This window comes from Oncorhynchus gorbuscha, linkage group LG17 (assembly GCF_021184085.1).
Source record: "Oncorhynchus gorbuscha isolate QuinsamMale2020 ecotype Even-year linkage group LG17, OgorEven_v1.0, whole genome shotgun sequence".
In the NCBI taxonomy this organism is placed as follows: Eukaryota; Metazoa; Chordata; class Actinopteri; order Salmoniformes; family Salmonidae; genus Oncorhynchus; species Oncorhynchus gorbuscha.
In genome coordinates, this window is record NC_060189.1 from 28,107,234 (window position 1) to 28,235,201 (window position 127,968).

At 42.6% G+C, this 127,968-nt stretch overlaps 3 protein-coding genes and 1 pseudogene across 6 annotated transcripts; 1 reads left to right on the top strand and 3 right to left on the bottom strand.

Annotated features, from left to right (window-relative positions):
• Positions 1-47,133: 47,133 nt before the first annotated feature.
• si:dkey-229e3.2 lies at positions 47,134-52,190 on the top strand. Of its 2 annotated transcripts, none has more exons than XM_046309384.1 (6): positions 47,134-47,413; positions 47,866-48,079; positions 48,252-48,400; positions 48,520-48,664; positions 50,703-50,783; positions 50,920-52,190. In XM_046309384.1, exons 1-6 carry the CDS (start codon positions 47,403-47,405, stop codon positions 51,058-51,060), a joined length of 741 nt encoding a protein of 246 aa, XP_046165340.1. In that variant the 5' UTR covers positions 47,134-47,402; the 3' UTR covers positions 51,061-52,190. The 2 variants fall into 2 exon arrangements, with proteins under 2 accessions (XP_046165340.1, XP_046165341.1); XM_046309385.1 differs by lacking the exon at positions 47,134-47,413 and adding an exon at positions 47,481-47,504.
• Positions 52,191-54,459: 2,269 nt separating this feature from the next.
• On the bottom strand, positions 54,460-57,198 carry LOC124001395 (annotated as a pseudogene).
• Positions 57,199-62,222: 5,024 nt separating this feature from the next.
• Positions 62,223-68,204, bottom strand: LOC124001781 (cell division cycle-associated protein 4-like). 2 transcript variants are annotated; one of them, XM_046308840.1, is made up of 3 exons: positions 68,040-68,204; positions 64,694-64,830; positions 62,223-64,373 (listed from the first exon to the last, which is right to left on the bottom strand). In XM_046308840.1, exon 3 carries the CDS (start codon positions 64,362-64,364, stop codon positions 63,453-63,455), a length of 912 nt encoding a protein of 303 aa, XP_046164796.1. In that variant the 5' UTR covers positions 64,365-64,373; positions 64,694-64,830; positions 68,040-68,204; the 3' UTR covers positions 62,223-63,452. The 2 variants fall into 2 exon arrangements, with proteins under 2 accessions (XP_046164796.1, XP_046164795.1); XM_046308839.1 differs by lacking the exon at positions 64,694-64,830.
• A 625-nt stretch (positions 68,205-68,829) lies between these two features.
• Positions 68,830-104,443, bottom strand: LOC124002240 (1-phosphatidylinositol 4,5-bisphosphate phosphodiesterase beta-1-like). 2 transcript variants are annotated; one of them, XM_046309606.1, is made up of 32 exons: positions 103,965-104,443; positions 103,017-103,094; positions 102,443-102,511; positions 102,056-102,196; positions 101,772-101,851; positions 101,560-101,613; positions 101,219-101,294; positions 100,947-101,047; positions 100,623-100,786; positions 98,803-98,949; positions 95,378-95,535; positions 89,437-89,519; positions 89,194-89,278; positions 88,873-89,059; positions 88,624-88,697; positions 88,394-88,493; positions 87,964-88,048; positions 87,163-87,287; positions 86,907-87,061; positions 86,604-86,768; positions 86,233-86,332; positions 83,341-83,445; positions 83,026-83,138; positions 82,729-82,867; positions 82,517-82,570; positions 82,199-82,415; positions 81,739-81,898; positions 81,594-81,670; positions 81,385-81,474; positions 81,092-81,149; positions 80,848-80,934; positions 68,830-70,989 (listed from the first exon to the last, which is right to left on the bottom strand). In XM_046309606.1, exons 1-32 carry the CDS (start codon positions 104,061-104,063, stop codon positions 70,816-70,818), a joined length of 3,600 nt encoding a protein of 1,199 aa, XP_046165562.1. In that variant the 5' UTR covers positions 104,064-104,443; the 3' UTR covers positions 68,830-70,815. The 2 variants fall into 2 exon arrangements, with proteins under 2 accessions (XP_046165562.1, XP_046165563.1); XM_046309607.1 differs by lacking the exons at positions 68,830-70,989; positions 80,848-80,934; positions 81,092-81,149; positions 81,385-81,474; positions 81,594-81,670 and having other exon boundaries at positions 81,765-81,898; positions 82,209-82,415.
• Between the last annotated feature and the right edge of the window lie 23,525 nt (positions 104,444-127,968).

A 127,968-nucleotide genomic window follows, 5' to 3' on the forward strand; every position in this document is an offset into this window, starting at 1 on the left:
ATTACAGAAAACACCAGACTGATACCTATCAGGATTACTTGTGAGGATAACATAGAGGGGAATAGCATTTTCTGGGTGTTTGGAGTCATACCTTGTGGGATTGGTGATAATCTGGGAAAGATTTAGGGAGTCCCATTGCTTTAGGACTTGGTCAGGTGGTTTACATTTACATTTACATTTAAGTCATTTAGCAGACGCTCTTATCCAGAGCGACTTACAAATTGGTGCATTCACCTTATGACATCCAGTAGAACAGTCACTTTACAATAGTGCATCTAAATCTTAAGGGGGGGGGGTGAGAAGGATTACTTATCCTATCCTAGGTATTCCTTAAAGAGGTGGGGTTTCAGGTGTCTCCGGAAGGTGGTGATTGACTCCGCTGTCCTGGCGTCGTGAGGGAGTTTGTTCCACCATTGGGGGGCCAGAGCAGCGAACAGTTTTGACTGGGCAGAGTGTGAACTGTACTTCCTCAGTGGTAGGGAGGCGAGCAGGCCAGAGGTGGATGAACGCAGTGCCCTTGTTTGGGTGTAGGGCCTTACCAGAGCCTGGAGGTACTGAGGTGCCGTTCCCCTCACAGCTCCGTAGGCGAGCACCATGGTCTTGTAGCGGATGCGAGCTTCAACTGGAAGCCAGTGGAGAGAGCGGAGGAGCGGGGTGACGTGAGAGAACTTGGGAAGGTTGAACACCAGACGGGCTGCGGCGTTCTGGATGAGTTGTAGGGGTTTAATGGCACAGGCAGGGAGCCCAGCCAACAGCGAGTTGCAGTAATCCAGACGGGAGATGACAAGTGCCTGGATTAGGACCTGCGCCGCTTCCTGTGTGAGGCAGGGTCTTACTCTGAGGATGTTGTAGAGCATGAACCTACAGGAACGGGCCACCGCCTTGATGTTAGTTGAGAACGACAGGGTGTTGTCCAGGATCACGCCAAGGTTCTTAGCGCTCTGGGAGGAGGACACAATGGAGTTGTCAACCGTGATGGCGAGATCATGGAACGGGCAGTCCTTCCCCGGGAGGAAGAGCAGCTCCGTCTTGCCGAGGTTCAGCTTGAGGTGGTGATCCGTCATCCACACTGATATGTCTGCCAGACATGCAGAGATGCGATTCGCCACCTGGTCATCAGAAGGGGGAAAGGAGAAGATTAATTGTGTGTCGTCTGCATAGCAATGATAGGAGAGACCATGTGAGGTTATGACAGAGCCAAGTGACTTGGTGTATAGCGAGAATAGGAGAGGGCCTAGAACAGAGCCCTGGGGGACACCAGTGGTGAGAGCGCATGGTGAGGAGACAGATTCTCGCCACGCCACCTGGTAGGAGCGACCTGTCAGGTAGGACGCAATCCAAGCGTGGGCCGCACCGGAGATGCCCAACTCGGAGAGGGTGGAGAGGAGGATCTGATGGTTCACAGTATCGAAGGCAGCAGATAGGGCTAGAAGGATGAGAGCAGAGGAGAGAGAGTTAGCTTTAGCAGTGCGGAGCGCCTCCGTGATACAGAGAAGAGCAGTCTCAGTTGAATGACTAGTTTTGAAACCTGACTGATTTGGATCAAGAAGGTCATTCAGAGAGAGATAGCGGGAGAGCTGGCCAAGGACGGCACGTTCAAGAGTTTTGGAGAGAAAAGAAATAAGGGATACTGGTCTGTAGTTGTTGACATCGGAGGGATCGAGTGTAGGTTTTTTCAGAAGGGGTGCAACTCTCGCTCTCTTGAAGACGGAAGGGACGTAGCCAGCGGTCAGGGATGAGTTGATGAGCGAGGTGAGGTAAGGGAGAAGGTCTCCGGAAATGGTCTGGAGAAGAGAGGAGGGGATAGGGTCAGGTTGTTGGGCGGCCGGCCGTCACAAGACGCGAGATTTCATCTGGAGAGAGAGGGGAGAAAGAGGTCAGAGCACAGGGTAGGGCAGTGTGAGCAGAACCAGCGGTGCCGTTTGACTTAGCAAACGAGGATCGGATGTCGTCGACCTTCTTTTCAAAATGGTTGACGAAGTCATCTGCAGAGAGGGAGGAGGGGGGAGGGGGAGGAGGATAAGCATGTCCCAGTTTAGGTCACCTATCAGGACAAATTCAGACTTAGTGTAAGGGGCCGGCCAAGAGAGAGCTTAGGGCAGGTAGGGTGCAAGCCGTTGCTGATGGAGGACGATAGCACCCAGCAACAGTCAACAAAGAGCTATTTGAAAGTTTAATGCTTAAAACCAGCAAATCAAATTGTTTGGGGACAGATTTGGTGGAGACAACCGAGCACTGAAGGTGATCCTTGGTAAAGATTGCCACTCCTCCACTTTTGGAAGACCTGTCTTGCCGAAAAAGGATATAACCAGAAAGGTTAACATCAGTATTCAAAACACTCTTTCCTAACCACGTCTCAGTAATAACCAACACATCTGGATTGGATCTGTGAACCCACACTTTCAATTGATCCATTTTAGGTAATAAGCTTGTAGTGTTAACATGCAGAAAACCCAGGCTTTTGCGAGAGCAGAAATCAGTGAAGCAAAAATCAGAGCACAAGTCAGAATTGGGGCTGGCAACAGTAGATAGGCCAGGGTGTACATGCACATTTCCAGATATCATCAACAGTAATACAATCAAGGCCCGGCATAGCACAGGGAGAGCTCTGCAGTGCTGATTTATGACATGTGCATCAGATGGCAACAAGATCATATTGCACTGCAATTTCATCGGGTAACATGAATACAAAGCCGGCGAGGGGTGGTTAGAATAGGATGGGAGGCCAAAGGTCTGTGTAACCAATAGAGAGTCAGAGTCCCGAGTGTGTGAACAAACATAGTCTGTCCCATGGTTGGGTAAAGAAAGTTTGTAATCAACAAAGTATGCAGGAGTCATGAGGCAAATAGCAAAATAACAAAAATGCACAAGAACAAAATAAAATATACAACGACTTGGGGCTAGCCATTGTAAATTCAGATTGACTCGCCCCAACAGTGTGTGTGTGCTGGAGGTGAGCCAAAGCTCGGGAGAGAGGGGTGAGTGTGGCGGAGGTACCTGCACCAGACAGGGGGAGACAGGCCAGGGCAAACAGTGAACAGATCGCCAGGTGAAATCCAAGCAGCAGTGCAGCAGGCAATGGGAGTAGGTGTCACACCCACTTGGATAGACATAATACTGGGGGGTCATTGACAACACACACACATTAGGTTCTTCTATCCTCGTGGGGACCTCCAATTTATTTCCATTCAAAATCCTATTTTCCCTAACCCCTAACCTTACCTTTTACCCTAACCCTAATTATAACCCTTATTATAACCCTAACCCCTAATCTTAAAATAGCCTCTGTCCTCATGAGGACGTGAGAAATGTCCCTGAGGTAGAATTTTACTTGTTTTACTATCCTTGTGGGGACTTTTGGGGATTTTAGGTCCCCCAGATAAAAATGTTGTCAATCTTTAGAACATTTCACCAATAGCTGCCATTTCCATTACACATGTCACAATGTTGTTTTTAAATAAACCTGGGAGGAATGAAAACCTGCCTAGTCTCTGATAGGCTATCAAACGTACTTTAACTTTCAAGTCATGTTAATTGCAATTTAAAGGACAGACATTCTTCAGTTGCAACACCACTTATCTGGAGCTCAAGAGATTTCCTTATTTGATCTGTAATTGAAATTTGATCATCTCACTTTTAATTTAAACAGATCTCAGAAATGGAGATGACATCACATTATTGGACATCACATACAGCCTGCACTGTATGCTGCACCATTCATATTGGTATTCCATTATGATGCTCACTCAATTCCCCTCAGAGCAGGTGAAGAGTTAGTTGACAATCTACCTCTTATGTTATATGGAAAGAGTAGGATACATTAGGCTACTGTAAGCCTACAGTTACAACACTTCAGGGATTTGTTTGTGTTGTGTGTAGATAGGGAAATTAGAGAACGGGTAAACGGTCTGACTGTCTGACTGATTCATTGTAAAGCCACAGATGTAGCTTGGAGATATAACTCACTGCCATCCTCTCAGGCACTTCACTGACACTGCTCTTACACAGCTGACAGTTGTATTCATTCTGAGCAGTGTGAGTAGAACACTACCAACCTCTAGTGACAACATTCAGGTACTACTGCATCTGTTGTTACCTGCAACATGACTGCAACACTTGAACTTCAAGGGCGTTCCCCAAACATACAGCTTTGCACATTTTGTGTGTGAGGTCTCCAGGCCATCAGACGGTTAAATAATCACCACTAGCCGGCCTCCACGCAGTACCCTGAACTTAGTCACTGTTACTTGTCAGAGTCGTGTGTGTATAGGTGGCAGGGAAGTCAGGCGCAGGAGAATCAAACTGAGTGTAATGTAGTATTTAATAACAAATAAACGAAACATACTCCAAACACTAAATGTACCAATAAATAAAGTGGGTATGAGGACCCGTCGCACACCAATACAAAAACCAACACAACACTGAATAACAAACAATCTCTGACAAAGAATTGAGGGGAAACAGAGGGTTAAATACACAACAGGCAATGAATGGGATTGAAACCAGGTGTGTAGGAAGACAAGACAAGACCAATGGAAAATGAAAAATGGATCAATGACGGCTAGAAGACCGGTGACGTCAACCACCGAGCACCGCACGAACAAGGAGAGACTTCGACTTTGGTAGAAGTCGTACATTACTAGCCATCTACCACACACTATTCTACCCTGCACCTTAGAGACTGCTGCCCAATGTACATATTCATTGAACAATTGTTACTTTAATAATGTTTACATACTGGTTTACCCACAACATACTGTATATACTGTATTCTAGTCAAGACTTATCCTATATAACTACTGCTGTACACACCTTTTATATTCATATATATGTCCATAATGTAACACACCATCATATACACTACCGTTCAAATGTTTGGGGTCACTCACAAATGTCCTTGTTTTTTAAAGAAAAGCTCATTTTTTGTCCAAAAAAAATAACATCAAATTGATCAGAAATACACTGTAGAGATTGTTATGGTAAATGACTATTGTAGCTGGAAACTGCATATTTTTTATGGAATATCTACATAGCGGAACAGAGGCCCGTTATCAGCAACCATCACTCCTGTGTTCCACTGGCAATAGCTAATCCAAATTTGTTGTTTTAAAATACTAATTGATCATTAGAAAACCCTTTTGCAATCATGTTAACACAGCTGAAAACTGTTGTCCTGATCAAAGAAGCAATAACACCGGCCTTCTTTAGATTAGTTGAGAATCTGGAGCATCAGCATTTGTGGGTTCGATTACAGGCTCAAAACGGCCAGAAAACAAAGTGCTTTCTTCTGAAACTCGTCAGTCTACTCTTGTTCTGAGAAATTAAGGCTATTCCATGTGAGAAAATGCCAAGAAACTGAAGATCTCACAAATCCTCAACTGGCAACTTCAGCCCGGTGACTCCAGGATGATGGCCTTGTAAATTCAATTGATTGGGCATGATTTGGAAAAGTACACATCTGCCTGTATAAGGTCCCACATTTGAGAGTGCATGTTAGAGCAAAAACCAAGCCATGAGGCCGAAGGAATTGTCCGTAGAGCTCTGAGACAGGATTGGGTCAAGGCACAGATCTGGGGAAGGGTACCAAAAATGTTCTGCAGCATTGAATGTCCCCAGGAACATAGTGGCCTCAAATCATTCTTAAATTGAAGAGGTTTGGAACCACCAAGACTCTTCCTAGAGCTGGCCGCCCAGACAAACTGAGCAATCGGGGGAGAAGGGCCTTGGTCATGGAGGTGAAACACAATGGTCACTCTGACAGAGCTCCAGAGTTCTTCTGTGGCGATGGGAGAAGCTTCCAGGAGGACAACCATCTCTGCAGCACTCCACCAATCAGGCCTTTATGGTAGAGTGGCAAGAAGAAAGAAAGCCAGAGCCCGGACTTGAAGCCGATCAAACATCTCTGGAGAGACCTGAAAATAGCTGTGCAGCAACGCTCCCCAACCATCCTGACAGAGCTTGAGAGTATCTGCGGAGAAGAATGGAAGAAACTCCCAAATAAAGGTGTGCCAAGCTTGTAGCGTCATACCCAAGAAGACTCAAAGCTGTAATAGCTTTCAAAGGTGCTTCAACAAAGTACTGAGTAAAGGGTCTGAATACTTAAGTAAATGTAATATTTATGTTTTTTATTTTTAATATATTTGCAAATAATTCTAAAATCCTCTTTTTGCTTTGTCATTATGGAGTTTTGTATGTAGATTGATAAGGGGGGGGGGAACAATTCAATCCATTTTAAAATAAGGCTGTGACATAACAAAATGTAGGAAATGTAAAGGGGTCTGAATACTTTCAGATTGCCCTGTATATAGGGTTGGCTACACTTCCAGGATTTTAACCTAGCTAGCTAGTTACCTTGGAGGTTTCTCAGATGATCTGATGAGAATCTGAGGAAGATATGTGACTTGTCACTCTGATCTTAAAACCGCATCTCGACAGAAATACATAATAAAATCAAATAAATGAATATAGGAGAAACACTACGCACTCTGTAATATGTGCACACATACCACCAAGTGTGGGCCTACCACTGTAATGATGTTGAATTATTCATAGATAGTCTATGGCTAGCCAGCATACATGATCCACTATAATGGCCAGTAGCCTGCTATAGAAACTAGCTCACTACTAGGTTGCAGGATATGACATGTCTGTGGAGAAGGTACCAGGAATCTGAGTGGCATTTAATGTAGATACATATTGCAGTAAGGAAATGCACTTCTTAATATTTTAGAAGATTTATTATGTATAGTTTTGCTAATACATGTATTACATCAGTGGAGAATAAGAGCAACAATCAAAGTAACTCTGCAAAAGAAGTGATCAAAATCAAGTATATACATAGGCATTTTCAATTTTCCAACTATACACAAATCCAGAAATGTTTTTGTTAGGTACAGTATAAATTATGGAAAATTAAATCTGTGCATAATTCTAATCAAAATATAGTTACATCAATATATTTTTCTTTATTTTTTACTATGATTACAAGCATTACATTTTAGCAACATATATTTATTTCATGGTAATAAGTGTTCAGATTGCAATTCTTCCTTATGTGTTGTGTGTTTTTGTTCTATTAATGTTGCATGGTTTGTATTTATATCACTACATATTAATTAAGTATTTTGTATGGTTTTACAGTGAAATAATTGTAAACATATTTTCAGAGTCATAAATCATTGATTCCTTATATTTATATATTGCTGCCCAGAAGTGGAATAAAGAGCAGAAATCAGAGGTAATTTATCAATGTATATGGCAGTGGATTAACAAGTTTCTCTCCATTATATGTACAGCAGGACAACCTGCAGAGATGTGTTAAAACAGCAAATTCAGTCAAATGGTCTCAATGGTAGTAATTACAATAAAGTGACAATTTTGGCATTAATATCACCTGTATCACTTGTGTATATTTATATTTATATTTAGTGTGTACTAAGTAAACAATCAAAACATTCAACTGTATATATTAAAACTCTGTCATAAATTAAAGCACAATTAATTATTAAGAGCACGATAATAATATGACTGATACTACTTCTCAATTGAGGGATTTATCATATTCCCCCAAGTCACTCCAATTCAGCCCCATCGAAGAATTTCATTTTTTGAGAATGCATAGTTTCTTTCATCTGTTTGATAGATGAGGCGGTTTCATCTGAGATGGGCTCAGCCCCAAACACATGTGTAACTCTTCGAGTTATGACAACCGTTTCCTTGTCAGTGCCTGACATTTCCCTAATTACATGCCTCTTAATGACTGTTTGCCCATCACTCTGTGTTTTGTTGGTGTCGTCCACTGACCAAGATGCAGAGGAAGCTCCGGCGGTCCCTGTCTGCAATCCAAAATCTGTTAAGAGTGTGGCCTTCTGTGTGTCTGGTATTGCTTGTATATTGGATGTGATGACATGTGTACCAGACTCCAGTTTTAGGGTGTCCACTGATGAGGAGGAAGCTCCAGAGGACATTGGAATGGTGACCTTCTCTGCCAAGTAGGGTTCAAAAGAGATCATTTTTGTCCTTGCTGTGGAGGTAATGATATTACCTTGTATCTCAGTGGCAATAGGGTCAGAGTATTTGACTGTGACTTTGGTTGGAGAGGCCAATGATGGAGCAACTTGTTCGCTTGTGACTGTAGAACTGATATCTGCAAAAGCATCCGATGACCGCACTGAGAAGGTCAAGCTGGAATCTTGTTCCACAGACTCACCTGCAGGGCTGTTCTCACTTGCTTCTTTCTCAGAAGTATCTTTTTCTAAAATTTTGTCAGATTCTGAAGGAGAAGATAGTCCAAATGTAGGAAACTTAAACCAAACAAATTTGGATTTTTCTTTCGCTTCTTCCTCTTCTTGGATAGACTGGGTTTCAGCACTGGGTCCTTCCCTTGAGCCTGTGAGCTTTTCTTCCACTTCCTCTAATGCAGGGACATAAAATTCGACATCAATGCTTCTTAATACCTCCCCAAATGTTGTCAAAGTCAACTTTGGTGAAATCTCTGGTCCTTGTGGTTCCACGTGAATTTCATTATTCTCCAAAATAATATTTGGACTTATATCATCATGTTCATGTTCATTCTGTCGTTTGGATTTTGAAATGCTCAATTTGGGCATTTTGAAGGTCGGAAGTTTGAATTTACTTGGTGAGCCTTGACCTTTGCTGGGTAAGCCATGGCCTTTATCATCAATTGTCAGTTCTGAACTGTCAACACCATGAACATCCACATCAGCTATTGTCATTCCTTCTTCAACTGAGGGCCCTGCAGATCCAGCAACATGTAGATGAACTTCACTACATCCTTTAATGTCAACTGTATCCTCGGGTTCTGTCAAACCAACTGGAAAGGAAGCTCCTAGTACTTGATCTAGAATTTCTACACCAGGTACTTCAATAACCTTCTCTTTATCAGAGACATCTACTGCCACCTTTGAAGTTGAACCAAATGTAGGCAATTTGAATGTTGGCATTTTGAATCTTGAGGGGGAGCCAACAGCTTCTTTTACGTCAACTTCAATCTTTGGAGCTTCAATTTTCACTTCAGGCACTTTGAACTCTTTTGCCTCTGGGAGTGAAATGTCTACATTTGGAGGAATCATAACAATCTCAGGAGCCGTAATTTCTGATCTTGAGAAAAATATTTTTGGAAAGGTTATCAGCGGTTTCTTCACCCCCGTTTCAATTATTTTATCCTCTATGTTTGGTGTTAGTAGTTTTCCATCAACTGAAAAACCTTCATTTTTCATTTCAACTTGACTCTCTGGAGCTTTCATTTCTACATATGATTCTTTGACCACCTTTCCTTCAGGAAGAGATAAATCCACCTTTGTAAGACTGACATCTACCTCGGGTGCTTTCGCTTCTGGTTTTGAAAACCATCCAAATGACATCCTGGGCTTTTTCATTTTTACATCCATTTCTGTAGCAGCTCCCTCAGGCATTTCAACTTCACCAGAAGGCACTTTGAGTTCAATGCTTGGTGGTTGGACGTTCATTTTGACCTCTGGTAAAGTGACATTTTCATTTTGTTTACGATTGACATCTATAGATGGACCTTTAAGGTCAACACTTGGCTTTTCGATGTTAAATGCTGATATTGTCAGCTTGGGTTCAGGTATTTCAGTTCCATGAAACTTGATGTCCTTGTCCAAATCAGGTACCTCTATTGTGACATTTGGAGAAGCTGCTCCAAATTTAGGGAATTTTAAAGATGGCATTTTGAATCTTGAGGGGGAGCCTACGGTATCTTTCACATCAACTTGAATCTCTGGAGTTTTCATTTCCACCTCTGGCTCTTTGACCTCCACCTTTCCCTCAGGAAGAGAAATATCCACCTCTGGAAGACTGATATCAACCTCTGGTGCTTTCACATCAGGTTTTGAAAATCCAAATTTGGGGAATGACATTCTTGGCTTTCTCATTTTCACATCAATATCTTTAGAACCTGCTTCTGGTATTTCAACTTCAACAGAGGGCACTCCGACTTCCACATCAGGTAGTTGGAGGTCTGCTCTTCCCTCTGGTAGGTCGACATCTACATCTGTCTTTGACAGACTTAAGCCAATTTCGGGACCTTTAACTCTTGGCAATGAGAGTCCAAATTTTGGTAATTTAAATTTACTTCCTTGTCCCTCAAGCTCAATATCATGTTTCATTTCAATTTGAACATCTGGAGATTTAATTTCCACGTCTGGCTCTTTGACCCCCACCTTTCCGTCTGGAAGCGAAAAATCCACATTTGTAAGACTGACATCAACCTCGGGTGCTTTCGCTTCTGGTTTTGAAAACCATCCAAATGACATCCTGGGCTTTTTAATTTTTACATCCATTTCTGTAGCAGCTCCCTCAGGCATTTCAACTTCACCAGAAGGCACTTTGAGCTCAATGCTTGGTGGTTGGACGTTCATTTTGACCTCTGGTAAAGTGACATTTTCATTTTTTTTACGATTGACATTTATAGATGGACCTTTAAGGTCAACACTTGGCTTTTCGATGTTAAATGCTGATATTGTCAGCTTGGATTCAGGTATTTCAGTTCCATGAAACTTGATGTCCTTGTCCAAATCAGGTACCTCTATTATGACATTTGGAGAAGCTGCTCCAAATTTAGGGAATTTTAAAGTTGGCATTTTGAATCTTGAGGGGGAGCCTACGGTATCTTTCACATCAACTTGAATCTCTGGAGTTTTCATTTCCACCTCTGGCTCTTTGACCTCCACCTTTCTCTCAGGAAGAGAAATATCCACCTCTGGAAGACTGATATCAACCTCTGGTGCTTTCACTTCAGGTTTTGAAAATCCAAATTTGGGGAATGACATTCTTGGCTTTCTCATTTTCACATCAATATCTTTAGAACCTGCTTCTGGTATTTCAACTTCAACAGAGGGCACTCCGACTTCCACATCAGGTAGTTGGAGGTCTGCTCTTCCCTCTGGTAAGTCGACATCTACATCTGTCTTTGACAGACTTAAGCCAATTTCAGGACCTTTAACTCTTGGCAATGAGAGTCCAAATTTTGGTAATTGAAATTTACTTCCTTGTCCCTCAAGCTCAATATCATGTTTCATTTCAATTTGAACATCTGGAGATTTAATTTCCACGTCTGGCTCTTTGACCTCCACCTTTCCGTCTGGAAGTGAAAAATCCACATTTGTAAGACTGACATCAACCTCGGGTGCTTTCGCTTCTGGTTTTGAAAACCATCCAAATGACATCCTGGGCTTTTTCATTTTTACATCCATTTCTGTAGCAGCTCCCTCAGGCATTTCAATTTCACCAGAAGGCACTTTGAGTTCAATGCTTGGTGGTTGGACGTTCATTTTGACCTCTGGTAAAGTGACATTTTCATTTTGTTTACGATTGACATCTATAGATGGACCTTTAAGGTCAACACTTGGCTTTTCGATGTTAAATGCTGATATTGTCAGCTTGGGTTCAGGTATTTCAGTTCCATGAAACTTGATGTCCTTGTCCAAATCAGGTACCTCTATTGTGACATTTGGAGAAGCTGCTCCAAATTTAGGGAATTTTAAAGTTGGCATTTTGAATCTTGAGGGGGAGCCTACGGTATCTTTCACATCAACTTGAATCTCTGGAGTTTTCATTTCCACCTCTGGCTCTTTGACCTCCACCTTTCCCTCAGGAAGAGAAATATCCACCTCTGGAAGACTGATATCAACCTCTGGTGCTTTCACATCAGGTTTTGAAAATCCAAATTTGGTGAATGACATTCTTGGCTTTCTCATTTTCACATCAATATCTTTAGAACCTGCTTCTGGTATTTCAACTTCAACAGAGGGCACTCCCACTTCCACATCAGGTAGTTGGAGGTCTGCTCTTCCCTCTGGTAGGTCGACATCTACATCTGTCTTTGACAGACTTAAGCCAATTTCGGGACCTTTAACTCTTGGCAATGAGAGTCCAAATTTTGGTAATTTAAATTTACTTCCTTGTCCCTCAAGCTCAATATCATGTTTCATTTCAATTTGAACATCTGGAGATTTAATTTCCACGTCTGGCTCTTTGACCCCCACCTTTCCGTCTGGAAGCGAAAAATCCACATTTGTAAGACTGACATCAACCTCGGGTGCTTTCGCTTCTGGTTTTGAAAACCATCCAAATGACATCCTGGGCTTTTTCATTTTTACATCCATTTCTGTAGCAGCTCCCTCAGGCATTTCAACTTCACCAGAAGGCACTTTGAGCTCAATGCTTGGTGGTTGGACGTTCATTTTGACCTCTGGTAAAGTGACATTTTCATTTTTTTTACGATTGACATTTATAGATGGACCTTTAAGGTCAACACTTGGCTTTTCGATGTTAAATGCTGATATTGTCAGCTTGGGTTCAGGTATTTCAGTTCCATGAAACTTGATGTCCTTGTCCAAATCAGGTACCTCTATTATGACATTTGGAGAAGCTGCTCCAAATTTAGGGAATTTTAAAGTTGGCATTTTGAATCTTGAGGGGGAGCCTACGGTATCTTTCACATCAACTTGAATCTCTGGAGTTTTCATTTCCACCTCTGGCTCTTTGACCTCCACCTTTCTCTCAGGAAGAGAAATATCCACCTCTGGAAGACTGATATCAACCTCTGGTGCTTTCACTTCAGGTTTTGAAAATCCAAATTTGGGGAATGACATTCTTGGCTTTCTCATTTTCACATCAATATCTTTAGAACCTGCTTCTGGTATTTCAACTTCAACAGAGGGCACTCCGACTTCCACATCAGGTAGTTGGAGGTCTGCTCTTCCCTCTGGTAAGTCGACATCTACATCTGTCTTTGACAGACTTAAGCCAATTTCAGGACCTTTAACTCTTGGCAATGAGAGTCCAAATTTTGGTAATTGAAATTTACTTCCTTGTCCCTCAAGCTCAATATCATGTTTCATTTCAATTTGAACATCTGGAGATTTAATTTCCACGTCTGGCTCTTTGACCTCCACCTTTCCGTCTGGAAGCGAAAAATCCACATTTGTAAGACTGACATCAACCTCGGGTGCTTTCGCTTCTGGTTTTGAAAACCATCCAAATGACATCCTGGGCTTTTTCATTTTTACATCCATTTCTGTAGCAGCTCCCTCAGGCATTTCAACTTCACCAGAAGGCACTTTGAGCTCAATGCTTGGTGGTTGGACGTTCATTTTGACCTCTGGTAAAGTGACATTTTCATTTTTTTTACGATTGACATTTATAGATGGACCTTTAAGGTCAACACTTGGCTTTTCGATGTTAAATGCTGATATTGTCAGCTTGGGTTCAGGTATTTCAGTTCCATGAAACTTGATGTCCTTGTCCAAATCAGGTACCTCTATTGTGACATTTGGAGAAGCTGCTCCAAATTTAGGGAATTTTAAAGTTGGCATTTTGAATCTTGAGGGGGAGCCTACGGTATCTTTCACATCAACTTGAATCTCTGGAGTTTTCATTTCCACCTCTGGCTCTTTGACCTCCACCTTTCCCTCAGGAAGAGAAATATCCACCTCTGGAAGACTGATATCAACCTCTGGTGCTTTCACTTCAGGTTTTGAAAATCCAAATTTGGGGAATGACATTCTTGGCTTTCTCATTTTCACATCAATATCTTTAGAACCTGCTTCTGGTATTTCAACTTCAACAGAGGGCACTCCGACTTCCACATCAAGTAGTTGGAGGTCTGCTCTTCCCTCTGGTAAGTCGACATCTACATCTGTCTTTGACAGACTTAAGCCAATTTCAGGACCTTTAACTCTTGGCAATGAGAGTCCAAATTTTGGTAATTGAAATTTACTTCCTTGTCCCTCAAGCTCAATATCATGTTTCATTTCAATTTGAACATCTGGAGATTTAATTTCCACGTCTGGCTCTTTGACCTCCACCTTTCCGTCTGGAAGCGAAAAATCCACATTTGGAAGACTGACATCAACCTCGGGTGCTTTCGCTTCTGGTTTTGAAAACCATCCAAATGACATCCTGGGCTTTTTCATTTTTACATCCATTTCTGTAGCAGCTCCCTCAGGCATTTCAATTTCACCAGAAGGCACTTTGAGTTCAATGCTTGGTGGTTGGACATTCATTTTGACCTCTGGTAAAGTGACATTTTCATTTTGTTTACGATTGACATCTATAGATGGACCTTTAAGGTCAACACTTGGCTTTTCGATATTAAATGCTGATATTGTCAGCTTGGGTTCAGGTATTTCAGTTCCATGAAACTTGATGTCCTTGTCCAAATCAGGTACCTCTATTATGACATTTGGAGAAGCTGCTCCAAATTTAGGGAATTTTAAAGTTGGCATTTTGAATCTTGAGGGGGAGCCTACGGTATCTTTCACATCAACTTGAATCTCTGGAGTTTTCATTTCCACCTCTGGCTCTTTGACCTCCACCTTTCTCTCAGGAAGAGAAATATCCACCTCTGGAAGACTGATATCAACCTCTGGTGCTTTCACTTCAGGTTTTGAAAATCCAAATTTGGGGAATGACATTCTTGGCTTTCTCATTTTCACATCAATATCTTTAGAACCTGCTTCTGGTATTTCAACTTCAACAGAGGGCACTCCGACTTCCACATCAGGTAGTTGGAGGTCTGCTCTTCCCTCTGGTAAGTCGACATCTACATCTGTCTTTGACAGACTTAAGCCAATTTCAGGACCTTTAACTCTTGGCAATGAGAGTCCAAATTTTGGTAATTGAAATTTACTTCCTTGTCCCTCAAGCTCAATATCATGTTTCATTTCAATTTGAACATCTGGAGATTTAATTTCCACGTCTGGCTCTTTGTCCTCCACCTTTCCGTCTGGAAGCGAAAAATCCACATTTGTAAGACTGACATCAACCTCGGGTGCTTTCGCTTCTGGTTTTGAAAACCATCCAAATGACATCCTGGGCTTTTTCATTTTTACATCCATTTCTGTAGCAGCTCCCTCAGGCATTTCAACTTCACCAGAAGGCACTTTGAGCTCAATGCTTGGTGGTTGGACGTTCATTTTGACCTCTGGTAAAGTGACATTTTCATTTTTTTACGATTGACATTTATAGATGGACCTTTAAGGTCAACACTTGGCTTTTCGATGTTAAATGCTGATATTGTCAGCTTGGGTTCAGGTATTTCAGTTCCATGAAACTTGATGTCCTTGTCCAAATCAGGTACCTCTATTGTGACATTTGGAGAAGCTGCTCCAAATTTAGGGAATTTTAAAGTTGGCATTTTGAATCTTGAGGGGGAGCCTACGGTATCTTTCACATCAACTTGAATCTCTGGAGTTTTCATTTCCACCTCTGGCTCTTTGACCTCCACCTTTCCCTCAGGAAGAGAAATATCCACCTCTGGAAGACTGATATCAACCTCTGGTGCTTTCACTTCAGGTTTTGAAAATCCAAATTTGGGGAATGACATTCTTGGCTTTCTCATTTTCACATCAATATCTTTAGAACCTGCTTCTGGTATTTCAACTTCAACAGAGGGCACTCCGACTTCCACATCAAGTAGTTGGAGGTCTGCTCTTCCCTCTGGTAAGTCGACATCTACATCTGTCTTTGACAGACTTAAGCCAATTTCAGGACCTTTAACTCTTGGCAATGAGAGTCCAAATTTTGGTAATTTAAATTTACTTCCTTGTCCCTCAAGCTCAATATCATGTTTCATTTCAATTTGAACATCTGGAGATTTAATTTCCACGTCTGGCTCTTTGACCTCCACCTTTCCGTCTGGAAGCGAAAAATCCACATTTGGAAGACTGACATCAACCTCGGGTGCTTTCGCTTCTGGTTTTGAAAACCATCCAAATGACATCCTGGGCTTTTTCATTTTTACATCCATTTCTGTAGCAGCTCCCTCAGGCATTTCAACTTCACCAGAAGGCACTTTGAGCTCAATGCTTGGTGGTTGGACGTTCATTTTGACCTCTGGTAAAGTGACATTTTCATTTTTTTACGATTGACATTTATAGATGGACCTTTAAGGTCAACACTTGGCTTTTCGATGTTAAATGCTGATATTGTCAGCTTGGGTTCAGGTATTTCAGTTCCATGAAACTTGATGTCCTTGTCCAAATCAGGTACCTCTATTGTGACATTTGGAGAAGCTGCTCCAAATTTAGGGAATTTTAAAGTTGGCATTTTGAATCTTGAGGGGGAGCCTACGGTATCTTTCACATCAACTTGAATCTCTGGAGTTTTCATTTCCACCTCTGGCTCTTTGACCTCCACCTTTCCCTCAGGAAGAGAAATATCCACCTCTGGAAGACTGATATCAACCTCTGGTGCTTTCACTTCAGGTTTTGAAAATCCAAATTTGGGGAATGACATTCTTGGCTTTCTCATTTTCACATCAATATCTTTAGAACCTGCTTCTGGTATTTCAACTTCAACAGAGGGCACTCCGACTTCCACATCAAGTAGTTGGAGGTCTGCTCTTCCCTCTGGTAAGTCGACATCTACATCGGTCTTTGACAGACTTAAGCCAATTTCAGGACCTTTAACTCTTGGCAATGAGAGTCCAAATTTTGGTAATTTAAATTTACTTCCTTGTCCCTCAAGCTCAATATCATGTTTCATTTCAATTTGAACATCTGGAGATTTAATTTCCACGTCTGGCTCTTTGACCTCCACCTTTCCCTCAGGAAGAGAAAAATCCACATTTGGAAGACTGACATCAACCTCGGGTGCTTTCGCTTCTGGTTTTGAAAACCATCCAAATGACATCCTGGGCTTTTTCATTTTTACATCCATTTCTGTAGCAGCTCCCTCAGGCATTTCAATTTCACCAGAAGGCACTTTGAGTTCAATGCTTGGTGGTTGGACATTCATTTTGACCTCTGGTAAAGTGACATTTTCATTTTTTTTACGATTGACATTTATAGATGGACCTTTAAGGTCAACACTTGGCTTTTCGATGTTAAATGCTGATATTGTCAGCTTGGGTTCAGGTATTTCAGTTCCATGAAACTTGATGTCCTTGTCCAAATCAGGTACCTCTATTGTGACATTTGGAGAAGCTGCTCCAAATTTAGGGAATTTTAAAGTTGGCATTTTGAATCTTGAGGGGGAGCCTACGGTATCTTTCACATCAACTTGAATCTCTGGAGTTTTCATTTCCACCTCTGGCTCTTTGACCTCCACCTTTCCCTCAGGAAGAGAAATATCCACCTCTGGAAGACTGATATCAACCTCTGGTGCTTTCACTTCAGGTTTTGAAAATCCAAATTTGGGGAATGACATTCTTGGCTTTCTCATTTTCACATCAATATCTTTAGAACCTGCTTCTGGTATTTCAACTTCAACAGAGGGCACTCCGACTTCCACATCAAGTAGTTGGAGGTCTGCTCTTCCCTCTGGTAAGTCGACATCTACATCGGTCTTTGACAGACTTAAGCCAATTTCAGGACCTTTAACTCTTGGCAATGAGAGTCCAAATTTTGGTAATTTAAATTTACTTCCTTGTCCCTCAAGCTCAATATCATGTTTCATTTCAATTTGAACATCTGGAGATTTAATTTCCACGTCTGGCTCTTTGACCTCCACCTTTCCCTCAGGAAGAGAAAAATCCACATTTGGAAGACTGACATCAACCTCGGGTGCTTTCGCTTCTGGTTTTGAAAACCATCCAAATGACATCCTGGGCTTTTTCATTTTTACATCCATTTCTGTAGCAGCTCCCTCAGGCATTTCAATTTCACCAGAAGGCACTTTGAGTTCAATGCTTGGTGGTTGGACATTCATTTTGACCTCTGGTAAAGTGACATTTTCATTTTGTTTACGATTGACATCTATAGATGGACCTTTAAGGTCAACACTTGGCTTTTCGATATTAAATGCTGATATTGTCAGCTTGGGTTCAGGTATTTCAGTTCCATGAAACTTGATGTCCTTGTCCAAATCAGGTACCTCTATTGTGACATTTGGAGAAGCTGCTCCAAATTTAGGGAATTTTAAAGTTGGCATTTTGAATCTTGAGGGGGAGCCTACGGTATCTTTCACATCAACTTGAATCTCTGGAGTTTTCATTTCCACCTCTGGCTCTTTGACCTCCACCTTTCCCTCAGGAAGAGAAATATCCACCTCTGGAAGACTGATATCAACCTCTGGTGCTTTCACTTCAGGTTTTGAAAATCCGATTTTGGGGAATGACATTCTTGACTTTCTCATTTTCACATCAATATCTTTAGAACCTGCTTCTGGTATTTCAACTTCAACAGAGGGCACTCCGACTTCCACATCAGGTAGTTGGAGGTCTGCTCTTCCCTCTGGTAAGTCGACATCTACATCTGTCTTTGACAGACTTAAGCCAATTTCAGGACCTTTAACCCTCGACATTGAGAGTCCAAATTTTGGTAATTTAAATTGACTTCCTTGTCCCTCAAGCTCAATATCATGTTTCTTTTTAATTTGAACATCTGGAGATTTCATTTTCACATCTGGATCTTCGACCTCCACCTTTCCTTCTGGAATCGAAATATCCACGTTTGTAAGACTGATATCAACCTCGGGTGCTTTCACTTCTGGTTTTGAAAACCATCCAAATGACATCTGTGGCTTTTTTATTTTTACATCAATTTCCTTAGTCGCTCCCTCAGGTATTTCAACTTCACCAGAAGGCACTTTGAGTTCAACGCTAGGTGGTTGGACCTGCACTTTTACTTCTGTTAATGTGAACATTTCAAGTTTTTTAAGATTGACATCCACATCTTTATTTGGACCTTTAATATCAACCCTTGGCTTTTCAATGTTAATTTCTGACATTGTCAGTTTGGGTTCTGGTATTTCAGTTCCTTGAACCTTAATGTCCTTTTCCACATCAGGTACATCTACGGCGACATTTGGAGCAGGCATTGGCATCTTTGCTTTCTTTGACTTCTTATCTAATCCTTTAGTGTAAGGAATTACATTTGTCACCTCGGCTTTGATGGTTGGCCACTCAGGTACTGGTACTGCCAACTCTTTTTCCCTTTCCACTTGGTTGGGAGATCCTTTTTGATGTATATTTTCCATTCCAGGTATCTCCACGTTCTCCCGTTTATGGAGTTCAATTTGGATTTCAACCTCATTGGTCCTTCCAGCTTCCTCTTTTCTTTCTTTATGGTATATTTCTGTCATAGTAATAGGTTCATGAGCACCTAGATCAGAAAGTTGGTTCTTTGGCAATTTGATTGTGGTAACTGAGCTCCTGCTCAACTTCTCAGGTGAAGCATTTATGTCAGTCTTTTTGACATACGTGTCCAACTGTGCCTTTATGTCTGTGATTTTAGACAGGGTGTTTTCTACTGTCACATTGACTCTTTCTGCATTCACATCTGTCTTTGTGATTTCTTGATGAGCAGGCAGTCCTAAGGTGTCACCCTTCGGCAGCTTGAACCCTGGCAATTTGGAGACAGCCTCTTTAACTCTGTCAACGTCTATAACCATCTGAACAGTTTGCGCCTGAATTTCTTCAACAGGAAGAGTGAATGCTGTTTTAGGCTGTTTGATCACTGGGGTTTTGGTGCCAGTTGATGATGCATCTTCCATGCCGGGGATCTCAATATCATCACGGTTTGGAAGTATCTTCAACCCCCTATCCTCAACTTTAAGGCTTTTCACATCCATTTTTACAATCCTCACATCTGTCATTTTTATAGGTTCAGCAGTAACAAAGTCAGCAAGGTCCTCCCTTGGCAGCTTGAACTTGGTAGCAGTCCTTGTACCAATTTGTACTAAAACGTCATCAATGCTTGTCTCTGTAGGTAACTTTAAAGCCCGTATTTCCATCTGCAAGTCAGGTTCCATTGTAATACTGGTGACCTTAGCATGCATTTCCTGTGCATTTAAATTTGTTTTAGCACATGTTTCTTTCAAGTCTCGTTCTTGTCCAATCTGAGGGGATTTCCTGATAAGTCCTACATCTGACATGTCAATTGGGAGTTGACGCTCCATCAGCTTAATATGTGATACTATAGTTGGAATCAGCAAGGTATTGTCATGTGCAGACAGATCAGATGTTATGATATCTGCTCCTGGTATCTTCATGCTTTTTGGGGATGATTTTACATGCTTTTCTTGCTTGTGTTTGTCTTTTGTCTCCTTTCCCTTGATCCTAAACTTTAGTTCTGACCTCTCTTTCTTCTCTTTCTTCTTTTTCTTTTCCTCCAGAGATGTCTTGGTTAAGGGACTCTCTTGATCAGGAAAAGCAACTGTTATGTCTGTGGTTTTCAAAGTTTTGTCCAGTCTGATGAGTTCTACCTTGTGTTGTTTGTTTTCCGAGCCTGTCAGGTCCGGAAGAGAGCATTCATTTTTTATCTTGGTGGATTCCATTTTTTCTGATTCTGATTCAAACACATATACTTGAGGTGTTTCTCCTGATGTGCTCTCTAGACCATCCGGTGAGTATATGTCATCTTGACTCTGTTGGATTTCCATAACTTGCGCACATTCTACAGTTAGTATGTCTGTGTCCTGGCCCGACTGTTCAACAGACCTGCTCTTGCGGCCCTTCATCTTTAGACTTGACAATTTTATCTTCTGCTTCTTTGTCCTGCCCTTGACAGCCTCCTGAGATTTGATTGGCGACTCTGTGTCACTTGTTGTTGGGCTCAGCTCCAGCTTCCTCTGATCATCTGCATCTGCGGTACTGTGAGACCTCTTAAAATGGGACTTTCGACTTTTGCTAAAGGAGGGGAAGTTGGGCCAAGAGATTCGGTCACCGTGCCTTTTTGTCTTTGAATGTCCCCTCATTTCCAGAGAGGAACATTGTTCCACCTGTAAGATAAAAAAAAGTGAAATGTTGATTGATTGCTTCATGAGAAAAAGAGCCAAAGACATAACACTACTCTACAGAACCAGAAAAAAAAACATAGTGATAGTTACTTGGGATTCAAGGGCTGGTTCACTCTCAAGGGTGGATATCTTTATTGGTTTGCGTTTCAGAAGTAACTCCATCTTGTAAGGCTGTGCATGTTCCAATATCTGAAGGGCATCTTCATATTTAACATCGTCAAAATACACTGTGGCACTGAGTATCTGATCACCTGAATGAACAAAAGGAAGACATAGAAAGATCAATAAATCCCCATTTGAACTGTTGAACAAGCATATCAAAGAGTCATATCAAAGAGTCTCTCACCCTGGATAGCAAAAGCAATCTTGCCTCCATTACTTCACATTTCACCCATTTCACTGCACATTTCACCCATTTCACTGCACATTTCACCAATATGTCCTTTGCTTTCAGATGAACTATTTGGTCTATACTATAGAGTCTTGACTACAGACTCTAAGGGCAATTTTTTTCTTTAAAAAAAATCTACTTCTGAAAGAGCATGGTATGAGCTAGTTGTCTGCTTACCCTCATGTACACTAAGAAGCTTTGAGGCTGGGGACTCTGGCCTCACTTCCTTAATGAAGATGCCCTCCTTCCCTCCTCCGCTCACAACAAGACCCTCGGCACATGTCTCTTTTGCCATTCTCACAATCACTCCCGACTCTGAGCTCTGAGTTTACAGGAAAAAATGAAGAAAAATATATTTTTTACATGTTATGTACCACCAATGACAACCTGAAACAATGCTTCTGCATGAGTTCAATATAATGCAGACATGTCTGACCTCCAGTTCACTCATCTTGGCAGGGGAGCGCTTTTCAAAAAGGGACCCAAAACCCCTCTTTCCTTTCTTGCCACTCCCACCTCCACCCTAAAAGGAATGTTAAATGAATCAGAGTGTCTGACAAAATTCAAACTACAAGTCACCATGGTTGGTTGAAATATAAAGTATTGTACCTGTTTATCAATGTCAGTGTATTCGTCAGTCTCAGGGTATTCATCTACAGGGGAGGATCCTTGTGGGCGAGGTCTCTCCCCCTCTATAAATTCAGATGGCTCTTCACATATCTGGAACAAAAATATGTATAGTTCATTTTGTTGCTATATAGGGATGAATTCAAAATTCTAATTTAAGTTGTGTCTTTCCCATAGTCTTTAGTATTCACATGATGTCCACACATGCAAGCAATAGGTTTTTCATATCAGTATATCCACTCACTGAATCATCCACCGTGTCAGGCTCTGGTCCCTTCAGCCTTCGTCCGGCCCCTATTCAAAACCAAGAAGAAAAAACAGTAAGAGCATATTTAGATCAAGGTAAACCACTACAGTTGTCAAAAGGTTAAGTCTCAGAATATCTATCATTAGATAGATCAGGTATTAGAGAGGATTTCAATGTTTTGTTCACATGTATAGTGAATATTATCTTGATATTACAAGAACAAAATCATTCAGATGTATTTGACAAAACCGAGTCCTAGACTGACTGATCCTCTCTGCCTGTCTTACCATGGGAGCAGAATTGTTTTGAGAAACTGGAACCCAGGAGGAGATTATTGGAAGTTCTTCCTGGCAAGAATTCCCAAAGGAACCAGCTTCTGCAGCGCCTGTTAAATGATCCACTCTATCGATCTGGAGATTTGACTTACAGCCAGTGTGGCTGGCTAGCCTTGAAGTCTAAAGTAGGTAAGAGAGTGCAGTTTTGAAATGATATAATCCTGATCAATGTGATTGTTATTATTACCATCATCCATGATACACAATCATGCTGTGATCATATTTTCTGTTGTTAAGTTACCCTGCCGTGGTGCCACAATTTCTGAGAAATAAAACAACTATTCAAAAACAAATGATGGTGTCAATAGGGTCATATTAGCTGCTGAGTATCCTCAATGGTTGGACAAATCTGAAGCTTCATATCACAATTAGGCCTCTGTAAGTCACTGGTCAGATCACTGCAGTGGTGAAAAGCAGTGGTGAAAAGCTGGGGTGTCTCACAAAATCAGATGTTGCAGTAGGCTGAAGTAGCAGTGGGGTTGTAGAAACACTTTTCATGTTGATGTGAAAATGAAGATTATCTATAAAATATGCTGTAACAAGGTTACAGTCGAGATCACTTCCCCGCTCGGCATTAGGCCTAATCCAATGCTGAGTTTGCTTTCTGAGATACTGTATGTGATATTGATTGACTTAGGCAAGTAAACATGTTTGATATGTGTTCCGGTCTAAACGTTGCAAGCAATAAAGTGTACGAGAGCATTCAACCGTCTGATGGTACCTATTACTTTTCTACAAACAGGTTCTCTCATCAAAATGCAAGTGTAATTTGCTCATAAATTCTGAGCATTCTGTTGTAATATCCTTTTAAAGTCAATGTTGTGCCTACTGGGTGAACAATTATCTGTCTGACCAGTGGTCAGTGCTTTCAGTATAACCGTGTTGCAAAAACAAGTGTTCATTAACATGTTCAACAACTTTCTCATTGAGTACAAATAGTTCTTACCACAGTATTTTAGATCTCAGACCTTAGACATCACACTTTTCTGTGTACACAATCGTGTGTGTGCACTTGTGAGTTTGTGTGTATAGGTGTGGGAACTTCCTATGGAAAGGGTGTGTCATTCCCTTAAAGTACCTTATGAGCCGTAGTAAGTCATTTTTGGGGGAATCTGTTCTTTACTTTACAATTTTTTTTTAATTGACCCTCTAATCTTGGGGGTATGATCTTTGACCCTCTCTATCTTTTTCACTCAACATTATTCACGATTCTAATCAGAAGTATCCATAATCATGGTAGCATCCACATGAATGTAGAAGTGTTTAGAAACATTCTATCCTTATTTATAATAAAAGCGACTCAAAATGACACTACATTATTTACCATGAATTTCTATTGGGCACAAAATAATCTGAAACACAATCAAAACTAACTGCAAATGCATCCAACAAGTTTGTTGTCATTGCTAGGAATATGGGACCAAATACTCAACTTTTGACGACTTAATTTCTAAGAATCTTTAGGGCTGTTAATAATTTGGACCCCTACCTTTTTGAGAAAAAAATATATAACTTCATAAACAAAATCTTTCTCTGAGCAATTGTATTAGTATAAAATAAAATAATTTCCCAATTTATTTTTGCATACAATATAGCTCAGTATTTGAATTATTTATTTTATACAGTCATTATGGCTCATTTTTATCAAGGGTATCAATAATTTAGGGCCAAACTGCATCAATATAATGCCTTGTCATCCCTACTGGCTCTGATCTGGCGTACTCATTGAACACAGATACTGCATTTGTAAATTATGTCTGAGTGTTGGAGTGAGCCCTGTTGGTCCTTAAAAAAATATATAATCATATTTGTGCCGTCTGGTTCGCTTAAAGCTACAATTTGTAACTTATTGTGTGACCTGACCAAATTCAAATAAAAAGGTTGGTTATAGATTTGTCATTCTCATTGAAAGCAAATCTAAGAAGCGGTAGATCTATTCTATGTGCACTATTTCTATGCTTCCCTTATTAAGTTTTGTTTCTTGCATCTTTTTCTTTTCAGTTTTATACATCTGCATAGTGCACCTTTAATATAAAGAATTTGATGTGTAGCATTTACTTTTAACTTTTACTAAAGTATGAAAATTTAGTATGTTTTCCATCATAGTACTTAAGTACATTTAAACCAAATATTTTTAGACTTTTACTCAAGTAGTATTTTATTGGGTGACTTTCACTTTTACTTAAGTCATTTTCTATCAAGGTACATAGCTGCGGGAAGTAGGGGTGCTGAGGGTGTTGCGGCACCCCCTGAAAAATCTGTAATAAGAAAAATATTTAAGTTAAAATATTTGTCTTTTTTTCACAAAAGTTGTGCACTGGGCCTTTACTAGTCCTGTATTAGCAGATTAATATAACCGTCTGTAGCTCAGGAAAAAATTCTGCCCCTCAGTAATAGAATCAAAGTGTCTGCTAAATGGCCATCACTACTACTACGTTTGCTTTTCCAACATAGCTAATCCAAGCACATGAAAACAATGTCACAAAGAAATGATTATATAGAGAGCGCTTACCTGAAGGAAAAATGTCACCCTCTAAACCACACTAGCAACCTGATTTATCCTATTAATACTGCCTCACCCAGATTCCACTGTGGACCAACAGACTGAATGAAACTGCCAACATAGCTGTTTTGTTTTTGCTCCCAGTGACCAGCCTCTGATAGACATATAAGGGTGGATACGGCCTTCTAATCTAGATCAATCTTGTAACAGTATGAGTAACACAGGAGGAGACAGTCAGGATTGGAGAGTTGCAAATCATATTTCAAATTCATTCTCAGAAAGGTGTGGATGTTCTCCAACATAAATGTAAATTGACCGGATTTATGTCTGTGTATTTATAACCCTTTCCACTCGCACAAGGAATGTACACTGCAGCTATGAATAGAAAAACTATGTAAAGTTTATGGTCTTTAGTCATTTCCACTCTCATCTCACAGGGACTTATTCACACACATTTTTCTTCCTTTTGAATGATTATCAGCATCTGTATATGGTCAGAGGGGAGGGTAATGCTGGAGAGGGTTATGACATGTAGAGACAGTGGGTTCAGTGTTCTCTGAGGAACAAGGGAACTCTACCTGTGTGAGCTGAACAGAAGTGGATGCTTAAATCAATTTGCTCCCTTTATAACTTGTAGCAAAATGGTAAATACAACTACATGCAATGGTAGAGAGAAATAGATTTGTACACTATAAAGCAGTGTTCCCTCCTAAGAGAATTCCCTTCTCAGGATAATTCCTTTATTGTGGTATGAAGCTGGACAATCCTACAAATTGATATCTCCATTAAAAAAAAGACCAGAAAATGCTGATGTTCATGTTATATTCTATTTCCTTTACAGGGGCTGGCATATATTCCTGTACCTAATACTGGCACTAAACGTGAAGAAACTCCTTACTCAAATATTTGTCATATGGGTGCTGCAGAAAGGTGATATGGTGACACACACTATTTACCAAATTATCCACATGAATTCACTTTCTGCCCTACTTTAAATTAGGTGTCCCTACAAAATGTGTTGACATAGTAATTGCATACTGTATGGCAGGTGTAATTAGTTACACAGTTTTACAATGTGGTTGGTGTGATTGCACATTGAGGTTTATGTGATTACAAACAAATATATTTTTTTGCATGCTTTATATTTGCCAACAATCTCTCCCTCACTGTACAAGATTTAGAAAAAGGTCCCCTCAATGTTGAAGTTTATTTACAAATCTCTGAAATTGTGCAACATTTCATGGAGTTAATCTTACATGACTCATGTGGGGTGCAACCGCACCATTGTCTTTGGGTGTGGTCACTCTCAAGGCCACGTCTAGCTGGAAAAGTGCACCTTGAAATGTGGAAGGCCATTCATGATCCCATAATCTCAACAGTGGCTAAACAACTATTTTGTCATTTTATATACCCTCAAAGAAATGATGTTATACTATTAAACCTGGATTACTACGGCATACATTTTCCACTAACAACTTTATCAAACAACTCCTCTCTGAACATAACCAGCGACCCATGACCACTTTTATAACCATTAGAGTTGGTCTTTTTCCTCATAGGCCCTGCACCTGGTAGGACCCTGAGCTCAGCGCATTAACCAACATTTAACATTTAACATTTAAGTCATTTAGCAGACGCTCTTATCCAGAGCGACTTACAAATTGGTGCATTCACCTTATGACATCCAGTGGAACAGCCACTTTACAATAGTGAATCTAAATATTTTAAGGGGGGGGGGTGAGAAGGATTACTTTATCCTATCCTAAGTATTCCTTAAAGAGGTGGGGTTTCAGGTGTCTCCGGAAGGTGGTGATTGACTCCGCTGTCCTGGCGTCGTGAGGGAGTTTGTTCCACCATTGGGGAGCCAGAGCAGCGAACAGTTTTGACTGGGCTGAGCGGGAACTGTACTTCCTCAGTGGTAGGGAGACGAGCAGGCCAGAGGTGGATGAACGCAGTGCCCTTATTTGGGTGTAGGGCCTAAACTCATGCATTATCCAAACTAATTACATGGTGCTCATTTACAGAGAAGACAGACATAATTCCTACCCAATTTGAATAAGACACAAGCTCCTCCTTCTGGGGGTGGCTTGTTTGCATTCAAAAGGAGGAAAAAAATCGAAATAAGATTTTCCCCCATGGATTATGTGGACATGGGACTGTGATCCCGCATGCTTTAAATCGAGCAGGCCAGAACATTTATTCATTCTCACCTATCGTGGTTTTAGAAGTCAACTATCATAATTTGCCCCTATTCCCACATATATCCTCCCAATATGATTTTCAAAAATTGCCCCACAGGGAGAAGTCATTAAGATACTGGAGACAATACATCTCATAGGCATAGATTGAAAAAGCAAACAACAGTGTGAACACCCATCCTCTAATGGGACCAGTACTGCTTACCACCACTTCTATGCAGAGGGGCAAAGTACAATAATATGTCTATAAAAGTCAGCAATATTCCCCAGACTGTCTGTAAGAGATTGTCAATGTCTATGGTGTTTAATTGATGGTATCATGGATGATACCATAAATGGACTTTCAATGGGCTTTAATGCTAAGTAGATCACCTATCACACTAAATCTGGGCCAGTATTTGACACAGGTTTCTGCTCAGGGGAGAGGGCAATTACTGTATCTCTCATTCTACCATCCCTATCTCTGCCCCACCTCGACTTCTGTCCCTCCCAGACCTAGGAATGACATTTTCTCAGTAACTTTGAACCTGTACCCAAGTACAGCACTTTTTGTACAAAAGTTTAACACGTTAAACACTGGTGTACAAATGCAGTCAGTGCAGGGGGGCCACGAGCTGGGGGGCCATGCAGCAAAGCACACCCACACCATCACACCTCCTCCTTCATGCTTCACGGTGGGAACCACACATGCGGAGATCATACGTTCACCTACTCTGCGTCTCACCAAGACACAGCAGTTGGAACCAAAAATATGTACTTTAAAATGTACTTTAGTAGTGGTTTCTTTGCAGAAATTCAACGATGAAGGTCTGATTCACGCAGTCTCCTCTAAACAGTTGATGTTGAGATGTGTCTGTTACTTGAACTCTTTGAAGTATTTATTTGTCCTGCAATTTCTGAGGCTGGTAACTCTATTGAACTTATCCTCTGCAGCAGAGGTAACTCTGGTTCTTCCTTTCCTGTAGCGGTCCTCATGAGAGCCAGTTTCATCAAAGCGCTTGATGGTTTTTGTGACTGCACTTGAAGAAACTTTCAAAGTTCTTGAAATTTTCAGGATTGACTGACCTTCATATCTTAAAGTAACGATGGGACTGTCATTTCTCTTTGCTTATTTGAGCTGTTCTTGACATAATATGGACTTGGTCTTTTACCAAATAGGGCTATCTTCTGTATACCACCCCTAACTTGTCACAACACAACTGATTGGCTCAAACGCATTAGGAAGGAAAGAAATTCCACAAATGAACTTTTAAGAAGGCACACCTGTTAATTGAAATGCATTCCAGGTGACTACCTCATGAAGCTAGTTGAAAGAATGCCAAGAGTGTGCAAAGCTGTCATCAAGGCAAACGGTGGCTACTTTGAAGAATCTCAAATATAAAAGATTGTTTTAGACTGTTATGGTTACTACATGATTCCATTCAAGGCACACTTAACCAGCATGGCTACCACAGCATTCTGCAGCGATACACCATTTCCTATTCAACAAAACTGAATATGAGTATGAATACGGCTTGAAATTACATATATAGGATTTCTAAATAGAGTTTAATCACGTTATAAAATGACTAACTATAAGATTTCACCTTCCTTATTATCTTAAGGTCTCTCTTGAACAAAACACCTGCCCCCATCGCTGTGAACGTCTCACAGAGCTCTAGCTTGGCTTCCTGAACTCGTTAAGAACTCACCTTTCATCTCAAGTTAATGAAAAACAGAAAGTGTTTTTGTTTCATATCTATTAATTACTTTAGATTACTGGCTATAATTCTATCTCTGAATGTGCTAGTGCCGCTAAATGATTCTCTCTTGCTGCACTGTGACGTAGCGTTCAGTTGATGGACAGTTGGAAGAGTGAATGAAATGGTAGGAGGAACATCCCAGCTTCAAGTGGTGTCAGATTTCACATCCTGCTTCACACAGTCAAAAGAGGCCTTACCCCTGTGTCCATGAGAATCAGGGCTACAGCTCAATGGAAGACACTTCTATCTATGGTGTCCACAGATTGATTAATAAGCAAAATTGCAGGTCAGAACCGGTATCAGAACCACACAGGTTCCCAAAACATGGGACTTTACATCTAAGAGGTTTTAAATTGAAAACAATCTCAGTAAGGTACTTAATTGTTACCCAGAAAGGATTTGATATTGACATAAAAACGTCTGCATTGGAACCTTTTAAGGTCAAGTGAATGGAATTATTTAAGTCAAGAGAATAGGCAAAAATAAACATTATTTGAACACGTCAATGACACAAGAGTTATGTTTGTAAAAATCTAAGAACAATGTCCACAAATCTAGCATCTAAACAAAAGCAAAGGCCATTGCTAACATTGGAAAGGCACAACATATTCTCATTGACCATAAAGAATGTTTTATCATCACAATTTCAACTACAGATAACCTAAATTACTTCTTAACCTTTCAACAAAATGCTTGCAAAACTGAATAAACTTTAGATAGTTCAAGCAAGCATGCGCTGTGATACAAACTCTCAATGTGTTTGTCCTCCAGAATTTGCTTCTATATGAAACTTAAATGAGTTATGTTTACATTGTGAATGACAGATTACACTCATCTTTTGATGCATTCTGCATGGGCTCTCGGTTAATGACTATACACCAGGAAAAAGTACATAAACTTACAGTGGGGCAAAAAAGTATTTAGTCAGCCACCAATTGTGCAAGTTCTCCCACTTAAAAGGATGAGAGAGGCCTGTAATTTTCATCATAGGTACACTTTAACTATGACGGACAAAATGAGAAAAAAAATCCTGAAAATCACATTGTAGCATTTTTAATGAATTTATTTGCAAATTATGGTGGAAAATAAGTATTTGGTCACCTACAAACAAGCAAGATTTCTGGCTCTCACAGACCTGTAACTTATTCTATAAGAGGCTCCTCTATCCTCAACTCATTACCTGTATTAATGTTTGAACTTGTTATCAGTATAAAAGACACCTGTCCACAACCTCAAACTGTCACACTCCAAACTCCACTATGGCCAAGAACAAAGAGCTGTCAAAGGACACCAGAAACAAAATTGTAGACCTGCACCAGGCTGGGAAGACTGAATCTGCAATAGGTAAGCAGCTTGGTTTGAAGAAATCAACTGTGGGAGCAATTATTAGGAAATGGAAGACATACAAGACCACTGATAATCTCCCTCGATCTGGGGCTCCACGCAAGATTTCACCCCGTGGGGTCAAAATGATCACAAGAACGGTGAGCAAAAATCCCATAACTACACAGGGGAACCTAGTGAATGACCTGCAGAGAGCTGGGACCAAAGTAACAAAGCCTACCATCAGTAACACACTACGCCGCCAGGGACTCAAATCCTGCAGTGCCAGACGTGTCCCCCTGCTTAAGCCAGTACATGTCCAGGCCTGTCTGAAGTTTGCTAGAGAGCATTTGGATGATCCAGAGGAAGATTGGGAGAATGTCATATGGTCAGATGGAACCAAAAAATAACTTTTTGGTAAAAACTCAACTCGTCGTGTTTGGAGGACAAAGAATGCTGAGTTGCATCCAAAGAACACCAAACCTACTGTGAAGCATGGGGGTGGAAACATCATGCTTTGGGGCTGTTTTTCTGCAAAGGGACCAGGACGACTGATCCATGTAAAGGAAAGAATGAATGGGGCCATGTATCATGAGATTTTGAGTGAAAACCTCCTTCCACCAGCAATGGCATTGAAGATTAAATGTGGCTGAGTCTTTCAGCATGACAATGATCCAAAAAACACTGCCCGGGCAACGAAGGAGTGGCTTTGTAAGAAGCATTTCAAGGTCCTGGAGTGACCTAGCCAGTCTCCAGATCTCAACCCCATAGAAAATCTTTGGAGGGAGTTGAAAGTCCGTGTTGCCCAGCAACAGCCCCCAAACATCACTGCTCTAGAGGAGATCTGCATGGAGGAATGGGCCAAAATACCAGCAACAGTGTGTGAAAACCTTGTGAAGACTTACAGAAAATGTTTAACCTCTGTCATTGCCAACAAAGGGTATAACAAACTATTGAGATAAACTTTTGTTATTGACCAAATACTTATTTTCCACCATAATTTGCAAATAAATTCATTAAAAATCCTACAATGTGATTTTCTGGATTCTTTTCCTCATTTTGTCTCTCATAGTTGAAGTGTACCTATGATGAAAATTACAGGCCTCTCTTATCTTTTTAAGTGGGAGAACTTGCACAATTTGTGGCTGACTAAATACTTTTTTGCTCCACTGTATGTAAACACATCAAGCGCATCCCTATGAAGTAGGCTCACACAGACAACACACTGCAGACACACCCATCCACACACTGCAGGCAGGCAAGCAGCAGGTCAGCAGCATGACTCAGCACTCTACTCTCAGCAGCACCAGCCTCCCAACACACTCACTCACACAGCTCTGCTGAGCTCGGGTGCTAAATCAGGGAATAGTTTAGGACCACATAGAAACAGAGAGATGAGAGAGAGAGGGATGCCCACCCGTTCCCGGCGAGCCGTGCCAGTTGGGGAAGGCCAGGTGCAAACAGTCGCACATGTTGTCAGTCCACTGGGGTCCTGGGAGGGAGAGGGGGTCCTGTCCTCGGACAGGTATTCGACAGCGCAGCGGCCCTGGCTTCTGATGAGCTCTGGCGGCTTGCCTGTTCTGGAGTGGCTAGAGCTGCAGCCTCTTCCTCAAACTGCCTCCACTCAGTGAGTCACAGCAGGGAAGGAGGCAAGAGTCGCAGGACCAGAGAGAGTAGAGTGAGTGAGTGAGTAAAGCCTACGAGCAGCGCGCGTGAGAGAGTGATTTCTGCAGCATCCACGCTCAGAGCAGTCCACACTGGAGTGAGGCAGGGCTCTCCTAAACTCTCCTGTAAACATAGACCTTCAGAGCAGCATGCTAACCGTATTATGGGAGGGCTGCCCCCACCCTCCCTCTCACCAGCTGCATTGATCAGACCAATCAGGCAAGGACACTCAGGACGACGCTCCAATAGAGATTTCTGGGGGGGGGGGGGGGGGGGGCACATCATTGAATTTGACACAGTACACTATATAGTTTAATATCTTTCACAGGACAAGATGCTATATATTACAGTTGTTGGGAAACGTGTATAAAAGGGAAAGGCAAAAGGGGAGCTAAACACAGACTTTAGAGAGTGTGTATGAAAAACCTGAGGTGCCGCAGTGGTGCCTGGTCACATTGTGTGAGTCAGGGTGTGTTTTCAAAGGGATGCTTCCTGTTAAATGATTTAAGAGCTAAAATAGAGTATGAGCTCACAGCAAGAGAGAAAGAGAAGGGATGCTGCGTAGTAAAGCAGGCCAGACAAGCAGAGCACAGCATCACATACACAGACACACAGGGAAAGCACAGTATTAGGCACTAAAAGCCATTCATAAACGAAACCTTTGTGCAATAGATTGTCTGATGCTTATGATGATACCTTGTTTGTAGCTTGTCTACTTGCTATCCTTGTATGTATTGTTGATAAGACTGACTACTATGGTCTGGTTAAGCGAGTGGGACTGTTCATTGGCTGTGTGATGTACATTAATAAGGTGTGGACCTGTGATCAAAATCAAATAACATATACTTACAGTGTATTTGGAAAGTATTCAGACTACTGAATAAAAACAATCCTCATCAATCTACATACAATACCCTAAAATGACAAAGCAAAAACAGGTTTTTTAGGCATTTTTGCAAATGTATTAGAAATAAAAACGGAAATATCACATTTGCATAAGTATTCAGACCCTTTACTCAGTACTTTGTTGAAGCTCCTTTGACAACGATTATAGCCTCGAGTCTTCTTGGGTATGACGCTACAAGCTTGGCACACCTGTATTTATGGAGTTTCTCCCATTCTTCTGTGCAGATCCTCTCAAGCCCTGCCAGGTTGGATGGGGAGCGCCGCTGCACAGGTATATTCAGGTTTCTCCAGAGATGTTAGATCGGGTTCACGTCTGAGCTCTGGCTGGGCCACTTAAGGACATTCAGAGACATGTCCCAAAGCCACTCCTGCATTGTCTTGACTGTGTGCTTGAGGTCATTGTCTTGTTGAAAGGTGAACATTCGCCCCAGTCTGAAGTCCTGAGCGCTCTGGAGAAGTTTTTCATTAAGGATCTCTTTGTACTTTGCTCCGTTAATTTTCCTCGATTCTGACTAGTCTCCTAGTCCCTGCCGCTGAAAATCTTCCACACAGCATGTTGCTGCCACCACCATGCTTCACCGTAGGGATGGTGTCAGGTTTCCTCCGGAAGTGACTCTTGGCATTCAGACCAAAGAGTTCAATCTTGATTTCATCAGACCAGAGGATCTTGTTTCTTTTGGTCTGAGAGTCCTTTAGGTGCCTTTTGGAAAACTGCAAGTGGGCTGTCATGTGCCTTTTACTGAGGAGTGGCTTCCGTCTGGCCACTCTACCATAAAGGCCTGATTAGTGGAGTGACGCAGATATGGTTGTCCTTCTGGAAGGTTCTCCCATCTCCACAGAGGAACTCTGTCAGAGTGACCATCGGGTTCTTGGTCACCTCCTTGACCAAGGCCCTTCTCCCCTGATTGCTCAGTTTAGCTGGGCGACCAGATCTAGGAAGAATCTTGGTGGTTCCAAACTTCTTCCATTTAAAAATGATGGACGCCTCTTCGTTCTTGGGCACTTTTAATGCTGCAAAAATTTCTTGGTACCCTTCCCCGGATCTGTGCCTCGACACAATCTTGTCTCAGAGCTCTACAGACAATTCCTTAGACCTCATGGCTTGGTTTTTCTGACATGCACTGTTAACTTTGGGACCTTATATAGACAGGTGTGTGCCTTTCCAAATCATGTCCAATCAATGAGCTCAACTTCGAGTCTCATAGCAAAGGGTCTGAATACTTATGTAAATAAGGTATTTCTGTATTTATTTTTAATACATTTGCAAACATTTCTAAAAACCTCTTTTCACCTTGTCATTATGGGATATTGTGTGTAGATTGATGAGGGAAGAACATGTATTTAATCAATTTTATAATAAGGCTGTGACATTACAAAATGTGGAAAAGGGGAAGGGGTCTGAATACTTTCCAAATACACCGTACATAGCGAGAACAGAGATTAAACATAACTGTTCATTTACAAACCAGACCACTGATTTATTAGCCCATCTTTAAGGGCAGTCAACACTAAGTGATGTTTTACCGCTGAGTGAGCAGTGCATTAGACATGATGTTTTGGCCCAGGGCATTAGATCAATACTACACAAATGCAAGGCAGTATACTTTAAATGCAGGGCAATAATGTACATGTACAATATAGGGGATATCCAAGGGCTAGGTTCACTGTCCGTAAGCCTTTCCTGCAATCTAGAGACATAATCATTATGCTTAATTCTATTTTAAAAAATATATCTATTTGTCTGTATATCTAAGCATACTTTGAGCTGTGTGTATTAAATAAACTAAATATGCTTCTCTGCATCTCTGCTAAAAATCTGTGGAAAAGATTGAAAGGAATGTGAGTCTTAATCAGGGCATTTAGTTATTGCTTGCTTTTCTAAAGTGTACCAATCTTGCCAGCAGGCGTACCAGATACACTATATACAGGGTTGGGGAGTAACGGGTTACAAAAAATGGTAACTGTAATCTGTTACATTACCAGCAAAAATATTGTAATCAGATTACAGACACCTTTGAAAATGTAGATGATTACTTCAAGGTTTACTTTTCAATTAGGAAAGGATGTTTGCGCAAAAAAATGTTGGACACTTCTTTGTTTTCTCACTGACATTCAAATCAGCATTGAAAAAAGGCACACGTTTAAGTTTGTTCCACGTGAGCGAGTCTGAACACAAGTCAGAGGCCACTATGATGACACAGCAAATGTGTTTGATGGATCACGAGAAAAGAGCAGGAATAGGCTTTTGTAGGCTACAGTCCAAGTTACGTATATATTCAAATGGTGCGACTGCTGTGACGATTTTATACACCAGTCAGCAACGCTTGTGGCTAAAATAGCCGAATTCACTAATGTGAAGGGGTGTCCACATATTTTTGTTTATATAGTCATTGTTGTATAGGTTACTTTCTAAATGTAATATGTTAAGTTACTAGTTACCTGTCCAAAATTGTAATCAGTAAAGTAATTTAAGGATTAGCCAAACTCATGAGTTTAGCTCAATCTAATTCATGCTGATAAAAAACAAAATCCATAGGTCTAATGGACAGGTGCTCAAACTTGCACACTTTTGATAGACTTAAAGGGAAAATCTGTAGTTGCTACATCCCTTTTTGGACTTATTAAGTTATATACTATACCAGAGGTGGCACCAAGTCATTGTTTTACAAGTCACAAGTAAGTCTCAAGTCTTTGCACTCAAGTCCCAAGTCAAGACAGGCAAGTCCGAGTCAAGCCTCAAGTCCTAAACTTTGAGTTTAGAGTCCTAAAACAAGTCATAATGTGCTCTTCACCAAATGTATTTGTAATGGGTCCTAGGTGTAGCTGGTGTAGAGAGTCAAGCACAGGACAGCAGACATGAGTAATCAAACGTACATTACTCAAAAATTAAAATATACAAAGTAACAAATACACGCACACCATGACAGACTGAAAATACAATAAACAATCACTCACAAAAAAAACATGGGGGAACAGAGGGTTAAATAATGAACAAGTGATTGTGGGATTGAAAACAGATGTGTGAAACAAAGACAAAACAAATGGAAAATTAAAAGTGGATCGGCGGTAGCTAGAAAGCCGGTGACATCGACAGCTGAACGCCGCCTGAGCAAGGAGAGGGACCGACGTGATATATTACCATTTCATACAGTATCTTTAACAAGAGTAATAGATAGTATATTACATTTACGCAAATCATGAATGCTTTTAAAAATATCTATTTATTTATTACTTTCCTGTAAATGTTATATTTCCATGGAAATACATGAGTAGCCATGAGAAAGACCCCCCCCCCCCAATAGTGATCGACTATCGAGGATGGCTATGGGGCGCAATCGGGCGATGTAGGCTTGAACACAATCGCCCAACCTTAACATACACACACACACTCTCTCTCTGTGTGGTTACAGTGGGCTAACGTATGTCAATGGTTTTAGGAACAGCAGTAACATCAGGCAGGATTTTGGCTACCAAATGCCTAACCAGTTGTAGCTCAATCTTGGGTGCAATGATCACGTTCCCGCACTGACTGACTGTGTGGAGGCTCATTGATTTAACACTATGTTAGCCTACATGATACACTAGTAAAGTAATAAAATATATAGCTGTCAGCTATATTAACCCAGACTTACCATTTTTTGTGCAGTTTCAAATGTCGAACAAAGTTGGAAATTGTTGCACCTCCGTCTGTAATTTTCTTCCCGCATGTTTTGCAAGTTGCAATCCATTTTTTGATAATACAGCGTCGTCTTTATGTCCGAAAATAATAATTTTGGGTATCATCCTTCCAAGGGCTCATCTGTATTCACCTGCCGATGTTCATCTGCACTGCCACGCACAACTTTTTCTCAGTTGGCACAATTTGATTGGCTGCTGCAAAAATCAAACTTTAATCCATTAAATGAAGAGTTGATGAACAGCACACTTGTTTTAATAGCATCATATTTTATATTTGGGCTTGGGGAGGGTATCAAGTCAGGCCGAGTCATAAGGCTCAAGTCCAAGTCAAGTCAGTAATCATTGGTGTTAAAGTCAAAGTCGAGTTGAAAGTCATCGTATTTGTGACTCGAGTCTGACTCGAGTCCAAGTCATGTGACTCGAGTCCACACCTCTGCTGTATTCATATATACAGTTGAAGTCCAAAGTACATAAACCTTAGCCAAATACATTTAAACTCAGTTTTTCACAATTCCTGATGTTAAATCCTAATAAACATTCCCTGTTTTAGGTCAGTTAGGATCATCACTTTATTATAAGAATGTGAAATGTCAGAATAATAGTAGAGAGAATGATTTATTTGAGCTTTTATTTCTTTCATCACATTCCCAGTGGGTTAGAAAGTTTACATACACTCAATTAGTATTTGGTAGCATTGCCTTTAAATTGTTTAACTTGAGTCAAACATTTCGGGTAGCCTTCCACAAGCTTTCCACAATAAGTTGGGTGAATTTTGGCCCATTCCTCCTGACAGAGCTGGTGTAACAGAATCATGTTTGTAGGCCTCCTTGCTTGCACACACTTTTTCAGTTCTGCCCACAAATGTTCTAGGATTGAGGTCAGGGCTTTGTGGTGGCCACTCCAAAACCTTGACTTTGTTGTCCTTAAGCCATTTTGCCACAACTTTGGAAGTATGCTTGGGGTCATTGTCCATTTGGACGACTCATTTGCGACCAAGCTTTAACTTCCTGACTGATGTCTTGAGATGTTGCTTCAATATATCCATGTACTTTTCCTACCTCACGATGCCATCTGTTTTGTGAAGTACACCAGTCCCTCCTGCAGCAAAGCACCTCCACAACATGATGCTGCCACCCCCGTGCTTCATGGTTGGGATGGTGTTCTTTGGCTTGCAAGCCTCCCCATTTTTCCTCCAAACATAACGATGGTCATTATGGCCAAACAGTTCTATCAGACCAGAGGACATTTCTCCACAAGGTACGATCTTTGTCCCTATGTGCAGTTGCAAACTGTAGTCTGGCTTTTACTGTGGATATAGATACTTTGTACCTGTTTCCTCCAGTATCTTCACAAGGTCCTTTGCTGTTGTTCTGGGATTGATTTGCACTTTTTGCACCAAAGTAAGTTAATCTCTAGGAGACAGAACACGTCTCCTTCCTGAGCGGTATGACGGCTGCATGGTCCCATGGTGTTTATACTTGCGTACTATTATTTGTACAGATTAACGTGGAACCTTCAGGCGTTTGGAAATTGCTCCCAAGGATGAACTAGACTTGTGGAGGTCTACAATTATTTTTCTGAGGTCTTGGCTGATTTCTTTTGATTTTTCCATGATGTCAAGCAAAGAGGCACTAAGTTTGAAGGTAGGCCTTGAAATACATCCACAGGTACACCTCCAATTGGCTCAAATGATGTCAATTAGCTTATCAGAAGCTCCTAAAGCCATGACATAATTTCTGGAATTTTCCAAGCTGTTTAAAGGCAAAGTCAACTTAGTGTATGTAAATTTCTGACCCACTGGAATTGTGATACAGTGAATTATTAGTGAAATAATCTGTCTGTTAACAATTGTTGGAAAAATTACTTGTGTCATGCACAAAGTAGATGTCCTGACCGACTTGCCAAAAATATAGTTTGCTAACAAGAAATTTGTGGAGTGGTTGAAAAACTAGTTTTAATGACCCCAATCTAAGTGTATGTAAACTTCTGACTTCAACTGTATGTATATATATATATATATATCTATATATATATATATATATATATATATATATATATATATATATATATATATATATATATATATATATATATATAATTTGTAAGTCGCTCTGGATAAGAGCGTCTGCTAAATGACTTAAATGTAAATGTATATATCCATTGATTCTTGAAGAATATAACTTATTAATGCCTCATGAGCTTAGTTCACCTCATGAGCTTAGTTCAACTGTCACACCATGAGAACCCAAATTATAAGCTATTTTCCCCCAATGTTTGTAAACATTGTAAATGTAAACAAGCACTGTATAGCCTCAGCACATGGTTAAAACAATCATTTTGATATCATGGATGGTCAGTACTTGCATCTTTAGCTCTGTCTATTCATCTGAAATTGGTTACATTTCTCCAGGCCATCCCTCAGCTTTTTACCAAAATAGAGGCTGGGTGGCCGCTTTGTTATTGTTTCATCTGTGGATTTTCCCTTTAAACAGCTGCTTATTATCAAGATATCAAAGTGTCACAAACAAGAAGGTAAACAATAGGCCTATAGCAAATGCAGCATATGGCATTCATTTTTCACATGTAAATAGCACTTTTCAGGAGTTCTCAAAGCATGCCATTCCATGAGCGCAGCATTTATTTTTCAACTCAAATCAATGAGCCCAATTTGTCCTCCATGGCAACAAAATCATAAACAACAGAGTAGGGCTGGCTAATAAGTCCTTGGTTTAGGGGTCATGCTCAGGTAAAACAATTTGGCTAAACTATTCTTCCATATTTCCAAGTCCTATTCTTGAAGATCAAGGGGTATAACAATTTTTGGAATGACTGGAATTCTATTAGACTGGTTTTTAATGTAAAGATATAATTGAATCCTATTATATGTAGTAGAAAGCAATGGGTTAAAAGAAGCCTACTGAACCAAACCATTAAGTAAAATGTAACATCCATATATGGCCAGCTATGTAAACTTTCAAATTGATTTATCCTGCAATGGATGTCGTTCAATACGTAACATACATTTTTGTATTTTTCTAATATCTCTTAAAGGGAAAGTAACGGAATGTAATCAGATTACGTTACTGAGTTTGGGTAATCCAACAGTTACGTTACTGATTATAATTTTGGACAGGACGGGATTTTAAAGGGTCGTGGGACTTGTGCGAGACAATTTTAATAAAATAAACATGATTTTAAAAGGTAACAGCCGCATCGATACTTTTATTTTGAAAGGATACCTGCTGCACCGATTATTGTTGTTGATTTTACACGTGCGTCCGCAGTTGTGAAATGTCAAGCTAAATTCGGACTCCGAGGGTTTTGGCGCTGCGCTCGTTCATTGACCAATACAATAACGTTCTCGACACCCACACACACACTGATCCAATGAAATTACAGATTTCTTGACACACACACACACAAACAGATCCAATAAACATTTCATTATGCAACATTGTTTAGTTTTAAATGTGACACGTCCAATCAGATAATACAGATCTTCTGACAGCTAGCTTGATTGACAGCTAACTATGCAGATTCGTTCTGCAGTTATTGCACATGTGGATAGTTAGCTGTCATTTAACTCATGTAGGCTAGCTGTCAGAGTAAAATCATGGACACGTTTTTAAAACGTGCAGCTCCCTCATCTACTGCTGCTTCCAATATCAACAACAAGGCAGACAACCCGGTCCCTGTCAAGAAGAGAAAATACGAATAAATTCGCTCTGGCTATCTACTCAGATTTCAGAGCACTCTCGTCTGAATGTGCCAGAGAGCATTAGTATTGGTCTATGTCAGACACCAACTCTGCAGAGCCTGTCTTTATCTGGGCTCTGTGGGACTGGCCTGGGATGGGTGCGTCGACTGGCAGCTGCCATTAAGGTGGGAAACAGTTTAACTTTCGTCCGTCCCTCTCTGGGCTCGTACCAGGGACCCTCTGCACACAACAGTCACCCACGAAGCATAGTTCTGAAGCAGCATAATGTGAGAGTATCCTACTTTCTATTATGAACACTACAAACAAGAGTACATAAACCTAACAGTATTACATATCGAGATACATTTTCAATTTGTCAAAACGTTTTATGGTGCCTATTGCATTTTTGTTTTTACATTTACTGATAATTTCAAAATAATATTTAAATGATATCTTAAATAATATGAAGAGGGGTTTGTTCTCTGCCCACTTCATTTTATGGATAAAGAATCTTCCATGAAAAATAAACAAATTAACAATGAAAGTTAAATCAGGGTACATATCATTTGGATCAAAATAAAACATAATATCAGAGTCTCTCAGATTAACATTAATAGTCATTTATTTTAAAATAAAATCTTCAAGTCACTCCAAAATCTTCTGACATAAGAACAGTCGAGTATCCTGCTCTTGTCTGTCATGCAATCAAAATCATGCTACCGTTCAGAACTACACATCTGTGTGAAAGTGTCTTCTCTGCTATAGCCGTGCTATAAAACTAAAAGCCGTCATTGAAAATAAGAATGTGTTCTTAACTGATTTACCTGGTTAAATAAAGGTAAAATTAAAATTTAAAAATTTAAAAAGCAGAAACAAACTGGGCAGCCAGCATGACCTTCGAGTTGCCCTGTCAACCAAACTTCAAGAAACTTATCAATCTCAAGAAACACCTCCAGCTTTCCCACTGATATGCCACACGCACACACACACACACACGCACACACACACACATGCACACACGCACGCACGCACGCACGCACGCACGCACGCACGCACACACACACACACACACACACACACACACACACACACACACACACACACACACACACACACTAAATAAATAAACAGGTTAATGAGCTATTGTTCCCTATGTTAATTATTATTGTTCACTCATTCTGACATTCATATTACATTTTTATTGGATGGGTTAAAATCGTACACCGTTAAAAACACTTTTCAAGGTTGTGAAACTATTGACATGATAATTGATGATTAAGAATTCCTAATGATTTGTTTTTTCAATTTTAAACAGGTATGTGCTACTGTTCATTAACATTATTGGACTTGTATGGGATACTGTTCATTAACATATTGGACTGGTTTTGATGTCATGTTCTGAGTCTGATAATTTATTACACTCCTGAACTGGTCGTCTAATTAAATGGCTTATTCTCTTGAATTATTAATAAATGTTTTCAGTTAATATGGCTGTGTAATGACTTTCTTTAATACCCTAATTGAGACAGAGTCTACTTTGCAAGGGAACATAAAATGTAATCATTAACAGTCCATAATATTGGGTCGCGACTCAACTGTCATTGTCAAATTTGGGTCCCCAGGCAAAACCAGTTGAGAACCACTGTTATAGGTGATTCTGTGCTTCCAACTTTATGACAACAGTTTCCTATTTCAGCATGACATTGCCATATTGCCATTGCCAACTCCATATTAATTCCCATGATTTTGGAAGGATGTTCAACGAGCAGGTGTCCACATACTTTCGGTCATGTAGTGTAGGTAGACAAGCTAGCTACTCTAACTTGATTGATAGCCTGAAATGGCTTCTTGGTAGCTCTTTGTGTGGTTGGGAGTTGGGAACTTATCTGGGCTAGCTAAAGCCAACTAGTGGCTAGCAGTATTACAGGCGCACGTGCCCCTGTGCCCTCTATGGGTATGGGGTATGAAGCCTCTGGGGGACATTATCCAATATCCTTATTGTGATTCACAGTAATGTGCTTTTTTCCCACATACATACATTGCATATGTGTTCAATTAGATCAAGCCTCACAAATGCATCTGAATTAGATTGTAATAATTGTGAGCTGCAAGACGATACTATGTTAGCTTTTGGCACAGGATCAAGCAACAACTCCAAACCAGAATCAATGCTAGTTCAAGAGAAACAAGAAAATGTTCTTCCCCCATCCTGTGCTCATCCAAAATATTCAGGCTATACCTCTTCTTTATGGATTTCATCCTTCTGAAAAGCACAGGAAGGAAAACATAAACTCATCTTGATCTAACAATAATTTATAATATCATAACCCATTTAATGTAAACCCAGTTTAAATTCCATAAAGCCATTGTCACTATGTAGTATGTGGAGATAAAATACTGTGTGCAGCTATGCAAAGTGTATGTGTCTTTAGCTCCATAGAGCAGCATATGATGTTACCCAGATCAGTTCCAGAAAACCACACAATATATGAAAAGTGTGTGTGATCTTGTGAGAAGATGCTGATGGCTCAGAGAAAGGTCATACAGGAGGGTGAGGGGTTATATTTAGGCACAGAGTAAACAAACCTGAGGTTCCCAGACATATTGCCATCACATTACATTTGTAGCCTACAAACCACTGAAAACACCACTCATGTATACAGATCGATACTGTACCTATACACTTGTACAAACAATTTCCATCCATGACTACCTCATTGGAATCTGGGAATCATGAGATCCTAAATCATGCATATTCTGCTTTTTCCACCGGTATCATAGAGGACACCCTTTTGTCTGCTATATCAGTACAAAATCAATGCTATGCATCCCTTACTGCATCTCTAGTCTCAACCTAACACACTGAAGAATCAGAAAGTCCTTCATGGACCATCATAACAATAATGCCCTCGGTGCACATAATACCCACTTAAAAAAACACTACAGTTTACTATAGAATTCTTCAGTAAGCTGTTGTATACTGTAATAAATACTATATAATACTGTAACGAGTGAGCTGAGAGTCGGGAGGCAAGTTCAGGGAGTGAGTGTTTTAATAAAATAAACTAAACATAACACAAAACAAGAAACACTAATAGCACACAAACATGGAACAGACACAATAAAGCCTGGGGAACGAACGAACAACTATTAAAACATTCCCAAACTGAAAGCACGAACCACTGCTTTTAATCAGGGCAAGGAGACCAGAAACATGACCGAATACAAACAGTGTAGCTTTTCCCTCCGCAAGGCAATCAAACAAGCTAAGCGTCAGTATAGAGACAAGTTCAGGCACAAGAGGTATGTGGCAGGGTCTACAGTCAATCACGGATTACAAAAAGAAAACCAGCCCCATCGCGGACCAGGATGTCTTGCTCCCAGACAGACGAAACAACTTCTTTGCTCACTTTGAGGACAATACAGTGCCACTGACACTGCCTGCTACCAAAACCTGCGGACTCTCCTTCACTACAGCCGACTTGAGGAAAACATTTAAACGTGTTAACCCTCGCAAGGCTGCAGGCCAAGACGGCATCCCCAGCCGCTTCCTTAGAGCATGTGCAGACCAGCTGGCTGGTGTGTTTACGGACATATTCAATCAATCCTTATCCCAGTCTGCTGTTCCAACATGCTTCAAGAGGGCCACCATTGTTCCTGTTCCCAAGAAAGCTAAGGTAACTGAGCTAAACGACTACCGCCCCGTAGCACTCACTTCCGTCATCATGAAGTGCTTTGAGAGACTAGTCAAGGACCATATCAACTCCAGCCTACCTGACACCCTAGACCCACTCCAATTTGCTTACCGCCCCAATAGGTCCACAGACGACACAATCGCAACCACACTGCACACTGCCCTAACCCATCTGGACAAGAGGAAGACCTATGTGAGAATGCTGTTCATCGACTACAGCTCAGCATTTAACACCATAGTGCCCTCCAAACTCGTCATCAAGCTTGAGACACTGGGTCTCGACCCCGCCCTGTGCAACTGGGTCCTGGACTTCCAGACGGGCTGCCACCAGATGGTGGGGGTAGGTAACATCTCCACCACGCTGATCCTCAACACTGGGGCCCCAAAAGGGTGCGTTCTGAGCCCTCTCCTGTACTCCCTGTTCACCCACGACTGCATGGCCATGCACGCCTCCAACTCAATCATCAAGTTTGCGGACGACACTACAGTGGTAGGCTTGATTACCAACAACGACGAGACGGCCTACAGGGAGGAGGTGAGGGCCCTCGGAGTGTGGTGTCAGGAAAATAACCTCACACTCAACGTCAACAAAACAAAGAAGATGATCGTGGACTTCAGGAAACAGCAGAGGGATCACCCCCCTATCCACATCGACAGGACAGTAGTGGAGAGGGTAGAAAGTTTTAAGTTCCTCGGCATACACATCACGGACAAACTGTATTGGTCCACCCACACAAATAGCAAGTTGAAGAAGGCGCAGCAGCGCCTCTTCAACCTCAGGAGGCTGAAGAAATTTGGCTTGTCACCAAAAGCACTCACAAACTTTCACAGATGCACAATCGAGAGCATCCTGTCGGGCTGTATCACCGCCTGGTACGGCAACTGCTCCACCCACAACCATAAGGCTCTCCAAAGGGTAGTGAGGTCTGCACAACGCATCACCGGGGGCAAACTACCTGCCCTCCAGGACACCTACACCACCCGAAGTCACAGGAAGGCCATAAAGATCATCAAGGACAACAACCATCCGAGCCACTGCCTGTTCACCTCGCTATCATCCAGAAGGCGAGGTCAGTACAGGTGCATCAAAGCGGAGACTGAGAGACTGAAAAACAGCTTCTATCTCAAGGCCATCAGACTGTTAAACAGCCACCACTAACATTGAGTGGCTGCTGCCAACATACTGATACTGACTCTTTAGTAATGGAAAATTGATGTAAAAAAAACATCACTTGCCACTTTAAACAATGCCACTTAAATTAATGTTTACATACCATACATTACTCATCTCATATGTATATACTGTACTCTATACCATCTACTGCATCTTGCCATATTTATGTAGTACATGTATCACTAGCCACTTTAAACAATGCCACTTTTATGTTTACATACCCTACATAACTCATCTCATATGTATATACTGTACTCGATACCATCTACTGCATCTTGCTTATGCCGTTCTGTACCATCACTCATTCATATATCTTTATATACATATACAGTGGGGCAAAACATTATTTACTCAGCCACCAATTGTGTAAGTTCTCCCTCTTAAAAAGATGAGAGAGGCCTGTAATTTTCATCATAGGTACACTTCAACCATGACAGACAAAATGAGGAAAACAAATAAATAGAGTAAATACTATAGTAATGCCCGCAAAAACACTAGTCTGCAAAAACACTACAGTAAATACTATATTATATACTACTGTTTATTTTACTACAGAATTTAAACTACTGTAAACTGTAAATAATACAGTTTACTACAGTCATGTCAGCAAAAACCTGAACGTACAGTAAAGTTTGCAAAAACACTACTGTGAGTACTGGTTTTTCATGTGGGAAGACAGAGCTGCACAAAACGGTGTTACTCTAGGAAATTAGCTTTAATGGAACACCAGAAATACTGCATGCAATCCACATCGGAATCCTTGTCGATATAGAAAATCAACGACGTGGTTCTGTTTACTTTACTCAGGGTACATTTGGTATAACTGTCCATGTCCTCGTCCTCACGGGAAATTATATATATCTGATGGTGCAGTAGTTGGATATTGTACATATTGTACATATGAGAAAGCTGATGCTTTGTCTCCACATCAAACTGATACAAATCTGAGATTTGCTCCCTCACTGACACAATGTAACCCCTGTCCTGGGATATACAACAGAATTGCAAAAGGGATAAAGTGAAAACATGAATAAATCCACCATAGTATTTTTTCTCTGCATTGAACTTTGGAAGGGCAAGGTTCCATTACATGGCCATGCCGAGTACTTTAAATTAAAGAGCGATAAAGCATTGTTTATGTTGGTTTAGTGTAATGAAAAACATCTTAATCTTGTAATGCATCCCACTTTATATCAGTGAGTGAAGACCTATAATGGTAAAAGAGGTTGAAAAAACATTGTTTCAATCTACGTGGAAAATGCATAGGATTTGAAAAAAGTAATCGAAGTAAACAGTTTTGAGTGTGACATTTCAACCACAGGATTATGTCATCATGGTAACCCGTATTTCAACATAGACAAACCTTGTATAAAATATGTTGAATTTGTACCTTTAAAACAACATCAGATCTTCAACGTTACATCCACTATCAGAAAATAAACTATAGACTGGGCAATTGATCTATCTACAGCTACCCTTCGGTCTCTCATCCAGAGTTTCACCAAGCCCAGCCCTGCTTAGCTTTATTTACTATTCCAATTACTGCTCTGAGTTCACATGGCATGCCTTACATAAGCTGGGGTCGAGGAATGCAAAAATATTGTTCTTCATACTGTCTATCAACAAAACCTGAAAAAAAAGCCTAATCATATCAGTCTTGTCAGCCTGTCTGTGAGCAACTGTGTGTACTGTTACTACTAATTGACCGTAGGGTTTTGATTTTAACCAAGTGGATGGATATACATATTTCCTCCCAAGTAATTGTTCTCATTATGTCAAACCATAAGAGTAGAGTCAGGCTGTGTATTTCTTTCCCAATGTCTCAGGGCAAACGGAATTAAATCAAATAAAATATGTTTACTCACAGTAAATGTCCTTTACCAACTTGAGGCCAACACATTAATCATCACCATTAATTGTAAATAATATACAGTATATCCCTATAGAGGGTCAAATGTTAATGTTGTGCCTGTCTAGTCATGTCTTGACAATAAATTCTTACTTTGTCAAGTAGGCCAAAGTTACATAACTGTGGCTAAAACACACATCTTAGCATTTAGAGCGCCCTCTGTCGGTTTCAGTTGCGTCTAGATTTTCGTATCAATGCACCTGCGTCAGGTAAGGTTAGCTCTGGGCTCCTACGCAATCTCTCCGTCATCGGGGCGGATCCAAAACAGTGGGAAGTAGTGCCGCGTTCAAAAGAACTGGGAACTCGGGAAAAAATACGATGTTAAATCATGACGTCATTGATCTTCAGGTCGGAAAAGTTGGAGTTGTTTTTCCAGCCCGAGTTCCATAGTTGGAATTTGGTTTGATGACTGTTCAAATCGTTTTTTTCCAGTCGAGCTCGTTTTTTTTCAGAGTTCCCAGTTGTTTGAAACCCACTGAAAGTCGGAAGTCGAAGATTTCCGAGTTCCGAGCTCACAGTTCTTTTGAACGCGGCATAGACTATTGTTTATTATCACCTTCCGGATTCTTAGAAACTTCCCCTGTTACAGATGCGCCATCGGTAAGGAATATTTATCCTGTTTAGAGGTCTCTCAGCTAAAGACTTCGTACCTCTCCGATACACTATATCATGAGTGTAATGTAATCATAATGTACGTAATATTTCAAATGAGTTCAGTCTAACAACGGGTTAGCATTATGTGTAGGTTGTGTTTATTGTTTTATTAATCAGGTTTGTAAAGTTCTCGTTTTAATTTGTACACATGTTTTTGTGGCTATCATTACACTAATTCACTTCATGTCGTGGTTCTATCCTCTTATTACATGTTGCACCGTATTATTTAAGTGTATGGGCTGCACAGGAAATCATAACAATAGAGAGAGGGAAGTCACTGATGGCCTACTTATCATCACATCATTGCATGATCAGACCAGAAGTTGGGGGCGTCTGTGGATGTGGACGGACCGATAAATTGTCATTTCTTCCATGATCTGATCCTTGTCCTAAAACAGACGTATCCGTTCAATGGAGGAACCATTATTTTCTGCTTACGGGGATTTCGTCGACTGGTCTGTCCAAACTGCTTGGGAACAGAATGACGCCGAGGTGGACAGTGCGTTTGGAGACTGGAGTTCTGCCTGTAATGGCAACAAGTCGGATGCAGTTGAAAGATCTTCATCTCCGTCTTCACCCATGGACATGGACATCTCTAAACTCTCAACAAAGGTGAGAGTGCACCGATCTTTTTGATCATTCCAAGTTTACTTTACTTAAAGAGGAAATTATTACCTGTGAATTGTGATCTATATAGGAGCTGTCTTAATTGCCATTTTCCTAATGTAGGCAAATAAATAAACAATGTACAATTGTGATATATGTGATATATTTTTCTATACAGCTGGAGGATGGCAATGTGAAGAAATCATGTGTAGTTTTCCAGGAGTGCTTCCAGGTCTTGGGTGAATCTAAAGAGACCAACTGTACTGTACGATCTCTGTCCCAGCTGCTAGAAAACACACAGCCTTTTCAACCAACAGCTACAATATGGTGTCTAATTTATCCTTCTTTTTTTTTTACTGTAACTAAAAACATGCCTTTGTATATGTATGAAGCTTCACTTCTGTGTTCCATGAGGTTGTATCTGACTCCTCTTCTCTCTTGCTTAGTGACTGTGGCAGCTTGTGGAGCCATCTGGTGGCTGAGCCCAGCAGGCTGAGGCTGTCAGAGACAAAGCCCAGTTTACACTGCCACAGCCACAGCAGAATGGTTTCTGCCCTCAGAATCACACCCTCAAATTGCATCTCTGACCAGGTGAGATGGGTAGGTGGGGAATGGGGTCCTTTTAAAATGAATACACCCAGCCTAGTTGGATGAATGTTTTTATGTTTTGTGATACATTTTGGGTTATTAATTGAAAATACAATAGTTAGGTCCAAAATATTTGACACTGTTGATAAAAATTAGCAAACAAATCTGAGCTATATTGTATCTGTCCCAAAAATAGAAAATTATAGTATTTTTAACGAATACAATTGCTGGGAAGAAGAGATTTTCTTTCCTTCTTTGCCTAAAATTACATACCCAAATCTAACTGCCTGTAGCTCTGGGCCTGAGGCAAGGATATTCATATTCTTGGTACCATTTCAAAGGAAACACTGACGTTTGTGGAAAAGTGAAAGGTATGTAGAAGAATATAACACATTAGATATGGTAAAAGATAATACAATCTTTGAAATGCAAGAGAACGGCCATAATGTATTATTCCAGCCAAGGTGCAATTTAGATTTTGGCCACTAGATGGCAGCAGTGTGTGTGTGCAAAGTTTCAGACTGATCCAATGAACATTTTCATTTCTGTAAAAATATTTAACTTTTCATGTTCAAAACTTTGCACTCTCCTCAAACAATAGCATGGTATTATTTCACTGTAATAGCTACTGTGAATTGGACAGTGCAGTGAGATTAACAAGAATTGTAGTTTTCTGCCAATATCAGATATGTTTATGTCCTGGGAAATGTTCTTGTTACTTACAACCTCATGCTAATCGCATTAGTTTAGATCAACCGTCCCGCAGGGCACCCACTAATCCTGAAGAAGTTTTAACAAGTAATAGAAACTCTCAAAGATGGGGGTAAATATTATTGGCATCCATGTTTTCAATACTCCAGGACCCGCCCCTTGTAAACTTAAATGGTAATCTCTATTCTATTATCTATATTTATATGATTTCAATTCAGTTTCCTATGGAGGATTGACTGAAAACAACAGCTATTCCCATTCAAGTCAATATTATCTGAAGTGTGGGCCTCCAACCATCTTTGTGGTACCATTTGAAAGTTGAAATTTCAATTTCATTCCCATTTTATCAGCCAAACATGACACGCACCCTGTATTCAAGGGCATGTTGTGTTTCAACTGATGGCGGTATGTTCCCCAATGCTGGGAGGGTGGGCCTGAGTAATAAAGTTTGGAAACCCCTGCGCTAGATGATGCTCCAAGATTCCACACTGGAGGAAATCTATTTGCCAAGTCGTCTGCCTTGTGTTCTGCATAGACAATGCAGTGCCTTCAGAAAGTAGTTCTACCCCTTGAGTTAGTCCACATTTTGTTGTATTACTGCCTGAATTAAAAATGTATTCAATGTATTTTTTTCTCTCACCCATCTACACACAATACCCCATAATGACAAAGTGAAAATGAACTGGAATGTTGTTGATCCATCCTCAGTTTTCTCCTATCACAGCCATTAAACTGTAACTGTTTAAAAGTCACCATTGACCTCATGGTGAAATCCCTGAGCTGTTTCCTTCCTTTGTAGTGACTGATTGTATTGATACACCATCCAAAGTGTAATTAATAACTTCACCATGCTCAAAGGGATACCCTTCTTTGTGAGGCATTGGAAAACCTCCCTGGTCTTTGTGGTTGAATCTGTGTTAGAAATTCACTGCTTGACTGAGGGGCCTTACAATTATATGTATGTGTGGAGTACAGAAATGACGTAGTCATTAAAACATCATGTTAAACACTATTGCACACAGAGTGAGCCCATGCAACTTTATTATGTGACTTGTTAAGCAAATCGTTACTCCTAAACTATTTTAAGCTTGTCATAGCAAAGGGGTTGAATAATTATTGATTCAAGACATTTCAGCTTTTATATTGTAATTAATTTGTAAACGTTTCTAAAAACATAATTCCACTTTTACATTATGGGATATTGTTTGTACTACAGTGACACAATCTACATTTAATCCATTTTAAATTCAGGCTGTATGGAAAAAGTGAAGGAGTGTTAATACTTTCTGAAGACACTGGGTTCTATATCTGTGGTCTTTCCCTTCCATAGTGTGAGTCTGTCTTTTTGGAAGATCGTGAAGAAACTACAGAGACCTCTTGCCCCCCTGCTGCTGCTCTCATCAAAACCAAGGTGTGTGCATCCATGTGTGTGTGTTGGGGGTGGGGGGGTTCTCCTTTTTAGGAAGTGGGCATCACTGGGCGTCTTTCTACTCTTATTGGCAGGGAGCACACCTGTAACCTTTGGCCTTACTCTCATCTCCACTCAGCTGCTGGCCCCCTCCTCCTGCCATGGTGACACCCCAGCTTTCCTCTACCAAATCTCCCAGCAGTGGCTGACTCAATGCAGCATCCAGCTGCAGCCTCAGCACCACAAGAAGCCTCCTGCACTGAACTATGGAGAAGGATAAGATGAAGATGCTGCTTAGCATAGCCCTACTGTACTGTTGTAGATGGATGAAACGGGTTGGGTTGTTACCCGGGTGAGAACAAAGTATACACTTTTCGCAACATTTTATTTATACAGATTGTAAAGGAAGTACATCCTATGATATTGTGTATTTAGTATGCAGGCGTTTTCCTGGTTTTATATATAATATTTTGATACGGAGTGCAGTTACAGTGATACTCTAAAATGTTCTGTAAATGTATTGAGTTATTTATTCAGTGTAACACCTGTTTTATACCACTATTGTCAAGAGCAGAGGGAACAATGCAAATCTTTGGAAGTCACAGCACTCCACTAGAGGGCATACTGGCTTCCTCATAAGTCCCAACCCCCATTTTGCAAACATACAGTGCGTTCAGAAAGTATTCAGACCCCTTGACTTTTTCCACATCTTGTTACGTTACAGCCTTATTCTAGAATTGATTACACATTTTTTTTCTCATTAATCTACACACACTACCCCATAATGACAAAGCGGAAACAGGTTTTTAGAATTGTTGGCAAAGGTATTAAAAACAGAAATACCTTATTTACTTAAGTTCAAATCAAATCAAACTTTATTTGTCACATGTGCCGAATACAACATGTATAAACCTTCATTGTTGAGGTGCATGGTCTGAACACCTCAAGAAACAAGCTTTGTCCATATATTTTGTTTTGTAGAATACCCAACTCCAAGTCTCACTGTAGAAACCTGGCTTGCGATCTAGGGCAGTGCATGGATCCCAGAAAAAAAGTAATTGGGTGTGTCTTCCCACTGTGGATACATTTTTATGGAAATGTAGATTGCTTGTGCTTTAACTATTTATGGCATCACATTATTGGTGTCCTCCACTTCTTAATATTTCCTTAGTTTGGTCCTCTGTTTTTCTTAACTTGCCTTAATACTCAAAACCATAGACGTGTCATGTCATTGGCCATTTTGTAAGTAATACTGCAGGGCATCATGGAGCTAATCAGCACAAACCAGTATAACAGAGAGGTTATTACATGTGTACAACTGCATCTCAGACAGGTCTCTTACATTTCAACCACCAAGATTTGCTTTTCCAGACAGAGAAAACAAGAGGTTAGTGAAGGTGCACACTCCCAAATGTCTCCCAAATGTCACCTTTTTACACGTAGGCCCCTCCTACATGACAAGTGATGTAGGCCCTACACCCCCCCCCCTTTCTCTCTACTATCTCCTCTCAGCTAGTGCACTAGCAACATGGCAGAGTGAATTTAGATTACATCTCGTTGCAGTGCAGTTGCGGAAAAAAGGCAAAGGGACGGAAGGGTTGTATTGTGCCTTATATGTCACACACACAGAGGAAGGCATTGGTGCATTGGACCATCTTTTTTTGGGGTGGGATGGTCAAAATAAATGAATAATAATACAAATAATTGACTTTTTTAAGGGAGATGGCAGATGATGGCCCTTGGGCCTGTTAAGGTGATGATTTTCGTGCAATTTCTCTATTGTCATATTAATATATTTGAGCATTTGCCTGATCAGTGGACAACGTCCAGTCCCCCCTACCAAGATAGGCCTGCCCGGTTTTCTGATTGGCTGATGTGGCGCAAAATTCACGTTCAAAGTCAAACGCACATCAGCAAAGAGACCTTGCTCTGTGACTCTCTTGTCATTTGTCATCCCAGATCACGCCTCGTAAAAAATACAGAATGGTAGTACCGAAAAAAGTTAAGAGACCAAAATAAGGCTTGAGGCTACAGCTGCTTAATGTATGAAATTAACCAACTAATTTTCTAAAAGATCTGGTTCGGCTGATCCAAGTGTTGTGACAGATGCTGCTACAGAATGGTATGGAGAAAACCTACCTACTGTGTTACTCTTTCTCCGTTTTCATCCAAATGCCGACAGATTTTAATGCGAATATTAAAAAATCAGCATAACTCCAAGGGGTTTCCATCAAATTGACTTGTTGCGGATAAAAGGCTGTGCGTGATGATGCAGTGCACAAAAATATACCTTTTCCATTTAATTTTCAATTTAACTGATGATTTTCTCACAAAAAAAGTAAATTATACAGTGAGTGTGCCCACTGCTATTGGCACGTGCGCACTAACCAACAGCTTGCAGACACTGTGCAAGTAGGCCAATAGCCTATGGATGAGATTATTATGGAAAAGATTATTTCTATTTGTCAAATGGCATCGATTATCATGTCACCAGAATAAGACCCTTTATGTTTATTGGAAAGGAGCACATCACCTTGCACTTTTCACCACCCTGTGTAGTTCATAATTTATACTGAACAAAAATATAAACCCAACATGTAAAGTGTTGGTCCCATGTTTCATGAGCTGAAATAAAAGATGCCCGAAATATTCCATTCACACTAAAAGTTTCTCTTATCTTTTGTGCACAAATTTGTTTACATCCGTTAGTGAGCATTTCTCCTTCTCATTCTCTCCAAGATAATCCATCTACCTGAAAGGTGTGGCATATCAAGAAGCTGATTAAACATAAAAGGCCACTATTATGTGGAGTTTTGCAACACAACACAATGCCACAGATGTCTCAAGTTTTGAGGGAGCGTGCAATTGGCATGCTGACTGCAGGAATGTCCACCAGAACTATTGCCAGAAAATGTAATGTTAATATCTCTACCATACGTCGTTTTAGAGAATTTGGCAGAATTTGGCACCGACCTCACAACCGCAGAACACGTGTATGGCATCATGTGGGTGAGCGGTTTGCTGATGTCAACATTGTGAACAGAGTGCCCCATGGTGGCGGTGGGGTTATGCTATGGGCAGGCATATGCTACGGACAACAAACACAATTGCACTTTATCGATAGCAATTTGAATGCACAGAGATACCGTGATGAAATTCTGAGGCCCTTTTTCTTCAGTAATCTGTGACCAACATATCTGTATTCCCAGTCATGTGAAATCTATAGATTTGGGCCATATGAATGTATTTAAATTGTCTATGTTCCTTATATGAACTGTAACTCGGTAAAATCATTGAAATTGTTGCATGTTGCATTTATATTTTTGTTCAGCATAATAGCTATTAATACTTTAGGAGTGACAGGCAGACAGACAGGCAGACAGAGTGATAGAGGAGAACAAGAAGAAGAACAGACAGACAGAGTGAGAGCAGAGATGATGCAGAGGAAAACTGCACAACAGGGAGGCAAAAAAGGCACTGCATATATGGTGTCAGCGGTGATGTGGGCTGTTGAGTCTCAAATGCCAGGGCCTAGTTTGTCCCAGTCCGCCACTGGAGGAAGCCTCTCACTGCTCAGCTGGATGGATATATTTGCTAACTTTCCTTTTTTGTAACTCAAATTCTACAGAACTATTTTAAGTCTTTAAGGCATTATTTTTTAAAGGGAAACGTGGTTGATATGAGAACAAGGAACTTCCTTTGATTATACAGAATAACTCAATATTATCACGTCTCAGGATAAGACCCAGATGCAGACAGTTCAAATAAGACATTTATTATAAAACGGGGCAGGCAAATGACAGGTCTTGGGCAGGCAGAGGTCGGTTGTCCAAGGCAGAGTCCGTAAGATACAGAGTGGCAGACAGGGTCAGGGCAGGCAGAGGTCAGTAATCCAGGGCAGGCAGAATGATCAAAACCAGCATAACTAGAAAACGGGCTCAAGAAAACAGGAGTACGAAATACACACTGGAAGGCTTGACAAGACAAGACGAACTGGCAACAGGTAAACGGAGAACACAGATATAAATGCACAGGGGATAATGGGGAATATGGGCGACACCTGGAGGAGGGTGGAGACAAGCACAAAGACAGGTGACAGGTCAGGGTGTGACAGACTTTACAAGTACAGTGCTGATCAAGAGAAGTAGAATTGGAATAATTAGATTAAATGCAAAGATAATGTACAATTTCAAGAAGAGGTATTATATAACAAGACTAGCTCTACAAGTAGTGCATATTTTTCTTGCATTCTACTAACTGCCTCAAAAAGGGAATATTCTGTTCACAGTAGATACACAAGTCTCCGTCACCTGAATAAAACCATTGTAGTATGACAAAAATACTATCCACATTGTAAAAAATATATATTGTCATTTACAATTCTTAACCGGACGAAGCCAGGTTATCCTGATGATGTTCAGATCCTTAACAAGCAGGTCATGACCCCTGATGTGACCCCCATGAATCACGAGCTGACCAGGATCTCCATAATGTGGTCCAGATCATTGAGGTCGGTCAGACACGGCTGTAATGTCCTGACCGAGATAACTGGAGCACATCTTTAGTCCCTCGTTCCCCCAGGAGGCCATCCCACTGGCCCATCAGGACAGGTAGCCGGCCTAGGCAGAGGGGAAATCAGAGGAGTAATACATGCAGGTGTCCTTGTCCTCAAAGATGCCATCCGGGGAAAGGTCCATGGGGCAGCATAGGGAGTTTGGTGTTTGGCTCTTAGAAGAGCAAAGGGGTGCCAAGGGACTTTGGATCTGGGGTGTCCAGAAGAGCTGTCCTGAGAGGGAGATGTAGGCAATATGGTGCGGCGAGGAGACACCCAGGCCGTTTCCTTCAGCACACCCTGGGTAGGTGAGTGGCCCGTCCTCCTCCCAAATACTGTCACAGAGCAGGGAATCATGGTGGACATCATTAAAAGGCAAGTCAGAGAGGCCAGGTATGTGGGCAGGTGCATCAGGGGAGAGTGACTGGGACTACCTACAGACTACCTGGCCTTCCCTCTGCATGTCCTGTTGAATCTGCCTCAAGGTATTCACCAGCAGCACTGAGTGGTGCAGGCTGAGTTCCACTCCTGTTTAACTGCACTGTGGCTTGTCCAGGCACAGGCTGAGCACCAGCTGGCACTGCTGCAGGTGAGGCAGGTAAGAAGACCCACCCTGAACCTGAGCCTTCTCTGGCCCATAGACCGTAAGCCCATCTGCCTCATTACAGCTCTGCTTCCACTTCACGCCACGCCCAACATGAATCTAGACAGGAAGGATATCTATCACTTTCATTGATCAACATTTAAGTATGAAATGTACATCTATACATAATTTGAGTCCTGTCTTCATACGGTTTTAAATATAGTTTGTGATAGAAGGCTCTTTCTTGTTCAGTGAGTTGATAGGCTACTATATTAGCACTCGCTGTTTACAGTGATCTACTTAACCACTGTATTTATGGATTTGTTCATGTGTAAGAACTACTAAATATGAGCTCGAGTTTAGATTGAATGATGCATCTAGATTTTTTTGTTCATCATTTACAAAGACAATTGATTCAGTGGTGACACTACCCTGGTAACCAAGTTAGTCCGCAAAAACTAATTTCACCAAGTCAAATTAATTAATTTTGTTAGAGGTTTCATGATGCTTGTATCGAAACAATATTTTTAAGATTGGTCTATACATAAGTTGGGCTTCAATATGAGGTCCTAAACCTAGCATGAAAGTGCATCCTTGTAGCTGTGTCTTCGGATAGGTTTAGCCAATGGCCATTGGGTAATTTGAGCCAATGGCAAGTTGAGCAAATTGAAGTGTTTTCTTTCCAGGCGTAATGCAAAGCATTATTGCTCAGATATGAGGTAACAACAGTGCCTATGTTAAAAGTAAAAAAGTACAAAAGTGTTTGTTAGGTGTTAAACCTGTGTTAGAAGATGCTTATAATTATTAAAATACAAAAATGCGATTTTGATTGTGTTGAATTGTGTTTGGGAAGTAAAGATATGGTAGTGGGGTTAGTGGTAATATTTAATTCAGTACAGAAATGTGTAGGCTGCTTAACCTGTTCCGCAGCTCAACTTACCCCATACCAGGGGTAAGTTGTGCCAAGAGACCACTTTTTGATGGACAACATATTTATTCAAAACTGAAAAGTTTAAATTAATTCTGATTATTTCCAAGAATACACAACATCCTGAAATATATCTAGATATCTTTGTTAGAAAGAATACTATACTTCCCTTGACAGAGTGATGCTGAATGTAAAAACAATGGCTCAACTTACCCCACTCTCCCCTATGCTACTGGACCTGTATTATGGAGCTACTGCATTTGATAGCACGGTGCACTTAATCGAACTCCCTCAATATTATAATCGTCAGTGGCCGGTCTTAACCACTCACATGGCTGGGAAATGTGCAACACATTCTCTAAGGTTGGAACTTTTTACATGCGTTGAAATACACTGTATCTAGTCTACTACATAGTGGTTCTCTGAGTGCAAACCAGACTTGTGCTACTGTTATAACGGTGGTTGGATCAGGAAGCAAGGTAAGACCCAGATGCAGAAACGTCGAATTGACAATGGTTTAATATTCCAACAGGGGGCAGGCAATAAGACAAGTCAAGGCAGGAAGAGGTCAGTTAACCAGAGGTGGGGTTAAAGGTACCTGACGGCAGGCAGGCTCAGAGTAGGGAGAGGTCAACAATCCAGAGGTGGGGCAAAGGTACAGGTTAGCAGGCAGGCAGGCAGGCAGGCTCAAGGTCAGAGGCAGGCAGATTGGTCAGTCAGGCAAGAGTTAAAAACCAGGAGGGTGAGAAAAAGAGAAACTGGAAAAAGCAGGAGCTGAGAACAAAAACGCTGGTTGACCTGACAAACTGGCAACAGAGATCACAGGTATAAATACGCAGGGGATAATGGGGAAGATGGGCAACACCTGGAGGGGGTTGGAGACAATCACAAGGACAGGTGAAATAGATCAGGGTGTGACAGGTTGTAACAACCATCCAAACATGGTTACAGATGCATGGAATAGGAACAGTGACAGTGCCTTCACTGTCACTGAAAGTATTCACACCCCTTGACTTGTCCCACATTTTGTTGTGTTACAACCTGAATTAAAAATGTATTAAAATGAGATTTTGTGTCATTGGCCTAAACAGAATACCCCATAATGTCAAAGTGAAATTTTAGTTTTTAGTATTCAACACCTTTGTTATGGCAATCCTAAATAATTACAGGAGTAGGAATTTGCTTAACAAGTCACATAAATTGCATGCACTCACTATTGTGTGCAATAATAGTGGTGAACATGATTTTTGAATGACTACCGCGTTACTGTCCCACACACATTCTGTAAGGTCCCTCAGTCGAGAAGTGAAATTCAAGCACAGATTCAACCACAAAGACCAGGGACATTTTACAATGCCTCGCAAAGAAGGGCACCTATTGGTGGATTTTTTTTTTTAAATGACACTGAATATCCCTTTGAGCATGGTGAAGTTATCAATTACATTTTGGATGGTGTATCAATACACCCAGTCACACCACAGAAACAGACGTCCTTCCTAACTCAATTGCTGGAGAGGAAGGAAATCGCTCAGGGATTTCACTATGAGACCAATGGTGATTTTAAAATAGTTACCTGGCTGTGATAGGAGAAAACTGGATCAACATTGTAGTTCCTCCGCAATACTAACCTAAATGACAGAATGAAAAGAAAGAAGCTTGTACAGAATAAAAAATATTCAAAAACATGCATCCTGTTTGCAATAAGGCACTATAATAATACTACAAAAAATGTGGCAAAGAAATTAACATTTTGTCCTGAATACAAAGCTTGGGGAAAATCCAACATAACAAATCACTGAGTAGTACCACTTCATATTTTCACGCATGATGGTGGCTGCATCATGTTATGGGTATGCTTATTATCAGCAAGGACTAGGGAGTTATTAAAGTTTTTTTTTAAACATAATAGAGCTAAGCACAGACAAAATCCAATAGGAAAAACTGGTTCAGTCTACTTTCCAACAGACGCAGGCGGACAAATTCACCTTTCAGCAGGACAACAAGGTAAAACACAAGGCCAAATATACACTGGAGTTGCTTACCAAGATGACATTGAATGTTCCTGGGTGGTCTGGTTACAGTTGTGACTTAAATCGGCTTGAATATCTATGGCAAAACTTGAAAATGTCTGTCTGGCAATTATTATCAACCAACTTGACAGAGCTTGAAGAATAATGGGCAAGTATTGTACAATCCAGGTGTGCAAAGCTCTTAAGAGACTTATCCGAAAACACTCACAGCTGCCAAAGTTAATTCTAACATGTATTGACTCGGTGATTGAATACTTAACGAATCAAGATATATTAGTGTTCTATTTTTCATAATTTAAAAAAAGAAATCATCAATTTTCTTACACTTTGACATTAAAAAAAAAACTTTATTTAACTAGGCATGTTAGTTAAGAACAAATTCTTATTTTCAATGATGGCCTAGGAACAGTGGGTTAACTGCCTTGTTCAGGGGCAGAATGAGAGATTTTTACCTTATCAGCTCGGCGATTCGATCTTGCAAACTTTCGCTTCCTTGTCCAACACATTAACCGGTAGGCTACCTGCCACCCCAGAGTATTGTGTGTGGATCGTTGACAAAAAAAGGGACAATTAAATACATTTTTCTCCCACTTGAACATAACAAAATGTGTAAAAGTCAAGGGGTGGAAATACTTTCTGAAGGCACTCATACAATGTAACATAAATGTTCCTTATGAGCAAATAACTATTGTGGTCGAAGGGACCATGAACAGCCATGTAAGGACAAAGGCCTATTGTAATTGTGAAGGTGAAATGTACATGATAACCTTGAAGGAGAGGAATTAATAGGAACATACTTTGAGATCAATGTGTTTTTGTATATTTCAATATGATTTAGTCCTTTCAATAACTAAAATCTAAGGAGGACCCAGTGTTGATATTTTTGTCGTCATTAATTTACTGTAGAAATGATGTAGTTTCACATAATTTGTAAAGAAGTGTAATGTTGTTCTCATGGAAAATAATTTCCTGAGCACTACAGATATGGTGCATTCACAAAGTATTCAGACCCCTTCCCTTTTTCCACAATTATGTTACAGCCTTATTCTAAAATGGATTGAATAAAATAAAAACACCATTACACAGCAAAAACAGGGTGACAATGATGACATGAAAACAGTTTTTTTTTTTAATGTCTGCACATTTATAAAAATAAAAAACCGAAATACCACATTTACATAAGTATTCAGAACCTTTGCTATGAGACTCAAAATTGAGCTCAGGTGCATTTGTTTCCATTGATCATCCTTGAGATGTTTCTACAGCTTGATTAAAGTCCACCTGTGGTAAATTCAATTCATTGGACATGATTGGAAAGGCACACACCGGTCTATAAGGTCCCACAGTTGACAGGGCATGTCAGAGCAAAAACAAAGCCAGGTCGAAGGAATTGTCTGTAGAGCTCCGAGACAGGATAGTGTCGAGGCACAAATCTGGGGAAGGGTACCAAATAATGTCTGCAGCAATGAAGGTCCCCAAGAACACAGTGGCCTCCATCATTCTTAAATGGAAGAAGTTTGGAACTACCAAGACACTTCCTAGAGCTGGCCACCTGGCCAAACTGAGCAATCGGGGGAGAAAGGCCTTGGTCAGGGAGGGCAACAAGAACCCGATGGTCACTGACAGGGCTCCAGAGTTCCTCTGTGGAGATGGGAGATCCTTCCAGAAGGACAACCATCTCCGCTGCACTCCACCAATCAGGCCTTTATGGTAGTGGCCAGACGAAAGCCACTCCTCAGTAAAAGGCACGACAGCCCGCTTGGAGTTTGTTAATAGGCAACTAAAGGACTCAGACCATGAGAAACAAGATTCTCTGGTCTGATGAAACCAATTTAGAACTCTTTGGCCTGAAGGCCAAGTGTCATGTCTGGAGGAAACCTGTCACCATCCCTAAGGTGAAGCATGGTGGTGGCAGCATTATGCTGTGGGGATGTTTTTAAGCAGCAGTGACTGGGATTGAGGGTAGATGATTAGAGGGAAAGATGAACAGAGCAGAGTAAAGAGATCCTTGATGAAGATCTGCTCCAGAGTACTCTGGACCTGACTGGGCGAAGGTTCCCCTTCCAACATGGCAACAACCATAAGCACACAAACAAGAGAACGCAGGAGTGGCTTCGGGACAAGTCTCTGAATGTCCTCAAGTGGCCCAGCCAGAGCCCAGACTTGAACCCGATCGAACATCTCTGGATACCTGAAAATAGCTGTACAGCAACACTCCCCATCCAACCTGACAGCGCTTTAGAGGGTCTGCAGAGAAGAATGAGAGAAGCTCCCCAAATACAGGTGGCGCCAAGCTTGTAGCGTCATACCCAATAACACTCCAGGCTGTAATCGCTGCCAAATGTGCTTTAACAAAGTACTGAGTAAAGGTTCTGAATATTTATGTCAATGTGATATTTCCTCAGTTTTTACAAACATTTCTAAAAACCTGTTTTTGCTTTGTCATTATGGTGTATTGTGTGTAGATTTAATCCATTTTAGAATAAGGCTGTAAGGTAACATGTAGAAAAAGTCAAGGGGTCTGAATACTTTCCGAAAGCACTGTATGCCATAGAAATCAAGTGGTATTTGCATGTGAAAATATTATGGTGTGCATTTTCTCTATTGTTTACATTTTGTTGTTTGTCCACTGATTTGGTATACACATTGGACATCTTAGTGTCTTTCACCAACTTCACATCAAACACAATACCTTGAACTTAGTTTACCTTTAATAACCTCTATGGGATTGGTGTCCTCCCACGGGACGGTTGAGCTAACATAAGCTAATGTGATTAGCATGAGGTTGTAAGTAACAAACCAAAAAATCCCAGGACATAGCTTTCTGCCCATATCAGATATATCTAAATATTCTTGTTAATCTAACTACACTATCCAATTTACAGTAGCTATTACAGTGAAAAAATACCATGCTATTGTTTGAGAGCGCACAATTATGAACTTGAAAATTGATCAATAAACCAATTAGGCACATTTGGGCTGTCTTGATACAACATTTTGAACATGTTCATTGGATCAGTTTAGAAATTTGCTCATACACTACTGCCTTCTAGTGGCCAAATTCTATATTGCGCATGTGCTGCAATAATACATTATGACCTTTCTCTTCCATTTCAAAGATGGTACAAAAAAATTAAAACACATGTTATATTCTTCTACATTAATTTCATATTTCCACAAACTTCAAAGTGTTTCCTTTCAAATAGTATCAAGAAAATGCATATCCTTGCTTCAGGTCCTGAGCTACAGGCAGTTAGATATGGGTATGTCATTTTAGGTGAAAATTGAAAAAAAAGGGTTGATCCTTAAACTAACAGATACATTTTATCTAGTTAAAAAATAAAATAAGTGACAATTAACTTTGCACCTTTTATTATAAAAAATATTTACAAAGATGCTACATTTTTTATTAATATAAAAATGCATATACTTTACAATTGTTGAAATTCTAGCTCCTGTTTGAAGCAGAGTGACATCATTCAGAGGAGTGTTGTGGTAGTAATGACCGGAGTAATACTGTCGGATTTAACTGATACGGTTTGCCTGAGTAGTCTCTTAATCATGATAAGACATTTTGAAAAATCTTTAGAATGGCAGTTGCTTGTACATCCCCAAAAAATGGAAAAAGAAAAAAACATTGACATTTCTATGGATGAATTCTGTACAAAATATCATTTCACAATATGAACTGCATAGTGAATAGTAAACCCAGGCCCATAGTTATTTTTGAGAAAAAAAGGGGGGGGGTGTTGGGTCTACACGATTCCGTTAAAAGCAACGTGGCATGTTTGTGTCTATTTAATAAATTAAATAAATTAAAAAGTAATAACTTAATGGTTCAACCCATTATTCTCAATTTGTAATAACACAAATATCAGAAAATATGGCTTCTTAATGCTGATATCAAGCAAGAGTTTCTGTTAATACTTGAACAAATCTAGTCTAGGTCGTAAGAGATGGATTCAAATCAAGCGGGGGGGGGGGGGGAATGTGCCTGAAAAAGCAGGACGGTCCCCGTCTTGAGACTTGATTCCAAACCATAGGAAGACTGGTCGAATCGGGCTACATCAACATTTCAAAATCTCTGTCAGATTAAAAATAGGAGGGGGGATTAGATGTAGTCATACTGGTACATTTCCCAAACTGTATGTTGCAAAAAATATATTTCAATATACATATATACGTACAATATACATCTATTTCACTAATATTTGTTTTAGTCTTTAGGAAAATATACATTGCTTCAAAGGTTTGGATGTTCCGGTCTCTATTCTTGTGTAGTGTAATGACATTGTTCTTCAGTCCATACATAACAATAAATTAAAACAAAACTGGAAAAATAGATTGTATGATAAAAGGAAACATAGAAAAGTATGTAAATAAGAAAAATCATAATGGTATATGCTGTAATCTCTGCCCACTAACAGATGCACACCTGCATGTGGTAACACTGAATAAGTTATTGATTTCATAAACCCTCAACGTCTGAATGTATAATAATAACACCATATCCATGTACGCACCATGTGCATTGTCTGTAGAGTCTACCAAGTCTATAAGAATGGGAATGTGTTGTTTCTCAGGAGCCCACTATGATCTCCATGATGTGATCCAGTTCATTGAGGTCTGATCGGCAGCTGGTGCTAGAGCTGAGGGGTGAGGGCCCATGGGAGGACAGGCTCTCCAGGAGGTCGTAGGGCCCCATCTTAGGCGCACTCTGCATGCCTGTCAGCACCGTGTCAAGGTCGTAGTAGGACGCATCCACATCTGAAAACAGTTCCTCCAGGGCAGGGTCAGGGCTGGGCGCAGGGTTTTTGATCTCGAACGTGCCAAAGACCTGCTCTGCTGTCCTGGAGTCCTCCACAAGCCTGTCACTGTCTCCCTCCTCCGAACCAGACCCACACTCCTCACTGTCCTCATCTTCCTCCTCATCTTCACCATTTTCCTCTTCCCAACAGGGGTCCATGCCAAAGGTGCCTGGCAGGTAGGAGGTTGGGGCTTGGGGGGAAACCGTGGACATGGTCACCCCCCCCTCGCCCTCCTCCTCCACTACCACCTCCTCCTCCTCCTCTGCAGGGCAACCCTCTGACCCCACTGCTGGGAAGGGCTTGAGTACCTGCTCCCCCTGGGTTGCCTCGGTCTGCCGACACAGCACCTCGGTGGCCACCAGGCGGTCTGCAGAGCACTGGGCAGCAGCGTTGGCAGCACTCAGAGCCTGGGTCATGATCTGCCAGGTGCCGTCCTGGGTCATCTCCTCCTGGATCTGCCTCACCGTGTTGGCAATCAGCACTGAACGGCACAGGTTGGGCTCCACCAGCATGTGGCACAGCTGCAGCTTGATTAGGGACATGTCCAGCAGGGACTGCCGCTGCAGGCTGTAGGATGACAGCATCCTTACGGCCACCGAACTCGGCTGGTTTACATCCTCACCGCCTGCCGCAGGTTCATCCCCAGAGTCAGAAAACTTGCGCTTCGTGCCCTTCGGGAACATTTTGGCTCTCTGGGGTGAGGGGAGACGGAGAGTGTTATTGATGAAAAATCAGTCACAAAAACTTTACCATTCAGACACAAACACACATGGTATCATGAAAGACTGTTGTTTTGCAGAATTTTACTTATCAAAAGTACATTCTAAAAATGAATGAACTTATGTGTGGTGTTATGTTTGAAGTGTGTGGCATAAGGTCAAACTATTAAGGTGATAAGCTAAATTTCAATTGGTAAGAGAATTCTGTGATGAAGAATCTCTAGGTTAGCTAAATATTCATGTAGTGGCCTACAGTATAAATGGCTTGTTGTTTTTCTGAAAGTTTGCTATACCTTTCCTGTTGAGAGGCACAGGCATTAGCATAGCAGCTTGGTCCCGGCTGCAGCGCTTCAGTACTTTTGTACAAGAAACAAGCAGCTTTTGTTCTGCACCCTTTCTGCCCATTTTAGGCCAGTCTGAAGCAAGGCTCCTGCTGGGCGGAACAACCACACTTTTAACAGACCCACTGAACCACCGAAAATACAGCATGTTACCAACCACCTGCCATCACTGCGGTCAAAGTCAGGACAGGTCAGATTTTTCTCAAAAAAACACAATCAGCTCATGTACACACACCATCCCACCCCACTGCCACCTGTCGTCAGACATCTCCTAATTATGGGCAAAAGTGAGTTAACTTCACTCCGGTAGTACAAAAGAGAACAGGACACATACTGGGTAAGAAAAGTCAAATGAAACCACACAGGTTTAATGTGATATTGTGTTTGAGATATGCACACACCATGCTCCGAAAACTAGAACGGCTAGAATGTCATTACAGGGAAAGGAGGAAAAGTTAACATTAACCTTCCCGATGCTGTATCTCTGCCTGAATGAGAAGATATCAGAAGACTTGCCTCAAAACAACAGGGTCGGCTGCTGGCTCCAAGGGACAAACAAGCCGGGGAGAGCAGAGTAGGGAGAGAACACAGGACATGAGCCTGGTGTGACTACATATCCCATAAGACTAAAACAAAGGAACTTCTGTAAGGGTATGCGTCCCCTCAGAGAGAGCTCTGGGTAGGGCATTGATTGGCGTTACTACTCTGCTACATGGATCAACCATCCACGAAGCAACAAAGGATATAAAAACAGGAGGTAAGTATGCAATAAAGAAAACTAAAACAGACAAGAGACAGTTTCAAAACAACAAACATTTGTAGTCAATATACTGATCAAAAAATATAAACGCAACATGCAAAAAAAATTCGGAGTTACAGTTCATATAATGAAATCAGTCAATAGAAAAAATGAATTTGTCCCTAATCTATGGATTTCACATGACTGGACAGGGGTGCAGCCTGGCAGCCAATCAGAATGAGTCCCCCCCCCCCCCAAAAGGGCTTTATTAAAGACAGAAACTATCCTGTTTTATCAGCTGTCCGGGTGGCTGGTCTCAGACGATCCCGCAGCCGGATGTGGAGGTCCTGGGCTGGCGTGGTTACACGTGGTCTGCGGTTGGGCATACCGACAAATTCTCTACAACAACGTTGAGGCGGCTTATGGTAGAGAAATTAACATTACATTCTCTGGCAACAGCTCTGGTGGACATGACTGTAATTCAGAATGCCAATTGCATGCTCCCTCAAATCTGAGACCTCTGTTTCATTGCGTTGTGTGACAAAACTGCACATTTTAGTGGCCTTTTATTGTCCCCCGCACAAGGTGCACCTGTGTAATGACCATGCTGTTTAATCAGCTTATTGATATGCCACACCTGTCAGGAGAAATGCTCACTAACAGGGATGTAAAGAAATGTGTGCACAAAAATGGAGATAAATAAGCTTTTTGTGCATATGGAAAATTTCTGGGATCTTTTATTACAGCTCATGAAAACTGGGACAAACACTTTACATGTTGCGTTTATATTTTTGTTCAGTATAGATTGTAGTACTATACTTGCTGATAGCAAAAAAAGCACACAGTTGATAATAGCCACTTATGCAGCGTTCCTAATTAGCAATGTATTGTATCTATTCTAGAGCTGTAGGGGTACACTGTGGACATCACAGGGGCACAATCAATCAGTTTGGCCAGGGGAGAACATTTAGCTTCGGTCCTACCCTAGTGGACATCATACCACTGGAGCAACAAATGCTATCACAAGGCGACACTTGCATTTACTGTATATTTTTACCATTGGAAGTAACCAGGAGATTGCTTTGACTGTGTTAATGAACCTAACTTGAATGCAGACTTTATCCATAAATAAACTATGATGAAATACTCTGTCATACAATTGGACTGGTGCATTTACTGAAAAGCAAGATTATTTTAACTGCAACAACTGAACACTGCAAAGGGACCTGCATCAGACCACAGATAAAATGTATGAACAGTAGGTTTTTGACACAAACCTCTGAAGAACAAGAAAACATGCAAACGTTTGTGTTCCAAGTTGCTAGAACCCAAATGGTATTTACATAGCTGCAAATGTTCTAGTCCAATTCATGAGGGGCGTTGCCAGGTACCCTATTAAAAATAAAAAAAATGTGAGGCAGACATATGAATGTAATCTCTCTGTTTTTTGTTTTTGTTTTTTTACCTTAGCGAAGCCTGTCAAAAACAAAGGATGAATTCTAACTAAGAAGCAAAATACTACACAAGTAACAACAACACTGTGTTCATGTTAATTCACCAATCCCCACAAACAACGGGTTTCTACTAAGGAAGTCTAGCTGATTGGATATCTGAAAACAAGGAAAAAGAGGTGCAATCATTATGATGTGACAAGAATGAGTTACTGGTGCGAGGATGGGGCCTTATTGCTCCTTATAAAACACTGCAAACCTAAAAAGGACTGTTCAATACAATTCTGTTAGGCCGATATCCATGGAAAAAAAGGATCAAATAGGTTAATGTGGCTATAAAAACAAAACATAGGTCAAGACAACATACAACACTTCAAGGTTGTCTTTTGCTGATTACTCCAATCAATTAGTCTGTCAGTGCCACATGTAAGGAGGGAACCTCAATCCTGTGCTTGTTGCAAGTACCCTGTGTTATGTCTCAGTTTACACCACTAAACTTCAAAGAGCAACAGCTCCACCAGAGATCCTCCTCCTCGTCTATGGCTCCACCTAGGAATTGGCTCCCCTCCCCCACAGTACTGACGTCGATATTTCCACGGCCGCTTATGGTTATTTGAACGGAGAAATTATCTGACTACCCAACAGTGCGAGGGTGCATCCTGCAATTCATAATAGGTTAATAAAAAAATTAATTTACAAAATTAAATCAGTTATTTACATTGCACCCATTGCAATCGCTAGTGGCCTTCTCTGGTAGCTGCACCGCATGCTTTGTCTAGTTCGAGCAAAAAGGGAAGCTGGGGCGACAATGGAGATGAGGCCATTTTGAAATAACTAGCTAGCTAGCCAATTCCTACTCATCGAGATAAAATGGGGATACATTATGACACCGTTTTCAAATGACAAAACATCATTTTTTCCAACTACATAATTTCTTCCCCTTCTCAAACTGGAGTGTAATAATTCTGCTTTACAAAATGGTTTAACTACCTAGCTAAATGTGTAGCTAACATAGCTACCCCCCCCGCCTCACCAGACTAACATTTGATAAGAGTTTCAGGAATACATATTTCGTATCAATCCTGACAAATAAATACATTCAACGTACCGTCGTTTATTTTACTTTATCCCTGTGTTGGTCATAAGATCCTCTGTAGGATGCGGAGATCAGGCTGAGATGAGATCATTAATGCCACGGCTTCAAAACTACCTCGTCTTCACTGCTGCTTGCTACGGCCAGGGAGCAGGGAGGGTGGCGGAATGGGGGGAAGGATGAAGGGGGCGGGCTCCATGCATCTTGATCGACATGCTGTCACTTGAATTAGAGCACCAGAACAAAAGGTATACTCTCAAAAGGCACAAAAACAACAACGCAACATGTAAATCAAAGCTCACGTGCGTTTCTTAAAAACTGCACAGACTGTAATCACTGCGGACCTCAGTACATATGGGAGGAAATTGTAAATTCACAGAAATCCCACTGTGAAAAATGGTCAACATTAAATGCAATACAACTATGACGAGTTATACAGAATGTAATGACATTGAGATTTTTATTTTATTTTAATGTATTTTATTGTTCAAAATGTCCAAGGCTGTGGTTTACCAAGGAATCATTTAAAAAAAAATGTTGTTTCAAATTACTTTGAGTTTGCAGTTAGTGGATGTGCCTGTCCAAAAACTCAGTGGTGGCACCATACGGTGGCACAACACTGTTATTGCCAATATTGACTGATTTGTCAAGCGTCTATCCAGCCGGAAGAGCTGTCGATTTTATATGGTTTTGTATGGCTGTTAAAATAAACTTATGTCAGTGTTTTCAATAAAACATTTTTGCATTTGTGGGTACAATATTGTGTGAATGCATGCTTTTAACAAAAGAAAATACACACATCTCATTTCAGAATAAATATTTTAGTCATAAATGTGGTTCAAGTAATCACAAAAACAAGGGGCAAATCATTACTGAGAGCTAAGGCTCTATACAAGTGAGAACTTTTAAAGTTAAACATATCAACAAATAATTCTTACTAGTAACATACTTACTAGTAACACCCAACATATTTTACTTATCTTATCATTATTGAATATAGTACCACAATCAAACAAATGCAACTATATACAAATACACCCAATACAATTATATACATCAGAAATATTAATATAATTACCTGAAACCTGTATTCAAAAAGAGACTTAAACCCAGTTTGTAATTCCATAACATGTTGAGAAATGTAGGTTTTCATAGGGATTCATGTCATTTTATTGATCCAAACTTAATACAACTTCCTTTTTTTTGTAATTACTATGGTATACTAGGCCTATAGTTGTTTTATCAAAACATACATCCTACCCCAGAAAAATAATTTAAAATAAGGTGTTTCACAAATTCTGGGCAAAGCACATACACAGGACAAATGCCCTCACCTTAACCCAGGCACACAGTCCCCTAACATTAACAGTATTCAAGATAATGTCATAAAAGTAAAACAAATACAAATAAATAACCAAACAAAAACATACTTAGCCTGTTGCAACACATTGTTGGTCCCCTGTGAAACCGCTTCTTCAATATTTGTTGGATCTGACATTTTAGTTGGTTATTTTACACTACATCAGGAGTAAGACATGAGTTAGGGGTGGGAATGGTTTGGGATAGAATTGTATTACATATAATTTAACATGAACTCAAATTAAACTAAGTCATTAATTATGATTGAACCAGTACATCCGTGTTAATAACCATATAATAGTACATTTGAAACATTCAATAAAAATACTGTATAAAGTCATGCATCCCTGAAACTGTAAGGAATCACAACAATGAACAGCTCATTATTTTTAATGTCATTAGCAAAATTTCTGTATATAAAACTCTCTAAAAGCATTAATATCAAGTAGAAAACAATTAAACAAACCTTTTCAGCAGCAACGTCTTTCAAGAGAAAAGCACAGACAGCCAGGAGTTTTGCAAAGAGAAGCAAATGGTCTACATTTCAGTGCAAATAGAAATTCAGCTAAAAGCCTCTCCCTTGTCCACTGACAACCACAACCCCATGACCAGATAAGAATCACATGCGGTCAGAACAACAGGGCCATGTCTGAGGTCAAGATGTGGTCAGTAGAATAATAACGTGCTTTGCTTGGCCTCATGCAACACACTCTGCTCGGCCACTAGGCCTACTTATGAGTCCTCTAAGGCAGGAGAGCACAATGTAGCAGTGTTAGTATATTGTATATCAAATCTCAACTATCAAAAAGTTATGGTTAATATACCGCAGATAACATGACAACACACATTGTCCCGACTACCTGTAGAGTGCATCACTAAACCAGCATTCATTAAGAAGAAAAGCTCTCTCTCTCTCTGGCAGAACCTCAATTGGTTTTGCTCGACTCCTCATGTCCTCTCCTCCATCCACTGCTTGCCTGCTTTTGAAAAAGATCAAAGGTAATCGAGGAGCAGAGGCGAGGAGAGGAAATGTGGAAACAAATCCACTTGTATGAAATGAGACTCTCCTTCTCCACTTTCGCATTATCAGGCAAATTATATTTACAGGGGTGGAATCCCAAAATAAATGTGATAAAAACAAATGTAGCTTGTTGTGCAACACATTTTATAGATACAATATGTTCATGCTTTTCTCCTTTGAGAAAACAACAGCTGATTCAAAGGGGGTGTGGCACATTTTTAAACACTTCTGCGCTAGCCGTCAGGAGGATACTCTTGTGCATCCTCTGCCAAAGTAGGTCATTGAGGAGGTGAGCATACTTCTCCGTTCGCCTACTAATGAATTGACACTCTCCTCGACCATGCAACCACTCATTGTTTTCCTGGTTACAGAGTAGGAGTATGAAAAGGATGGACTTTTTCCCATTCTCTCTCACTCCCTTCGGTCCTCATCTAGTTCCTCCTCAGAGAGCGTGTCATGAGGGGTGGAGGGGCGGGGCACAACATGACCTTTTACCCCTCCTTTTCTGTTCTGCAAGAAGTCCTGGATCTCCCCCGGCAACAGGCGGAACTTCTCCTGGTACTCCGCCTCCACCGCACCCTGCAGCTGGGGTCAGAGGTCAGGGGTTAGAGTTAGGTGTTTGTGGTTTATTGTAATCCAAGGTGGCGCAGCAGTAAGACGTGTTTATTTTCGTCCCATGTAAATATTGTCTTTTGCGGGGGGTTTTGTATACATTTCAATCTCTTTTTTCAATTTTCGAAATAAATATATATTCCTGCAACCCGCCTCACCCAATGTGGTACGGATCAGCTATTTTAGTAAACAAAGTACACCAACTACAACACTTCTCTTGCCAATTGGTCTGGACTCTTTGTCGACACGGAGCTCCGCCGATCCATCACTACTGGTCTGCTTGTCTGCTGACGTAACTCGGCCAATGTGCTCTCAACCGGGCCTCTGCGTCGTGGATGTTTGGTGATGATCCATCTGCTAGCCCCGGCCTGCTAGCTCCCTGAACGCCTTGTCTCCCACTCACACAACGTGGTAATCAACCGAACGGTTCCCTGTTTCATCTTGTGCTGCTCATTGGACCCTATGATCACTCGGCTACACAGCCAATGCCTGCTGGACTGTCCATTAACACGGTACTTCATTTTGTTTATCTGCCTGCCCCAGCCTCAAACTCAGGCCCTGTGTGTAGCTAACTGACCGTCTCTGCCCATTCATCGCTATACCCGTTGTTGTTGTTGTCCTAGCTGTTTACCCGTTGTTGTCTCACCCGTTGTTGTTTTAGCTCTCCCAATCAACACCTGTGATTGCTTATGCCTTTCTCTAATTTCAATATGCTTTGTATACTGTTGTTTATGGCAGCTCTCATTGTTTTATTTTACTGTGGAGCCCCTAGTCCTGCTCAACATACCTTAGATAGCTCCTTTGTCCCACCCCCCACACATGCGGAGACCGCACCCAGCTTAACTGGCGCCTCCAGAGATGTAACCTCTCTCATCGACACTCAATGCCTAGGTTTACCCCCAGTGTACTCGTGCCCTACCTTACCCTTGTCTGTACACTATGCCCTGAATCTATCCTACCATGCCCAGAAATCTGCTCCTTTTATTCTCTGTTCCCAACGCAGTAGACGACCAGTTCTTATAGCCTTTAGCCGTACCCTCATCCTACTCCTCCTCTGTTCCTCTGGTGATGTAGAGGTTAACCCAGGCCCTGTGTGTCCCCAGGCACTCTCATTTGTTGACTTCTGCAACCATAAAAGCCTTGGGTTCATGCATGTTAACATCAGAAGCCTCCTCCCTAAATTTGCTTTATTCACCGCTTTAGCACATTCCGCCAACCCTGATGTGCTAGCCATGTCTGAATCCTGGCTTAGGAAGGCCACTAAAAACTCTGAAATTTCCATCCCCAATTACAATATTTTCCATCAAGACAGAACTTCTAAAGGTGGCGGAATTGCAATCTACTGTAGAGATAGCCTGCAGAGTTCTGTCATACTATCCAGGTCTATGCCCAAACAGTTCGAGCTTCTACTTTTAAAGATCCATCTCTCCTGAAATAAGTCCCTCACTGTTGTCGCCTGTTATAGAACCCCCTCAGCTCCTAGCTGTACCCTGGACACCATATGTGAATTGATTGCCCCACATCTATCGTCAGAGTTCGTCCTGCTAGGTGACCTAAATTGGGATATGCTTAGCACCCCAGCCGTCCTACAATCTAAGCTAGATGCCCTCAATCTCACACAAATTATCAAGAAACCTACCAGGTACAACCCCAAATCCGTAAACATGGGCACCCTAATAAATATCATCCTGACCAACTTTCCCTCTAAATACACCTCTGCTGTTTTCAACCAGGATCTCAGCGATCACTGCCTCATTGCCTGCATCCATTATCAGTCCGTGGTTAGAGCGTTGGACTAGTAACCGGAAGGTTGCGAGTTCAAACCCCTGAGCTGACAAGGTACAAATCTGTCGTTCTGCCCCTGAACAGGCAGTTAACCCACTGTTCCCAGGCCGTCATTGAAAATAAGAATTTGTTCTTAACTGACTTGCCTGGTTAAATAAAGGTAAAATTAAAAATTAAAAACGACCACCCCTCATCACTGTCAAACACTCTCTAAAACACTTCAATGAGCAGGCCTTTCTAATCAACCTGGCAGGTATCCTGGAAGGATATTGACCTCATCCGGTCAGTAGAGGATGACTGGATGTTCTTTAAAAGTGCTTTCCTGACCATCTTAAATAAGCATGCCCCTTTCAGAAAATGTAGAACTAAGTACAGATACACCCCTTGGTTCACTCCAGACTTGACTGCCCTTGACCAGCAAAAAAACACCCTGTGGCGGACTGCACTAGCTTCGAATAGTCCCTGCAATATGCAACTGTTCAGGGAAGTCAGGAACCAATACACACAGCCTGTTAGGAATGCAAAGGCTAGCTTTTTCAAACAGAAATTTGCATCCTGCAGCATTAATTCCAAAAAGTTTTGGGACACAGTAAAGTCCATGGAGAATAAGAGCACCTCCTACCCAGCTGCCCACTGCACTGAGACTAGAAAACATTGTCACCACTGATAAATCCACAATAATTGAGAATTTCAATAAGCATTTCTCTACGGCTGGCCACGCTTTCCATCTGGCTACCCCAACCCCGGCCAACAGCTCTGCACCCCCCGCAGCAACTGGCCCAAGCCCCTCCGCTTCTCCGTCACTCAAATCCAGACAGCTGGTGTTCTGAAAGAGCTGCAAAGTCTGGAACCCTACAAATCAGCTGGGCTTGACAATCTGGACCCTCTCTTCCTAAAATTATCTGCCACAATTGTTGCAACCCCTAAATCCTAAAGTTTGGAAAGCGGCCGCGGTCATCCCCTTCTTCAAAGGGGGAGACACTCTAAACCCAAACTGTTACAGACCTATATCCATCCTGCCCTGCCTTTCTAAAGTCTTCGAAAGCCAAGTGAACAAACAGATCACCAACCATTTAGAATCCCACCTTAACTTCTCCGCTATGCAATTTGGTTTCCGAGCTGGTCACGGGTTCACCTCAGCCATGCTCAAGTTCCTAAACGATATCATAACCACCATCGATAAAAGACAGTAATGTGCAGCTGTCTTCATTGACCTGGCCAAGGCTTTCGACTGTCAATCACCGCATTCTTATCGGCAGACTCAACAGCCTTGGTTTCTCTAATGACTTCCTCGCCTGGTTCACTAACTACTTCTCAGATAGAGTTCAGTGTGTCAAATTGTAGGGCCTGTTGTCCGGACCTCTGGCAGTCCCTATGGGGGTGCCATAGGGTTCAATTCTTGGGTCGACTCTTTTCTCTGTATATATCAATGATGTCGCTCTTGCTGCGGGTGATTCTTTGATCCACCTCTATGCCGACGACACCATTCTGTATACATCTGGCCCTTCTTTGGACACGAACTTCAACGCCATACAACACTCCTTCCGTGGCCTCCAACTGCTCTTAAATGCTAGTAAAATTAAATGCATGCTCTTCAACCGATCGCTGCCCGCACCTGCCCACCCGACTAGCATCACTACTCTGGACGGTTCCAACTTAGAATATGTGGACAACTATAAATACCTAGGTATCTGGCTAGACTGTAAACTCTCCTTCCAGATGCACATTAAGCATCTCCAATCCAAAGTGTCAGGATTTGGCCAGGGTTGTTCCGGTTTTTGGTCACTAGATACCCCCATTGTGCCTTTTGACCTTTTGTTTTCCCTTGATCCCCATTATTATTTGCACCTGTGCCTCGTTTCCCCTGATTGTATTTAAACCCTTTGTTTTCCTCTGTTCTTTGCTCGGTGTTTGTATGTTAGCACCCAGCCCTAGTACTCTGAGAACTCTTGTTGATCCCGGTGGACTCTCTTGTGGAATTCTGTTTTTTTGTTTTTGTTTGTTTGTTTTTTTGAGTATCTTTTGAGGCTTTTTGTGCTTTACCTTCCACCTGTCTTGGAGGATTACCTTTGTTCTTGTAGGATTCCTTTTGAGGTTGTGGAGTTACATGTTTTCCTGAAGAACTTCACTTTTTACTTCATTAAATACACCGTCTCAAGTACTGCTGTGTCTGCCTCATCTTCTGGGTTCTGCCGACTATTCGTGGCTCAGTTGGTTAAGTGACTGTTTCTCACTCCGGAGACCCGGGTTCGTAACCGGGTCCTCACAGAAACACAGAGCCAAAAATGAACCCAGAGGCAGCCAGTTCCCAGGACCTTGTTGCCATGCTGTCCCACCACCAGGAGACTGTCCAACGCCACGAAGCCGCCCTGGTTCAGCAAGAGGCCTTAATGGCTAGACATTCTCATCTTCTGTCGGAGATGCTGACTTCCATAAAGCAGATATCTGATCGACTTACCCCGGCAACAGTTCCCGTCCCAGTACCTCAGATTCACGTACCCATGGCAGTTAACCCTCTGGCTGAACCTCGTCTTCCACCTCCCCAACGGTTATCAGGTGATCCAAGTGCTTGTAAAGGGTTTCTCACCCAATGTTCTCTCTCCTTCGAGCTGCAACCCTCGTCCCCACCGACCGGTCTAAGATCGCATATATCATCACCATGCTGTCGGAAAAAGCCCTGGCCTGGCCTACTGCTGTGTGGGATGCCCATAGTTCCTGCTGTGCCAGCTACTCTGCCTTTGCTGAGGAATTCAAACGAGTGTTTCAAGGCCCAAGCAGTGGTCCTGACTCAGCCAAACAGCTCCTGACTCTCCACCAAGGTCGGCGCAGCGTGACGGACTATGCCATCCAGTTCCGCACGGTGGCAGCAGCGAGTGGCTGGAACAACGAGGCGCTCACGGTGTGCTTTCTGAAAGGCCTTTCCGACACTATCCAAGATGAACTGGCCACTCGGGAACCACCGGACAATCTCGAGTCCCTGATCAAGTTGGCCTCACGCATTGACCAGCGTCTGAGAGAGAGAGAACTCAACCGTAGACCTCTAGCCCCTATCATTCCCAGCTTCGAGTCCCCACCTTTATCCTCGCTGGCTCCACCGGAACCCATGCAGATTGGACGCATCTCCCAGGCTGAGAGAGACCGCCGGATGAGGGAGCGACGCTGTCTATATTGCGGCAAACCGGGCCATTTCCGTTCCACGTGTCCCGGGCTCCAGGGAAACACCCTGTCCCGTACAGACCGGGGGGAACTGTAACGGGAAACATAACCTCCTCCCATCCGTCCAACTCCCGTCTGCTCATTCCAGTCACCCTTTCCTGGGACAACCACAAGCTTCACCTTCAAGACTTGGTAGACTCTGGAGCCGCAGGTAATTTCATGGATGGTGTCTGGGCGAAGGAGAATGGCATTCCCTCTGAACCTCTAAGTGACCCCATGAGGGTTACTACATTGGATGGAAGCCCTTTGGGATCTGGACTTGTCACTCATGTCACTACCTCCTTGCGACTTTCAGTTTCACAACACCAGGAATTGATGAACTTTCATTTGATCTCCTGTTCCGAGTTCCCTCTCGTCCTTGGATATCCCTGGCTTCACAGCCATAACCCTCACATCGACTGGTCTGTGGGCACTATCAAGCAGTGGGGTCCTACGTGCCAAGCTACTTGTATTTTCCCGAATTTCCCGAGTTCTACTCCCGAGTCCTTAGAATCCATCGACCTGACCCGAGTTCCCGAGTGTTACCATGACCTCAAACTGGTATTTAGCAAACAGAGGGCCACCATGCTACCACCCCATAGACCTTATGATTGCCCCATCGAACTGTTTCCGGGCACTTGCCCTCCCAGGGGTCGGATCTTTTCCCTATCTCCACCCGAACGAGCTGCTATGGATACCTACATCAAGGACGCTCTGGAAGCAGGCCTCATGCGTCCATCCACCTCCCCGGCAGGAGCAGGGTTTTTCTTTGTGGCCAAGAAAGACGGTGGATTACGTCCTTGCATCGACTACCGGGGACTCAATGCCATAACCATCCGTAACCGTTATCCGCTACCCCTTATGGCCACAGCCTTTGAGCTGCTCCAGGAAGCACTTTTCACTAAGCTTGACCTGCGGAACGCATACCATCTTGTGCGGATCAGACCTGGTGACGAGTGGAAGACCGCTTTCAACACGCCTACTGGTCACTATGAATACCTGGTGATGCCCTTCGGCCTGACCAACGCCCCAGCGGTGTTCCAAGCGCTCATAAACGATGTGCTTAGGGATATGCTTAACATATTTGTGTTCGTTTACTTGGATGACATCCTCATCTTTTCGAGCTCTCTTCAAGAACACACTAAGCATGTCAGACAAGTACTCAAACGCCTCCTAGACAGCCATCTGTACATTAAGCCGGAAAAATGTGAATTCCATTCATCCCGAGTACAATTCCTGGGATTTGTAGTGGAACCCGGTCGAGTCCAAATGGACCCCAGGAAGGTAGGGGCGGTAGCGGATTGGCCCACCCCCAAATCCGTTAAGGAAGTTCAGCGTTTCCTGGGCTTCACTAACTTTTACCGCAAGTTCATCAAGAACTTCAGCTTGGTGGCAGCCCCTCTCTCAGCTTTAACCAAGGGTGGCAATGCAAGGTTTTTGTGGGGAAGAGAAGCTGATACGGCCTTCTAAGGACTCAAGCAGCGCGTCCTCTCTGCTCCCATCCTGATACTACCGACTACGGATGAACCGTTTGTGGTGGAGGTAGACGCCTCAGAGGTTGGTGTTGGAGCTGTCCTGTCTCAGAGGGGTGAAGACAAGAAGCTTCATCCGTGCGCTTTCTTCTCACACCGGCTTACCCCGGCTGAGAGGAACTACGATGTGGGGGATCGTGAACTCCTAGCGGTTAAGATGGCATTGAAGGAATGGAGACACTGGCTCGAGGGGGCTTCTCACCCGTTTCAAGTGCTTACGGACCACAAAAATCTGGAGTATATCCAGCAGGCGAAGCGGTTGAACTCTAGACAAGCTAGATGGTCTCTTTTCTTCAATCGATTCCAGTTTATCCTCACCTATCGGCCCGGGTCGAAGAATCTCAAACCGGATGCCCTGTCCCGAGTCTACGCTCCTGCCATTCGAGATGACACGGACATGCCTGTCCTTCCTGCTGCTAAGATCGTGGCTCCGATCTCGTGGCAAGTTGAGGATACCGTGAGACGAGCTCAAGCTATTGAACCGGACCCGAAAGGAGGTCCTGCCAATCGGTTGTTTGTCCCCAAGGCAGTGCGGACTCAGGTCCTTCTGTGGGGGCACTCCTCTCGCCTCACCTGTCACCCGGGCGTAGGTCGCACCTTGGAGTTCATCCAGCGTAAGTTCTGGTGGCCTACCATAAGAGAAGACGTTGCCACTTTCGTCAATGCCTGGACCCGTGTGCTGCTAGGGCAAATCTTCTCACCTCCGCCCGCAAGGACTCCTTCACCCTTTACCTATTCCCCACAGACCCTGGTCCCATATCTCGTTGGACTTCATTACTGGCCTTCCTCCATCCCATGGCAATACTACTATCCTAGTCATTATCGACAGGTTTTCAAAGGCGGCCAGGTTCGTCCCTCTGACTAAGTTACCTTCTGCCAAGGAAACGGCTGAGTTGGTAATTAATCATGTGTTCCGAGTCTTCGGCATTCCTCAAGATATGGTTTCTGACAGAGGTCCCCAGTTCGCCTCTAGGTTTTGGAAGGCCTTCTGCCAACTCATGGGGGCTTCTGCCAGTCTATCTTCAGGGTACCATCCGGAGTCCAACGGCCAAACTGAGAGGATGAATCAAGAGCTGGAAACCACCCTCCGATGTATGACTCGTAACAACCCGTCCACATGGTCGTCCTTCATTGTTTGGGCCGAATACGCGCACAACACTTTGCGCTCCTCCTCCACTGGTATGTCCCCGCATGAGTGTCAGTTTGGCTATGCCCCTCAATTGTTCCCGGACCAGGAGGCAGAAGTCAGAGTGCCTTCAGCCTTGAAGTTCGTCAGACGCTGTCGGCTTATGTGGAGGAAGAACCGTCTTAATCTTATGCGTTCCTCACAGAGGTACCAACAACAAGCCAACAGACGTCGCCGTCCCGGGCCTACCCTGCGCCCCGGCCAGAGAGTCTGGCTCTCCACAAGAGACTTACCACTACGGGTGGAGTCTCGCATGCTGTCCCAAAAATACATCGGTCCCTTTAAGGTTGCCAGGAGAGTTAACCCAGTTTCTTATCGCCTACACTTACCCAGATCCCTTAAGATTAATCCCACGTTTCACATTTCCTTATTAAAACCTGTTGTTTTTTCTCCCCTTGTCCCGGCAGACAGACCTCCCCCTCCGCCTCGTGTCATTGGAGGCCAGCCGGCTTATACCGTCCATCGGATACTGGATTCCCGCCGGGTGCAGCGGTCCTGGCAGTATCTGGTGGACTGGGCAGGCTACGGTCCCAAGGAGCGCTCCTGGGTTCCTGCCAAAGACATACTGGACCCTGACCTCATTCGTCAGTTCAGGGCCCTCCACCCTGAGAGAGCTGGTAGGAACGTCAGGAGCCGTTCCTAGGGGGGGGATTCTGTCAGGATTTGGCCAGGGTTGCTCCGGTTTTTGGTCACTAGATGCCCCCATTGTGCCTTTTGACCTTTTGTTTTCCCTTGATCCCCATTATTATTTGCACCTGTGCCTCGTTTCCCCTGATTGTATTTAAACCCTTTGTTTTCCTCTGTTCTTTGCTATGTGTTTGTATGTTAGCACCCAGCCCTAGTACTCTGAGAACTCTTGTTGATCCCGGTGGACTCTCTTGTGGAATTCTGTTTTGTTTGTTTGGTTTTTTTGAGTATTTTTGAGTCTTTTTGTGCTTTACCTTCCACCTTGTGGATTTACCTTTTTTGTCTTGGAGGATTACCTTTGTTCTTGTAGGATTCCTTTTGAGGTTGTGGAGTTACATGTTTTCCTGAAGAACTTCACTTTTTACTTCATTAAATACACCGTCTCAAGTACTGCTGTGTCTGCCTCATCTTCTGGGTTCTGCCGACTATTCGTGGCTCAGTTGGGTTCGTAACCGGGTCCTGACACAAAGTTAAATCTAGACTCGGCTTCCTATTTCACAACAAAGCCTCCTTCACTCATGCTGCCGAACATACCCTTGTAAAACTGACCATCCTACCGATCCTTGACTTTGGCGATATCATTTACAAAATAGCCTCCAACACTCTATTCAGCAAATTGGATGCAGTCTATCACAGTGTCATCCGTTTTGTCACCAAAGCCCCATATACTACCCATCACTACGACCTGTATGCTCTCGTTGGCTGGTCCTCGCTACATATTCGTCGCCAAACCCACTGGCTCCAGGTCATCTATAAATCTTTGCTAGGTAAAGCTCCGCCTTATCTCACCTCACTGGTCACCATATCAACACCCACCTGTAGCACACGTTCCAGCAGGTATATCTCACTGGTCACCCCCAAAACCAACACCTCTTTTGGCCGCCTTTCCTTTCAGTTCTCTGCTGCCAATGACTGGAACAAATTGCAAAAATCACTGGAGTTGGAGACTTCTATCTCCCTCACTAAATTTAAGCATCAGCTGTCAGAGCAGTTTACCAATCACTGCAGCTGTACACAGCCCATCTGTGAATAGCCCATCCAACCAACTACCTAATTCATCCCCATATTTGTTTTTGCTTTTCTGCTTTTTTGCACACCAGTATTTGTACTTGCATATCCTCATCTGCACATCTATCACTCCAGTGTAAATTGCTAAATTGTAATTACTTCGCCACTATTGGCCTATTTATTGCCTTTACCTCCCTACTTAATTTGCACACACTGTATTCAGATTTTTCCATTGTGTTATTGACTGTCCGATTGTTTATCCCATGTGTGACTCTGTGTTGTTTTTGTCACACTGCTTTGCTTTATCTTGACCAGGTCGCAGTTGTAGATGAGAACTTGTCCTCAACTGGCCTACCTGGTTAAATAAAGGTTAAATAAATACATAAATAAGGGCTACGGGATTAAAGGTTAGAGGTCATGGGTTAGTTGGGCTGTCACCTTTGGTTTTTCATCCAGAATCTGCTGCTGGATGCCTTTGTGCTGCTCCACCAGTCTCTCTTGACGTTTTGACTGGGCGTCCTCCAGCTAGAGCAGAGAACAGAGATGTTACCTTCAGTGATTGGACCACTCGATCCTGGAATCGCTATCACTTCTCAGAAAAATAACAGTACTTGACGGCACACAGATGATTCACCAACAAGAGTTTTGGGTGATGTCTGTCCCCAAACCCTTTCATCCTCACCCTCTTGATGTTCTGTACCACTTCATTCACATATGATTTGTTGATCTCCAACTTCTCCCTGACAACAGAAGAAGAAATACAATCATACACAGGCTGCATTTCTATCTCTCTGTCACACACACACACACACACACACACACACACACACACACACACACACACACACACACACACACACACACACACACACACACACACACACACACACACACACACACACACACACACACACACACACACACACACACACACACACACACACACACACACACACACACAGAGTTCCCTCTTACTCTTCAGCCAAGTGCTTCTCTTTCGTCATTGCTTCTTTGATTTTCTCTGTTCTCCTCTTTTCCATTTTCTTTTTCAGGTCTTTCTTTTCTCTACAACGGTGGAGCATCACAAATGAGATATTTTATAGAATTGTTTACAATTATGTCTTTATAATACACTCACTTTACGTCTCTGTTAAACTGACGTCTCACAGTCATGTCAAACTCACTTGTCACAGATGTCTTTTAATTTCTTCATCTGGTTGTTCTGGCTTTCCTCAGTCACCGTAGTCAGTTTCTCCATCAGCTGCAATAGTGGTGAGTATTAGAATGTACAGTTATATAATGTATTATGTGTGTGTGTGTGTGTGTTACCTGTTTGATATGTTCTCTTTTGAGGTATTTCTCGCTGTAGTATTGTTCCTGCCTCAGCTCCAGTAGCTGTTGCTGTTGTTGTTCTCTCAGCTCCCCCAGTTGGTCCTCTCCCTCCTCATCAAACTGCTTCAGTTCAGCCTCCCCTCCGGGCGTCAAACTTCTACAACACATACATGCACACGCGTGCGCGCACGCACACACACACACACACACACACACACACACACACACACACACACACACACACACACACACACACACACACACACACACACACACACACACACACACACACACACACACACACACACACACACACACACACACACACACACACACACACACACACACACACACACACACACACGAGGGACATGAGTCAGGGTTAGGGACAACGCACACATACACACACAATGCAACACTCTACCTCACTCCCCCAACCCCCCTCCACCCTACCTACCTTGTCTTACCATGTTGCTTAGTCTTCAGTAGAGCGTTGTGTCTGCGTGTGTGTTGGTTCTTAGCCTGGTTGTATTTGGTGGTATGTTCCTTCACCATCTCCAAAGTCTTCTTCTGGTGTCTCTTCACCACATCCTTCATCTCCCTGTAGTGTCTTTTCTGCTCCCGCATGATCAGTTTCTGTTGCCTGAGCTCCTCTAGTGTGGCCGCCTCCATATCTGAACCGTCAGAGACCACACAGTTGAGCACATAGACTACACACCACAGCCACACTGTCTTATACTGACCACACACAATCGCGCCCCCTGATCCCTCTGACCTATCAGAACGCTCTGCACCATGTCTTCAGTCTTCAACGCTGGTTTGGCTGGTTCTGAAAAGACAACAAAAACACTATTATTGTTTGGCGGCACACCATTTAAATGGGAAAATGAATTAATGTCAATACATCTGCGGTGACATTGTAGCAGTCTTGGGTGTGACTTTGGCAGATAGAAGTTGGTTGGCCAGGAGTCAGAAGTCCAAGGTTACCTGTGGCTGCAGGCTGAGGTGTGTTAGTAGGAGTCCTGGGTGTGACGGTAGGGCTGGGGCTGAGACCGTTCTCCAGAGGAGCAGTTCGTAGGTTTGCTTTTGGCTCAGCGGGCCCTGGCTGATCAGCATTAGCCTCAACCTTTATAACACAAAAGCATCAACAACATTTAACATTACAATCAAAACCAGGAAAAACAAGAATGTAACAGTATTTCTAAATGCATGTGTATCAATGAGAACCCATTTTTACTGTCCATAACCCTCTTTTGACCACAAAACTCTAGTTTGACCACAAACCTCTTTGCTGGTCTCCTCCTCCCCTTCCTCTAGGGTGAGAGCAGCCAGCTGCTGGGACCGCTGCTCCAGGAGATTCACATACCGGATGGGGTTAGACAGCGCCTCGATCACATCTACACACACAAACACACGCACACACACACATTAGGGATTAGCCTTGATGCAATGTGGGCAAGCTGAAGAAAAAGACCACTTCTCTGAGGCCAGATATTACTGCCACACATGCACGCGTTCCTTACCACTAATGACTAAGCTGGTACTAAGCTTATACAGAGACCTCCAGGTCTAATAGGCATTGTCGTACACCAGACCTACCTGCAAAGGTGTCTGGGACATAATCCTTCACTTCGATGTAGACAAACACAGCAGGCAGAATCAGAGACTGGTTCTTCTCATTCCTCAAGCCAATGTAGCGATAACCTGAGACAGACAGAACATAGTTAATAACCTGAGGACAGGAGAGGAAAACAGAGGACAATAAGGACTACAGAGAGAAAGAAACACAAAACTATTTGCAGAAACAGTGCTTACTGTTTACAGGTAAATATAATGTTGTTCCTGTTCCCAAGAAAGCTAAGGTAACTGAGCTAAACGACTATCGCCCGGTAGCACTCACTTCCGTCATCATGAAGTGCTTTGAGAGTCTAGTGAAGGACTATATCACCTCCACCCCACCTGACACCCTAGACCCACTCCAATTTGCTTACCGCCCCAATAGGTCCAAAGACGATGCAATCGCAATCACACTGCACACTGCACTAACCCATCTTGACAAGAGGAATACCTATGTAAGAATGCTGTTCATCGACTACAACTCAGCATTTAACATCATAGTACCCTCCAAACTCATCATTAAGCTCAAGACCCTGGGTCTTGACCCCGCCCTGTGCAACTGGGTCCTGGACTTCCTGACGGGCCGCCCCCAGGTGGTGAGGGTAGAAAATAACATTTCCACCCCCTGCTGATTCTCAACACTGGGGCCCCACAGGCGTGCGTTCTCAGCCCTCTCCTGTACCCCTTGTTCACCCATGACTGCGTGGCCATCCACGCCTCCAACTCAATCATCAAGTTTGCAGACGACACTACAGTGGTAGGCTTGATTACCAATGTTGGGTTCTTATTTTTCAGAGTAAATAACTCAGCTGTAACCAAGTTGAATCATTCCCAAAGGTTCTGTACAGCTGTAATCAGACAGCAAACATTTCAGACATCACAGTTATATACATCCTACTTAAGACACTCCCTCTCTCCATCCTTAGTTTATGCCCAAGAGAAAGAAGGTAACCAGATACTAGCCCTGATTACTCCCAAAAGGGGAACTGACCTCACGCCCCACCTCCTGACCTCAACCCCTCCTTCACCTAATCCACAGATATCTATCGGTCTTTCCTATATCAACACATCGCTCTCCTCTCCTCCATCAAACACATTCCAAAGCCTTCTGGGTCGCTACAGATTCTTTTTAGTCAAGGCTTCGTCTCTATCATTTATTTCATATCTCAATGTTCAAAGTTTAGCCGATTCCAACACCAACAACGACAAGACAGCCTACAGGGAGGAGGTGAGGGCCCTCGGAGTGTGGTGTCAGGAAAATAACCTCACACTCAATATCAACAAAACAAAGGATATGATCGTGGACTTCAGGACACAGCAGAGGGAGCACCCTACTATCCACATCGACGGGACAGTAGTAGAGAAGGTGGAAAGTTTTAATTAGGTTCCTCGGCGTACACATCACGAACAAACTGAAATTGTCCACCCGCACAGACAGCGTGGTGAAGAAGGTGCAGCAGTGCCTCTTCAACCTCAGGAGGCTGAAGAAATTCGGCTTGTCACCAAAAGCACTCACAAACTTTTACAGATGCACAATCGAGAGCATCCTGTCGTGCTGTATCACGGCCTGGTATGGCAACTGCTCCACCCACAACCTTAAGCCTCTCCAGAGGGTAGTGAGGTCTGCACAACGCATCACCGGGGGCAAACTACCTGCCCTCCAGGACACCTACACCACCCGATGTCACAGGAAGGCCAAAAAGATCATCAAGGACAACAACCACCCGAGCCACTGCCTGTTCACCCCACTATCATCCAGAAGGCGAGGTCAGTACAGGTGCATCAAAGCGGGACTGAGACTAAAAAACAGCTTCTATCTCAAGGCCATCAGACTGTTGAACAGCATTCACTAACATTGCGTGGCTGCTGCTAACACACTGACTCATCCTTAGCCACTTTAATAATGGAAAATTGGATGTAATAAATGTGTCACTAGCCACTTTAAACAATGCCACTTTATATCATGTTTACATACCCTAAATTACTCATCTCATATGTATATACTGTACTCTATACCATCTACTGCATCTTGCCTATGCTGTTCGGCCATCGCTCATCCATATATTTTTATGTACATATTCTTGTTCATTCCTTTACACTTGTGTGTGTATAAGGTAGTTCCTTCCTATCCTTCCTGTTTGGCCCTGTCCGGGGGTGTCATCGGATGGGGCCACAGTGTCTCCTGACCCCTCCTGTCTCAGCCTCCAGTATTTATGCTGCAGTAGTTTATGTGTTGGGGGGCTAGGGTCAGTTTGTTATATCTGGAGTACTTCTCCTGTCCTATCCGGTGTCCTGTGTGAATTTAAGTATGCTCGCTCTAATTCTCTCTTTCTCTCTTTCTTTCTCTCTGTCGGAGGACCTGAACCCTAGGACCAAGGATGACTCCTTGCTGTCCCCAGTCCACCTGGCCAGTTTCAACTGTTCTGCCTGTGATTATTATTATTTGACCATGCTGGTCATTTATGAACATTTGAACATCTTGGCCATGTTCTGTTATAATCTCCACCTGGCACAGCCAGAAGAGGACTGGCCACCCCACATAGCCTGGTTCCTCTCTAGGTTTCTTCCTAGGTTTTGGCCTTTCTAGGGAGTTTTTCCTAGCCACCGTGCTTCTACACCTGCATTGCTTGCTGTTTGGGGTTTTAGGCTGGGTTTCTGTACAGCACTTTGAGATATCAGCTGATGTACGAAGGGCTATATAAATACATTTGATTTTATTTTATTTGATTTAGTTGTTGTGAAATTGTTAGATTACTTGTTCGATATTACTGCATGGTCGGAACTAGAAGCACAATCATTTCGCTACACTCGCATTAACATCTGCTAACCATGTGCATGTGACAAATAAAATACATTTGATTTGATTTGATTTACCGGGCCGTATGGCTGGCACAGGGATAATACGGTGACCTATGAACTTTCCTCCTTCCTCAAAAGCAGCAATCCTCAGAGAGGCCAATGTCGGGAGAACTACCTACAAAAACACAATTAGACACAGTCAAACATTGATATACTTTAATATTATACACAGTTATACAGTTAAAATAATACAGTTTTACACAGTTAAACTGTTACACTTCGATATTATATGCTACCTATGATTATACAGTTTGCCTGAATCCTGAAGATTTGAGTTAGCTCTCTGAGCTAATGCCTAGGCTTTAGCTCAGAGGGCTAACACAGTCCAGTCTTATGGCATTTAGGGGACCTGAGTTCGAACCCAGTCGGTCATACTGTTGTCTCACCTTCTTGAAGATGATTGGGTCCTCGTCCCAGACAGGGTTGATAGCGTTGCTTTGGGATGTCTTGGTCTTCAGGGCTTTTCTCCTGGTGTCCACAGGAAGACCAAACATGTCGAGCTCTACGTACACACCTACCTTCTTGTCGCTCAGAAACTGGCCTGATATTATCTGTAGGAGAGAGACGCTCAGATTAAATGTGCTAATCTTATATCCACACTTTAGTCTAAACTACAGTAACTGGTAAACCTTGACAGACAGTGTATTGGTTGGGTTATGGTTATGGTTCAAGTATTCTGTAACTTCTACCTTGACCTTGACTGTGTTAGCCACAATGCCGTCCACAGTGCTCTCAGCGAACGGGTCAAAGTGTTTGTCTGGTCGTCTCATGAACTCTGGTTTCAGTCTGTAGCCACTCTTCCCATTGTACTCATACATGCCCAGGTTCAACTGCATAGACAGATCTGAGAGAGAGAGGGATAAAGAAAGAGAGAGAGACAGAGGTCATGGGGAGGTCAGAGGTTAAGAGAAGTCAGGGGTCACAGGTCAAGTATGCAGGCCTCACCTATAGTTTGGAAGTTGAGTGCCACCAGCTGGCAGCCAGCGTTCCAGAAGAGTTGTGGCATGTAGTTGGAAGAGTCCACCCTAGTGCCTTTAGGGTAGATACGACTCAACTGCTGCTTGTTATATCTGAGAGGACATGTTAAAGACATGACATTACATTACAGTAAGAACACTCTTCCTAGAACACTCCACCCGGCACAGCCAGAAGAGGACTGGCCACCCCTCAGAGCCTGGTACCTCTCTAGGTTTTTTCCTAGATTCCTGCCTTTCTAGGGAGTTTTTCCTAGCCACTGTGCTTCTACGTCTGAATTGCTTGCTGTTTGGGGTTTTAGGGTGGGGTTCTGTATAGCACTTTGTGACATCGGCAGATGTAAAAAGGGCTTTATAAATACATTTGATTGATTGATTGATCTTAGAACCAACAAGGGTTATTTGACTGTTCCCTAGAAGAACCCTTTGAAGAACCCATTTTGGTTCCAGATAGGAACTTTTTGGTTCCCATGTAGAAGCCTTTCCACATAGGGGTTCTACATGGAACCCAAAAGGGGTCCTCCTATGGGAACAGCCACAGAACCCTTTTGGGACCCTTTTTCTAAGAGTGTAGAGTAGGGCCTGTATATTAGTCAACTGCATTGATGAGACTTAACTGCTGCTAATCTTCAATGGAATTAGCTACAATAGAGAGCAAAGCAAACCCTTAGGAGGGAAGTAATCAACCACACTACAAACTAATACTGAAGAAGAGTTAGGGTTTCGGGTTATTGTTGGGGTTATTTAGAGGGTAGCTGAATCTTAAGGATACTCCACAAACTCCACGGGCGACTTCGTGAGGTGCTCCAGAGCTTTAGTCTCCACAAATGATGACATTTGATAGCTACGATTAACCTCTGGGGAAAGAACATAATGGTTTATTATGCATTTGTGTGTTTATGCGCTCATATGTGTGTTTACACTGAGAATACAAAACATTAAGAACACCTGCTCTTTCCATGACATTGACTGACCAATTGAATCCAGGTGAAAGCATTAACCCCTCCTGATGTCACTTGTTAAATCCACTTCAAATCAGTGTAGATGGAGAGGAGGAGACAGGTTAAAGAAGGATTTTAAGCCTTTTGACAATTGAGGGTGAGTGGGCAAGACAACACAATCAACATGGTCCAACATGTGTTCCATGTGAATGTGTTCCTAATGTTTGGTATACTCAGTGTATATGCAGTGAGCCAGCATACTTTTGGACGCCTCGAAGGAGTTAAACTTGGTGGGCTGGACGTAGTTGACCAGAGTGGACATCTCCTCTGTGGCTACAGCCTCCCGCTCCTCTGCTGTCCCCTGGAGACAAAGTCATCACATAACAGGCAGCCATGTTACCCTAACCCTGACACTCCCCTCTAATATACATCAGCAGTGTTAAAGGGTAACCAAGTAACCACGGTAGGAGAGTACAAGCTACTGAACTCACCTCATCTGATGTCTTCTTACAGTCATCGTCATCATCATCATCGTCATCGTCATCGTCTTCAGCCTCTATTTCTCCTGAAAGAATGTTTACATTTTCATATACTTTAAAAGTGTTTTTGTTGTTGTTGTCATCTCTCATAAAAAGCTTCTAGAGAGCCTCACCAGCTGTGATAGTGATGAAGATGGTGAACATGATTATTATTATTATCATAATGTTTATGCATTAGAGCACACTTGCAGACAGCCTCACCTTCTGTAATGTTGCTAGGAGACAAGGGTTCATCTGTTGCCTGTTCTGCTGCTACGCTCTGGTTGGTTGGGTGCTCTGCCATTCTCTTGTTGCCATGGGCAGCCGAGGGCTTGTGGGATTTCTTGTTCTTAATGAGGATCTTACCTATCAGCTCCTGAGGACTTGGCAGGGGTACCCCAGACTCCAGCTAACTCACACACACACACAAACAAACAGACACACACGCCCAGGCAACGCACACACATATCAGTTTACATGCAAGCAAGTGTGCGTGTGTGTGTGTTGGGGGGGGGGGGGGGGGGGGGTGTCCTAGAAACTTACGGGATATTTCTCCAGTGGGTCAATCAGTAGTGCATCTCCAAATATCGACCTGCAATATTCTGCCATCTTGGCTTGTTGCTTTGGGCTGTTAGGGTTAAAGGGTCAGGATTAAAGAGCAGTTGACCAAATATTTTCTAATATATTTGCCTATATATATATATATATATATATATATATATATATATATATATATATATATATATATATATATATATATATATATATATGTGTGTGTTCACTCACGAGTCCACATGGTTTTCGAAGGACAGGATGACAGGAAAAGGAGAGGTTTTGAAAGCACACTCAGCGATGGCCTCAATCACCTCCTGTAGAGTAAAAGGAGAAGTTATAATAGTTGGTTATTTTATTGCACATATATACACTGAGTGTACAAAACATTAGGTGTGTCAAGAACTGCAACGCTCAAGTGTGTCAAGAACTGCCTTACAGCTGGGTTTTTCACGCTCAACAGTTTCCTGTGTTTCAAGAATAGTTCACCACCCAATGGACATCCAGCCAATGGCAGGCCAGTGGTCAAAAAAGGGGTAATTGATGAAAGAAGAAAAAGGAGGCTGACATGAATAGTGCAGAGCAACAGATGGGCAACAGATGGGCAACAGTTTGTCAACTGACAGTACAACATTTGTGCCCAAAGACCCAGAAAAGAATGCACAACTCATCGTACATTGACACACATGGGGGTATGGCAGCCAACGACCTTATAGAGATCCACTTCTTTTAGCAAAAAAACAAGAAACTGCTATTGCAGTGGGCTAAGGAACGAAAACACTTGGCACTGGAGAATTTGAAAAACATTGCCTGATCTGGTGAATCCTGGTTCCTGCTGTTTCACGCTGATGGGAGGACGAGGGTATGAAGAAAACCACATGAGTACATGCATCTATCCAGTGGTGGAAAAAGTACCCACTTATCATACTTGAGTAAAAGTAAAGACCTTAATGACTCAAGTAAAAGTCAAAGTCACTCAGTAAAATACTACTTGAGTAAAAGTCTAAAAGTATTTGGTTTCAAATATACTTAAGTATCAAAAGTAAATGTAATTGCTACAATATACCTAAGTATGAAATAATTTAATATTCCTTATATTAAGCAAACCGTACAGCATCATTTTCTTGTTTATTTTACTTTACAAATAGCCAGGGCATGCTCCAACACTAACACATAATTTACAAATGAAGCATATGTTTAGTGAGTCCGTCAGATCAGAGGAGGTAGGGATGACATGGGATGTTCTCTTGATAAGTGTGTGAATTTGACAATTTTCCTCTCCTGCTGTCACGACTTCCACCGAAGTCGGCTCCTTGTTCAGACGGCGTTCGGTGGTCGACGTCACCGGCTTTTTAGCCATCGCCGCTCCATTTTTCATGTATCCATTTGTTTTATCTTGTTCCCTGCACACCTATTTTTCATTCCCCAATCAATTCATTTGTATTTATTCCTCTGTTCCCCATCATGTCTTTGTGTAGGATTGTTGGTGTTACGTGTATTTTGATATTGTGGATATTGTTACGCGCAATTACTTTTTGTCTATGTTCCGTGTTTTGAGCACATTTTATGTATTTTGTGCTGTCATTTTTGACCGGGAAAAAAAGTGTGCCTGTTCACTACACTCTGCTCTCCTGCACCTGACTTTGCCTCCAATACACACTCCCAACACCTGCTAAGCATTCAAAATGTAACGAGTACTTTTGGGTGTCAGGGAAAATGTATGGAGTAAAAAGTACATTATTGTTTTTAGGAATGTAGTGAAGTAAAAGTAAAAGTTGTCAAAAATAGAAATAGTAAAGTACAGATACACCAAAAAACTACTTAAGTAGTACTTTATGTCATGTTTTGTCATATATTGTCTTGTCATTATGCTTTCCCTTCTGTTCGTTTCCCCCTGCTGGTCTTATTAGGTTCGTTCCCTTTTTCTATCCCTCTCTCCCCCTCCCTCTCTCTCCTCTCTCTATCGTTCCGTTCCTGCTCCCAGCTGTTCCTCATTCTCCTAACTCACTCATTTAGTCTTTTTACACCTGTTCCCTATTTTGTCTTCTGATTAGAGTCCCTATTTCTCCCCTTGTTTTCCACTTCTGTCCTTGTCGGATCCTTGTCTATTGTTCACCGTGCTGTGTTTGTGTATCGCCCTGTCGTGTCGTGTTTCCCTCAGATGCTGCGTGGTGAGCAGGTGTCTGAGTCTGCTAAGTTCAAGTGCCTTCCCGAGGCAACCTGCAGTTCAAGATCGAGTCTCCAGTCTGTTCTCGTCATTACGAGTGGAAATTGTGTTTTTTGATTGTATTTTTACTTTACTGGATTAAAGACTCTGTTTTCGCCAAGTCGCTTTTGGGTCCTCATTCACCTGCATAACAGAAGGATCCGACCAAGTATGGACCCAGCGACTATGGATTCTCTCTACTCTACTCTCGAGTTCCAGGGAGCGATGCTCGGCAGACACGAGCAGGAATTGTCTGCTGCTCGGCATGCCATTGAGACCCTGGCCGCTCAGGTCTCCGACCTCTCAGGACAGTATCAGAGTCTTCGTCTCGTGCCACCAGCTACTTCCGGGTCTTCCGAGCCTCCGGAACCTAGGGTTAATAACCCACCATGTTATTCTGGGCAGCCCACTGAGTGCCGCTCCTTTCTCACCCAGTGTGATATAGTGTTCTCTCTCCAACCCAACACATACTCAGAGAGAGAGCTCGGATTGCCTACGTCATATCACTCCTTACTGGTCGGGCTCGGCAGTGGGGCACAGCTATCTGGGAGGCAAGCGCTGAGTGTACTAACAATTATCTGAACTTTAAAGAGGAGATGATAAGAGTTTTTGATCGTTCAGTTTTTGGGAAAGAAGCTTCTTGGTCCCTGTCTTCCCTATGTCAAGGTAATCGATCCATAACGGATTACTCTATAGAGTTTCGCACTCTTGCTGCCTCCAGTAACTGGAACGAGCAGGCGTTGCTCGCTCGTTTTCTGGAGGGACTCCACGCTAAGGTTAAGGATGAGATTCTCTCTCGAGAGGTTCCATCCAGCGTGGATTCTTTGATTGAACTCGCTATTCGCATTGAACGACGGGTAGATCTTCGTCACCGAGCTCATAGAAGAGAGCTCGCGTTAACTGTGTCTCCCCTCTCTCGGACACTACCATCTTTCCCCACTGACTCAGGTGTTGAGCCCATGCAGCTGGGGGGTATTCGCATCTCGACTAAGGAGAGGGAACGGAGAATCACCAACCGCCTCTGTCTCTATTGCGGTTCCGCTGGTCATTTTGTCATTTCATGTCCAGTTAAAGGCCAGAGCTCATCAGTAAGCGGAGGGCGACTGATAAGCGCTACTAGACGGTCCTCTCCGTCAAGTACCTGTACTACTTTACCGGTCCATCTACGCTGGACCGGATCGGCAGCTTCCTGCAGTGCATTAATAGACTCTGGGGCGGAGGGCTGTTTTATGGACGAAGCCTGGGCTCGGGAACATGACATTCCTCTCAGACAGTTAGGGGAGCCCACGGTCATGTTCGCCTTGGATGGTAGTCCTCTCCCCAGTATATTATGTGAAACACTACCTTTAATCCTCACTGTATCTGGTAACCATAGTGAGACCATTTCTTTTTTGATTTTTTGTTCACCTTTTACACCTGTTGTTTTGGGTCATCCCTGGCTAGTGTGTCATAATCCTTCTTTTGATTGGTCTAGTAATTCTATCCTTTCCTGGAACGTTTCTTGTCATGTGAAGTGTTTAATGTCTGCTATTTCTCCTGTTTGTTCTGTCCCCTCTTCTCAGGAGGAACCTGGTGATTTGACAGGAGTGCCGGAGGAATATCATGGTCTGCGCACGGTCTTCAGTCGGTCCAGAACCAACTCCTCTCCTCCTCACCGGTCGTATGATTGTTGTTCTGATCTCTTTAAGAAGCGTTTTGCATCCGCTCCTATCCTTGTTGCACCTGACGTCACTAAACAGTTTATTGTTGAGGTTGACGCGTCGGGGGTGGGCGTGGGAGCCATTCTGTCCCAGCGCTCCGATACTGACGATGGGGTCCACCCTTGTGCGTATTTTTCTCATCGCCTGTCACCGTCGGAACGTAACTATGATGTGGCTAACCGCGAACTGCTCGCCATCCGTTTAGCCCTAGGCAAATGGCGACAGTGGTTGGAGGGGCGACCGTTCCTTTTGTCGTTTGGACTGACCAAAGGAACCTTGAGTACATCCGTTCTGCCAAACGACTGAATGCGCGTCATGCTCGTTGGGCGTTGTTTTTCGCTCGTTTCGAGTTCGTTATTTCTTATTGCCCGGGTACTAAGAACACCAAGCCTCATGCTTTATCCCGTCTCTTTAGTTCTGCTGTGGCTTCTACCGATCCCGAGGGGATCCTTCCTGTTGGGCGTGTTGTCGGGTTGACTGTCTGGGGAATTGAGAGACAGGTTAAGCAAGCACTCACGCACACTGCGTCGCCGCGCGCTTGTTCTAGTAACCTTCTTTTCGTTCCTGTTTCTACTCGTCTGGCTGTTCTTCAGTGGGCTCACTCTGCCAAGTTAGCTGGCCATCCCGGCGTTCGGGGTACGCTTGCTTCTATTCGCCAGCGGTTTTGGTGGCCTACTCAGGAGCGTGACACGCGCCGTTTCGTGGCTGCGTGTTCAGACTGCGCGCAGAAGAAGTCTGGTAATTTTTTTTCTGCTTCTGCTCCTGGTCTTGCTGGGTCTCAGTCTGTTCCCTGCCATCGCATCTCTCCTGTTCTTGTTCCTGCCCTTGCTGTGTCTCAGTCTGTCCCTAGTTGTTACTCTCCTGGCCTGTTTGGTTCTGTTTGCTCTTTAGCTTTCAGTTCTCTACCCGTGTCTCATTTTTTTTTTTTAGAGTAGTACCCTAGTTTCCCTTTTTATCGTTTTCCGTTACGGTCCTGAGGAGAGGAGTTGGGTTCTTTCTCGGGACGTGCTGGACCGTTTGTGATCTATGATTTCCTCCGTTGCCGCCAGTGTTCCTCCTCGAGAGCGCCAGGAGGCGCTCGGTGAGTGGGGGGGGTACTGTCATGTTTTGTCATATATTGTCTTGTCATTATGCTTTCCCTTCTGTTCGTTTCCCCCTGCTGGTCTTATTAGGTTCGTTCCCTTTTTCTATCCCTCTCTCTCCCCCTCCCTCTCTCTCCTCTCTCTATCGTTCCGTTCCTGCTCCCAGCTGTTCCTCATTCTCCTAACTCACTCATTTAGTCTTTTTACACCTGTTCCCTATTTTGTCTTCTGATTAGAGTCCCTATTTCTCCCCTTGTTTTCCACTTCTGTCCTTGTCGGATCCTTGTCTATTGTTCACCGTGCTGTGTTTGTGTATCGCCCTGTCGTGTCGTGTTTCCCTCAGATGCTGCGTGGCCTTGAGCAGGTGTCTGAGTCTGCTAAGTTCAGTGGGTGCCTTCCCGAATGGCAACCTGCAGTTCATATATTATTATTATATTAAGATCGAGTCTCCAGTCTGTTCTCGTCATTACGAGTGGAAATTGTGTTTTTTGATTGTATTTTTACTTTACTGGATTAAAGACTCTGTTTTCGCCAAGTCGCTTTTGGGTCCTCATTCACCTGCATAACACTTTAAACTATTTTTACACTACTGCATCTATCACGCACCGTGTCAACATTGAAGGCAGGTTGTGGTGGTGTCAAGGTGTGGGGTTTTCAAGGCACACATTGGCCCCTTAATAAAAGTGGAGCAATGTTTAAATGCCCCAGGATATCATTGCCATTTTTACATAATTTAGCAGACGCTTTTCTCCAGAGCAACTTACAGTAGTGAGTACATATATTTTAATTATTTTTCACACTGGTCCCCCGTGGGTATCAAACCCACAACCCTGGTGTTGCAAGCACCATGCCCAACTAACTGAGCCACACATTGCCAATCAGGTGCATCCCTTCATGGCAGCACTGTATCCATCTGTGAAAATGATTTTTCAGCAGGATAATGCCCAATGACACAAAGCTAGGATTGTCCAGGAATGGTTCCACAAACATGACAGTGTTCAAGTTACTGCAGTGGCCTGCCACGTCCGATATAGACTATATCAGAATAAAATGATCCGTTTTAGAAGCAGAGACAAGGCGGAGACTAATGTAGCCTTGACACAGACGAATGGAGTTAGCCTTGATGCAGGAGATTTCAGAGTATGTGTGTGTTTGTGTGTGCGTGCGAGCGAGCGGCATGCGTGTACCTTGAAGCAGATCTCCGAGGTCATGGTGAAGCCGTGTGTGATGACTGGTTCCTCCTCTGTGGTCCGTCCTTTCCAACAGTCTAACTCCACACACCGACAGCCTGCCAACATCACTTGACGGTACATCTCCACTGACGAACTACCTGCCAGCTGCCCCGCTACACACACACACACATACACACACATATTTATAAATATATGTAGCCCTACACACAGATTAGATTTGTGTGAGTCAACAAATAATAGGTGTGTGTGTGTGTGTGTGTGTGTGTGTGTGTGTGTGTGTGTGTGTGTGTGTGTGTGTGTGTGTGTGTGTGTGTGTGTGTGTGTGTGTGTGTGTGTGTGTGTGTGTGTGTGTGTGTGTGTGTGTGTGTGTGTGTGTGTGTGTGTGTGTGTGTGTGTGTGTGTGTGTGTGTGTGCGTGTGTGCGTGTGTGTGTGCGTGCGTGCGTGCGTGCGTGCGTGTGTGTGTGTTAGTGATGCCAGGTTCAGCTGTTTGTTCTCAAGATGGGAGAACCTTCCAGAAGGACAACAATCTCTGCAGCACTCCACCAATTAGGACTTTAAGGTAGAGTGGCCAGACGGAAGCCACTTCTCAGTAAAAGCACATGACAGCCCACTTGGAGTTTGCCAAAAGGCACCTAAAGGACTCTCAGACCATGAGAAACAAGATTCTCTGGTCCGATGAAATCAACATTGAATTTCTTTGGCCTGAATGCCAACGTCACATCTGGAGGAAACCAGGCACCGCTCTTCACCTGGCCAATACCACCCTACAGTGAAGTGGTGGTGGCAGCATCATGCTGTGTAGATGTTGTTCAGCAGCAGGGACTGGGAGACTAGTCAGGATCGAATGAAAGATGAACGGAGGAAAGTACAGAGAGATCCTTGATGAAAACCTGCTCCGGAGAACTCAGACTGAGGCGAAGGTTCACCTTCTAACAGGACAACGACCCTAAACACACAGCCAAGACAACGCAGGAGTGGCTTCTGAATGTCATTGAGTGGCACTGCCAGAGCCCAGACTTGAACCTGATCAAACATCTCTGGAGAGAAAAATATGTGCAGCGATGGTCCCCTTCCAACCTGACAAAGCTTGAAAGGATCTGCAGAGAAGAATAGGAGAAACTCCCCAGGTGTACCATGCATGTAGAGTCATACCCAAGAAGACATGAGGCTATGATCACTGCCAAAGGTGCTTTAACAAAGTACTGAGTAAAGGGTCTGAATACCTTTGTAAATCTGATATTTCAATTTGGTATTTTTTTAAATATGCAAAAACATCTAAAAATGTGTTTTTGCTTTGTCATTATGGGGTATTGTGTGTACTGTAGATTGATGATTTAAAAAAAAACAATTTAATCCATTTTAGAATAATGCTGTCAGATAACAAACTACTTTCTGAATGCACTGAAGATATGTTTCCAGTTATAATTTCTATTTGTTCATCAACTTATCTATCATTACATACATGCACCTTCTCTTCTGTCATTATGTTTCCCTAGAAGACTAAAGAACCCTTGCTCACCAGAATAATGTCTTAAATCAATAGAATGAATGCTTCATTCTAGTTGACATCGGTAAAGTTTCCTCTGTCATCTCTGCTTCTTTGCAGAGCAAAGACATTTGGGGACCTGGGAGAAAATTCAATAACTCAAAAACAAAAACCAGGAAAGATTTTCTATGCAAAATGTCCTAATGACATCAGTTTGACCGGTTTTAAGGAAATAGAAAGCTATGAAACTACCCAAGATGTTTCTGATAAGATTTCAGTTTGGCTTGGATGTGTCACGTATACTCCCTCTTTGGCCTCTGGGTCACCAGGCTGCTGATTATTACGCACATCTGTCACTATCGTCACACGGAACCAGCCCTTAGTGACACCCACCTGGACTCCATTACCTCCTTGATTACCTGCCCTATTTATGTCACTCCCTTTGGTTCCTTCCCCAGGCGTTATTGTTTCTGTTTCATGTCTGTGTGCTGTTTGTGTTTCTTGTTTTGTATTATATTATGTTCCGTTTAGCCTGAAGCATAGGCTCCTGTGCTTCAGGCTGCAAGTCAGGGTCCTGTGCCCCTATGGAGGCGACAGATCCGCTCCTGATCCCCGGAACGTCCCTCTGGTTGGCGTCCTGCGGCTGGAGCCGCACGTCGGAGAGGGGGTGCTGTATCGTCTGCGCCTTCTTTTGCACTCTAGGTCGCCGGGCTCCTGCGCCCCAGCCGGCTCAACAGGTTCCCACGCTTCGGGAACTTTCCCTCTCTGGCCTCTAGGTCACCAGACTGCTGATTATACACACCTGTCACCATCGTCACGCCCACCAGCACTTATTGACACCCACCTGGACTCCATTAACTCCTTGATTACCTGCCCTATTTATGTCACTGCCTTTGGTTCCTTCCCCAGGCGTTATTGTTTCTGTTTCATGCCTTGTTGTGTATTATGTACCGTTTATTTATTAAATATTCACTCCCTGTACTTGCTTCCCAACTCTCAGCATACATCCTTACAGGATGCATATCAGCTTTTAAGATGCTGATTAAAAATAGCTATACAGACAGTATCTAACTTCGCATTCTCTCAGGATGCAGAAATAAATCATCCAGGTCACCTGTGATACAAGTCAGTATTTGACATCCATCCATGTCTGAGGAAGTCGGGAGATGACGTGGAAACCAGCCACTAGGGGCAACAGTAAGCACTGTTTCCTTCAAGTATATTTTGGTTTTGCTAGGGCGATGTGGACGGGAATGGCGGATGGGCGTAAGCGTCTGTCTCTGTTTCCAAAGGCTGCAAGTTGGAATCCAGCAATGAAAAGTTGTTAAAAAGTTGAGTTAATGCCTAAACTTAACCTTAAACACTTGATGTTTGGAAGAACTTCAACATTTGACATTTGAGAAACATGGGTGAACATCTAATTCTGACTGTGAAAGCTGGTAGCAGCCAGCAAATAACATTTCTCCACTTCTGTTCCCGTCTTGTTACTCTCTATTTGTATAGCGCCTCACAATCATAACACATAACAAAGCCCGGCACTGCTTTCATCATCTTACCACTTCAAATCTTTCCCAAACATTACTTTTCTTGCCCTCCCTTCTCTTTATCTTTAACTCTCCATTTCACAGCTTTTCTTTTATTGAATTACACTCGAGATTGTCCTTTTTTCCTCTGTGGATCTACATGAACTTGTTCTGCCCGTTCCCAAAAGCATGTTGTGATTGGTATAAAGGCTATTTGATGTGCATAGGCTACAGTTAGGTCCTAATGAGAGAAAAACCTCAAAGTAGCATATAAATATAAATGGCACAAGAATTATAAATGTATGATACAGTACATTATGGATTTAAGGTATTGTGTTCTCTTTATTCAACCCACCCACCCCTCAACCACACAATATTTCATGACCCTAAATCACTAATGTGTGTGTACCTGTGAGGTAGGTGTTATGTGAGGAGTTGATGAAGTAGTGAGACAGAGGGAAGGTCATGTCTTCGGACTGGTCCAGCTTCTCAGGTGGAATCACTCCGTTCTCATCAGACACTAGGTACTTGCTGAGCCCCTCCAACGTGATCAAGCCTACAGAACACACGGGCACAAAGTATTCAGACCCCTTTACTTTTTCCACATTTTGTTACTTTACAGCCTTATTCTAAAATGGATTAAATTAAATAAAAAAACATCAGCAATCTACACACAATACCCCATAATGACAAAGCGAAAAGAGGTTTTTTAGAAACTTGCTAGTTTATTACAAATTAAAAACCGAAACACCTTATTTACATAAGTATTCAGACCCTTTGCTATGAGACTTGAAATTGAACTCAGGTGTATTCTGTTTCCATTGATCATCCTTGAGATGTTTCGACAACTTGATTGGAGTCCACCTGTGGTGAATTCAATTGATTGGACTGATTTGGAAAGGCACACACCTGTCTTTATATGGTCCCACAGTTGACAGTGCATGTCAGAGCAAAAACCAAGCCACGGGTTCGAAGGAATTGACCATAGAGCTCCGAGATGGGTTTGTGTTGAGGCACAGATCTAGGAAGGGCACCAAAACATTTCCGCGCATTGAAGGTCCCCAAAACCACAGTGGCCTCCATCATTCTTAAATGGAAGAAGTTTGGAACCACCAAGAACTGGCCGACGGCCAAACTGAGCAATCAGGGGAGAAGGGCCTTGGTCAAGGAGGTGACCAAGAATCCGATGGTCACTCTAAAAGAGCTCCAGAGTTCCTCTGTGGAGATGGGAGAACCTTCCAGAAGTTTAACAATCTCTGAAACACTCCACCAATCAGGACTTTATGGTAGGAGTGGCCAGACGGAAGCCACTCCTCAGTAAAAAACACACGACAGCCTGCTTGGTGTTTGCCAAAAGGCACCTAAAGGACTCTCAGACCATGAGAAACAAGATTCTCTTGTCTGATGAAACTAAGATTCAACTCATTGGCCTGAATGCCAAGTGTCACGTCTGGAAGAAACCTGGCACCATCCCAACGGTGAAGCATGATTGTGGCAGCATCATGCTGTGGGGATGTTTTTCAGCGGCAGGGACTGGAAGACTAGTCAGGATCGAGGGACAGAGATATTCTTGATGAAAACCTGCTCTAGAGCGCTCAAGACCTCAGACTGGGGTGAAGGTTTACCTTCCAACAGAACTATGACCCTAAGCACACAGCCAAGACAACGCGGTAGTAGATTCAGGACAAGTCTCTGAATGTCCTTGAGTGGCCCAGCCAGAGCCCGGACTTGAACCTGATCGAACATCTCTGGAAAGACCTGAAAATAGCTGTGCAGCGGCGCTCCCCATCCAAGCTGACTGAGTTTCAGGTGATCTGCAGAGAAGAATGGGCAAAACTCCCCAAATGCAGGTGTGCCAAACTTGTAGCGTCATACCCAAGACTCAAGGTTGTAATCACTGCCAAAGGTGCTTCAAAGTACTGAGTAAATGGTCTGAATACTTATGTACATGTGATATTTCCGTTATTCGTTTTTTTACACTTGCAAAAATTTATAAAATCCTATTCTTGCTTTGTCATTTTGGGGTATTGTGTTGAGATTGATGAGGGAAAAAAACTGTAACAGTAAGACAAATGTTGAAAAAGTAAAGGGGTCTGAATAATTTCCGAATGCACTGTATATACACAAAGACACTCATATCTCACACACACACAAGTATGCATACATGCATGCACGCAAGCTTACACGTAGGCACAAACGCATGCACACAAAACACACACTCACACACACCTTGTTTGAGCAGGCTGTGGTTGAGTTCATATTTCTCCATCAGGGTCTGTGTCTGAGAGGGTCTGAGAGGAGGATACAGAATCTCATTCAGACGAGGATCTCTCTGCCTCTCATTAATGAACTCTGTCATCTGATCCACCGACAGGTAAGCACCCTTAGCACCTCTACAGAAAGAGAGAGAGAAATAGTCAGGAATTAGTGACTGTACATAGTGCTGAGAGAAGACTGAGCTGAATTCTGGCTGAACAGCAGAGGACCGGAGAGGAAGGATCAGAAAGGGTCAGGGTTTAGAGCTGGGTACCAGGAGGTAGTATCAGTACTTACTGCTGAGAGAAAACTGAGCTGAGTTCTGGCCGAGGACAGAGGTGGGAGAGGAACGATCTGTAAAGGTCAGGGGTGAAGTCCTCAAGGGGAATAGAGTCACTCTGCAGAGGAACACAAATACCACTGAGATGATTCAGGTTTCAAGAAGTGGTCATTTAAATAGTTGGCTTGAGTGTGAGAGGAAATAACTACCAGTTAGAATACCACCACTACCAGCTTTTATGTTGTATAGTTTGTTATATTATATAGTATTCCATAGTTATAATCTATACCCGTCCAAATGGTAGGTTGCAGTGTTCCAAAGCCGTCTCCACCCTCTTTTTGTCCGCTGAGAACATGCGGACGATGCTGGATAAAAGGGGCAGGACATGCACAATATAAACCAATCACATCCCAAAGGATTCACAGGGAGTTAATCAGCAGACACGGGAGTGACAATTTGTGTTCGAAGGGATGGGCCCTGAGAAAAGCGCTGCACAGATTCACTAATCTTGACCCCATAATGAGTAGTTATTTGGGACACCAGGTAATTTATATAGATCAGTGATTCTGCACAACACCTTGCTCAGGATGATCCCCTAAAATGATTGAGGAACCAATGGGATTCACTCACTTCTTCACTGGGATCCGCCCCTCTGAGTTTGGCTGCAGGGTCAGTCTGACATACCTGTTAGAGAAAGATTAGGAAAAAGGGAGACAGGAATAAACACACCTCTGTCACACCAACATTCCCAGTGATCTCCATTGCTATCACAGATCTGTCTGGCACCCGCCTTTCCTTTTTAAATGCCGTAAAGATTTAATCAATTTTCCTGATAGACTCACGCTTTCTCCAGACTTGTTTCTCTGTTCATGTTGTGACTCAACAGGTTGGAGGCCAGAGAGAACAGCTCCTCAGCCCACTCCTATACAACACAGAGACAAAGAGAGGAACAGTGTGTGTGTGTGTGTGTGTGTGTGTGTGTGTGTGTGTGTGTGTGTGTGTGTGTGTGTGTGTGTGTGTGTGTGTGTGTGTGTGTGTGTGTGTGTGTGTGTGTGTGTGTGTGTGTGTGTGTGTGTGTGTGTGTGTGTGTGTGTGTGTGTGTGTGTGTGTGTGTGTGTGTGCATACCGTGGCCTCCTCCTCTTGCAGGGCCATGAAGTTGAGGTATGTGATGTTGACCATGTCCGGTCCTGTGACTATGGTCAACAAACGATTCTCTATACGGCCAACTAGATTCCCCACATCAAGCAGCTCACGCAGCTTCGCCTCCTAGAGAGGACAAAGGGTCAGAGTTTAGAGGTTAGAGGTCAAGGTCACAGGTTAGACCAGGGGTGTTAGCTCCAATCCTCAAAATGTGTTTTAATTTCAACATGGTACATCATTGATCAGTGTTGCTGATTAGTATTGCTGATTGGCTAGGGAATCAGACTATGAATCAAAGGCAGTGATGAAAACCAACAGGAGCCTGGTTTGACATGCTTGGGTCAAGATTCAGAGGTCCTGGGGGTTAAGTACCTTTGGTGTTTTGGTGCTCTTCCCTGTTCTGGCATCCTTTATATGGGTGATGTCTAACAACTCTGTCTCCTGCAGGAGAGATGGAAGGGAGAAAGACAGAGAGAAAAAAGGATGGAGAGATAATGACGGAGGGAGTAAAGACATGAGAGAAGGAGTGTTAAAATATTCATCACTCACTCACTCACTCACTCAAAAACACACACACACACACACACACACACACACACACACACACACACACACACACACACACACACACACACACACACACACACACACACACACACACACACACACACACACACACACACACACACACAGGGGGACTAAGCCCCAGCAGGAAGCAGAATACACAGTGGGAGTCCCAAAGTGAGAGACAGCATGGCGTCTCCTCCACTTAGCTCGTGTGTGTGTGTGTGTGTGTGTGTGTGTGTGTGTGTGTGTGTGTGTGTGTGTGTGTGTGTGTGTGTGTGTGTGTGTGTGTGTGTGTGTGTGTGTGTGTGTGTGTGTGTGTGTGTGTGTGTGTGTGTGTGTGTGTGTGTGTGTGTGTGTGCGCGTGCGCGTGTGCGTGGACCTTGTTCTGGTCAGTCCAGTGAAGGAAGTATCCATGTGGATCCACAGTCAGGGTGATGGGAGTCACTGTTGAGAGATCCTGACCACATGGAGACAGAGATTAGCACACACACACACTTGACATTGTTGGTTGTGATTATGCATGTAATGTGGTTGTGAATATGTTGTATTGTGTGTGTGTGTGTGTGTGTGTGTGTGTGTGTGTGTGTGTGTGTGTGTGTGTGTGTGTGTGTGTGTGTGTGTGTGTGTGTGTGTGTGTGTGTGTGTGTGTGTGTGTGTGTGTGTGTGTGTGTGTGTGTGCGTGTGTGCGTGCGCGCCTGTGTGTGTGTGTGTGCGAATGTTAGAAGCTGAGTCGGGTTTGACTAAGGCGTTGCATAAGCATGAATCACTTCGGTCCAGAATTACCTCTTTACTTAGAAATATATACTGACACACACATGTACGCACCAATGCACACACACACTCTCTCTCCCTCTATCTATCTCTCTATTTTATGTGGTGGAACATTTCGGGTAACCAGGGAGGGATTTTAACTATGGCAGTTACCATAGCAACATGCCAGCACATTTCTCTGTATCCTTCCTCTGTGCTTAAAACCTTCAACATACCAACACACATTCTTGCAAACACGTGCACGTACACACACGTACACACACGTACACACACACGTACATGTACACACACACACACACACACACACACACACACACACACACACACACACACACACACACACACACACACACACACACACACACACACACACACACACACACACACACACACGCACACACACACACACACACACACGTTACAACATATTTGCAACCACATTACATGTGTAATCACAACCACAAACATCAAGTGTGTTCACATTTTCATCTTAAATGTCTATCACGTATCATTTCTAAAAGGAGTGTTAACAACACACTCACACACTGATACTCACATCGTCCCATTTCATGAAGCGGCTGCCATTCTGCAGAGTATCGGGGACGGTCGGGGGTTTAAGCTTCAGAGCATGTGTCCCTGGCTGAGCCCCTGCCATGGTACACACACACCTTCAACCAGGAGCGCGGGAAGTCCTCTTTCCCTTTATACTCTTTCTCCTCTCCTGTCTTGCTCTCCTCTTCTCTCCTCTTTAGTCAGTAGACTGAGAGGGTTGGATGATAATGATCTGGTATTTACATCACTGAAACAAGCTGCATATCCATCTACAATCAACGGTGTCTTTTGCCCTGTCTAGTCAATTCTGTAGAATCAACAGTATACTCCTCTTTAGTATAATGCGTCCTACTGTACTAGCTGACTGTCTTAGGGTTACTCTTCTAGTATCAGTGTCCTCTTGTATACCTAGTGTAAAACAGGATAATATAGTACTAGCTGTCCTGTTCTATCTGTCAGCTCGCTCTGTGAGACATAACTGCTACTGCCTCCACACACTGACTCACTCTGACATGCGTATGGAGCCTGCACGCCCACACTCACACAGACACACACACACAGACACACACACACAGACACACACACACAGACACACACACAGACACACACACAGACAAAGAGAGAGAGAGAGATAATATGAAACCAATGTAGCTTATTGGATCCATAATCAATTGTATCTATTTTCTAAATCAAATATTCATCAAAGACAATACAGAGGGTATGGGCTCCCACGTGCAGCACCATACCATAGGACCATACATACCTGTACAGGTTTTCCATCATGGTTGGTTGCAAGGGTTTGAATCCTAAAAAGCTTGACCTGTGGTCGGTGCACGTGCGCGTGTGTACAGGACTACTGCAGGAGCTATTTCAGCTCCTACTCTCCCACTCCATCCACAAGTGGTGAAGAGTCCTGAGTGTGTGGGCGAGCTACAGAATTTATGTAGTTGATGTGGTGTGTGTGTGTGGTTAATATAGTGTGTGTGTGTGTGTGTGTGTGTGTGTGTGTGTGTGTGTGTGTGTGTGTGTGTGTGTGTGTGTGTGTGTGTGTGTGTGTGTGTGTGTGTGTGTGTGTGTGTGTGTGTGTGTGTGTGTGTGTGTGTGTGTGTGTGTGTGTGTGTGTGTGTGTGTGTGTGTGTGTGTGTGTGTGTGTGTGTGTGTGTGTATACAGAAACCAAAGGCTTATGTGTACCCTCTACACTCATCCAGTACTAAATAAAGAATAGTGTTGTTACAATGTGATTGCGATGATGACTGGAGAAGAAAGGAGAGGACATACAAACAGACAGACAGCGTACCCTTTACATTTCTGCAGTACAATATACACACAATCAGTGTTTTGTTTCCCTGTGCCATGATTCTGGCATTGGACAAATCATCATAATTTATTATCTATTGATTTATTTAACCTATAGTTAACTAGTTAAGTCAGTTAAGAACAAGTTCAGAGCCAGTTTCAGTGGTGCGGTACTCAAAAAAACATAATATTAAAAGATAGGAAACATGAGATGGGCCATAGAATCCATGGATTCTATCTCTATGTGATGGGCCCTGTTAAGTAACATGTGACGCATTGAGTGACCAAATGATAATTGTGATGTTTCATGTAACCATTCATTTATCAGTGGTGAACCACCCCAAGGGCAACCCTCAGAGCCAAACTGGCAGCCAGCCAGTGGCTGAGCCTAAGACCCCTGCTGTCTTAAAAGTGGTGGCTGGCTCAGACTAAAGGTGAGGTATTCACTTTAATTCATGTCAATTTAAAGTAGTGGACAGTTGTATTTTAACAGTGAGAATGTTACTAATATTTTTGGAAATGTGTTTACAGAAGAAGCATGTACCACTTCCTCCCTGTTGGGGATGTATCCTGGGTATGTGGAGAACACTCTCGTACCACCACCTCCCCCCATGCTTTAGAACACTGCCCACCAATCATCCTGCTAAAATTCTTCCAACTAACAGCAGGTATATGGGGCGGAAACTCTACAATGCAACTGATGCGACCACCACAATGGCTCCAAGCCAGATGCTGAGGCCACTCCCTGGCCAGCTCCCTCCCGCACACCTCTGACCCCATGGCACTAATGTCTATGCCATTTGATTGTGTTGGCACTCTACCCTGCTGTATGATTCTGTACAATCCTTCCAAAATATATTAACTTCGGTAACACTTTACTTGACACCCAGTGTCATAACACATTATGACATGGTCATAACCATGGCATAACATGTCAGAAAAGCTGACGTAACTTGTCATAACCTGTCATAATATGGTTATAACACTGTCATGACCCATATATTTACACCTGTTGTGACATATATTTCCTTATTTTATGGCTGGTTATGACACATGTATAAGAGTGTCAAAAGTGCCCACATTTATTCAAATTAGTTTTTTCCCTGTCAAGAAGTTTCCTATTGTTGAAAGTTTATTTCTTAAATCCTTAGTTGTTGTTGTAATGAATTCTTTACAGTCATGTTTTTTCACAATATTTGAAATAACATTTTATGACACTGTCATGAAGCGTTACGACCATCCTGTGTCACTTTACTTGGACAAAGATAATACACTTTATGACACTGTCGAGAAGCATTATGACCATCGTAATCATATCAGCCAGATAGGCCTATCATGTACAGTACATGCCCTTCAGTCATCAGTCAAAAATAAGTTGTGTTGTCCTGCTCCTGAAATCTGCTCCTGCATTCATCCCAGTCATCAGCAACAGAGCATTTTGGGAAGGTGCATGTCTGACATCAACGTGTGCACAATTACAATTACAGGCTATAGGCTATGGAATGTTTTGTGGGTTTTGACACTTTTAAGTAGGTGTCATAACCAGCCATAACATAACGCAATATGTGTCACAACAGGTCTAAATATGTGTCATGACAGTGTTATGACCATATTATAACAGGTTATGACAAGTTATATCAGCTGTTATGACATATGTCATGGTTATGACCGTGTCATAACGTGTTACGATGCTGGGTGTCAAGTAAAGTCTTACCTTAATGGTACATTTCATTAGCTGTGTTTTTACTTAATATGACACATGGCTAAAGTAGCAGTGATGTAAACTATGTTTCCTTTTGTGCCACAGGCCATTTGCCCAGAGTGGATTTATATATATATATTTGGAAAGATAATAATTTGTTGATAGCTGAATAAAAGACTCAAGCCTATCCCTCTCTCTCTGTCATGTTCACGTTGCTTAGATATGTGTTCTATCATAATTTACAAGCCCATTAATTGTGCTATTTTATTTTTAAGTCAGTTAATTAAGAACAAATTCTTATTTTCAATGACGGCCTTAGAACAGTGGGTTAACTGCCTTGTTCAGAGGCAGAACGACAGATTTTAACCTTGTCAGCTCGGGGATTCAATCTTGTAACCTTCTGTTTTCTAGCCCAACGCTCTAACCACTAGTCTACCTGCCGCATGTTAAACAGTTGAGTCAGAAGTTGACAGACACTTAGGTTGGAGTCATTAAAACGAGTTTTTCAACCACTCCACAAATTTCTTGTTAACAAACTATAGTTTTGGCAAGTCGGTCAGGACATCTACTTTGTGCATGACACAAGTAATTTTTCCCACAATTGTTTACAGACAGATTGTTTCACTTATAATTCACTGTATCACAATTCCAGTGGGTCTGAAGTTTACATACACTATGTTGACAGTGCCTTTAAACAGCTTGGAAAATTCCAGAAAATTACGTAATGGATTTAGAAGCTTCTGATAGGTAATTGTCACAATTATGAGTGAAGAGGTGTGGAGTCAGGCGCAGAGAGCAAAGATGTGGGAAAAACAACACGCTTTAATGTCCCGAAACACAACATGTACAAAGTGAAAACACAAATGAACAGAAATATAACCGGACAGCGTGTAACCCAAAATACAACAAAATACACTCAACCAACAAAACAGACGAACACAGAACAACGGATCGGCGATAGCTAGTAGACCGGCGACGACGACCGCCGAGCGCCACCCGAACAAGAAGGGGAGTCATCTTCGGTAATATTCGTGACAGTACCCCCCTCCTGACGCGCAGCTCCCGCAGCGCGCCGACGTCGGCCTCGGAGACGACCCGGAGGCCGAGGCGCTGGGCGATCCGGGCGGAGGCGATGAAATTCACTCAACATGGATGGGTCTAGAATATCCCTCGCCGGAACCCAGCACCTCTCCTCCGGACCGTACCCCTCCCAGTCGACGAGGTACTGCAAGCCTCTCACCCGGCGTCTCGAGTCCAGAATAGCTCGTATCTTGTATGCCAGGGACCCCTCGATGTCCAGAGGGGGTGGAGGAACCTCCGGTACCTCATTCTCCTGCATGGGACCAGCTACCACCGGCCTGAGAAGAGACACATGAAATGAGGGGTTAATACGATAATACGAAGGAAGTGATAATCGATAACAAACCTCATTTATTCTCCTCAGGACTTTAAATGGCCCTATACACTGCGGACCCAGCTTCCGGCAGGGCAAGTGGAGAGGCAGGTTACGGGTCGAGAGCCAGACCCTGTACCCAGGTGCAAACACGGGGGCCTCACTGCGGTGACGGTCAGCGCTCTTCTTCTGCCTTATACTAGCTTGGCGTAATGACTCCTGGACTGCCCTCCAGGTCTCCTTAGAGCGCTGTACCCACTCCTCCACCGCAGGAGCCTCAGTCTGGCTCTGATGCCACGGTGCCAAGACCGGCTGGTACCCCAACACGCACTCAAATGGTGACATGTTGGTAGAAGAGTGGCTTAGTGAATTCTGGGCTATTTCTGCCCAGGGAATATATCTCGCCCACTCGCCTGGCCGGTCCTGGCAATACGACCGCAGAAACCTACCCACCTCCTGGTTAACTCTCTCCACCTGACCATTACTCTCCGGGTGATACCCTGAGGTAAGGCTGACCGAGACCCCCAGACGTTCCATAAATGCTCTCCAAACACGGGAGATAAATTGGGGGCCTCGATCAGAAACTATATCCTCGGGCACCCCGTAGTGCCGGAAGACATGGGTGAAAAGAGCTTCCGCAGTCTGTAGGGCCGTAGGGAGACCGGGCAATGGGATAAGACGGCAGGACTTAGAGAACCGATCCACAACGACCAGGATAGTAGTGTTACCCTGAGAGGGGGGAAGGTCAGTAAGAAAATCCACCGAAAGATGGGTCCACGGCCGTTGTGGAACGGGAAGAGGTTGTAATTTACCTCTTGGCAGGTGTCTAGGAGCCTTACTCTGGGCGCACACCGAACAGGAGGAAACATAGAATCGTACATCCCTCCTCAAAGTGGGCCACCAGTACTTCCTCTCAAGACCTCTCACAGTCCTATAAACACCTGGGTGACCCGACGAGGGTAGACAATGAGCCCATCGAATCAATTGATCACGAACAGCCAGAGGCACGTACCTACGACCCTCCGGACACTGTGGAGGCGTAGGTTCCCCCCCTTAGTGCCCGCTCGATGTCCGCGTCCACATCCCATACTACCGGTGCCACCAGCTTAGCTGCCGGAATGATGGGAGTAGGATCGATGGACCTGTCCTCAGTGTCATAGAGTCTTGACAGCGCGTCAGCCTTAGTGTTGAGGGAACCTGGTCTATATGAGACAGTGAAATGAAATCTGGTGAAAAACATGGCCCACCTTGCCTGACGAGGATTCATTCTCCTAGCTGATCGGACATACTCCAGGTTACGATTGTCAGTCCAGATAAGGAAAGGGTGCTTAGCCCCCTCAAGCCAGTGTCTCCACACCTTCAGGGCCTTAACCATAGCCAACAACTCCCTATCCCCCACATCATAATTCCGCTCCGCTGGCCCGAGTTTCTTAGAAAAAAAGGCACAGGGGCGGAGCTTCGGTGGCACACCCGAACGCTTTGAGAGCACAGCTCCAACCCCAGCCTCGGATGCGTCCACCTCTACTATAAACGCCAAAGAAGGGTCCGGATGTGCCAACACCGGCGCCTTAGTAAACATCGCCTTCAACTTAAGAAAAGCTCCGTTCGCCTCTGCTGACCACTGTAAACGCACCGGTCCCCCCCTTCAGCAGTGAGGTAATAGGGGCAGCTATCTGACCAAAACCCCGGATAAACCTCCGGTAGTAATTGGCAAATCCCAAGAACCGCTGCACCTCCTTTACCGTGGTCGGAGTCGGCCAATTACGCACGGCCTTAACGTGATCACCCTCCATTACCAAACCAGAGCTGGAAATACGATAACCCAGGAAGGACACTGATTGTTTGAAAAACTCACATTTCTCCGCCTTCACATACAGGTCATGCTCCAGCAGTCGTCTAAGAACTTTACGCACAAGAGATACATGCGCAGTGCGTGTAGCGGAGTAGATCAAAATATCGTCAATATAAACCACTACACCCTGTCCGTGCAGGTCTCTGAGTATTTCATCCACGAAGGATTGAAATATAGCTGGAGCATTCTTTAAACCGTATGGCATGACGCGATACTCATAATGGCCCGACGTAGTGCTAAATGCAGTTTTCCACTCATCTCCCTTCCGAATACGCACCAAATTATAAGCACTTCTGAGATCCAGTTTAGTGAAGAACTGCGCTCCGTGAAATGATTCCACTACCGTAGCAATGAGAGGTAGTGGGTAACTAAAACCCACTGTGATGGAATTTAGACCTCTATAATCAATACACGGACGCAAACCACCATCTTTTTCTTCACAAAAAAGAAACTCGAAGAGACAGGTGACATGGAGGGCCGAATGTACCCCTGTCCCAGAGCCTCGGTGATATAATTTTCCATAGCCACCTTCTCCTCCTGAGACAAAGGATACACATGACTCCTGGGAAGTGCAGCGTTAACCTGGAGATTTATCACGCAATCCCCCTGCCTATGGGGTGGTAATTGGGTCGCTTTCTTTTTACTGAAAACGATAGCCAAATCATCATACTCAGCTGGAATGCGCACGGTGGAAACCAGGTCTGGACTCTCCACCGTTGTAGCACCGATGGAAACCCCTACACACCTGCCTGAACACTCATCAGACCACCCCTGTAGAGTTCCCTGTTTCCACGAAATCGTAGGATTATGAATAGCCAACCAGGGAATCCCCAGAACAACTGGAAACGCAGGTGAATCGATAAGGAACAAACTAATTCGCTCCTTGTGATTCCCCTGCGTAATCATCTCCAATGAAATTGTGGCTTTCTTCACCAGCCCTGACCCTAATGGTCGACTATCTAAAGAGTGCACGGGAAAAGGGGGGTTTACTTTAACTAACGGAATCCTCAACCTCTGAGCGAGTCCGCGATCTATAAAGTTTCCAGCTGCGCCTGAATCTACCAGTGCCTTATGCTGGAGAGAAGGAGAATAATTAAGGAAACAAATTAATAGGAACATGTGACCAACAGGAAACTCTGGGAGAGTGTGGTGCTTACTCACCTGGGGTGACCGATGAGTATTCTGCCTGCGTTCATGATTCCCAGATGAATTCCTCCAGCACCGACCAGACGTGTGCCCTCTCCGGCCACAACTGGTACAGTACTCCTCCGATCTCCCTTGATGCGGTACCTCCTAACTCCATCGGAATAGGGGCAGGAGGATCAGGAGGTAGAACTGACAAGACCCTTTCAGAACGTCCACGAGCAGCTAGCAGATGGTCCAACCGGATCGACAGGTCTATCAGTCCATCCAGGCCAAGTGTAGTATCCCGACAGGCCAGCTCCCTACGGACGTCCTCTCTCAGGCTACACCTGTAATGGTCTATCAGGGCCCTGTCGTTCCACCCTGCTCCCGCAGCCAAGGTCCGGAACTCCAGCGCGAAGTCCTGCGCGCTCCTCTTCCCCTGTCTCAGATGGAACAATCTCTCACCTGCCGCACGACCCTCTGGAGGGTGATCGAACACGGCCCTGAAACGGCGGATGAACTCTGAGTAGTTGTCTCTTGCCGAGTCGGGCCCGTTCCAGACCGCATTAGCCCACTCCAGGGCTCTACCAGACAGGCAGGTGATGAGGACCCCTACTCTCTCCTCCTCTGAGGGGGCCGGTCGAACGGTGGACAGGTAGAGGTCTAATTGCAGCAGGAATCCCTGGCACCCTGTCGCTGTTCCATCGTATTTCCTCGGAGGCGTCATGAGCAGAGCGCTGGAACCGGATCCAGATGGGGCAGATGGTAGAGTTGCTGGTGGGAGGGTCGGTGGAGTAGTAGGGAAACCATTCCTCTCCCAACGATCCATCCTCTCCATCATCCGTTCCATCGCTGATCCTAGGCGATGGAGGATGGATGTGTGATGTTGGACTCTCTCCTCCATAGTGGGAAGAGGAGTGGTCGCTGCTCCTGCTGACTCCATATCGTGTTGCGGGCTTCTGTCACAATTATGAGTGAAGAGGTGTGGAGTCAGGCGCAGAGAGCAAAGATGTGGGAAAAACAACACGCTTTAATGTCCCGAAACACAACATGTACAAAGTGAAAACACAAATGAACAGAAATATAACCGGACAGCGTGTAACCCAAAATACAACAAAATACACTCAACCAACAAAACAGACGAACACAGAACAACGGATCGGCGATAGCTAGTAGACCGGCGACGACGACCGCCGAGCGCCACCTGAACAAGAAGGGGAGTCACCTTCGGTAATATTCGTGACACTAATTGACATCATTTGAGCCAATTGGAGGTGTACCTGTGGATGTATTTCAAGGCCTACATTCAAACTCAGTGCCTCTTCGCTTGACATCATGGGAAAATCAAAAGAAATCAGCAAGACTTAAAAATAATAATATTGTAGACCTCCACAAGTCTGGTTCATCCTTGGGAGCAATTTCCAAACACCTGAAGGTAACACGCTCATCTGTTCAAACAATAGTAAGCAAGTATAAACACCATGGGACCACGCAGCGGTCATACCGCTCAGGAAGGAGACACATTCTGTCTCCTAGAGATGAACGTACTTTGGTGCGAAACGTGCAAATCAATCCCAGAGCAACACCAAAGGAACTTGTGAAGATGCTGGAGGAAACAGGTACAAATTATCTATATCCACAGTAAAACGAGTCCTATATCGACATAACTTGAAAGGCCGCTCAGCAAGTAAGAGGCCACTGCTCCAAAACCGCCATAAAAATGAAGGACTCCGGTTTGCAACTGCACATGGGGACAAAGATCGTAATTTATTAAGAAATGTCCTCTGGCCTGATGAAACAAAAATAGAACTGTTGGCCATAATGACCATTGTTTTGTTTGGAGGAAAAAGGGGGAGGCTTGCAAGACGAAGAACACCATCCCAACCATGAAGCATGGGGATGGCAGCATCATGTTGTGGGGGTTCACTTCAAAAAATAGATGGCATCATGAGGTAGGAAAATTGTGTGGATATATTGAAGCAACATCTCAAGACATCAGTCAGGAAGTTAAAGCTTGGTCGCAAATGGGTCTTTCAAATGACCCCAAATGACCCCAAGCATACTTCCAAAGTTGTGGCAAAATGGCTTAAGGACAACAAAGTCAATATATTACAGTGGCCATCACAAAGCCCCGACCTCAATCCTATAGAAAATGCGTGAGCTGAACTGAAAAAGTGTGTGCAAGCAAGGAGGCCTATAAACCTGACTCAGATACACCAGCTCTGTCAGGAGGAATGGGCCAAAATTCACCAAACTTATTGTGGGAAGCTTGTGAAAGGCTACCCGAAACATTTGACCCAAGTTAAACAATTTAAAGGCAATGCTACCAAATACTAATTGAGTGTATGTAAACTTCTGACCCATTGGAAATGTGATGAAAGAAATAAAATCTGAAAGAAATCATTCTCTTTACTATTATTCTGACATTTAACATTCTTAAAATAAAGTGATGATCCTAACTGACCTAAAACAGGGAATTTTTACTCAGACTAAATGTCAGGAATTGTGAAAAACAGAGTTTAAATGTATTTGTCTAAGGTGTATGTAAACTTCCGACTTCAACTGTATATTGCACAGATGAGTGTATGTTAAACATGTCTTTCAAAAATATATTTTACATGTTAAGATCTGGCTCTGACGTATCAGACTACAAACACACACACACACACACAAACACGTGACAAACACTTGGCCGCCAGATGAGCTGGTCCACCTTAAAATAATCACTGTTTGTTACCCCCTGTGTTTAAAGGTTCAGGCAGTTTCGGGAACAGCAACATGGCACAGTTGAAACCAAAATGTTCCTGTAAACTGTCATGTATTATTCATTCACCTTCATGTAAATGATCATGTGGTCAACTTGTCCAACCACTCCTGTCCTTAATAATATTACTCAGCTGCATTGTGGATTCTGCTGTAGCAGAAACAGAGACAGGCGTCCTGACAATAACTGACACTAACTGGACGGTCACTATGGATGGAGAGTGCCTTCAGAATGTATTCATACCCCTTGACTTATTCCACATTTTGTTGAGTTACAGTCTGAATTCAAAATGAATTACAACTATGTTTTTTTCTCACGCATCTACACATAATACCCCATAATGACAAAGTGAAAACATGTTTTTAGAAATGTTTGCAAATTAATTGAAAATGTTTCTCATTTACATAAGTATTCACACCACTAAATCAATACTTTGTAGAAGCACCTTTGGCAGTGATTACAGCTGTGAGTCTTTCTGGGTAAGCTTTCCACACCTGGATTTATATCATTTGTCCATTATAAAAATTCTTCAAGCTCTGTCAAATTGGTTCTTGATCATTGTCAATGATCAATGCGCAGCGTGGTAGGTGTCCATATTGTATTTAATACGAATACTGAACACTTGAACAAAAACAATAAAACGACAAAAACGAACCGTCCTGAACGGTGCAGCAAAACACAGAACAGAAAATAATCAAGCACAACTCAAGGGTGAAAACAGGCTACCTAAGTATGGTTCTCAATCGGGGACAATGATTGACAGCTGCCTCTGATTGAGAACCATACCAGGCCAAACACAGAAATCCCAAATCATAGAAAAAGGAACATAGACTGCCCACCCCAACTCACGCCCTGACCATACTAAAACTAAGACAAAACAAAGGAACTAAGGTCAAAACATGACAGGTACTCAGTAATGTGTTGTATTGGATTTGCCCCAAACACAACGCTTTGTATTCAGGACACATATTCCTTTAGTGCCTTGTTGCAAACAAGATGCAGGCTTTGGAATATTTTTATTCCGTTCAGGCTTTCTTTTTTTTCACTCTGTCAATTAGGGTAGTATTGTGGAGTAACTCCAATGTCCATCATTTTCTCCTATCACAGCCATTAAACTCTGTAACTGTTTTAAAGTCACCATTGGCCTCATGTTAAAATCCCTGAGAGGTTTTCTTCCTCTCCGGCAACTGAGTTAGGAAGGATGCCTGTATCTTTGTAGTGACTGTGTGTATTGCTACACCTTCCAAAGTGTAAATAATGACTTCACCAGGCTCAAAAGTATATTCAATGTCTGCTTGTTTTTTACTCATCTACCAATATGTGCCCTTTGCGAGGCAGATAATTACATGTGTTGGGTACAGAGATGAGGTAGTTATTCAAAAATCATATAAAACACTATTATTACACACCGAGTGAGTCCATGCAAATTATTAGGTGACTTGTAATGCATGACTTGTTACTCCTGAACTTATTTAGACTTGCCATAACAAAGGAGTTGAATACTTACTGATTCAAGACATTTCAGCTTTTCATTTTCATTCATTAGTAAACATAAAAAATAAAAATAAACATAATTCCACTTTGACATTACGGTGTATTGTCTGTAGGCCAGTGACAAACTTGTGACAAACTTTTCAATGTAGGTTGTAACACAACAAAATGTGGAAAAAGTCAAGGGGGTGTGAATACTTTCTGAAAGCAATGTAAATGTTCCATTTGGGACAGACAGACAGACAGTGTAACTGTTGCCTCATAGTAATTATAAAATTATGCATTTGAAGAATGTATCGGAACTGTATCCTTGTAAGCTAACGAGCCAGACAGTTTTAGAGGAATGATTCCATACATTTTTCAAATGAACTGCCAATATGCCAACATTCGATTCAACCAACGCAATCAATCCACACCCATTCACTGGCTGAAATCATTTGATATTAGAAGTTAGACAAGTTGTAAAGGCAACAAGTACTTGATATTGTATCATATAATACAGTGGAGGCAGCTGAGGGGAGAACGGCTCATAATAATGGCCAGAACGGAGCAAATGGAATGACATCAAACAACTGGAAACAATGTGTTTGATGTATTTGATACCATTCCACTGATTCTGCCCCAGTCACTACCACAAGCCCGTTCTTCTCAATTAAGGTGCCACCAACCTCCAGTGATATAATAGCACTCACAACTTTCCAAGAAAACCAAAATGTAGACATTTATGGTATGTTTAAATATATTTTAGATGCTATTTCTTTTTACCGTATAAACTGTCTCTCTCTCTCTCTCTCTCTCTACACAGCCAACCATTTTAGTATCTCAGTAAACCTCTAACCTTTCTATGTAAGTGCACAGTATTTATCTGTGTGTGTGTGTATATTTTACAGTGTAAAGGAGGGTAGCGTGAGGAGGTACGTGTCTGTCCGTGAGGCGTTGGAGTTCCATGCGTATGTCTTTGACATTAGGTGGGAGGACTGCCTTCGTGAAAGTCTCCTTCTTTCTCCTCTGTAAATATACACACCATATACAGTATATTACACATAAACATGGAAATATGAACACAGGTAACTGCCAAAATAATGGAAACACTTGAGGAAATGAGAGATCCAAAGTATATTGAAAGCAGGTGCTATTATTTTGGCAGTTACCTGGCAGTAACCTAATATCTGACATGAGCTGCATGGCCGGACTTTTCAGGCTTTTTCTGTGGATCAGGGTGAGACCCAATCTCACACACACACACACACACACACACACACACACACACACACACACACACACACACACACACACACACACACACACACACACACACACACACACACACACACACACACACACACACACACACACACACACACACACACACACAGAATCATACGTGTGTGCGTGTGCAGCGGACTCATGGGTATCCAAGGTGGGATTTGGGCGTGCTGTCGTGGGGCTCCTACCTCTCCTTTGCCATGGCAACACTTGTCACTGGGCTGCTCATGGGACCGGTTATTTACACACTAATAATACTTTCACTATGTTATGGTATTACTACTTTACTATTACTAAACACCCAACAGCCCAAAACAATTGAATCCATTTTAGAATAAGGCTGTAACATAACAAAATGTGCTTTTGAAGGGTATTGAACATGTTGACAATGTCATCATTCGGAGAAAGATGCCAAATCACCTCTCCCTTACAACCTACTAGAGTATGTAGACACACAAACACACACTTCGATGAGTTTCTCTGCAGTGAAATGTGATCTTATGTAAGAGTGGGAGTAGGAGGATGGCTGCTATTTCGGGACTGGGCAGAGGAGACTGGAGAAGCATCAGGAGGACAGATGTGTGTGTGTGTGTGTGTGTGTGTGTGTGTGTGTGTGTGTGTGTGTGTGTGTGTGTGTGTGTGTGTGTGTGTGTGTGTGTGTGTGTGTGTGTGTGTGTGTGTGTGTGTGTGTGTGTGTGTGTGTGTGTGTGTGTGTGTGTGTGTGTGTGTGTGTGTGTGTGTGTGTGTGTGTGTGTGTGTGTGTGGGCTGCACTCAGCTTCTCTTGTGTAACCAGCTGTCTTCTAGCGAATAAAAGTTTGGAATTCAACTGCCCACACTGACATTAACTTTGCCCTCTTAACTACCTTAATTCTAAACTTTTTTGAACCGTGGCACACCTTGATAGGATATAAAATTAACAGAATTTATTTAGTGGTAATGACTCCTATCTCATCTGATCCATACTGCACATTTCGAGTTTAAAAAAATTGGGGATTAAATATGATTTATTTATTTGAAATTGTTTTGATAGTTCCTTGCTCTTGATGGTTAATTTGTGTATATATATTTTTCTAGCTCTGGTAAAATAGGTCTCTAGTGTTGAACAATTTGAGGTACTGACGAGCGGTTTTCTGCATTGCAAAGGTGCAACCACGGACACAAAGCCATGCTCTGTTTGATTCTATGGCAGAGGCTGAGCCCAGAGCTAAGCCCAGAGACATACAGTACCTGTCAAAAGTTTGGACACACCTACACATTACAGTGTTAAACAAATCAAAATATATTTTATATTTGAGATTATTCAAAGTAGCCACCCTTTGTCTTGATGACAGCTTTGCACACTCTTGGCATTCTCTGAACCAGCTTCATGAGGAATGCTTTTCCAACAGTCTTGTAGGAGTTCCCACATATGCTGACCACTTGTTGGCTGCTTTTTCTTGACTCAGCGGTCCAACTAATCCCAAACCATCTCAATTGGGTTGAGGTCAGGTGATTGTGGAGCCTTGAATTCTAAATAAATCCCTGACAGTGTCACCAGCAAAGCACCGCCACACCATTACACCTCCTCCTCCATGCTTCATAGTGAGTGCCACACATACAGAGATCATCCATTCACCACCTCTGTGTCTCACAAAAACTCGGCGGTTGGAACCCAAAATATCAAATTGGGACTCAACAGACCAAAGGACAGATTTACACCGGTCTAATGTCCATTTCTCGGGTTTTTTGGCCCAAGCAAGTCTTTTCTTCTTATTAGTGTCCTTTAGTAGTGGTTTCTTTGCAGCAATTCAACCATGAAGGCCTGATTCACGCAGTCTCCTCTGAACAGTTGATGTTGAGATGTGTCTGTTAATTGAACTCTGTGAAGCATTTATTTGGGCTGCTATCTGAGGTGCAGTTAACTCAAATGAATATATCCTCTGCAGTAGAGGTAACTCTGGGTTTTCCTTTGTTGTGGCGGTCTTCATGAGAGCCAGTTTCATCATTGTGCCTGATGGTTTTTGCAACTGCACTTGAAGAAACTTTCAAAGTTCTTGAAATTATCCGGATGGACTGACCTTCATGTCTTAAATTAATGATGGACTGTTGTTTTACTTTACTTATTTGAGCCGTTCTTGCTATAATATGGACTTGGTCTTTTACCAAATAGGGCTATCTTCTGTATACCACCCCAACCTTGTCACAACACAACTGATTGCCTAAAACGCATTAAGAAGGAAAGAAATTCCACAAATAAACTTTTAACAAGGCTCACCTGTTAATTGAAATGCATTCCAGGAGACTACCTCATGAAGCTGGTTGAGAGAATGCCGAGATGACTTCAAGGGTGACTACTTTGAAGAATCTCAAATATAGAATATATTTTGATTTGTTTAACACTTTTTTGGTTACCATGTGTGTTATTTCATAGTGTTGATGTCTTCCCGATTACTCTACAATCTAGAAAATACAAAAATAAAGAAAAACTCTGGAATGAGTAGGGGTGTCCAAACATTTGACTGGTACTGTACATGTTATCCACCCAATCAAAGGATCAGAGAATTAATCTAGTATTGAAATCATAAGCTACAGCTCAGTAGCACTGCAGTGCAGTGCATAACATGTGGTGTGTATTTGACTCAATGAGAGAGAAAGACAATAGTTTAAATGTTTTTAACATATTAATTTCTTCAAAAATGAAGGAGAAGCAAGAGAGAGAGAGGGCGAGAGAGAACTAGCTATATTTCATATTTTTTCCCTTTCACTTACTATCAAATGCAGCTAGCTAGTTTAGCCTACTCAATCACCTGGTTCAACCAGAGAGTGATGCTATGTTACCTAGCTGGCACTGGAACTCAACCAAGTCAAGGTAAGCTTTTGGTTTTATTAATTTATTGCCACCGGGGCCCGCCAGTGTAACTGCTAAACTGCTTGCTAACTGTACTGTATGATTACAGAGGGTTTACTGATGTGTAAGTTCTGGTAGTTATGTTGACTTGATGTTAGCTAATATGGTGACAACGATGTAGGCTGTGTGTAGCGGTTAGCGGTTATGATATGGCTTGGAAAGTTATTTTCACCTGGTCACAGATTGTGCACTGAAGTCCAAAAGCGAAGGGAAGAGGAGAGAGCATGGATGCGAGAAGGAATTATCCAACAATCACAGTGCTCATCAAATCAAATCAAATTTATTTATATAGCCCTTCGTACATCAGCTGATATCTCAAAGTGCTGTACAGAAACCCAGCCTAAAACCCCAAACAGCAAACAATGCAGGTGTAAAAGCACAGTGGCTAGGAAAAACTCCCTAGAGTTTGTATGTGGTTGCTATGACATTAGGGGTGTGCCGACATGGCCACCATACCCGTATCCATAAATTGACAGTTGACAGTCGGATCCGATGATACTAGTGATTGGAAAAAACTGTAGTGTAGAAAAAACTGTAGCGGCAGGTAGCCTAGTTGTTAGCATGGTGGACGAGTAACTGGAAGGTTGCTAGATCGAATCCCCGAGCTGACAAGGTAAAAATCTTTCATTCTGTCCCTGAACAAGGTAGTTAACCCACTGTTCCTAGGCTGTCATTGTAAATAAGAATTTGTTCTTAACTGACTTGCCTAGTTAAATAAATAAAAATATCCCCAAATAGATGTTGGCAAAATACCTCCCTGCACATTCTCACTGCAAAAAAAGCTACAGATTAGGAGTAGTGTGGAGGGGTGGGTGTGTTTGTGTGGTCAACTTGTAGCAGGCAGCCAAATTTGCTGTCAGAATGTATATTAGTTTCATATTTTTTCATATTATTATTATATTCATATTGATAGTGTGATAGCAAACTTCCTCGCCATGTGATTTATCATGGTAGCATGCAGCAGCAATCTAAATTATCAGACCGATGTGAGGAAAAGTGATCGGGTGAAATTATGAAGCAAGTAGACAAAGAAATAAAGCTTCACTCTCTCCAATCAGAGCAGCAGGATCAACGTACAGCCCGCCTTTCTTTTTACAGACAGGCAAACTAGTTATCTAGACCAAACATGACTGACTCAAAGACAATACAGTATGGTTTAGAAACTCTGCGACTGACTGACATGAAAAAGATGCTTGCTGGCACCCGAAAACAGGGGCGCCAGTTGCACAGTTGCATTCTAAAATATAATCCCCCCCCCCCCAGTTTTATTATTGCACTGTGTCACTAAAAGCGGCATCGGTGTACTTTAGGATCATGCGGGCGCCTCAAAGTGGTTGGGTAGGCTTTTTGGCCGGTTTCAGACGGCTGGATTTAGGACCAAGCAGACACCACAGAGCATGTGGACAGGCTGTGTGAAGGCAAAGCTTCTGAAAGGCATGGTGCTGCTGTCTCTGTGTGTGTTACACAGAAAAGTCATAAAAGCAAGGAGAACAGAAACTGGCTACTCTTTATTTGAATGATGTAGCTGGCAAGGTAACTGCTGTTTGACTTAACAGAAAAAATATAAATATTCCCAGTGCTGAGCTATCAGTGTAACTGACATGTAATGTTAGCTACAGTAATATTTAATTCCCTCTCAACTGAAGTTCTGTCTGAAGAGAATGAACTAGTTAGTAGCTACCACAGCCAGTTCAGCTCTAGTCACTAGCCATCTGTCAGGTTAACTGTATCTAAAAGCTGTTACGTGTGTGAAATGTTTTGTAGCCTTTTGTCCTGTTTCAACAGAAGTAAATGAACTTGGCTAGTTTTCTTCAGTTGATGTAACCTTACTATTAGAGCTAGCCAAAAGTTGGCTAACATTCGCTAGCTCACTAACTTTAGCTATTATTTGTGCCTCAATAACACTAGACCTGAATCAAATGATGAAACCAGCGGCCAAACAATCAAAGACCAATATATATATTTTTTGACAGCGCAATATGAGTATAGCAATGTAACGCTATTGATCTGTCAGTTTCCCTAGCTAATTGCCTACTTTTCACAATGACATAGTATGAACAGCTCTACAAGCTATACTGTCAGGTGCACAGTCAGTACACAATACTATACTCATCAGACAGCCAGGGAAGACCAGTCTACGGAGCTCAGGTGAATTTCGCAGTATATTATCACAATCGGTGAAGAGATACAAAATTCCATCTGAGTTGATGGGTTGACCTACAGTCTGGGATCTGGGAATAATGGTCATTTAAATGATTGAACCATTGATTCTATTCTTGGATAATATAATGTATAAATGTACACCAAGGTAAACCTTTGTCATACCTCATCTGAGCAGGATCAGATGGTGACAGGGGTCTCAGCTAGGTCAGGCAACCAGGGAAGTCCAGTCTGTGATGGCGCTCAGGAGAACATTTATAGATACAACACTTTATTCTCTCTGTGCAGAAAACACATGCTTTGTGTCATCAGGAAAAGCCACTATCAACCTTTGATACAGTTTGGAAATCACCTTGAGGTTTGTCAGACTGCCTTAAAAAATAGTTTCAATCTTTGAAACCTCTGGCATCATCTGACATGATGGTGCTGACGGAGATGGCAGCATCACAACTAGCTCTTAGGAAACTCTGCAGTATTTTGTTTATGTACTATTTTTTACGTTATTAGCTCAGGAATTGTTTGGTGTCATTACATACAGCCGGGAAGAACTATTGTATATTAGAGCAACGGTAACTCACCAGAACTTTCAGCTATAATAAATGCAGCCTCAGGATATATGTGGTTTCCAGTTTGCATAAAGTCCACTGAAGTTCTTTGAGGGCTGTTGTGGCACCTTACAAGTCCTCAACTGGCAGCTTCATTAAATAGTACCCGCAAAACACCAGTCTCAACTTCAACAATGAAGAGGCGACACCGGGATGCTGGCCTTCTAGGCAGAGTTCCTCTGTCCAGTGTCTGTGTTCTTTTGCCTATTTTAATATTTTATTTTTATTGGCCAGTCTGAGATATGGCTTTTTCTTTGCAACTCTTCATAGAAGGCCAGCATCCCACTTCACTGTTGACGTTGAAACTGGTGTTTTTAGAAATGTATCACTAGCCACTTTAATAATGTTTATATTTCGAGCATTACCCAACACCTATGTATAAACTGCACTCCACACTATTCTACGGTATTTTTGTCACTTTTAAATTGTGTTTACATCTTGCATCACCCATCTCATATGTATATATTGTATTCTATACCACACCACTGACTGTTAAACAGCCAACTCCAGCATATCAGAGGCTGCTGCCTATAGACATAGATTAGGAATCACTGGCCACTTTAAGGAAAACGAAAAATTAGCCCCTTAATAATTTCTCTGTAATCTTGCATTACTCATCTCATATGTGTAAACAGTACTCTATACTATTCTATGGTATTTTGGCCACTTTAATTGTGTGTAAATATTGCATCACCCATCTCATATGTATATATCATATTCTATACTATGCACTGTATCTTAGTCCAATGCCGCTCTGACATATAAACTCAGCAAAAAAAGAAACGTCCTCTCATTGTCAACTGCGTTTATTTTCAGCAAACGTGACATGTGTAAATATTTTTATGAACATAACAAGGTTCAACAACTGAGACATAAACTGAACAAATTCCACACACGTGACTAACAGAAATGGGATAATGTGTCCCTGAACAGGGGGGGGCTCAAAAGTAACAGTCAGTATCTGGTGTGGCCACCAGCTGCATTAAGTACTGCAGTGCATCTCCTCCTCATGGACTGTACCAGATTTGCCAGTTCTTGCTATGACATGTTACCCCACTCTTCCACCAAGGTACCTGCAAGTTCCCGGACATTTCTGTGACATTCCTGCGATCCAACAGGTCCCAGACGTGCTCAATGGGATTGAGATTCGGGCTCTTCGCTGGCCATGGCAGAACACTGACATTACTGTCTTGCAGGAAATCATGCACAGAATGAGCAGTATGGCTGGTGGCATTGTCATGCTAGAGGGTCATGTCAGGTGTAACTCAGGAAGTTGTTGTTGCTATCCTGTACCTGTCCCGCAGGTGTGATGTTCGGATGTACCGATCCTGTGCAGGTGTTGTTACACATGGTATGCCACTGCGAGGACAATCAGCTGTCCATCCTGTCTCCCTGTAGCGCTGTCTTAGGCGTCTCACAGTATGGACATTACAATTTATTGCCCTGGCCACGTCTGCAGTCTTCATGTCTCCTTGCAGCATGCCTAAGGCATGTTCACGCAGATGAGCAGGGTCCCTGGGCATCTTTCTTTTGGTGTTTTTCAGAATCAGTAGAAAGGCCTCTTTAGTGTCCTAAGTTTTCATAACTGTGACCTTAATTGCCTACTGTAAGCTGTTAGTATCTTAATGACCGTTCCACAGGTGCATGCTCATTAATTTTTTATGGTTCATTGAACAAGCATTTGAAACAATGTTTAAACCCTTTACAATGAAGATCTGTGAAGTTATTTAGATTTTTACTATTTATCTTTGAAAGACAGGGTCCTGAAAAAGGGACGTTTCTTTTTTTGCTGAGTTTATATATATATAATTCTTAATCCATTCTTTAATTCGTTTTACGTGTATTTTGAGTTGTGAAACTGTTCGATATTACTTGTTAGATATTACTGCACTCTCGGAGCTAGAAGCACAAGCATTTTGCTACACCCGCAATAACATCTGCTAAACACATGTATATGACCAATACATTTGATTTGATTTGATTTGATTTGAAGGATGGCTGAATTCTGTCAGAGTATGTCATTTTATCTCAGCATGTCTACAGATTCACCCTTCTCCCAGTTTTGTTTGATTTTACTTTAGTTTATTTAGTCAATATTTTCTTAACTCTTTTTCTTGAACTGCACAGTTGGTTAAGGGCTTGTAAGTAAGCATTTCACGGTAAGTTCTACTCCTGTTGTATTCGGAGCATGTGACAAATACAATTTGATTTGATGACTTCTTATCCCTTGCACAAATAGCCTACAGCTGTGTCTGTCCCGCATAGCCAATGTGATTTATAGGATATTTATTTTTATCAGGGTATTATTTACATGCAGGCTGCAATGTTTTTATGTAGGCTATTTTTACATAGTTGGCAATGGCAATAAAAGTTACTTTTAGATTTGTATAATTTTCAATTAAATCTAGACTGTAGATTAACCACGGATAATGATTTTGAGATACAAAGACTATTTTAATGAAATTGAACTGTTCTACGAAATTGTGCTTATGAAAATCATAACTGGCACGCAGATTGGTAGAAATGGTAACATAAATTGGCACTCCAAATGGAAAAGGTTGCCGACCGCTGGTATAGCCTATTACCGGCAACTTCTGATGCATTAAGGCAGAATATTCTAAGGCCATCAGCAGCGGGATGAGGGTCAATAACAGGTTTTCTTTCTTCTGGTTAGGCAATCTTTATCTCTGGCTCCCTCTTGAGTAATTTGTGTGTCTTAATTATTTCATCAAACAGCGTGCTCAAAGCATCAGACAATCTCAGTACATATAGCCTAGTTGATTTTATTAAAACACGTAGGGTGTGTCTATATATGGAAATATACAGTGGGGAGAACAAGTATTTGATACACTGCTGATTTTGCAGGTTTTCCTACTTACAAAGCATGTAGAGGTCTGTAACTTTTATCATAGGTACACTTCAACTGTGAGAGACGGAATCTAAAACAAATGTTAAAGTAATTAATTTACAATTTTATCCCTGATGTCCTTACACAGCTCCCTGGTCTTTGCCATTGTGGAGAGGTTGGAGTTTGTTTGATTGAGTGTGTGGACTGGTGTCTTTTATACAGGTAACGAGTTAAACAGGTGCAGTTAATACAGGTAATGAGTGAAGAACAGGAGGGCTTCTTAAAGAAAAACTAACAGGTCTGTGAGAGCCGGAATTCTTACTGGTTGGTAGGTGATCAAATACTTATGTCATGCAATAAAATGCAAATGAATTACTTAAAAATCATACAATGTGATTTTCTGGATTTTTGTTTTAGATTCCATCTCTCGGTTGAAGTGTACCTATGCTAAAAATTATAATATAATAATAATAATAATATATGCCATTTAGCAGACGCTTTTATCCAAAGCGACTTACAGTCATGTGTGCATACATTCTACGATAACAACATTAGACCATTACAACATTAGACCATAACAACATTAGACCATAACAACATTAGACCATAACAACATTAGACCATTAGATCATAACAACATTAGATCATAACAACATTAGACCATAACAACATTAGATCATAACAACATTAGACCATTAGATCATAACAACATTAGATCATAACAACATTAGATCATAACAACATTAGACCATAACAACATTAGACCATTAGACCATAACAACATTAGATCATAACAACATTAGACCATAACAACATTAGACCATAACAACATTAGACCATAACAACATTAGACCATTAGACCATAACAACATTAGATCATAACAACATTAGACCATTAGACCATAACAACATTAGACCATAACAACATTAGACCATAACAACATTAGACCAAATTACAGACCTCTACATGCTTTGTAAGTAGGAAAATCTGCAAAATTGGCAGTGTATCAAATACTTGTTCTCCCCACTGTATATAGGGCCATATATCAATATAGAACAGGATTATCTATTTTGGATGCAATTTGAATGGAGTTGATGGAGAGAGAAAAATTCTGCGAGAGTGTGCTCGTGTGTACACTGATTTAAAGCAAAGATAGGCAGCTAGACGGGGTCCCAGCTATGGTGAGGGAACCCAACACACACACACTCTTCAAAAATGTTTAATTTTATAGCCTGTGACATGTGTTATATGTGTCTGTCTGTAGCTGGATGTGGTGTCCGAGGTGGTGTTGGTGGGCCCCATAGTGCCAACAAAGCTCATCACCAAGCTAAACACCTCCCTGTGCAACTGGATCCTGGACTTCGTGAATGGCCGCCCCCAGGTGGTAAGGGTAGGCAACAACACGTTTGCTGATCCTCAACACTGTGGCCCCTCAGGGGTGCGTGCTTAGTCGCCACCTGTACTACCTGTTCACCCATGACTGCATGGCCAATCATAACTCCAACACCATCATTAAGTTTGCTGACGACACAACAGCCTGATCACCGACAGCAGAGAGAATAAAGTAGACGGCACTGGTCAACATTTTGATTTATGAAAATGTATGTTCATTTATCACGTGTTAGAGGGTGTGTTATTTTATATCTACATTGCATCTATTCCTTTGAAGTTGTCATGATGATTGATGTGTAGGGACCTGGTTGAACTTAGGGTTGTTGTCTATGAAGTAGGAATGTCCGGGGGGAGGTTGCATTTGCGGCAGACGCATTATAAATAAAGCCCAGAACAAGACATGCGGCCCCAGAACACTACACAAGATTTAAAAAATAAACATGGATTTTGTGATCAGTGGCAAAGCAGTGATGACTGTAATAACGGAAGCAGGGCCTTGGCTGAAACATAGAGAAAGGGTAAAGCCACAATATACGATGCACCAAAAAAAGCGGTTTCTAAGTGTGTATAGAACCCAAATACCACCTGCAACTGCGCTGAAAGATCAAGTGATGATGTCGAATGGACAGCAATGGGGGTATCAGTTTGATTACCTGGCCTGTAGAGTGAAGCTCTATACGGTAGCGAAGGAAAAGAGTATACAGACCAGACTTTAGGAGTGGACTACGGGCTTGAAGACTGGCCGGTTTTTCGCAAGGTTGTGTGTCCTGAACTGAGAGTTATCACAAAGGGGTATAGCTTGTTCACGGGCTACGAGACCCTTCGGGAAGGTACCCATGACTCCTCAGGAAGAGTATTTCACAGGGTGAAAATACAAAGAAAGAATGGACTTCCATGTGGATGCGTTCTATATCAGCAACGAGGAAACCCGCAACCAAAACATTCGTGATGGTGGCTTGACTGGGGATTTTAGATTTCATGTGCTTATTCCTTTTAAAAGGATCTAATGGAATTGAAAATGTTAGAGTTGTTAGACGCTCTTTTTGTACAGAGCCAACAGCGGCAGAGCATTGTTCACCTAAGGAAGTGCCTAATATATACGAATCCTGAGGATTATGATTCAAAGGAACCCCAAGAAGGTACATCCTCAGAAGGGTCAGCCCCCGAAGAAAACTAAGTGTGCGGCTGTGTTAACCTCGCCCTGATACCCAAAAGAATGGTTCA

Excerpts from the sequence above, each read along its gene's own strand:
- si:dkey-229e3.2 (XM_046309384.1), top strand. Across the intron at positions 48,080-48,251 it reads TCTCTAAACTCTCAACAAAG|CTGGAGGATGGCAATGTGAA; the intron begins GTGAGAGTGCAC and ends TTTTCTATACAG. Across the intron at positions 50,784-50,919 it reads CTGCTCTCATCAAAACCAAG|CTGCTGGCCCCCTCCTCCTG; the intron begins GTGTGTGCATCC and ends ATCTCCACTCAG.
- LOC124001781 (XM_046308839.1), bottom strand. The coding sequence starts at position 64,364 with ATGTTCCCGAAGGGCACGAAGCGCAAGTTTTCTGACTCTGGGGATGAA.
- LOC124002240 (XM_046309606.1), bottom strand. The coding sequence starts at position 104,063 with ATGGCAGGGGCTCAGCCAGGGACACATGCTCTGAAGCTTAAACCCCCG. Across the intron at positions 98,950-100,622 it reads CCACAGCCTGCTCAAACAAG|GCTTGATCACGTTGGAGGGG; the intron begins GTGTGTGTGAGT and ends TGTGTTCTGTAG. Across the intron at positions 82,571-82,728 it reads ACCTCAGCCTGCAGCCACAG|AACCAGCCAAACCAGCGTTG; the intron begins GTAACCTTGGAC and ends TTGTCTTTTCAG.